Below are 143387 nucleotides of genomic sequence, written 5' to 3' on the forward strand. Positions count from 1 at the left end.
CCGCAATTTTATGAATACTCTCCCTTGTTAAAGGCAAACTGCTGCTACAAACCTAGGGTAGACCATGACAAATACAGGGCTTGCAAGAAGGTACTGTATGTTTGAAAAGTTATTATTCATATTTAGGGCAGTCAAGCAATTAAATTGTGATTAATTGCACGATTAATTGTGATTAATTTTTTTAATCACGCTATTAAACAACAGAATACCATTTATTTTAAATATTTTTGGATGTTTACTACATTTTCCAATATATTAATTTCAATTACAACACAGAATACAAAAAGTACAGTGCTCTCTTTATATTGTTTTATTACAAATATTTGCACTGTAAAAAACAATTGGATTTTTCAATTCACCTCATGCAAGTACTGTAGTGCAATCTTTTTATCATGAAAGTTGAACTTACAAATGTAGAATTATGTAAAAAAAACCCTGCATTCAAAAATAAAAATATAAAATTTTAGAGCCTACAAGTCACTCAGTCCTACTTCTCGGTCAGCCAATCACTCAGACAAACAAGGTTGGTTACAGGAGATAGTGCTGCCTGCTTCTTGTTTACAAAGTCACCTGAAAATGAGAACAGACGTTCACATGGCACTGTTGTAGCTGGCATTGCAAGATATTTATCTGACGGATGTGCTAAAGATTCATATGTGCCTACATTCTTCAACCACCATTCCAGAAGACATGCGTCCCTGCTGATGATGGGTTCTGCTTGATAACGATCCAAAACAGTGCGCACTGATGCATGTTCATTTTCATCATCTGAGTCAGATGCCACCAGCAGAAGGTTGATTTTCTATTTTGGTGGTTTGGGTTCTGTAGTTTCTGCATCAGTGTTGCTCTTTTAAGACTTCTAAAAGCATGCTCCACGCCTCGTCCCTCTCAGATTTTGGATGGCATTTCAGATTCTTAAACCTTGGGTCGAGTACTGTAGCTATTTTTAGAAATCTCACTTCAGTACCTTCTTTGCATTTTGTCAAATCTGCAGTGAAAGTGTTATTAAAACGAACATGTGCGGGGTCATCATCCGAGACTGCTATAACATGAAATATGTGCAGAATGTGGGTAAAACAGAGCAGGAGACATACAATTCTCCCCACAAGGAGTAAAGTCACAAATTTAATTGAAGCATTTTTGTTTTAATGAGCATCATCAGCATGGAAGCATGTCCTCTGGAATGGTGGCTGAAGCATGGAAGGGGCATACAAATGTTCAGTAAGAGAGGTGAAAACATTATCTAGTATCTGGCATGTAAATACCTTGCCCCGCCGGCTACAAAAGTGCCATGCAAACGCCTGTTCTCAATTTCAGGTAACGTAAATACGAAGCAGGCAGCAGTATCTCCCATCAATTTAAACAAACTTGTTTGTCTTTGCAATTGTTAGAATAAGAAGTAGGACTGAATGGACTTGTAGGCTCTAAAGTTTTACACTGTTTTGTTTTTGAGTGCAGTTATGTAACAAAAAAAAATTCTGTATTTCTAAGTTACACCTTCATGATAAAGAGACTGCACTTCAGTACTTGTCTGAGGTGAATTGAAAAATACTATTCTTTTATCATTTTTACAGTGCATATATTTGTAATAAAATAGAAATATTAAGTGAGCACTGTGCACTTTGTATTCTGTGTTGTAATTGAAATCAATATTGAAAATGTAGAAAACATCCAAAAATATTTAATAAATTTCAATTGGTATTCTATTGTTATAAGTGCAATTAATCGTGATTTTTTTTCATCGCAATTAACTTTTTTTAGTTAGCGCATGAGTAAAGTGTGATTAATTGACAGCCCTATTCATATTGTAAGTAGTTGGTAGCCAATTAGGACTTTATTTGTACCGGCTAATGGGCAAAAGTACAAAGGCTGCAGTGATATTCTGCCTGAACACCACCCAAAGCTCCTCAACTGCTGTACCAAAATCTCTTTACTGGTGTTAGTGTTACAACTACTGCACCACATGCCAACTTCTGACCTTACCTAAAACACAGCCTTGGATTGATAGTCCCTCCCCAACAACACCATCTCTTCCCAAATCGGAAAAGAACAGAATTAGGGGCAGCAAGCCCTCACTAAGCATGATCACTGATTTAACGAATAGCAAGGGTGTCAGTAAACAGCCATTAACAGTCTTCCTTTTTCTGTAAGTGCAAGGGGAGTAAGACAACCACATTCTTCTGGGATGAAGCCAGAGTTGGGCAAATATTGCAAAAGTGGTTCACATTCGCTTGATTTTTTTAAATGACTTTTCTTTCAACATGCTCACACGTCTTTTATATTTGTTTTCCATGAACATTTGCGTAATCAAGGTATATTGGCACAAACGTTTGTGCAAAGCAAATAGAAATACTTGCATGTGCAGTTTTGAAAAATCGATTTGGAGTTCTTTTAAACAATACTATGACTTTACCTTACAAATTACAGCTAAGCAACACTGCTCACATTTAAGATATAAGCCCAGGGAACTGATTCAGATCCAAAACACAAGGCTAAAGAAATCTTAAAAAAAAAATTAAACTTTTTAAATTGATAAGTTTGTAAGCAAATTGGGATTTCTCTGAAAAATAGACAGTTTGCAGGACCCTCTGTTCCAGCAGATTGTTACCCCTGCTACATCTCTGGATGGGCAACAGTGAGGTGAGGGGCCGGGGCTGTGGCCTGAAAGAAGGGCAGAGGCCAAAGAGGCACAGCAAACCATGACCAAACCAGGTAAAATCCCTTGCTAGAGGCAGAAGAACTATCCCTCCAGGTTCCTTTCAGCTTCCTCCCTCCCCTCAACATGCTGCCTCTGGCCACAGCTGTGCTTTGACCTCGCTGCTGGGGGTCACAGAGCACAGAAGGGGAGCAAATGCTGCTGCAAGCAGCATTAATGAATCTTTTTTGACACACTACTTGGGCAGTATTGGAGAGGCACATGCCACTTTGAATGGCTGTTCAGTGACTCCCCCTCCCCCACAGTCCATCTGCTGCATTGAGTTTATGCAGAGGGACTGGTGGCAGCTTCGAGGGGAAGTAGCTGCATTTCCCATCCATAAGCTTCCCCCTACCACCCAGGAGTGGACATAAAGAGAAGAAACTAGCTCTAAGATTCAGAGTGGTAGCCGTGTTAGTCTGTATCAGCAAAAAGAACGAGGAGTACTTGTGGCACCTTAGGCCTGGTCTACACTAGGCGTTTATGTCGAAGTTAGCGCCGTTAAATCGAATTAACCCTGCACCCGTCCACACTGCGATGCTATTTAGTTCGACATAGAGGTCTCTTTAATTCGACTTCTGTACTCCTCCCCGACGAGGGGAGTAGCGCTAAATTCGACATGGCCATGTCGAATTAGGCTAGGTGTGGATGGAAATCGACGCTAATAGCTCCGGGAGCTATCCCACAGTGCACCACTCTGTTGACGCTCTGGACAGCAGTGCGAGCTCGGATGCTCTGACCAGCCACACAGGAAAAGCCCCGGGAAAATTTGAATTTGAATTCCTTTTCCTGTCTGGCCAGTTTGAATCTCATTTCCTGTCTGGACATCGTGGCGAGCACAGCAGCACTGGCAACGATGCAGAGCTCTCCAGCAGTGATGGCCGTGCAGTCTGGGAATAGAAAGAGAGCCCCAGCATGGACTGATCGTGAAGTCTTGGATCTCATCGCTGTGTGGGGCGATGAGTCCGTGCTTTCCGAGCTGCGATCCAAAAGAAGGAATGCAAAGATCTACGAGAAGATCTCTAAAGACATGGCAGAGAGAGGATACAGCCGGGATGCAACGCAGTGCCGCGTGAAAATCAAGGAGCTGAGACAAGGCTACCAGAAGACCAAAGAGGCAAACGGACGCTCCGGATCCCATCCCCAGACATCCCGTTTCTACGAGGCACTGCATTCCATCCTCGGTGCTGCCGCCACCACTACCCCACCAGTGACCGTGGACTCTGAGGATGGGATACTGTCCACGGCCGGTTCCTCAGACATGTTAGGGGACGGGGAAGATGAGGAAGGAGATGAGGAGGGCGAGGCAGTTGGCAGCTCTCACAACGCTGATTTCCCCGACAGCCAGGATCTCTTCATCACCCTTACAGAGATCCCCTACGAAGCGTCCCCAGCCATTACCCCGGACACAGAATCTGGTGAAGGATCAGCCAGTAAGTGTTGTAAACATCTAAACATTTATTTTTAACAAAACAGGAATATTAACAATTAAAAGAATGGGTTGTTCATGATTAGTGTGCCCTAGGCGCTTAACGGTTTAGTAAGGGGCAGTGCAAGTTTTGAAAAGAAATCTAGCAATGTCCGGTTTTCAGTGATTGTCCTGCACAAGCCGCTCTACTGTGTATTCCCTGCTACTGCAGCTACAGTAAAATGCGGTCTATATGTGCGGGGATAGAGCAGTAATCCTCCTGGGACATCTCGATGAAGCTCTCCTGGAGGTAACTTGAAAGCCGTTGCATGAGGTTCTTGGGGAGAGCGGCCTTATTGGGTCCTCCGAAGTACGACACGTTGCCGCGCCACGAGATTATCAGGTACTCGGGGATCATTGCTCTGCACAGCAGGGCGGCATACGGCCCTGGTCTTTGGAGGCTTTCCCGGAGCATTCTCTCTTTGTCGCTCTCGGAGATCCTCATCAGGGTGATGTCGGCCATGGTGACCTGCTTTTAATTAGGTAGGGGAATGTTAGTGTTGGGACTGCTTTCCCGTTCCTTTACAGAACTGTCACCGCTGGTTTGCAGCCACGCGGTGGAGGCGGGAGAGGGGCAGCCGAAAGGGATCATTCCCGGGGACAGCCGCGAGGGGGTGGGACAGGGGCAGAGTTCCCGCTTGCCGGATTGCTGGCAGCAGGGACTGACATTGATTTAAATGTGAAATGAGGCCAGTGGTAATATAAAAGTTTTAAACTGCCACAAGTGTACGGCTTACCATGTCTGCCTGCAACAGAAATTCCGTTGTGCTGCCTCGCTTCTCAAATGTGCTGTTCAAGACCCCAGGCACAGAATGCGAAGGCCGAGAATTCGACCTTGTGCTGAGTGCGCATGTGAAAGGTGCTGTGCATGGTCTTGTTCACAGAGAAAGACTATGTTCTTTGTTCACAACTACATTTATCTTTCAGAGGAATTCACTCCCTTTTTCCCATTTCCACAGCCCCGTCTGCGACTGTCTCACAACCTAGCCTGGAATCACACTCCCAGAGGCTAGCGCGGATTAGGCGTAGGAAGAAGAGGACACGGGAGGACATGTTCTCTGAGCTTATGGCCTCTTCCCAAGCCCAGGCAGCACAGCAGACCCAGTGGCGGGAGAACTTGACCCGAATGCACCAAGCCAACATGGATCGGGAGGAGAGGTGGCGGCAGGAAGACCAGCAGGCGACTCAAACGCTGCTTGGACTACTGAGGGAGCAAACGGACACGCTCCGGCGCCTTGTGGATGTTCTGCAGGAACGGAGGCAGGAGGACAGAGCCCCGCTGCAGTCCATCTCTAACCGCCCTCCCCCGCCACCAAGTCCCATACCCACCTCACCCAAAGTGCAAAGAAGGAGAGGCGGCAGAGTCCCTGCTAACTCTCACTCCACCCCTGCAGAGAGCTCTAGTAGCAGAAGGCTCTCATTTCCCAAAATTTGAAAAGTTCTTTCCTTCCCGCCTGACACAAGCCCACGTCCAAGTTTCACCTCCCAATGCCATGTGTAGTTGATAATAAAAAATTCGTTTCTGTTAACTACTGTTTCAATCATGTTCTTTTGGAGGAGGAGGGGAAAGGGGGTTGGAAATTGGACAGGACAGTCTCCTTTGGCAGGGTACATAGTCGGGGGCAGGCACAGCAGCAGGGCACATACACAGTGCAGTGATGCAGTGACTAGTTGCCCCGGTTAGTCTGGGAGGTTGTTTTGATGTAATGTTGGGGGGGGTGGGTTGCTCTGTGACTTTGTGGCGGGGGAGGGCAGTTACAGATCTTAAGCGCCGGTCCTTAGACAGGATCACAGAGCCACACAGCATGGGATCTGTAACCGTCCTCCCCCTGCCACAAAGTCAAATAGACCTCCCATACACACAGTCCCGATCAGGAGGGGTGACAGGCTCCGTTGAAACAAGCATCCCACCGCAGCGGAGCCTGTCAATCCTTGAGTTTAGAAGCTGCATTCGCATCACAACACTAGACCCGCCCCGCACCACAGTCTGCGTCCCAGTTTTAAAAAATTCCCGCTAAAACAGTATTAAAGAAAACGGTGTGCTTTAACAAAGTAGAACTATTTTTATTTCGACACGTGTGTTGGAGGGGGGGTGAAGGGGGTATGTAACTGGATAGGATAGTCAACATTACCTGGGTAAAGAAACGGGGGCAGGTTTAGCTTCTCAGTACACAAACTATAAAATCACAGGTTACCCTGCTCACTCAGGAACTTTGCTTTCAAAGCCTCCCGGATGCACAGCGCTTCCCGCTGGTCTCTTCTAATCGCCCGGCTGTCTGGCTGTGAGTAATCACCAGCCAGGCTATTTTCCTCAACCTCCCACCCCGCCATAAAGGTCTCCCCCTTGCTCTCACAGAGATTGTGGAGCACACAGCAAGCTGCTATAACAATGGGGATATTGGTTTCGCTGAGATCACAGCGAGTCAGTAAGCTTCTCCATCTCCCCTTGAGACGGCCAAAAGCACACTCCACCACCATTCTGCACTTGCTCAGCCGGTAGTTGAAGAGTTCTTTTTCAGTGTCCAGGGCGCCAGTATAGGGCTTCATGAGCCAGGGCATTAGCGGGTAGGCTGGGTCCCCGAGGATGACTATAGGCATCTCCACATCCCCAACAGTTATTTTGTGGTCCGGGAAGTAAATACCTTGTTGCAGCCGTCTAAACAGACCAGAGTTCCTGAAAACACGAGCGTCATGAACCTTGCCCGGCCATCCCACGTAGATGTTGGTAAAACGTCCCCTGTGGTCCACCAGTGCTTGCAGCACCATGGAAAAGTATCCCTTTCGGTTAATGTACTGGGTGGCCTGGTGGTCCGGTGCCAGGATAGGGATGTGAGTTCCATCTATGGCCCCACCGCAGTTTGGGAATCCCATCGCTGCGAAGCCATCTATGATCGCCTCCACGTTTCCCAGGGTCACTACCTTTGGCAGCAGTACATCAACGATTGCCTTCGCTACTTGCATCACAACAACCCCCACGGTAGATTTGCCCACCCCAAACTGGTTCGCGACTGACCGGTAGCTGTCTGGCGTTGCAAGCTTCCACAGGGCTATGGCCACTCGCTTCTGTACACTCAGTGCAGCTCGCAACCGGGTGTCACTGCGCTTCAGGGCAGGGGACAGCAACTCACAAAGTTCCAGGAAAGTTCCCTTCCGCATGCGAAAGTTTCGCAGCCACTGGGATTCATCCCAGACCTGCAGCACTATGCGGTCCCACCACTCAGTGCTTGTCTCCCGTGCCCAGAATCGCCGTTCCACGGCATCAACATGACCCATTGCCACTGTGATGTCCTCGGCGCTGGGTCGCCTGCTTTCTGACAGGTCTGTGCTACTCTCAGACTTCAGGACATCACCGCGGTGCCGTAGCCTCCTTGCCTGACTTTTCTGCATCTGCCTCAGGGAAACCTTTATGATAAGCTGCGAGACGTTGAGAGCGGCCACAACTGCAGCGATGGTCGCAGCGGGCTCCATGCTCGGAGTACAGTGGCGTCCGCGCTGTCAATGACTGGAAAAGCGCGCGAACTGTTTTCCCGCCGGCGCTTTCAGGGAGGGAGGGCGGGAGTGATGGACGGATGACGACAGTTTCCCAAAAGCACCCTCGACTCATTTTGTTACCCAGAAGGCATTGCCGGCTACACCCAGAATTCCAATGGGCAGAGGGGACTGCGGGAACTGTGGGATAGCTGACCACAGTGCACCGCTTCGAATGTCGACGCTATCACCGTTAGTGTGGACGCACAAAGTCGAATTACTGTCCTTAGTGTGGACACACACGTTCGACTTTGCAATATCGATTACAAAAATTCGATGCAAGTAAAATCGAACTACTCTCGTAGTGTAGACAAGGCCTCAGAGACTAACATTTATTTGGGCATAAGCTTTTGTGGGCTAAAACCCACTTCATCGGATGCATGCAGTGGAAAATACATGTTCTCCCTCTGTGTGTATATATCTTCCTACTGTATTTTTTTCAATTGCAGGTAATTTTTTTGAGTTAATCGTGCGAGATAACTGTGATTAAATCGACAGCCCTAATTAGAATCCTTTCATATTCCACCTCACTGCTGACAGCATCCTTTGTAATAAAAACCTATGCCTTGCTACTGGCGTAACCTATGCAATTCTGCATAGAAATGATGCAGACTGCATCCTGAAGGCACGCGTGCAACGCTTCTGTTTTCTCACACACATTACTGGAAAACACAGATCTCCTTCTATCACAATTACAGCTCTGTCACGCACCTCAAAGTAATCCAGAGATCTCACAAATACACCTCTATCTAGCTGAGCTATTGCCTCTGCCAGTCACTGTCCACACTGGAGTGTGCCTGCAGATAATGAATGCTTAGACTAGGGTGATGGATTCTTCCTAAAAGTGTGGAGGGGAGGGGAGGGTGGATATGAGTCCCTGCCCCCTCTGTGGCCCCACCCAGACCCTCAACTTCCCCCGAGGCCCCGATGGCAAGCCTGGGCTCCTCCACCTCCCTGGGTTGTGGGGCCTGACAGCAGCCCCCCAGCCCATGTCACCAACCAGGGCAGTAGAGGGTCCGTGGCTGCCCACGTGGCACTTGCCCCAAGCTGGCGCCGGCTTATGTTACATCTCAAAGTAATCTGCATGTCCCCATATCCCAAACACACCTTTACCAAACCGGCCCAATTACTGTCTCCACCACTTAGTTCAGGATAACTTAATACATTGACTGTACCTGGAGTGTATGCAAGTATTTCCCATTGGCTAGTGCAGCTTCAAGGGAACAAGAGGGAAGGTGGCACGGGCAAAGTTCTTTTCCCCCGCCTTTTTGTCCTTTAATAGCATCTGATGGATTACTATTGTTGAGAGTGAAGGGGTTGTAAAGGAGGTGAAGAGATTGTATATTTCAGCGACTGCATTGTAAAGGTATGTTATGTTAGGTCATTACTGAAAGATGGAAGAGTTAAGGTTACATGGGTAATCATAACTGTATATTTCCTGGTTTTCAAGTTTGAGTTTTGCTCAATTCAGCATTCTGAAAGGGGACGACCTACCACCAAGCAATCTTAACTCTGCATTCATATAGCTTTTTCCCCCTCATTGAATAACTTGCCAAATGTTAAACCACTGTAAAAGTTAGCTGGCCAAAAACAAGCCAGCCTTCTAGGTAGTCTCTCAGTGTGGTCACTGTAGGCAGTTTTACTCATAACCCTTAAGAGGGGTAGGGTATCACTTCAAATAAGTTATTACTTAGTGTCTGCTATCAGCCAATACCTCAACAAGAACAATGAAGGTAGGCCTGTAATTTGAGATACATAGGATAAGTAGTCTAATATAACTGACTGGTTTACAGGGTGGAAAGTTTTTTACCTAAGGATATGTCTTCTCTAGAGTAAATGAGTTCTGATGTTTCCCCAAAGGTTGAGGCAAATCTATGCATGCTCTGACAAAGATCTATGAAAAACCATTAACACAATACTGCCTAATGGATACATTATCACAAAGCAAAGCTCTGAGGAATGTAATTTATAATACAATGACTGCTAAAACTGCCACTCGGGTAGAGGCTAGTGTGGAAGGCAGATTTCAGAGTTTGTTTCTGACCTGGGGCAAATAGTTATATAACTATGACAAAAAAAGCATTGAAGATAATCAGGTATATAAAAGAAGTGGGGTCCAAACTTTGTTTAACAGCCTTAAAAATGAGTAAACAGCTGTATATATAGCTCTCACATATCTGAGGACAGATCACCAACATTCACTGCATTTAGTGGGAAATTGTATAAGTTTTGTGAAATCTCACATTTCTGAGCTCACATTTAAAGTTGATTTTTCTTGACAAGTTTCAGAGTAGCAGCCGTGTTAGTCTGTATCCGCAAAAAGAAGAACAGGAGGACTTGTGGCACCTTAGAGACTAACAAATTTATTAGAGCATAAGCTTTCGTGGACTACAGCCCACTTCTTCGGATGCATCCGAAGAAGTGGGCTGTAGTCCACGAAAGCTTATGCTCTAATAAATTTGTTAGTCTCTAAGGTGCCACAAGTCCTCCTGTTCTTCTTTTTTCTTGACAAGTGGCCTTACAGCTCTATACGTGGATTTCCCTCCCCCCCCCCCGAATTTCCCCAACAGCCCCCCACACTTTTGTGAAATAATTACATGCAGTGTTGCCACTTTACTGATTGTTTGGAAATCTGAATTGAAATATTCATACACACTTTAAAAGCATATACAGTGTATGATAAAATACGTGTATCTGAAAAGTATACTAGATTTGAAAAGTATGAACATAGATTAGCTTCCTTGTACAGCTGTTGTTTTTATGACAATGTCAGTGCATTCATTTTGGTGATGTTTTGGCCAACCTAATAATTTCAGATTATGATTTGTAAGCAAAGTCTAAATGAGCTCTCCCTGACAGCTAGTGATGAGCTGGGTCTGGGGAGAAAGGCTTCAGGACCAGATTGTATTTACATTCACACCTAATCTACCTAGGTATCCAGTAAACAGAGCTGTGTTGCCCAAGTGATAGATTTTGGTTGGGGTTGGATTACAAATCACTTGAATGCGGGGGGGGGGGGGGGAATGAAATGTTATTCTTCTTGTAAGAGTAAAGGGCAGTAGAACTATACTTAGCCTGTGCTGATTGAGGGCATCAAGAGAGAGGGTGGGGACAGGCGTTTTGCTTGATGGTCTGCCTAAGGCCTTGGCTACACTGGCGCTGTGCAGCGCTGCAACTTGCTGCGCTCAGGGGTGTGAAGACGCCCCCTCCCCCCTGCCCCCCGAGCACAGCGCTGCAAAGCGCCAGTGTAATCAGAGCCTGCAGCGCTGCACGCTCGCTCACAGCGCTGCAAGCTACTCCCCTTGGAGAGGTAGAATACATACAGCGCTGCGAGAGAGCTCTCGCAGCGCTGGCGGTGTGACTACACTCACGCTTCACAGCGCTGTCGCGGCAGCGCTGTGAATTCCCGAGTGTAGCCAAGGCCTGAGTCACAAGTACTATTTGACTTGCCCCTCTCCACTGTTTAAAGACAGAGCTGATTAGGTTCCATCGATAGTCTTTTGTTTTGTTAAGTGACCACTACAGCTGAAATCACTGATAATCAGGTCTAAAGAAGAACAGGAGGACTTGTGGCACCTTAGAGACTAACAAATTTATTAGAGCATAAGCTTTCGTGGACTACAGCCCACTTCTTCGGATGCATATAGAATGGAACATATATTGAGGAGATATATATACACACATACAGAGAGCATAAACAGGTGGGAGTTGTCTTACCACCTCTGAGAGGCCAATTAATTAAGAGAAAAAAAACTTTTGAAGTGATAATCAAGCTAGCCTAGTACAGACAGACAGTTAGATAACAAGTGTGAGAATACTAACAAGGGGAGACAGATTCAATGTCTGTAATGGCTCAGCCATTCCCAGTCCTTATTCAAACCGGAGTTGATTGTGTCTAGTTTGCATATCAATTCTAGCTCAGCAGTTTCTCGTTGGAGTCTGTTTTTGAAGTTTTTCTGTTGTATATAGCCACCCGCAGGTCTGTCACTGAATGACCAGACAGGTTAAAGTGTTCTCCCACTGGTTTTTGAGTATTTTGATTCCTGATGTCAGATTTGTGTCCATTAATTCTTTTGCGTAGAGACTGTCCGGTTTGGCCAATGTACATGGCAGAGGGGCATTGCTGGCACATGATGGCATATATCACATTGGTAGATGTGCAGGTGAACGAGCCCCTGATGGGTTTAGTGCTTAGACCTGCTGTGGGACAGTGTTTCTGTGGAAGAGATGGCCCAGTCTGCACTAGCAGCGAGGTTCCTCCACTGAGAGCTGGGTGGAACCTCAAGAGACCAACTAGCAGAGGTCACAGTGGCAGGTGGCAGCAGAAGATGGCGGTGCAGGGCCATTGGCAACAGAGTGATGGAATGAACAGTGGCCAGAGCAAAACAGTGAGCAACTGGAGGAACGAGCAAGGCGCCTTCTTTCCCCCCCATGTGGGAAGTGAACTCATGTGAAAGCACCTCTGAACTCTGAGTCTTCACTGACCAAGGACAACACCACTGAGTGTTAATGAGGCTGTTAAGAAGGCTGGAGCCACAACAGTTCATGTGAACAAACATGGCTGTGGCAACATACTTTCTATTTAAGCAAGAAATACCACAGCCTACAAACTGGAGGCCAATGTTAAGTGCATTGTCACTTGTTCATCCTGAAGTTGAACACTGGTTCCGAACAAGACCAGCAAATGCTCGCTATCCTTCAGCAAGAAACTCAACTGACTGGCTAGAAGCATGTGGTGCAACAGTGAAAGACTCAACAGTTGAAAAAGTGAAGAACTCTCGCACCACATTCAAAAAATTTGCATACATGGCTGATGAATGTACCGATGCAAATGGGCATCAAGTATTAAGTCATTGCGTATGTTATCTTGATGTCAGTGATAGGCCAGTAGATGCATTTCTAGATGTTCAAGTTATAGAAGACACATCGGCTGCATCTGTGACAACCCACATCTTAGAAGAGTTAAATGCTTGTCAATTAGACCCCAGAGAGATGGCTGCTTGTGCATTTGATGGAGCTGCAAACTTCTCTGGAAGACATGGTGGAGTACAAAAGCTTTGCTCACAGAAACGTGTAACCCAAATCTCTCCTATACACATTGCAGAGGCTATCTATTCCAACTAGTGTTAGTATGAGCTGCAGATTCTTCAAAAAGACTTTTAAAAAAGCTATAAATCTAATGTCTTCATTATATTCTTTTTTCAGCAAGAGTCCAAAAAGACTGAATATCTTGGAAAATATAAGAAGATACACTGGGACTGAAGTTCAAATTTGTCCAAACTAGGAAAACCCTCTGGTTTTCTCATGAGCGATCCTTGGCTGTGGTCTTAAAATTACCCCAGACATTATTACTGGCTTTGGAAAGTATCTGCCAAGATGGGATGGATCTAAGTAGTGAGGCTGGTGGATTACTTTTGCTACTACGTTCAGAGAAGACAATTGCCATTCTCTCTCGTAAGTCTACTGTTGAAACCACTTGGGTCATTAAACAATGCCATCCAGGCATCTGCTACAACAGTAGTAGATCTTTGTCCAACAATAGAAGCTACATTTGGATCAGAGAGCTATCCCTTGAAAAAGTACTGGAAGAAGCAAAGACTTCAGTCCAGAAGTTGACTAATGAAGGCATTTATAATGACTCCTTAAGTGAAGAGGACAAGAAGTGTTTGTTAAGACAACTGAAAAAGTACACAGACTTGATTCTTAAAAATCTACAACAGCGACTTCTAGATTTTACTCAAACTCTATGTAGCTTTTACAGATCCCTGTCCTATAAAACACTGACAGTTGAGTGGAGTGAGGCACTACCAGCAATGGGGCTGCCACGTGCTCAGGATAGAATAGAGAATTTGAACACAGAGTGGAATATCATACAATGCATGAATGAAGATTTGACTTCAACTTTTTTATCATCACTAGTGGCTCGACCCGATCTTTGTGCTATGTTTCCTGGGATGAAAGAAGTAGGAATTCATCTCTCGCTACTCCCAGTCACAACAGCTACAGTTGAGCGTTCTTTTGCCTCATTGAATAGAATTTTGTGTTCTGAAAGAAGTCGCCTTCTGCCTGGTCATGTGAATGAACTAATGAGCATATCAATTGAAGGAATGGACGTACTGGACACACGAGAAGCCACCAAAGATGAACGCACTGCATTTAATAAGTTCATTAACAGAGTTGTGCAAAATTACAACAAGAAACCAAGAAGGATGTAGATGTAGTGCTTCATAGAAGGCTTGAGTAGCCAACTTTAATTTGTGTGATGGTTTTAAAACATGAGTTGAATCTAATAAAATGGTAATGAAACATTTTTCAGTTTTTACTATAGTGCCATACAGCCCCCCTTTACCCTCACCCCTCATCGACCCTGACCTCTCTTCCCCCCACATAAATTGAAACACCCCTCCCCTAATTTCAATTCCTGGAAAAAACCCTGGCTCTATACTTTCTCAAAGATGAGAGGTCACCTTCTGAGAGAGTTTTTAACTTTCCCTATTTTATCTCAGATCCCACAGCATGAAGTATTCAAGGATTAAATATTGTCTGTTTGACTACACCCAGTGCAATTTGAACAGAACCATCTTAATTGCACTTCTACCCTTGCAATAAATAGCATGGGAACCTAAATGACCAAAAGTGATCAGAACCTCAATTTAATATCTCAGCTGAAAGACAGTACCTCCAGCAGCCTTTATTGACCTTTGCATTAGGATAACATTGATTCAAAAATAAGTAGAAAGAATGCCTTCTACTGGATCAATGCCACTTCCTGTAACACTTATGTAGTCCCTGGAGGTCTCCCATACAACTACCATCACCCAAAATCACCCAAGGTGGTATAGCTATAGTATTAAATAGAACTTAAATCTATTTTGTGATAAGACTCATGGCGGTATAAAAAAAGTGCTTTTTCTTTTAGACATAAGGTAGACAGAGAAAAGGGCATACAAATTACATTATAATGTTTAAACAAAAGTGTCGTTTTTTCTGCAAGTTAGCTTTAAAAAAATAAACCCAGCTCACTATAGAAAATAACCAATAGTTTGCACTTCAATCGTTTCTTTCATCTGAGAATCTCAAAGAACAATCTAAGAAATTTATTTTGCCCTCAACACCTGTAGTAGGTAAGAACCCTCCTTCTACAGACGATAAAAACAAACCCTTCACAACTAACCCAGAAGGAGGTTAAGTGACTTGTCTAGAGTCATAGAAGTAGTCACTGGCAAACCTAAGAACAGAACCCAGGTCTCTTGCCATACAATTCTCTGCCTCAAGTACAAGATCTTCTACTTCCATGAGTTAAGTGGAGTTATGATTAATGATTTAAGTGTTTCAAAGACAATACAGTTCGTTGTATGAAGATTTCATGTAGTATTTTTATAGCAACATAGTCCCTCTTAATTTTTATTTAGACTATTAAACATCGGTATCTTCTCACCTTCATCTTCCACATAAGTTCAAATATGGCAACAGAAGTACTATTTTAGATGCCAACATCTTTGATATACTGAACTGCTCAGTTCGACACCAGCATCAAAGTAGCCAGAACTGTGTGAACTCTGAATTCTCTTTTTAAAAAAAGCAATAAAGGTAATTCTGTCTTCCCATCTTATGGGCTCCTCACACTGGTCCTTGTTCTAACAGTCTAAACATTAACAAGTTTGAAGGCTCCATTTTGCAGATGCACAACTTGCCACTCCTTTAAAAAATACAAAAGAACAAAAAAAACAAAAGCTGCTTTTAGAGGCTTCCACAGCAGCCCCACGATTCGTTACACGGAAATTCCTCCAGAACTTGATTTGTGACCAATGACTGCAAAATGAATTTACAATTAATGGGATACTTTAAATCTAAAGTGACAGTTTATTACTTAAATGCATGCACACTGCTACTACTCACACAGTCAAAAGGGACTTTCAAATATAGCTGCCATAAGGGATACAGTTTCTTCCTAATTAGGTTTTTGCGAGCTCTCCTATCACTGTTCATGCATTTGATTATTCTTCCCTATGAAGACGATGTTTGAACTTACTGGAAATTTTTCCTATTATAAGAAGCCATCTCTGGCTTCATATTTTCTAGTGGACAGATTAGTCAAATGTTAACATTTACACAAACTGCATGCAAACCGCTGGAGTTCTCCTGGAGCAGCACAAGAATGCTTCCCGAAACAAGGGACATTCTGCCTATCTTACTTGAACACAGCTCTTTCTGAGGTTGATGGGAGTTTTGTCCAAGCAAGTTTTGAGTAGAGCCTTACATTAGTAAGCTAGCACTAGGCTGCAAGCCATGGGCATTCCAAGAAAGGGTATCCAAGTTGGTAATATAAAAGCAAGATTGGGTGCAACTGATTTCTTCTTGCTTAAGGCCAAGAAGAGACACCAGAACTTGACACAGCAGAAGTAAATTATGTTTCTTGTAACTTAAACAAAAAAATCATGGTGGAATTTTGTTGCATGACCTTGAACTCAGAACTTCCTGGAAATAAGAGATTTAGCATCTCAGTCCTGCAGGAGACACCAAAAAAGGGATAACCTTTTTCAATAAGAGTCAGCAGGAAGGTCTGGGAAAAAGATTAGAGCTGAATGAACTAGGTTACCCTAGTTTTGGTTTGTATGGAAGTAGTAAAGAATTACTATTTCTTCCGTTATGGAGATATGCTAAAACTCAGTCTTAAGTCTCTTTAATGTCATGTTTTCATATATTGCATCAGACTTCTGAAATTCTACGTTTGAATTTTTTGATGAAAAAAACCACACACTTTTAACTGCCCATTATCAGAGCCCCAGTGGCCTAATGGATAAAGCACTGGCCTCCTAAGCCAGAGATTGTGGATAAGTCCAACCTGGGGTGAAAAGCTACTTCTTTGGGGAGGGATAGTTCAGTGGTTTGAGCACTGGCCTGCTAAACCCAGGATTGTGAGTTCAATCCTTTAGGGGGCCACTTAGGGATTGGGGCAAAAATAAGTACTTGATCCTGCTTGTGAAGACAGGGGGCTAGACTCTATGACCTTTCAAGGTCCCTTCCAGCTCTATGAGATAATAAATATATGGAGATATACCTATTATGCTCAATCATGATAAAGAGTAGTTTTTGTACATAGGCCAGTACATTTTTTGTCTAAATTTTGGACGGATAGTTATGTTTCTAGTGTAAACAGGGCTGCTTTTAAAAAACATGTTTATTTGTGCCTTACACCTAGGTTAAAACAAAAGATCTATTTATATTCAGAGACCAAGTGTATTTGTCACCCAATACATTTAGTTATCGGGGAATAGAGAGGAATTGTCTAATTTCAAAATTAAAATCAGTTAAACCAAATTAATATGAGACGTGGTGTTTCAACTGTGGCCTGAAAAAAACCTAAGCCTGTAGTACTAGTGTAAATTTTGAGAATAGTTTGTAACATGGAGAACATGTTACAGCAAAGTTGACCTTGACCTACATTTGCTAAACCATTCCAGACACTTGTGGCTTTGGAACAGTACACAGACTGGCTTGAAAAAAAAGAGACAATTCCCATTGAATTTGGAGACTACCACATGAAATACTAACTTGCCTGCTGAAGGATGAAAACCACAGCTGAGTTATGCTATCACTGCATCTAAGGGTATGTCTACACTACGAAATTAGTTCGAATTTATAGAAGCCGGTTTTATTGAAATCGGTTGTATACAGCCGATTGTGTATGTCCACACATAAAATGCTCTAGGTGCTCTAGTCGGCAGACCGCGTCCACAGTACGAGGCTAGCGTCGACTTCCGGAGCATTGCACTATGGGTAGCTATCCCACAGCTATCCCACAGTTCCCGCAGTCTCCGCCGCCCCTTGGAATTCTGGGTTGAGATCCCAATGCCCGGATGATGCAAAACAGTGTCGCGGGCGGTTCTGGGTACATGTCGTCAGGCCCCTCCCTCCCCCGTCACAGCAACGGCAGACAATAGATTCGCGCCTTTTTATCTGGGTTACCTGGGTTACCTGTGCAGACAACATGGAGCCCGCTCAGCACAGCTGAGCTCACCGTCACCATATGTCCTCTTGGTGCCGGCAGACGTGGGACTGCATTGCTACACAGCAGCAGCTGCTAACTGCCTTTTGGCGGTAGACGGTGCAGTAGACTGGTAGCCTTCATCGGCGATCTGGGTGCTGGCAGCCGTGGGGCTTGCCTTTTGGCAGTAAATGGTGTATTATGACTGTTAGCCGGCCTATTACAAGTCGGGTCATCGCACGTTAGCAGAGTCTTCCCCGAGCAGCCGATTGTGCAATAGGCCTGAAGACCATCGTCATACACCGCCCCGTATTTGCTGCCAAGCACCCAGAAAGATGCCGAGGGCTATCAGTCACGCTGCACCGTCGTCTTAAGATGTAAAAAACTAGATTTTCTCTGTATTCATTTGCTTCCCCCTCCCTCCGTCAAATCAACGGCCTGCTAAACCCAGGGTTTTCAGTTTAATCTTTGGGGGGGACCAGTCTGTGACAGTTGTTTGTGTCTCTCCCTGATGCACAGCCACCGTTCTTTATTTTAATTCCCTGTGCCTGTACGCCATGTCGTCACTCGGCCCCCCTCCCTCCTTCCCCTAGGCCGTCAGATACTACGTTTGCGCCACAGCTCGAGCCGAGAAGCGGTTCGCGCCTTTTCTTTGAATTCTGGGTTGAGATCCCAATGCCCGGATGATGCAAAACAGTGTCGCGGGCGGTTCTGGGTACATGTCGTCAGGCCCCTCCCCCCTCGTCACAGCAACGGCAGACAATAGATTCGCGCCTATTTACCTGGGTTACCTGTGCAGACAACATACCACGGCAAGCATGGAGCCCGCTCAGCTCAGCTGAGCTCACCGTCACCATATGTCCTCTGGGTGCCGGCAGACGTGGGACTGCATTGCTACACAGCAGCAGCTGCTAACTGCCTTTTGGCGGTAGACAGTGTAGCATGAGTGATAGCCGTGGGGCTGGCAGCCGTAGTGCTGCATTGCACCAGCCCCTTCCAGGCGATGGTATATTATGACTGGTACCCATCGTCGTCATACTGGTATGGCTGTCAATCATGGCCACCTGGGCAGACATGCTACTGTTTTGATGATGACGGTTACCAGTCATAATATACTATTTTCTGCCAATTGCCCAGTATTGTCTGCTAAGCACCCAGAAGAGGCCGAGGGCGATGCTGGGTGCTGGCGGACGTGGGGCTGGCAGACGTGGGGCTGCATTGCTACACAGCAGCAGCCCCTTGCCTTTTGGCAGATGATGGTATTTTATGATTGGTAACCATCATCGTCATATTGGTATGGCTGTCACTCATGCTGCAGCGTCGGCTGCCACCTTAAGATGTAAAAAATAGATTTGTTCTGTGTTCATTTGCTTCCCCTTCCTCCGTGAAATCAACGGCCTGCTAAGCCCAGGGTTTCCAGTTTAATCTTTGGGGGCACCATTCTGTGTGACAGTTGTTTGTGTTTCTCCCTGTTCCTGTACCTGTACGCCATGTCGTCACTCGGCCCTCCCTCCCTCCCTCCCGCCCTCCTTCTCCTGGTCCATCAGATACTACTTTCGCGCCTTTTTTCTGACCAGGCGCCATAGCTAGCACTGGGATCATGGAGCCCGCTCAGATCACCGCGGCAATTATGAGCACTATGAACACCACGCGCATTGTCCTGGAGTATATGCAGAGCCAGAACATGCCAAGGCGAAACCCGGACCAGGCGAGGAGGCGATTGCAGCGCGGCGACGAGAGTGATGAGGAAATTGACATGGCCATAGACCTCTCACAAGGCACAGGCCCCAGCAATGTGGAAATCATGGTGTTACTGGGGCAGGTTGATACCGTGGAACGCCGATTCTGGGCCCGGGAAACAAGCACAGACTGGTGGGACCGCATCGTGCTGCAGGTATGGGACGATTCCCAGTGGCTGCGAAACTTTCGCATGCGTAAGGGCACTTTCATGGAACTTTGTGACTTGCTTTCCCCTGCCCTGAAACGCCAGAATACCAAGATGAGAGCAGCCCTCACAGTTGAGAAGCGTGTGGCGATAGCCCTGTGGAAGCTTGCAACGCCAGACAGCTACCGGTCAGTCGGGAATCAATTTGGAGTGGGCAAATCTACTGTGGGGGCTGCTGTGATCCAATTTGCCAGGGCAATGAAAGACCTGGTGATAGTAAGGGTAGTGACTCTGGGCAACGTGCAGTCAATAGTGGATGGTTTTGCTGAAATGGGATTCCCAAACTGTGGCGGGGCCATAGACGGAACCCATATCCCTATCTTGTCACCGGAGCACCAAGCCACCGACTACGTAAACCGCAAGGGGTACTTTTCAATGCTGCTGCAAGCCCTGGTGGATCACAAGGGACGTTTCACCAACATCAACGTGGGATGGCCGGGAAAGGTACATGATGCTCGCGTCTTCAGGAACTCTGCTCTGTTTCGAAAGCTGGAGGAAGGGACTTTCTTCCCGGACCAGAAAGTGACCATTGGGGATGTTGAAATGCCTATCGTGATCCTTGGGGACCCAGCCTACCCCTTAATGCCATGGCTCATGAAGCCGTACACAGGCAGCCTGGACAGGAGTCAGGACCTGTTCAACTACAGGCTGAGCAAGTGCCGAATGGTGGTGGAATGTGCATTTGGACGTTTAAAAGCGCGCTGGCGCAGTTTACTGACTCGCTCAGACCTCAGCGAAAAGAATATCCCCATTGTTATTGCTGCTTGCTGTGCGCTCCACAATATCTGTGAGAGTAAGGGGGAGACCTTTATGGCGGGGTGGGAGGTTGAGGCAACTCGCCTGGCCGCTGATTACGCGCAGCCAGACACCAGGGCGGTTAGAGGAGCACAGCAGGGCGCGGTGCGCATCAGAGAAGCTTTGAAAACGAGTTTTGTGACTGGCCAGGCTACTGTGTGAAACTTCTGTTTGTTTCTCCTTGATGAACCCTCCAACCCCCCCCCCCCCCCCGACCCGGTTCACTCTACTTCCCTGTAAACCAACCACCCCACCCTCCCCTCCCCTCCCGCTTGCAGAGGCAATAAAGTCATTGTTTTTTCACATTCATGCATTCTTTATTAGTTCCTTACAGAGGTAGGGGGATAATTGCCAAGGTAGCTGGGATGGGTGGGGGAGGAGGGATGGAAAAGGACATACTGCATTTTAAAACTTTAACTCTTATTGAAGCCCAGCCTTCTGATGCTTGGGCGATCATCTGGGGTGGAGTGACTGGGTGGACGGAGGCCCCCCCACCGTGTTCTTGGGCGTCTGGGTGAGGAGGCTATGGAACTTGGGGAGGAGGGCTGTTGGTTACACAGGGGCTGTAGCGGCGGTCTCTGCTCCTGCTGCCTTTCCTGCAACTCAACCATACGCTCGAGCATATCACTTTGATGCTCCAGCAGACGGAGCATTGCCTCTTGCCGTCTGTCTGCAAGCTGACGCCACCTATCGTCTTCAGCCCGCCACCTCTCCTCTCGTTCATGTTGGGCTTTTCTCATCTCCGACATTGACTGCCTCCACGCATTCTGCTGTGCTCTATCAGCGTGGGAGGACATCTGCAGCTCCGTGAACATCTCGTCCCTCGTCTTACGTTTTCTCTTTCTAATGTTCACGAGCCTCTGCGAAGGAGAAACATTTGCAGCTGGTGGAGGAGAAGGGAGAGGTGGTTAAAAAAGACACATTTTAGGGAACAATGGGTACACTCTTTCATTACAAGGTCGCATATTTCGGCTTGCAGGCAGCCATCGTAGGCCACAGTGTTTTGGCTATTTTAACCTTCTTAGCATGCGGGAAAGGTTGCAAACAGCCGCGCATTTCCCATATCAAGGATGAATTGGGTTGTCCATTTAAAATGGGGTTTCAATGTAAAAGGAGGGGGCTGCGGTTTCCCGGTTAACATGCGGCACAAACACAAGTAAACCCCCCCCACACACACACACACGATTCTCTGGGATGATCACTTCACCCCTCCCCCCCACCGCGTGGTTAACAGCGGGGAACATTTCTGGTCAGAATAGCAGGAACGGGCACCTCTGAATGTCCCCCTTAATAAAATCACCCCATTTCAACCAGGAGAGCTTTCTGGAGATGTCCCTGGAGGATTTCCGCTCCATCCCCATACACGTTAACAGACTTGCTTGCTTTTTTTTTGTAATGTTTACAAATATTTACAAAGTTACACTCACCAGAGGTCTCCTGTGTGCCCTGAGGGTCTTGGGTGAGTTCGGGGGTTACTGGTTCCAGGTCCAGGGTCACAAACATATCCTGGCTGTTGGGGAAAACGGTTTCTCCGCTTCCTTGCTGCTGTGAGCTACCTACAGTACCTCCATCGTCATCTTCCTCGTTCCCCGAACCGTCTTCCCTGTGTGTTTCTCCAGTGAGAGAGTCATAGCACACGGTTGGGGTAGTGGTGGCTGCACCCCCTAGGATCGCATGCAGCTCCGCGTAGTAGCGGCAAGTTTGCGGCTCTGCTCCGGACCTTCCGTTTGCTTCTCTGGCTTTGTGGTAGGCTTGCCGTAGCTCCTTAATTTTCACGCGGCACTGCTGTGTGTCCCTGTTATGGCCTCGGTCCTTCATGGCCTTGGAGATCTTTTCTAATACTTTTCCATTTCTTTTACTGCTACGGAGTTCAGCTATCACTGCTTCATCTCCCCATATGGCGAGCAGATCTCGTACCTCCCGTTCGGTCCATGCTGGAGCTCTTTTGCGATCCTGGGAGGACTCCATGACGGTTACCTGTGCTGATGAGCTCTGCGTGGTCACCTGTGCTCTCCACGCTGGGCAAACAGGAAATGAAATTCAAACCTTCGCGGGTCTTTTCCTGTCTACCTGGTCAGTGCATCTGAGTTGAGAGCGCTGTCCAGAGCGGTCACAATGAAGCACTGTGGGATAGCTCCCGGAGGCCAATAACATCGAATTCCGTCCACACTACCCCAATTCCGACCCGCAAAGGCCGGTTTTATCGCTAATCCCCTCGTCGGAGGTGGTGTAAAGAAACCGGTTTAAAGGGCCCTTTAAGTCGAAAGAAAGGGCCTCGTTGTGTGGACGTGTCCAGGCTTAATTCGGTTTAACGCTGCTAAAGTCGACCTAAACCCGTAGTGTAGACCAGGCCTAAGTTATCTGAAAAGGTGCTTTTCAGCACAGACCAGCAACACTCAGTTCTTTCCTTGCCTCCCAATTTCCCTCTTCTTGATATAAGTTGTTGTTCGTCTCATCTGTCTGGATTCTTATGCTTTTGCCGTTGCTGAATGCCTGAAACTACAAGAGCTCCAAATATTCTGGGATTCCTAAATGACACAGAGGTAGGGGGACAAAACCATAGACAGGGTTAGAAATTTAAGCTTACCTGAAAAGGAAGAGCAGATTTAGTGTTAGCTTAGGCATCATGGCTAAGATGATCTTTCCTCTACAAATTGTAATGTAACAGTCATAGGTAGGGTGACCAAATAGCAAGTGTGAAAAATGAGGAGTGAGTGAGAGAGAGTGTGTGAGAGAGAGAAAAATAGGAGCCTATATAAGAAAGAGCCCCAAATATCAGGACTGTCTTTATAAAATCAGGACATCTGGTCACCCTAGTCATAGGATGCATCAAAAGAAACAAGTCTGCCAGAGGTACCAGTGAATTTTACAGAAACTTTAAATGATCTAAAGAAGCTGCTTTCTTAGCTTGTAAAGCTTGAATAAAATCTCAGCATAATGCCAGAAATGTTGATAGCCAACTCTGTTCTATTTCTGTGCAAAGTAGAGCCTATCACCGTCATACATGCTAGTACTCAGACACTCCTGATGACAGTGTTGTTCTAGCCATTTTGGTCCCAGGATGTTAGAGAGAAGGTGAGTGAGAATATCTTATTCAACCAACTTTTGTTGGTGAGGCTTTTCCTACACTGGACTTCCTTCAGCAAAACTTTTGTCGTTCAGGGGTGTGAACCCTCCCCTGAACGACAAGAGTTTTGCTGATGAAAAGCGCCAGTGTGAACAGCGCTTCATTAGCAGGAGAGCTCTCTCCTGTTGACAAACAGCGGCTACACTGTGCGCCTTTTAGCAGCATAGCTGTAGTGGCACAGCTGTGTTGCTGAAAGGTGCGTCAGTGTAGACATAGCTAAAGAGACACTTTTGAGCTTATACAGTGCTCTTCTTCTGGGAAAGGTAATCAGTGTGTCATAGCTGACTACAAGATCCAACAAATAGTTTAGCAAAACTATTCTAAGAGACAATTCAGTGTGAAGTAGCCCATTAACACCCCCTTTTTCTCCTATAACTATGAGGGTGGGGTTAGTGTAATAAGATATAAATCCAGTGTCTTAATAAAGACCATGATTTTTAGGTCTACCAAAGTTATGAACTTAGTTCCCTGGCTCATCATCTTTTGAAAGTATTGTGCAGGTTTCCCTTGAGGATAAGAACTGACAGGTCAGATATAGAATGATGGCTTTGTGAAAAGTGTTCACCCACAGGTGAGATAGTGTGTCTTTTTCCTGAGTTCATTTGAGAGCATAGTGATGGTCTGGTTTCACATACATAGTTAATGGGGTATTTATTGCATTAGATAAGGTACACCACCTGTGATAGGTATATGTAAGACCCATGGAACTTGAAAGGTGCATTGTGGGGAGTGTTGACCATTATAGTAGTGGAGATATGGCTGCAGGTTTTGCATCTGTTTTTCTGGCAAGGTTGGGTGCTGCTTTGAGTTGGTGGGTCTTGGTCTGTGGGGAGCTTGCTTCTGATGTTGATGAGCTTGGAGAGGTTGTGTGAAGGCCAGAAGAGGAAAGATTTTTCAAGTATGGATGGTAGTTTGATGATACCCCATATGGATTCCAGTGTGAGGTGGCAACTATGTGTTTAGTCAGAGGGGGTTTTATTTCTGTATTGAAGCAGGTTCTCTTGAAGTATTTGGATGGCCTCTTCCATGATGCGAGCTACTTCTCTGGTGGAGTATCCTTGTTTGGTGAAGGTGGTTTTGAGTGTAAGTGTATATCCTAGACTGTCTCCTCAGAGCATAGTGCCTGGCTGGAGATAACATGTCTTGGTGCATTTGTGAAGGTTACTGGATCTATAAAGGTAGGTGTGCTGATCTGTGGGTTTCTTAGTTGCCTGAAGTGTTCCATTGTTGAAGCCAATTGTGGTGTCTGGGAAGTTGATGCTAGTGGGGAAATGTTCCAGAGAGTTTAATGGACAGGTGGTGGTTGTTGAAGGTGTGGTGAAAATCTGAGGGTGTTTGTTATTTGTCCAGAGGATGAAAATACCATCAATGTATCTCACATGTATCATTTGCAAATGTACTACAAAACCAATTATCTTGGTACTAGCACATAAGTAAGTGACTAAATGGACTAGAGAATAAACAGTTAACAGATTTACAACAGAAACTGTGAAACAAGTTAGAGTATGGAGGCATGGGAAACTGGACTAGTCTCAGCAGCAGACAGAATACCAATGAAACAATCTTACATTAACGTTGGCTGGAAACTTCTGGGACAATCCAGAAATGGAGCTTCAAGGTGTGACCAAAAAGTAATTTAGCAAATCTCTTCATAAGCATGTATTCTTTTTAAGTTTGTTAAGTACTCAGGACTAGATTTTTAAAGGCATTTAGGCATTACTGTGCTCAGCATTGCAATGCTTAACTGATTTAGGAGTCTAAATTTCATTTTTAAAAGGGATTCAGGCACTTAGGAGCCTAAATCCAAGGTGCACCAATGCCAAAATACCTTTAAAAATCTGGGCCTCGGTTTAGGGTAACAGACATGCAACATTACATATTCAAAACCAACATTTTAAAGTTCATTTTAGGAGTTAAGTGAAATAAGATGCATGTATCTTTTGAAAGGCCAATTCCATAAATGCATACATTAGCCAAAGCAGATACTTGGCTTAGTTTAATGTGCAGAGAGTCTTTCCAGCTAACAGCTAGGCATAATTGCGTAATAGAAAAACATTCTTGCAGTTCATAGAACATGCTTATCAAGATGCTTAGTACAGCTATGCTGCATTTAATATAAATTTGTGCACTTACATATTTGACAAGGCCCATACACAACTGTAGACACAACCTAGCTCAGTCATTGTACCGAATGCTGAACATATTTGTGTCTTCCCTGCATCCGTAATTTAACACAAGCACTCTTGAAATAGCTAGCCCTTTAAAGAAAAGACATCAGCAACTTCCACCTGCCGAAGACAGAAGTCAATTAAGAATGTTTAAACATCAAAGCAATCTTGGGGGAGATTTTCAAACTCTAGGTACACAACTACACTAACGCTCCTCTGTATGCCTTTTGAGCATCTAGGGGAAGATGCCTCAGATGTTTAACCCTAACTCACTCACCCTTTGGATCCATCCAGGAAACAGACATCTTAAGCAAATTTCCATGGGCATCATTAGATTTAGGAAGGAGTCATCACCATCCATGCTGTGGTCACACCAATTGCAACATAAAACCTAGGTTGTATTTATAAACAATTTGACTACAATAAAGAGAAAGGTTACAGCACTTATATCCAGTTTAATAAGGATTACCTGCTGTGGCACCTTCTAATTTGTGTGTTGATGCAAATATTTTCTAATCTAAAAATTCTTAAATATTCGAACCCTCTATAGTACATTTTCAATCCAGCTAAGTTGTACCAGTTTAACCTGCAAGTTTTCATGCAGTGCTTCATCCAGATAGTTCTTTAATACAAACTCACTGTCCATTTGGAATTATGAAAGCAATATTTTACTACTAAGCAAATAAAGATCACCTCATGTCCAAGTTTAATACAAAAAACATTTTCAAGTTCACTGAAAGCTCACATACAAATGGTATGATCTGACACAAACTTGAGTTAAAAATATGCATCCATCTACTGCAGTGGGAAAACTTAGCTATACAACGCTGCCTTTTCAACTAGCCATTTTCAAAAGCACTTAAACGATTAAAATTCTATGTTAAAGACGCATTCAGCTACACACTAGAAACAGGAGTATTTATATTTAGAAATAAGTTTCATGGAAGTGAGGAACTGGAATGTACTTAAAATCTCTAGTTAGAGATTTGAGAATCATGAGACAGACATGAAATAGGTCAGATCACCTGTGGGAAGACAAAAGTCTGCTAAATGCAAAAAACGTTTATTTTTTTCCATGTTGTACTCGGTCCCTTGATACACCAGTGAAAACAACTGAACTATTTGCAATCTCTTCTCCCCATACAGTCAATACCAAAAGGTTCCAGCAACACCTCTTTTCCCTCCCTTTCCTATCATGTACTTTGATTTTTTTCCAGCACCAGTTTACCAAGGTAAATATTGCTCATTTTATAGCAAAAATGTATATCACATTTGATCCATGCCCACCCCCCTCCCCAAAAGTGCCCTTAGGGACAAGATGAATTACACACACTCTAAAACGAATGTGTAAGTCCTTAATGAAAGCAAATACTAACCCACATTATATTAACTTCTGTTAATCAAAAATAGGTTGATAAGAAAGTCTAGGTAAGAGTGGGACATACTAATTTAGACAAGACATCGGAACACATCATTAGAGATTTAAAGGCCTCTAGTAATACTTTTTGTAGTAATTAGCGCAAGACAGCTCTCACATAAACAACTATTTGATGGTAGACTTCAATGATAAACAATTCACTTGATGACATTTACATATAAATACACATAAATAAAACCCTATATAATTTAGGTCTGAAATTAACAAAAAGTGTGACTTGAACTGTAATTGCATCTAGCTGTATCAGAGCTTTTCCTCTAATGATGCTCAAGTTGTATAAAAAGCATAAATTGTACAATTTAGTTTAGTAAAGTACTACTCTATAAAACAGAATCATGAAAACAGCGCTTACATTTTAATGTAATGTATAAAATGTATATTTACATTTACACACTTTACTGAACTACATAAGGTAGCTCATGGTAAAAAACAAATCCCTTCTTGAAAGTCTTTCAAAAATACATCAACTGCAAATATTTATGATTAAAAGTTACTAAATTAGCAGCTGACAGGACATTTATAGTAAAAAATATACTTTAGGAAAATAGCTGGAAAAAATCTAAACATTGATAAACACTTTAAAACTACATTTAAACAGAAAATTTTAGCAAAAACAGACAAAAACTAGGGTAATGGGAACTATTGCATATTGCTCCTCAAGAGCCCTGCAGTAACTGCAGGCAGAACAGAGGAAGTGGATAGGGAAGGAATTAAGTGGTGGTAGGAATGAAGTGTTGATCCAGAATCAGGATCTCTCTCTATAACTGCTGCCTCTTTTAGTGGGGGTGGGGAGGGGGGGGAGGAGGGAGAAGGAAAACAAAAGACAGAAACCCTCTCACTGAACATACACTCCCTTCAAAGGCTAGAAAAGTTTGCAAAAAAGCCCAATTCTGAAAGCCTTGAACCCTAACTTAAAACCATTTACAGTATGTATTTACAGTTAAATGGACAAAACAGAGTGACACTACAAATTGCATGTTAACTTCAAAAATTAACATTTTGCAATATGAAGTGCTTTATATTTTTTTTATAAAATACATGTGCAGTTTTGATAGAATAAACTATCTTAAAATTTGTTTCCACAAGTCCTCTGTTTCCTTGAAGAATCTTTGTCTTCTGCACGTTTAACAGTTTCAAGATTCAACAAGGATCTCCACAATATGATCAAGCTCATTAAGATCAGATTTACAGTTAGAGTTAGAATTTGCAGATGTCTGAGAAGGAAATGTTTCGAGATCACAGTGTCCCATTTTTGTGTTGCTCATCATTCCTGTTAATACTGTATCTAGGTCATAGTAAGAATTGTCAACTTCTGAAAACAGATCTTCAACTGTATTAGGACTTTTATTCTCTAACGTCTCAAATATTTGATCTAATGATTTTTGAAAGTTTCCTCTATTTTCTTGTGGGTTCTCCATTTCCCACATGTTACTTTGCAGGTTTCTTGGAACTTGTGGTGATGTAACTGTTGACATAATTTCCGAATTATCTTGTGACTGGGTACCCTCACAGTCTTTAGCGAAGGTACTATAAACTGGAACAAGTTTTCCTTCAGCTTGTTCCTTGGATGAACGGCAAAGGATATCTGTTGAAACTAGACGATCTAGAGAAGTCTGTCCTGCACTCTGTGTATTTATCATCTGCCAAGTCCCATCCTGGGTCATTTCCTCTTGGATTTGCCGCACCGTATTGGCTATAAGTACCGAACGACAAAGATTAGGTTCAACGAGCATGTGGCATAATTGAAGTTTGACCAAAGACATATCTAAAAGTGACTGTCGCTGAAGATTATATGAAGGAATAGCCTTAAAACCAGCCAGAGTTCCTTCAATATCTTCTTCACCATCAAAACATTTTCTCTTCAATCCTCGCACAAACATTGTGTCCTGTTGAGAAAAAATTAGACTCTTTAGCACAATCCAGGGGCCTAATAACTTAGACACTGCAGAAATGAAACTATTAAAAAAAAAACCACAACACAACACTTTTTAATTCTTTCTGAAATGAAAGATTCTAATCACTTGAAGACATAAGAATGATCATACCAGATGCTAGCAATGATGTATCTGGTACAAGATGCTTCAGAGGGATGTGTAAAACACAATGGACAATTTTACAGCAACATACCTACACAGGAAAGCCTGTTTCAAACTACAGGCAGCCAGTCAGTGATTGATCTATCTTCTGAAATGTGTGTGTGTTAACTATCTAGTCTAACTGCAGATACTGGTCTGATAAGCATACAAATGTTCTCTAATTTTACTGATATTGACCATATCTTAGAGTAGTGAGTGCCACAAGGTAATTTGTTAGGTGTTTAAAAAAAGAAAAAAATTAAATTGGCCTTGAATTTCAATGGGTGCCCCTTGATTCAAAGTGCACACATGATGTTCACTACACAGTTTGCTATTCTATACATGACTGCTAGAAACTGAGACTTTGTGACTGGATGGATCACTCAAAATTAACCTATTATTTTCATACCTCTGAAACATCTGGCATTGGCCACAGTCAGAGACAGGATACTGAGCTAGATGAACCATTGGTCTGACCCAGTTTTTTTTTTTTTTTTTGGAGGGGGTAACCAAACCTAAACAAGTTATTCAAGATGAAAATGTACTAGCTTCCCCCATGACTTTCAGTATTTTTCTCTACTTCCCTCAACACACCCTAATCTCTCATTTTAGGTTTCTGACTGCTACTGTGCACCAAGCAGATGTCTTTTTCCTGTGTGGTTGGTTAACCCAAAATCCAACATATGACAAGGTAAATTGTTCCTTCCAAGATGTTAGGCTGCATTTGTCTACATTGACTTTAAACTAGGGAACAGAATGGCAGGTTAAAGGGCTTCTAAAATTCCTTACAATACAATGCTCACTAAAAAAGTATCAAAGAGTCCTGTGGCACCTTATAGACTAACAAGACATATTAGAGCATAAGCTTTCGTGGGTGAATACCCAGTTTGATACTTTTTACAGATCCAGACTAACACAGCTATCCCTCTAAAAAAAGTAGATCACCCGAGTGTTCACCCCTCTTTCAGATCATTAATATATTACACTGCTGATACTATGGTTCTGTGGGCATCTCACTTTAAAATTCCACACACAATAAAGATACTTGCCCTGCTAAAATTGTGGTTCTCAGAAATCAAGTGTCCATTTGGACGGACACACTCTTGGGGTAAGTATCCCTTGCTTGTGGGATACTGGAAAATTCTGGAAAGCAGTGCATATTGGGGCTACTCACCCCAAGCTTGTGTGGTTAATGTCACCTTAATGCTGCATTTCCTGGTTTGCTACGTTGTTTTTTTACTTTAACTGTAATGTTATTGTAAGGGATATATATGACCCTTCTGAATATAAACTGTTTTTCAAACATTTGATATTTGAAAAGTAAACTCACTGAATGGAAAGGAATGTGGAGCAAACAACAATACCTTACTGCTTTTTGTGGGGGAATTCAGATATAGGAACAGTACCAAGCGGAGATGAAACTAAATGAAATCCTTCAAGATAAAAACATTCAGATTTTGCCAGAAAGTCCCACTGGTTTCTATTGCATTCATTCACTTTCAAATTGATAACCCACATCATAAATATAGAATCTTGTTGCCCAAATTCTGAGACTGCACAAAATATAGCTGGTTTAAAAGTTTCACTTAAGAAGTTACATACCAGTAACTGTGTTTGGTGGAGTCCTTCCTCTTCTCCCATGCTATAGAACAAGATTCCATACAGCAAGTGTTATAGCTTCACCTACCAGGCAACAGGAGACAGGAAGTCAGTCAATTACAGGAGTCACACAGCAAAACTTCATCCCTTGTTGCTATTTCAGGTACTTTATATAGTCTCCATTACTTGATTATCTGAGCACCTCACAAACTTTAATGAACTGAGCCTCATAACACACCTGTAAGGCAGGGCAGTGCTATTATCCCCATTGTACAGATTTTGAGCAGAGAGGCTGAGTGATTTGCCCAAAGTCACACAGAAAATCTGTGTGAAGGTTAAGGACTTAAACCCAGGGTCTCCTAAGTCCTAGGCTAACGCCCTAACCATTGGACCATTCTTCCTTTCTTCTCTTAGCCATTGAAATAGTAAACTAAATATTTAGCGGTTACTTGGGGTATTGAAATATACATAAAAATTACATAAGAGGGGAGAAAAGACAAATCATCTCTGTAAAACAAAAGGAAAAACACACAGTATACTTCCATTTACCGGAAACCCTACTATCCAAACTTCCATATTATCCAAATCCCTTCCTTGTCCCCACTGTATCCAGGAGATAAGGAAGGAATTTAGATAAGGCAGAGGTTCGGTTAATAACCCCCCCCCCACCAAGCCAGGACTGCAAGAAGGAAAAGGACGACAAGCCCCAAGCAGTTGGAAGGCCACCCTGCTGCTGAATGGTCCTGCAGCAGCACAGGGAGCCCTTTGCAGCCTTGCTGTTACAGAAGTGAGTGAGTGCAGGGTTGTGACAGCAGAGCTTCACGACTCCCTGCACCATCACGGGGCCAGTGACACTTGATCCCTACAGGCGCACAGAAGGTTGCATTTTTGGCAGGACAGAGCAAAGAGTTGGCCAGGGATTTCTGCTGTCCCAAACCTGCAAAGATTGAGTGTCACTGGTTGTGGCAGCGCAGGGAGCCCTCTGCAGCCCCACTTCTCATGGGAGCAAACGGGGCAGAGCAGAAACCCTCAGCCAGGACTGCAAAGAGCCGACCTCTGCATGTCTCCTCCCCTCTCTATTAGCTGAGCTCCCAATTATCCACATAAAAGCTGCGTGCCTCATGCTACTTGAATAATTAGGGTATACTATATTACTGATTTTGTCACTCTTCTCCCATCCTACATTTGCTTTATATAATCTTCATGTAAGTGGTAAGCTGTGAAATAAGGAGGTGAGTTTTCCTATAGCAGCAGCCATGAGAACGTTGTGACTAAAATTTGCCTTGCAAGGGGATAGATTTGCTAGCATATAGTGTAGGAGAAATGTGTTTTGTTCATAAAAGCAATTAGACTTTCAAAACAAATTTGGAGCTAAATAAAGTTTGATAGACCTCTTAACATATTGACTATGAATGTTGTCTGCACTAGAGTTACTGGATCAGGAAAAAATAGCTAATCTATTTGAAATTCTGAAAGCTTCAAGGGTAAAGTACAAAAATAACCAAAATTTTCTTCTAGAAACATCTGTCATAAATAAGAATTCAGTGACCCCAGCTCAGTTAAATAGGAAGGGGGGGGGGGAGAAGAGGCATTTTCCCAATAATGCTACTTTTTACCAGTTGTACACCCTAAGGACAATCTGTCACCGAATGCATCTGGACTACATGGTAACCATCTGCAGCCTGAATCTGACTGAACCCTCTTAAAACAAAATCAAGACATTTAGTAAAGATCAAGCAACATTAAAAGATGCTGCAGATTTGAGAATAAGTAACCAAGATAGGAGTGTTTTCTATTACTATATGGATATTTGAGCATTCTAGAAAATAAAGCCTTACTTCAGAAGAGTCACGATCACCTGCCAAAACTGAATGAAATGGGAATGCCTGCTGAAGAGAACATGAATTCTCCCTTCTGTCCTTTTATGGAAAGCTCATTATCAGGTCCAGAAACTAAAGGACAAAGTGATACCATATAGAGATGGTTTCAGCCCAGTCAAACTGGAACTTCAGTAATACACACTGGGAAAAGAACAGGCACCCAACACTAGAAAGTGATACACGTGACCTGTTGCATGTGATTTTTGCCCACGAGAACAAATAGGTTCTCTTTGCATCCTCTTCTTGAGTCCTATTTTTCATAGTTATATGGTAGCAAAGCCTACTGCAGATTCCACCCACTGACACACAATTGTACCCCAGAATCTAAAATTTAATTTAAAAAACAGTTTTTAGCCCTTCTGATTTTTTTTAAAAGCTCGCAAATAAATATAAAATATACACATCTTGCTGTTTTTCCTGCACCTGCACAGAACCCATAGTAGTTATGAACTGGCCATTCATCGCAAAAGGGTGTTAACTCTAAAAACTAAGGACATATCTACATTACAATCTTAAATCAACCTAAGTTAAGTCAATTTATACTACCACACGCTTTCTAACGGTGGTGTGTCTCCTCACCTGGAGTGCTTCCACTAACTGAAGAGGGGCAGTGTGGGGGGCTGAGAGCCAGATGCCCCAGGGCTTCTTGCTTTGCCACTCCCCAGCTCGGGCTGGGGGGGGGGGGGGGGGAGAGAAGAGGAGAGGAAAAAATCGCCTGGGGCTTCTGATCTCTGGCAGGGAGACCCGAGCTTGAAGTCCAGTTGGCTGCTATGCTCCCAACAGGGAACCAAGAGTCCAGGTGACGGCAGCCAGGCTCTGAGCCAGGAGCCTCGGTGCAGCCAAGCTTCCTGTCGGGAGCAAGGGGAGGGGAGAGGAGAAGAACAGGGCAGAAGCCCAGGCAGCAGCCCAAACCAGGAGCTTGGGTGGCAGCCCGGTTCGGAGTGGACACTGACAGCCAACGGCTGATATAGGTAATGCAGTGTCTACAGGTCATCCTAACTACACCGACACAAGCCCTATGCCTCTCGTGGAGTGGGAGTTTTATTCAGTGTGGTAGTACACTTACATCAGTGGGAGCAAAGCTGTAGTGTGCATATGGACATAGTTAGGTCAACATAAGCTGCCTTACGTCTACCTAACTGTGTAGTGTAGACCAGGGCTAATAAATTTAATTGTAAACACTTGTTTCTCTGCTGATCACTATATCAGAACAATTCAGTAAGTGTGCTTGGTCCACAGCTGTTGGACCAAGTGACAAATGAAGTCAAGACTGTTGTCTGTTTGGAAGTTCAAGTACCCCGCCCCCAACAATTTCAAGTAAACTTTAACCTTGTCTAAAAAGGGGAAGAAAAGTTACATCCTTTCCCTAGCACTCTACTACATGAGTGCCAAAAGCCCAAACTGTTCTGTTTTCCTGTGTGCCAAAAGCTGCAAGAGTCCCTCGATTTTGCGGTTAATCTTCGACAGCTCCTACAATACAGATGTGTCAAAACAAAAATCTGCAGCATACGGACATCTGAAAATGTGAAGAATAGCATAAAATATATTGGATTGAATATAAAGAAGTAGTTCAAGGAATAGTATTATTAATGTGTTGAAATCATGAAAATAATTATGTTTTAAATTTACTTGACTCTGGTGCAGAGCTTCCAGTTTGCTGTAGAAACAGTGACCTTACCACAGAATTTAGGTCCAGATTTTGCTAAATTAGAAATGACTGCACAGACACCATTTTTGAGACACTACCCAAGTAGAGCGTGTGGTTGCGGGAAAAGGCAACCCGTAGGACCCCAGTGGGGACAGTACCAGGTCACCCACCCCCTAGCAATATAGAGTTGTGTGTGACTGATGTGGGAGAACAGGGATGTACATAATGGTAATGAGAGGCTGGGACAAAAGGATAGTCTAGTCTTCCCCCTAACATACAGAGGATGTAGTGGAAAGAGTAAAAAGGTGTATGGGGTGCTGACAGAGCAGGAAAAGTGCAGAGGTGCATATGGCTGTCTGTGTGGGGGGTGGGGAGGGGGATTTCATTCCCCCCGGGGTTACAAAGGGGTCCTCCCACAGTGACAGGGCAGTGGCCCACTCCCCTAAAAGTGCAGCCCCCACGGGGTGGCAGGAGTCACTCCCCCAGAAGTACAGAGACGGTATGTGCTGGTGCTGGCGGAGGATGCGAGCGTGAGGGGGGAAAACACCGCCCTGGAGTAAGGAGGTGGGGGAGGAGCAAAGCGCTGCGGCGGGGATTAAGAACTGGGGGGCAGGGGGCGTGTGGGGAGCGGCTGGCCAGGGTGACGGTGGGTCGGGGCCAGTGTGCTGGACCTGCGGGGCAGTAGGCGCGAGGGGGGCGGGGAGACCGGGTGGCGAAAGGGAAGCAGTGAGCGGAGGCTGCGGAGTACTCGGGGGGCGCCTTCCCCGCCGCAAAGCGACCTACCCCGCTCTGAGGAGACCCTGGGCGGCGGCAGCTGCTGCTCGTCGCCCCTCTCTGCCCTAGGACCCCGGGGAGGGGGATCCGCCGCCATTTTGAATCCGCTCTCCACCCCGGGCTCTTCCCCGCCTACCCGCGTCCAGACCCGGCGCCTCATTTCTCTGCCCGCGGGACAGCGACAAACCCCGGTGGCGGCTAATCCCGGGCCCGCAGAGCGCTCAGCCCGAGCCTACTCACCGCCTCGTCGCCTCCCGCTCCTCCCCGACCCGAGCCCGGCTCCCGCCTCACCGACCGCTCCGCGCCTGAGAGAGGGGGCGGGACCAAGCACACTAGCCAGCCCCGCCTTCCCCCCACCCGCCATTTTATTGTCAAAGCCCACAAAGAAACGGCCGCCCGCCCCCCCTACCAGGCCTGCCATTGGGGAATGCCTTCACCACGAAGCCCTGCCCACAGCCAACCGCTGACCGTCATTGGCTGTCTCCTGAGTGTGTAGCACCGCCCACATGGGATCCAGCCCTCCATTGGGTGATGGGTTACCATGGTGCTCAGCCCCCCCCCCCGCCCCTTAATGTGCGACTGGCTGAGGGGTTACCATGGAGCCCGGACTCGCCCCTTAGCTGTAACTGGCTGAGGGAAAGGACGGGGTGGAGTCTAGTGTTCAAATAGCTGCCAATGGGCTAGGCGGGCCTGCGCCTGATCTGCCTCATTGACTTGCCTGGGCTCCTGGCCATTGACTCCAATGCCAGCAGAAGCAGGGCCTGGCTGAGAGCAGCCCTGTAATCCCTCCCTCCCGCCACGTGCCCACCAGGAGGTGGTGGCAGCGGAGCCCCCACTTCACCAGGGCACCTGCCCTTTTGCTGCACTGGGCTCATCCTGCACATCATAGCTGGGCACTGTGTCCCCTCGGCTTAGTGCTTTCCCCCTTGCTGGGGTCTCCTCCACTCTCAGCATGAAACCTAGCGCGCCTGGCCAGCTCACAAATTCCATGCCTGGCCCTTGTGTTACACAGCAGCACCTATGGCCGGAACCGCAAGGGAACATACAAACAGTCCTACTGGGTCAGACAATGGTCTAGCTAGCCGTTCTTCTGGCCGTGGCCGCTGCCAGGTGCTTCAGAGGGAATGAACAGAGCAGGGCAATTATTGACTGATCTTTCCCCTGTCGTCCAGTCTCAGCTTCTAGCAGTTGGTGGTTTAGGGCAGTGTTTTTCAAAGTTTTTTTCCTGGGGACCCAGTTGAAGAAAATTGGTGATGCCTGTGACCCAACGGTGCTGGGGATGAGGGATTTTGGGTGTGGGAAGGGCTCAGGGTTGTGGTACGGGATTGAGGGCTGTGGGGTGGTGTTGGAAATGAGGGGTTCAGGGTGTCAGAGGGGGCTCTGGGCTGGTGTAGAACTAATGAATGAAATTGTTTTTAATTGTTCACTTTATTAATGTAACTTCATAAGTAAAGTTTTATGAATGAAACAATATTCATTCATAAAACCGGTTACCCCAATAACTGGCTAATTAACAATTAAGATGCTTGTTAAGAGCCATAGCTGTTCAGTCAGCTGCCTTTGTAAGTTTCACTATCAATCCAATTCCTGCTTAAATCACTAAAACTTGCACTGTTTCAGTATTGTAACTTCTGTTCACCATTTATTACACTTGCCTACAGTGTAACTTCTGTTCACTGTTTGCCATCCATTATACTTGTCTATATTGTAACTTCTGTTCACTGTTTGCCATCCATTATACTTGTCTATATTGTAACTTCTGTTCACTGTTTGCCATATTGTAATTCAAACCCCATTTTAAAAACGCTTACTCCATTTTGTAAGGGCTTGCTGCAACCTTCATTTTTGCAAACCCTGCTGTAATCTTATTAGTTTAGTTTAGATGTGTGAATGAGGTATGTATGGATGATGGAATCAACCTCCAGTCCCAGCCTGTCCTGATTAAATAGAGTTCAAACACCAATGGCTGAAGATGCAGACAAGAGCCCTAACAAAGTAAAAAGAATCCACCCTAAAAAGAAAAGATACAATAAAAGGAAAATCAAAGCCCGGTCCAATCTGAAAGTCATGTCTGCAATTGACGGGTGATCAGTCACCAAACCTGGAGGCAGTGTGACACAGCAAGACCTATAGACTCTAGATTCAAACTAAAGTCTACAAAAAGAATGGGTAAGATGAAAAACTTTGGAGGAGGCTAACATTCTGCTGGCAACATGGAAGGGCATCGGTGCATGCCCAACAGAGACCCAGCTCGTCCTTGTGCCTGGCTTTCCTGGCCAGTTAGCCACCACAAGCTATGAACCCAAGCTGCAAACTCAAGCCACAGACTCAAGCAGGACTGGTAACCATGCAGCAGCTGCAGAACATCTGATGGATGTGTGTGTGTGTATAGGTATTAGGTATAATGTGTGTGTATAAGGATTAAGATATTAGTTATTGGTCATAAATCAAATTATCATAATAAATGTGGCATTGTTATCTTGTCCCCTTTAATAAGATCCTGCTCGTTTTTATTGGTATAACACTGGGGCAGGGAGTTGGGGTGCAGGAGGGGGTCAGGGCTCCAGACTGGGGGTGCAGGCTCGGGTGGGGCCAGGGATGAGGGGTTTGCGGTGCAGGAGGGGCTCCAGGTTTGGGTGGGCTTAGGGCTGGGGCAAGTAGTTGGGGTCAGGGATCTGGGCTGGGGATGAGGGGTTTGGGTGCAGGAGGGGCTCTGGGTTTGGGGAGAGCTTAGGGGTTGGGGCACAGACTTACCTCCAGCAACTCCCAGTCAGCACCGCGGACCGTGCTGCACCCTAGAAGCGGCCAGCAGCAGGTCGGGCTCCTTGGTGGAGGTGCTACTCTCGCCTGCAGGCACTGCCCCCCCCCATTCCCATTGGCTGGCAACTGGCCAATGGGAGTGCAGAGCTGGTGCTCGGGGCGGGGGCAGCATGCGGAGCCCTGTGGCCCCCCTGCCTAGAAGCTGGGCCTGCTGCTGGCCACCAGGGCCGCCCAGAGGATTCAGGGGGCCTGAGGCACAAAAAAAGGAGCCACCCGCTGTGGCACTTGTACTCACCGGGCGAGTACTGGTCCGAGTCTTCAGCGGCGGGTCCCTTGACTCGCTCCGGGTCTGAAGGACCCGCCGCCGAACCGCCACCGAAGACCTGGAGCGCTGCCGGGTGAGTAAAGATTAAAAAGGCGCCTCTACCCAGGGAAGGGATTCTCGGCCAGGGCTCATGGGGCCCCTGCAGGGCCCGGGGCAAGTTTTCCCACTTGCCCCCCCTTCCCCCCTGGGGCAGCCCTCCTGGCCACTTCTGGGGCACAGCACGGTGTCGAAAAAGGTAGGCATGAGTCTGCCTTAGCTGGGAGCACCACCAACAGGAGTTTTAACGTCCCGGTTGGTGGTGCTGACCAAAGCAAGGTGACCCAGCGCCTTACATGCTGGGACCTAGTAGTGGGTCACAACCCACGGTTTGAAAAACAGTTTTAGGGACACCCAGAGCATGAGGTTGTAGCCCTGATGATCTTGGCAAATAGCCATTAATGGACCTATTCTCCAGGAACTTATCTAATTCTTTTTTAAGCCCATTTATACTTTTGGCCTTCACAACATCCCCTGGCAATGAGTTCCACAAGTTGACTGCATGTTGTGTGAAAAAGTACTCCCTTATGTTTGTTTTAAACCTGCTGCCTATCAATTTTATCAGGTGACCCCTACTTCTTGTGGTATGTGAATGGGAAAATAATACTTCCCTGTTCACTTTCTCCATACCATTCATGATTTTATAGACCTCTCTCATCTTCCCCTTTAGTCATCTCCTTTCTAAGCTGAACATATCTCAAATCCCTATCCCCATCACACATGGTCTTCATTCTTCTCTTAATGTTGTCCTCAAGACTCAAACATTTTCACACACCTAATTATTTTTCTCTAGCCAATCTATCTAATCTCAGAGTGCCACCACATCTCACGATTTGAGCAGAGTCATGCAATATTTGGTGTTTTTCTTAAAGCCTCAGCTCCTAAACTCAGGTGATTATGTGAAAATCTCTGCTTTACATTTTTTAAAATTAAGTTTGCATAGTTGTGGAGACAGTCTTGAAAACGGAAAACTCTCAGGAGGCAAATAAAAAGAACCCAAAATATATTATTTTTAAAATCTCATTTTTGAACACTTGGAGTTGGCAATCCTGATTCAGTCTTGATGTTGTTGCCCTCTGTAAACACTTTGTTCCTAACGCTTAGCTGCTGTAAGCTTTCCTCAGCTCCGTACTGGCTGTTTGGCTCTCAATTGATCAGAAAGGAAGGGCAAGTCAGGTCTAGCTCACAGCTGAAAGCTGCGCTGCTGTTTCGGGCCCTCAGCTGGCAGAAAGAGGATCTGCAGCCTTGAGGGAAGATGGGAGGAGAATGTAGGACAAAAAAATAAACTCTGAAAACGGAGAGGAGGAGTAGGATGGGCTGTAGAAGGAGCAAGAAATAAGACAGAAGTTGGAGATTAGGTGTAGGGAAGGTTGAAAACAAGTAATAATGGCCTGCACAGAGTAAAATTAGCCAGAAGTTCGGAACAGGGTTAGGCTAAAAATTGTAATGTCTTTTTTATTCTTGGGTCTAACCTGCACTGCTCTTACCACAGCATGGTGCAGAATTCCCAGTCAAAACGCTAAAAGAAAAGAAAGTGATACCACAGAAGAAAAACTGCCACATGTTCAGACAGACAGACACTAATTCCTTCTGGCCTAGTTGCAAAGAATTTAGGCTCTGATCGGGCAGTAAGCCCTGAAAGGGCTATCCTTGTGCTAGCATAGAGCCCTGTTACTGGGTTCAATAGGTATGGTTCGTTGCAGGACCAAGACGGTAAAGTAAAGTGCAAAGAAAAAAAGTGTTAACAAACAAAGGGCACAAACATGTATATAAAAGGACTTTAAGATTTTTCTCCCTCACAATTATTTTTTCCTTTAAGTTAGAAATATCAGGTCTCAACATCTCCTAACTTTCAAAAAGTTCTCCAGCAAAATGAGGGACCTAGTTAGATTCTGATATAACAGGAGACTGAGCGGGGAAGGAGTTTTACTGTTTAAAACTCTGATTTTGTCAATGCAAACTGATATAAGGCCAGGGAGAAAAACTGTGAAAGATTCAACCTTTTATCTCTTTAGTTAAGGTCTGAGGAAGCTCCCATGGCAGATCTCTAGTCAAGGCATGACAAGACTTGATATTTTTAGGAAAAAAATTAAATAATCCTTGTGTTTCCTTTACACATGAGAAATAAAACCTAGCAAATCACAATGGTGTGATCTGGATAAACCTATACAAAACAATGTAACGCAAGAGATTTACTAGAGAACAAACCATCACAAAGCTAAAAATAAAGCAATAATGAGTACAACAAGGCTGTGTCACCTTTACCCTTTCCACCCACCCACCAACCAACGAAAGACACTGAACCAAACTCTCTTGTGTTGGAAAGAACATAAAAAGCTAGACTGCTAGTTTCCTATACAGAACTTTCACATTAGCAGGCTCCCTCAGCACAGTGAAATGTTCACAACTAAGATGACTCTTAGCAAAAGCAGAATCTATGACTAGAAGTCAGAGGTAAAGACTAAGGGGAGACAAAACACCATGAAAAAACGGAGAGAAATGTCTGCAACAGCTTGATAGAGGAAACTGAAATCGAGACACTTTTTACTCCAGCATAAGAGAGAATGCTTAAAAATCAGCAAAAAGAAGAACAGGAGGACTTGTGGCACCTTAGAGACTAACAAATTTATTAGAGCATAAGCTTTCGTGGACTACAGCCCAACTTAAAAATCAGGTCTCTCCAATGAACAGATATGACCTAGGACTTTATGTTGCCATCAAATCAGAAATGGCTAATAGCCTGTGAGGAGCACTCTGCAGCCCTATCCTGGGATGCCATGTCCCTCACTGTAGCTACTTTTGGCACCTTTGAGACTAACACATTTATTTGAGCATAAGCTTTCATGGGCTACCGCCCACTTCATCGGATGCATAGAATGGAACATATAGTAATAGTAAGGAGAGAGATCTCCCATGAAAGCTTATGTTCAAATAAATGTGTTAGTCTCTAAGGTGCCACAAGGACTCCTGTTCTTCTTGCGGATACAGCCTACCACGGGCGGCTACTCTGAAACCTGTAGCTACTTTATCAGGCAACACATAGCTGAAGGGTGGGGGAGGGGGAAGTGATTCATGTGTCCTGGGGAGGAAGAATCTAGCACTGAATTTCCCCTGCCTAGGCAGCAGGGCAGCTGTCTGAACTGGGCACCCACGGTGCAAGGCTAGGCAGGTTCAGCTTGGCCAGGCTGCTGTAGCCCTCCCCTGCTTGCTACCTGGCTGGGCTGGTTTTTTTTTTTGGCTTTCTCCCCCCTGCCTTAGTTGCAGGAGGGACTGGCTCCCTCCCCAGTTGTAGCTGTGCGTCGCAGGATATTAGAGAGACAAGGTGGGTGAGGTATTAGCTTTTATTGGACCACCTTGTATTGATGAGACAAGCTTTTGAACCACACCGAGCTGTTCTGTGAACTTCTGGGCGGGACTAGCTCAGCTAGGAGCTGGTACATCCCTTCCCCGACTTGAACGGGCGACAGGCTGGGCTAAGAGCGGCTTCTCCAGCCTCCAGGTTGCAGCACCTCCGCCCACAGCGTTAGCCCTTATTCTCCCCACCACGTGAGCTGGCTCTGCCGGGAGCGGCAGCCCCACCTCCTTGCTCTGTGCTAGCCTGTGCTGGGTTGCGTGACCTGCCAGGGACACAGATGCACCAGCGCTGCTGAAAGCTACAGCCTGTCTGTCACCTCCCTACCCGATTGGGCGAGGCCATGCTGGGCTGGGCATTAGGCAGGGGTGGCAGGTTTGTATAATTGTGGGTGGTGTCCAGAACAGGTCCAAGTCCCGCCCCTTCTCCCCCCCCATCTTGTAAGCCAATATATATATTTTAAAATAATGTAAAAATGTGGGGGCTCTGGGGTGGGGCTGGGGCTGGGGCTCAGGGCGGGGACAGAAGGTTAGGGTGCGGGGGCTGAGTGCTCTGGCTGGGGATGAGGGGTTTGGGGTGTGGGAGGGGGCTAGGGCAGAGGGTAGGGGTGCGGGGGCTGAGGGCTCTGGCTGGGGATGAGGGGTTTGGGGTGTGGGGGGGGTAGGGCAGAGGGTAGGAGTGCGGGGGCTGAGGGCTCTGGCTGGGGATGAGGGGTTTGGGGTGTGGGAGGGGGCTAGGGCAGAGGGTAGGAGTGCAGGGGCTGAGGGCTCTGGCTGGGGGTGTGAGCTCTGGGGTGGGGCAGGGCTGGGGATGAGGCGTTTGGGGAGCGGTGACTGTGGGCAGATGGGGCCCGTGTGCTGGTGGAGGGGCCTGTTGGAAAAGGGAAGGGTCCGAGGCAGAAAGGCAGGGTCAGGGCAGCCTGCCCTACCATTACTGAATAGGGGGCACTAGGACCCTGCGGTGGCAGTTGATGCTGGGAGGCAGCAGAGCAGAGACAGCAGGGAGCTGCAGGGGAGAGGCAGGGATACGGGGGCAGCAAGTGGGGGCCGGGGGACACTCGGGGGAGGCGTGCAGGGACGGCAGGCGGGGCCAGGGGAGAGACCCGCCCCCAATTGGTGGTGCCGGGCCCCTGGGCCCTGAATATTGCTAGAGACCAGGCACCAGGGGCCCATACAACTCACCACTCCTGGCATTGGGGCTAACCAAGCTGGGAGCTGGATCAGCTGCCTACAGTATTGTCACTCAGCAAGTCCGGTGTGGGTGGGGGATTTTCACATAGCAACAAGGGAGGAAAAAACAGTTTAAAAATAGGAAACTGTTTGTAAAACCACCAAAATGACTGGGAAACTCAGTGCCTGGGCTCAGGTCTGAAGTAGTTCTTCTCTTTTTTTAAACTAACTAGGTTTTGAGTTTGTTTGTACAGCGACTAGTGCAATAGGGTCCTGGTCTGTGACTGGAACGCCTCGGCGCTACTGCAATACAAATCCTAATACAATAGAAATTAACGTCCCTTAAGGCTGGCATCAGATCTCATCCTGCTCATGCTTACACACGTGACTAACTAAGGAAAATACTCCTGTGAGTTAAGTTACTCACACACGTATGTGCTTACAGGATGAGATCCTTAGACTGCAGTCATTTTCAGGAGAGCATCCGAAGAAGTGGGCTGTAGTCCACGAAAGCTTATGCTCTAATAAATTTGTTAGTCTCTAAGGTGCCACAAGTATTCCTGTTCTTCTTTTTGCGGATACAGACTAACACGGCTGTTACTCTGAAACCTGTCTCCTACTAGGTGTTTGTACATCTCTTAGCAATGTTTCTCAATCAGTGGGTTATGACTAGGGTGACAATACATCCCATTTTGGCTGGGACAGTTGCTTTTTTAAGCTCTGTCCCGGCCATCCCAACTTTGGCAAAAGTGGGCATTTGTCCTGTTTGCTCTTGCTGACTTGATTGGTTGGCAAGAGCAAATGGGACAAATGCCCACTTTTGTCAAAAAAGTGTGGTGTGGTATGGAGAAATATACGGGGGCAAGCAGCGATGCCAGCCCCTTGCAGGGGAGCAGGCAGGGTTTCAGCAACCCCAGCCATGGGGGCGAGGGGTGGGGGAGTAAGGGAGGGCTCTAGCGACCCCCGTCTCGCACCCCAGGGGGTGGGGAGAGGGCTCAGGCCAAGCCAGCATGGTGTCCCATTTTCTCTTTGGGAAATATGGTCACCCTAGTTATGACCCCAGGAAGGGGTGTCACAAAAGTCAGTTGAGGGGGTTTAGATGCTTTGAAAATTTTATTATAATGTAAAGCAAAAAAAATCTCTCTCCCCCTCTCCCTGCCCACCCTTACCCTTCAAGGCCAAGTATTCTTTGTCAACCTCTGGAAACACACTCACAAAGAAATTATATAACTTAGCTTTGTTATCACCGATACCTTTTTACTCTTACAGTAGCTGTAAGGGGATCGTGAAAATTTTTTATTTTAAATAAGGAGTCGCCACCCTGAAAAGGTTGAGAAATATCAGGTATCAGAAGGGTAGCCATGTTAGTCTGAATCTGTAAAAAGCAACAGAGGGTCCTGTGGCACCTTTAAGACTAACAGAAGTATTGGGAGCATAAGCTTTCGTGGGTAAGAACCTCACTTCGAACCGCTGTCCGCTACTGCAATACAAATAATAAGCTTATAAATTTTTGTTTTTATTCATTAAGTTCTGACTGTGACAGATATGGCAATTTCCTGCAATACCTTTGGGAGATTTTACTTTATTAAGTTTATGTATAATTGTGGGCCAGGGATTGTATGCAGTTGCATGGGGGAGGGTGACAACAGTCCTCCAGGAACTACAAACAGTGGGGGGTGATTAGGCAAATTCACTCAGGTTGTAACACCTCCAGAGAGGTACCACCACCTGGAAAGACTCGCATATACTGGTTCAAACTGGATTCTCCAGAGACTAACAGAGAAAGGACAAAAACAATGAGGAGTCCGGTGGCACCTTAAAGACTAACAGATTTATTTGGGCATAAGCTTTCGTGGGTAAAAAGAAGTGGGGTTTTTTACCCACAAAAGCTTATGCCCAAATAAATCTGTTAGTCTTTAAGGTGCCACTGGACTCCTCGTTGTTTTCGTGGATACAGCCTAACACACCTACCCCTCTGAAAGAAAGGACAGTTTAAACTGGAGTTTAAACCTTCTGTCCAAGGAGGGCCCCAAATTCTTCCTGGGAAGGTTTGGAAGGACTTGACCTACTGAGGCCCCATAAGACTGATGGGTGAGCTCTCGTAGGCTTGTAGCATGCATATGGGAAATTTTATGGATTTTATATGTTTTCTTTGTAATGATTTCACCTTAAGAATAAATGTGCTTAGAAGGCACTGCGTGGTAACTTATAACTGTGGGTAATTACCCCCTTTATTGCTTCTAAAGAGAGAGCAAAGCACAGATGCTGGCCTGTTAAGGTAGTCTGGGTTGCTCGGAATAACACAGTGCAGGCAGGAAACTGTGCAGCTTGCAAAAATCCTGCTGGGGGGGGGGGGGGGAGAGCGACACCGATCTCCATCTGAGAGGGAACAGTGAGAAGCCTGGAGCCTAGAGTGTGTGCCCCTGAGGGAGCAATACAGGTGCACAGTTGCCCTGAACTGAGGCACCCACCACACCAGCAAAAAGTTTCTGCTGATGTGAAACAGTTAAATAGGTAATGCTGACGCTTCATTTACTGTCACCAGCCTCCAGAGTTAGGCCCCAGGCCTGCAAACACTTAGCAGCTTTACTCATGTCACTACAGTTACATGCATACTTAAGTCAATGGGACTACTCCTGTGAACAAAGTTATGCACCTTCTTAAGTGTTTGCAGACTAGGGACTTAGATGAGACAGAATTACCACCCCATTGAGATAAATGAAAGGAACTCACCCCTCTTAGGGCAACTGTTTCAGTTTGCAGTCTCAGTAAGGCCCCAACTTGCAAACACTTACACATGTACTTAACTTTAAGCACAGGAGTGGTGTCACTGGATTTTTTTTCTCACTCTTGTTGCTGGGTGAAGTCAGTGGATATATTCACACACTTAAAATTAAGTAGGGTTACCATTCGTCCGGATTTACCCGGACATGTCCTCCTTTTGTGTGCTAAAAATAGCGTCCGGGGGGAATTTGTAAAGCACTCACAATGTCCGGGATTAGCAGAGCGAGTGGCTGGGAGGGCTGCAGGGAAGTCCCGGGCTGGAGAGGAGCCGGATCCGCCCTGCATTCTGAGCCAGCAGCTCCCTTGCAGCCCAGTCCAGCAGCACTGTGCAGGGCCAGACCGGGTTTTGTTGTGCAGGGCCAGGGACCAGGTTTTGTTGTGCAGGGGAGCTCAGCCACGTGTCCGGCTCGGCTGCACAGAGCCCAACACTCTGTTCTGAGCAGCAGGGTAAGGAGGTCAGGGGGCAGGAAGGTTCTGGAGGTGGAGGTCAAGAAACGGGGGGGGCTTTTTGGGGGGAGTGGAGAAAGTTTTGGGCAGTCAGGGTACAGGTAGGGGGTAGGGTCCTGGGGGGCAGTTGGGGGGGGTCTTAGGAGGGGGCAGTTAGGGGACAAGGAACAGGGAGTCTTAGGTAGGGGGTGGGGTTCTGGAGGGCAGTTAGGAGCAGGGGTCCCAGGAGGGGGCAGTCAGGGGACAAGGAGCAGGGGGGGAGTGTTTGGGAGTTCTGGGGGGGGCTGTCAGGTGGCAGGGGTGGGGAGATGGATCGGAGCAGTCAGGGGACAGGGAGCAGAGGGGTTTAGATGGGTTGGGAGTTCTGGGGGGCGCTGTCAGGGGGTGGGGAGTGGTTGGATGGGGCGTGGGAGTCCCAGGGGTCTGTCTGGGGGTGGGGGTGTGGATAAGGGTTGGGGCAGTCAGGGGACAAGAGGCAGGGAGGCTTAGATAGGGAGTGGAGTCCTGGGGGGCAGTTAGGGGCAGGGGTCCCAGGAGGGGGCAGTCAGGGGACAAGGAACGGGGGGAGGGTTGGGGGTTCTGGGGGGGGCGGGAAGTGGGAGGGGCAGGGGCGGGGCTAGGGCGGGGCTCCTCCCGTCCTCTTTTTTTCTTGCTGAAATATGGTAACCCTAAAATTAAGCACAGGTGTGTTTTCAGGATCAGGTCCAGCACCTTAGCAGGCCACATTTGGAATAGAATCATAGAAGATATGGGTTGGAAGAGACCTCAGGAGGTCATCTAGTCTAACCCCCTGCTCAAAGCAGGAAGGGTTTTGTTTGCATCCATGGGGGCTAGAAACCAACTTAAAAAAACAAGAAAACTTAAGTTTTGAAGAAACTAATGGTTTTAGACAATACCACTGCGTGATTGATCAAACCACCCCTGCCTACAACTGCATTAAAGAACTCCCCATCAAACTACTGTACTCTGCAGCTGTACTTAGCCTTACCTGTGAATGTCGGGGTTAGTGGTTACAGCGAAACTGCCACTCCAGATCAGACTAGTAGCCCATTTAGTCCAGTATCCTTGATCTGTCAGTTACAGAGCTTGACTGATGCATTTAGGGTTTATTTTGCATCTAGGGAAGCTGATCGTGCCTTCTTTGTTTAACTTGGCACAGCAGCAGATCAGGAGGGTGTCTGGTAGGAAGTATGTTGTGTTCTTTAAACCTCTTATAGCTAGGATGTATTGCCTTAAAAATAGCCAGTAGTCTTTGTCAATATGGGAAAATAATTCAGAAGAACTTCTGCAGACTCTCACCTTCCTAGGGCAGGGCTCAAGCTAAAGAATCCAAAACCAGAAGAAAGACTAGTTAAATATGACCATTCCCTAGGAAGTAGGCCCTGTTATTGCAGTAGTTCAACTGGGCACATGACTGCTCTAAGCTTTGGAAGGCTGCCTGCTCCACCTATTAAAGGGGTCGGAAAGAGATGGAGCTGGAATAAGGCTCCAGCTGCGTTCTAGCCAATGATGAGACAACAGAAAAGGGCCATCGTTGGATGAAAGTGGGCCAGACGGACAGTGATATGTTGCTAACATGCTCCAGCAGAAATGTTCTGTTTCACATATAAGCTACATTCCCTGGGTAAAATATTGTTCCTTCTTTCTCCACCATCCTAAATCTACTAGCTCCATACTCTCCCTTCTTCTAACCCCATTAGTCCTTCTAACAGCATTTTCTGGTCTAGTGTATCAGTGCTTTCCTCTTAGATGGTTCCACTTCAACATTGATCTTTTTTGCTACTTCATTTACTGAAAGTAGGGCATACAAGTCTCAGTCTCTGGCTGGATATCGTCAGTCTGCTTTCTAGGAAAGAGCTTGCCCTACCAAGAAGATATCAATAAGTCTATTTCCTCTTAGGGTATACATCCAGAAGCAGCACAGTGTGAGTTTTCAGAAATTTAGCTACAATGGCACGTCACATGCTGGCTGCCTGTGTCATGTCCCCCTCTAGTGGCTAGAAGCTCTTATTGGTGTCAGGTAACAGAGTTTCTCTTTTAACTCCTGTGGGAGAGGCTTGTGCTTTTTATTCAGAAGGTCCAGTCTCTGTGAACAACCCTGATGAGGTCATTACATACACCTGCTAGCTGTGTGATGAAACTAGTCCACAAGATAGTTACTGGTGATGGTGTGTAGCGTGAAGATCTGTGCATTACATAGTACTTGTCAGCAAAGAAACTGTATAAAAATGCTGCAGATTGTTTAGGGCTTTCTTTTAACATCCCAAAGCACTCTCCTGGATAATCATCATAGTTGGTTTATTACTGTAAGGAGAGGACTTGTTCTGTTGTTGCAAAGCATCATGGTAGAAAGAACTTCTAACAACATATCAGGTATTTTTTTTAAACATGTATTTTTAAATACTTGACACGTGCATGCCGGGCATCCCTGTGTTGCTTAAAAAAGGTGTTCCACCATAGCACAGCATAAATACCATAGGATATGACAGTTGCTATAGCAACTAAGAATCTACTATTAAATAGCACCGACTAGCTCATAAAACACATGGAGCCTGTCAGTGCATAAGGTACTCCTGACTTTGCAGTAACATAGGTACCGTGTTGTCTTCAAAAGAGTTTGTCAGTTTAGAAATGAATGTCAATTTGATTATATTTTGCATCTTTTTGTCAGCCAACTCTGTTGTCTTTTGGGAATGGCAAATCCATAGGAACAAAACAGACTGAAACAAATACGGTCTGGAGAGGAAAGGTTAACAAAGTAATTCTCTTATCATGCTGTCATTCTGAGTCAGGAAAGGTTAACAAAGTAATTGTCTTATCATGCAGTCATTCTGAGACACCGGCTTTTAGACCCTTGCTTTGGTGCTGCACTTTGCTGTTCTCCAGCTTCTGGTTTCACAACGTTTTAGTAAGACACTGATTCCAGAGCACTGTTCCGCTTTCAAAAACCAGTATTTCCAGTAGTGTAGTATCCTATGCAGAAGAATTTTCCGTGAAAGGCACAATACAAATGAGCGATGTGGTGGCCCAGTTAGTGCAGCCTCACCAATCCCAAGAGTTAAAAAGCAGAAATCAGACCCCCAAATCATGAACATGGCTAAAAATTGTGACTTTTTTCCCCAGAAATAATACGTTAGGTTCTTTTTCTTTGCCTTTTGGTTTCTGAGCCTGTAGAGTGCACTTGGCTCAAGTTTCCAAGGTTTCTATGCAACCACAAGGGCTAGAAATGTACTTTAACCCCTGAGATTCTCATGCAATCCCTTAATTTCAACAGCTCGGGGTTTAAGAAAAACACTAAGTATTACAAGACTTGCGATAATGAAGTTGGTAACCCTGCAATAGACAATGATGCCAGTGTACCTGGATTCTTTCTTTGGAAGTGCTATTTCAATACTTAAGATACCAAGGTGATTGGCTCCACACAAATACCTTAGATCATGGGTTTGCAACCTAGAGGGAGTCAGAAAGAGATCCAGGCAGGTTGCACCCACCCTCCCTTTCTTAGATAAAAAGGAGGTCTCAAAATTCTTTTTTGGTGTACAATGGACTCCTTCTCTGGAACAGATTGAGAACCCCTGCCTTAGATTGATAAATATCACAACCCCACCTTATATATGGCTCAGCAGATACCTACATATTCAGAGCATCATTAGCGTTTTCAATCCCCGTCAGTTGGAGGTGCTGAAATTGTCCTCTTTCCTGAACCCAGGCCTCTAGAGGTTTAATTCTTAGAAACAAATACAGATCCCTGTTTTTCATTTTTTAAATTTGTGATTTATTTTTCCCCATAGACCACGCTTTCGACTTAAAATCCTTGTCACAGCATAGATCAGATTTGCCTTTTATATTTCCTCGCGCTCCTTTTTTTAAACCTTAGTATCAAGCAGCCTGAGAATTTGTGATAGACAAAGAAAAATGAAGAGAGATGCTCATTTTCTTTCTTCTGCTGAAAGGTCCAGCATGTCCTAGAAGTGAGATGAAATAGATTAGGGTTTGGTGCCCTCATGTGGCCATGTGCATTGTTATTGAAACATGACATTCCATGCATTAAAATGCGGTATGAATCAGATCTTTTTGTTTACGTTTCTTTTCCCTTATCTGCATATGGAAGTCAAATTGACAATAAAGCTGCCAGCTAGACAATTTCAAAACACTTTTAGGCCAGACCTTTTTGCTTTGTATATCAAAACAGTTATACCTCCTTGTACCAGGTTAATAATATCATTTAAAGTTTATAATACAGAGACCAGCGCTTGACTTACACTGGCTAAAGAGACCACAGGTACATGGACCTGAGAGGGAAACTGGCAGCTCCCTGAGGACATACTTCCACATCACCCCGAGGATCTTATGGTCTCCCTTTGTAATCATGTCACAGTATTGGGGGTCTGGATGGAGCCAGTGGCGTCACTCTCCACAGCCTCTACTGTGTCCATAGTCTGTTTGACACAGACCATAATATTATGTCATCATAATTAAAAAGTAGCAACAATGAAAATAATATGAATTATGCATATTATGTAATGCTATCTCTGTGTAGCCCAAGGTCCCGTGTGCTTCAACAATTCAACTGGGAACTACAGGTTGCGGACTACAAACTGCGGCATGTTGGGAGAACTTCCTGGTTACTGCCAGGATGTACCTCTGCCCCCGCCCCAGCAGGAGGTCTCAGCACTGACTGAGCTGGGAGCATGTAGCAGGCAAGCAGAGAGGAGGCTGCTGGACTGAAATCCTGTTCTATGTTCTTTACAGAATAAAAGTCTGTTCCTGGTGTTTTGTCTGAGTGGGTTTGGTCAGGGCCGTTCTTAGGATTTATGGAGCCCTAGGCAGTACGTATTATTAAACTGGTGCCCCTATGCCTGACGGCAGCCAAGCCGGGGCTCGCACGTGTATTTTAGATAGGGTGGTCTTTTGAAGGATTTATTTAAAACACTATATGTCTGAAGATCCAAGCATTTAAGGCTAAAGATGAAAACCCAGATTGTGCATCTAAAAATCTAAAACACCATCCTAGCCACTCTGGATGTAGAAGCCCTCTACACACCAACATTCCACACAAAAATGGACTACAAGCCGTTAGGAACAGTATCCCCGATAATGTCACGGCAAATCTCATGGCTGAATTTTGTAACTTTGTTCTCACCCATAACTATTTCACATTTGGGGACAATATATACCTTCAAATCAGCAGCACTGCTATGGGTACCCGCATGGCCCCACAGTATGCCAACATTTTTATGTTAGACTTAGAACAACACTTCCTCAGCTCTCGTCCCTAACGCCCCTACTCTACTTGCGCTACACTGATGACATCTTCATCATCTGGAGCCATGGAAAAGAAGCCCTTGAGGAATTCCATCATGATTTCAACAATTTCCACCCCACCATCAACCTCAGCCTGGACCAGTCCACACAAGAGATCCACTTCCTGGACACTACAGTACTCATAAACGATTGCCACATAAACACCACCCTATACCGGAAACCTACTGACCGCTATACTTACCTACATGCCTCCAGCTTTCATCCAGACCACACCACTCGATCCATTGTCTACAGCCAAGCTCTACAATACAATCGCATTTGCTCCAACCCCTCAGAGACAAACACCTACAAGATCTCTATCAAGCGTTCTTACAACTACAATACTCACCTGCTGAAGTGAAAAAACAGATTGACAGAGCCAGAAGAGTACCCAGAAATCACCTACTACAGGACAGGCCCAACAAAGAAAGTAACAGAACTCCACTAGCCATCACCTTCAGCCCCCAACTAAAACCTCTCCAGCGCATCATCAAGGATCTTCAACCTATCCTGAAGGACGATCCATCACTCTCACAGATCTTGGGAGACAGGCCAGTCCTTGCTTACAGACAGCCCCCAAACCTGAAGCAAATACTCACCAGCAACCACACAACAAAAATACTAACCCAGAAACTTATCCTTGCAACAAAGCCTGTTGCCAACTCTGTCCACATATCTATTCAGGGGATACCATCACATCAGGACCTAATCACATCAGCCACATTATTAGAGGCTCATTCACCTGTACATCTACCAATGTGATACATGCCATCATGTGCCAGCAATGCCCATCTGCCATGTACATTGGCCAAACCGGACAGTCTTTACATAAAAGAATAAATGGACACAAATCAGATGTCAAGAATTATAACATTCAAAAACCAGTTGGAGAATACTTCAGTCTCCCTGGCCACTCGATTACAGACCTAAAAGTTGCAATATTACAACAAAAAAACTTCAGAAACAGACTCCAATGAGAGACTGCTGAATTGGAATTAATTTGCAAATTGGACACCATTAAATTAGGCTTGAATAAAGACTGGGAGTGGATGGGCCATTACACAAAGTAAAACTATTTCCCCATGCTTATTTTTCCCCCCTACAGTTCGTCATATCTCCTTGTTAATTGCTGGAAATGGGTCCTTTTCATTACCACTACAAACAGTTCTTTTTCTCTCCTGCTGATAAAAGCTCACCTTAGGTCTTGGCTACACTCGCGGATTCACAGCGCTGCCACGGCAGCGCTGTGAAGTGCGAATGTAGTCACGCCGCCAGCGCTGCGAGAGCTCTCTCACGGCGCTGCAAGTACTCCACCTCTCCGAGGGGAATAGCTTGCAGCGCTGCGGGCAGGGTGGACACTAAGACCCAGGGGTGCCCTAAATTTTCGGGTGCCCTATGCAGCCGCATATGCGGCGTATGCCTAGGGACGGCCCTGAGTCTGGTCTCAGGTGAACACATATGGACACACAACGCAGAGCACACAAAGGAGCCTCAGGCCCAGTTTCTCAAAGGTGTGTAAAAAGTCGCAAGGCAGGCTTCCCCTATCTTGAACAACCTCCTACTGGGCTAGTGAACAGGAGAGGGGGGGGCTACATCAGTGTTAGTGAACTGGATGCCTAATGCTGGGGCGTAGAGAAGTTAAGGTTATCTGTTATAACTACTGATCATTTTACAGCATTGTCAGTTACAATAGAGAGGTGGACCTGAGTCTGGATCCAGAATTTTGTTCAAGTCAAGTTGTCTGTAATTGCTTTATATGTCCTCACACATGAGATGATGCAATAAGATTTGATTTATTTTATGCTGTTATTCCTCATGTGGATATTTGATAAAAAAGCAGGTTTTCACCTTGAAGAAAAATAAATTAGAGGCTATTCCATAAAGGAGGGAATCCAGTTTTAGTGCTACACTCAGCTGATGCAGCAACTCCTGGTGTCGGACACCATCAGGTGGTCGAGGGACATAGAACACATCCTCGGACATCAGCAATACCAGAAGGGATGAGCTGGAGTGCTGATCAGAAGCGCAGTGGGGAAAGTATCTGAAATACTTTCCTCATGTATTGTATTTTCCAAATGGACAATCTACCCTAAATACTCAATTACTGAGAGTCAATCTACACTCATTCCTATATTTGCTTTCTACAGCCAACTCTCTGTATGAGTTTTGTACCCGAGTATTTGGATTCTAATATCTAAACAGTATTGTTAAATTTATTCTCCTTAATTTGGGTTATTGCTAGGGTGACTAGATAGCAACTGTGAAGAAACAGGATGGGGGTAGGGGGTAAAAGGTGCCTATATAAGAAAAAAAACCCAAAAATGGGACTGTCCCTTTGAAAACGGGACATCTGGTCACCCTAGTTACTGCTGATTATGCACGATATGTATCTTATGACTTTTTAAAACAAACTTTGTATTGTGGATAATCTAAGCACTATGCCCAGATGTACAGACACTCTTTTTTTAACCTGTGTACTATATCATTTTTTTAACCTTAGCTTTAATAAAATTTTTAAATCTGACATTGAATAACATGGCCACACAAAGCCCAAAACCTTATTTCAATTACTGACTTCTTCATGTGAGAGGGAAATTTCTAATCAGACAATGTGGTTTTTTGAATAGAGAAACACTGACATAATAATTCTGTTAACTCGTGGGAAGACCCTTGGCTGAGTCATAAGGGAAAGTGCATTTACAAAGCCCCATGCGGTATGTGGAGTTCCCAGAAGTACTGGAGATGGTCTCCCAAAGCCTTATCTTCTGTTGCAGTAGGGTTTGGTAAATCTCCCCTTCTAATTGACCTGCAGGACTTTCATCCATCTCTCCACAGACCTGGCAGAGACTTCTTCTTCCCTGTCCCACGGAGGGTGCTCTGGCTTTCACTTCCCCTTTTATTCTGGGCTATTCCCCACCCCTACATATGTATATCATGACGTCCTCAGGAGATCAGGGTCCATTAAGCTGAGTAATTATGAGAAATACTTGTTTTAGATTTGTACAGTAGTCAGATTAGTGGTAGCTGATTTGTATATACTGCTTAGGTGTCAGTCTTTGAAGATACTCCTGTTAACGCTGCAAACATATCTCCTAAATTGCAGTAAATGTACTACTCCCCGACAGTCACCAAAACTCTTGTCAAGGAAAGACTTGAGTTGAAGGGAAGGATTAAAGAAACAGACAGGATTTTATGCATCGCTAATGGGAAATGACCTGGCGTATTTCAATAGCTCACGGAGCACCTATCAATATGGCTTCTTGGATGCTTACTTACAAATGTTTGAATCATGCAGTAAACAAAGCTACCTGCAGTGGGTAGTATTAGCCTAAACTGCTGCCGCCACCAGACGTGTTCACAAAGCAAACAAATCAACCCAAAGTTAAACAGAGGAATGCATAGCAGATGATGCCCTTAAACTTTGCTAGGCCTGGGATTCTACAGGCTGTCAAAGCCATCCAGGCTCACGGTCCTCTGCTCAGAAAGTCCCATACTGACAGCAGGTGCCTCCCACCTACCTTAATTGCTGCAGTGGGGGAAGATGGAAAGAGGCTTTGTCAGACAATCAGATCACTCAGGCTTGTAAAGATTCTTGCCAACACCCTGAGCTGCCCCCACAAATGAACAGGAGTTATAATGGTAGATGCTATTAGTATTACTGGTCATTAGCTGTGTTGCAGCCAATGGTGTCCTGTTTGTCTTACTGAACACAGGCACTTGTCCCAGAGGGCTTATACTTAGATGCAGACATTACATACATACTGCCATTATTAATTTACTCTTTTGATTGTGGGAGCATGTTAGGGCCAAGAAGTGCCTTAAAAGTATCCCAGAAAGGTCCAGAAAGAGTTTATAAAGTGGGGTTAAAAAGCATTTCAGAAAATTCCCCAAAGGTCCAGAAATAGGCCCAAAATCACCTTCGGAAGGTTAAAAAGCTCCCAAAGTTCCAGAAAAGTTAACAGGTTCCAAAACTGTCCCAGAAAAATTGATGTAAACAATTTGCTCTGGACCTGTCCCAGCAAATGCTGAAACATTATTATTTGCATTTCAGTAGCTTATGGAGGCCGCGACTAAGAGCTGAGCTGTCGTGTGCTAGGCACTGTACAAACACATAGTAAGTGACACTCTCTTCCCCAAAGAGAGTTACAGTCTAACTAGCAAGACAGACAAAGGGTGGGAGACAGGAAAGATTATTATCCCCATTTTACAAATGGGAAGCTGAAGCACAGACTGATTTAGATTGTGAGCAACTTTATGTACGTGTGTAATGTTAAGCACGTGCATTAGTGGTTGCAAGGTTAGGGTCTTCACCAGTGTGAAATGGCTGTCCTGTGCCTTGCACACTCAAATGCCATCTCTTTCTCAAGAAAATGTTAGGGGAAGATCCTGTGATTTGATAGATTTGATCTTTTCTGGTTATAGACCCGCTCTGGGCCCTGTTATGTATTGAGGCCTCCAAAAGAGATGCATTCTTTCCGGTACTAAAAAGGCAGCTGCCTCTGACCGCTTGTGCATAGCATTTGGGTTTCACATGATGTTCCGTGACATATTTTTACCACATTTCATATCTTAGACCTTCATCGCTCTGCAAACGTTTAGCCTTTCTGCAAAACCGTGTTGGGTTTTTTTGTTTTTTGCTTCATATCTGTGAAACTCTCTGGAAGGGTCGAAAATCTGACTACAACCCCCAACAGTTATAAATGAGATGGACGAGGCATAAATGATTAGTTTAAAATCCTAGTGAAAGGTTCTTGTCCTTGCTAGTGATGAGAGCAGCTGCTCCAGTTAAAGTGTCAAATAATATTTCAGCTAAGCGTTGCTTTTTACGGCTCATGTCAGTTTCTTTTTAAATTTGGGTGTGATAGGGCTAGTTTGTGCCCTTGCAGTGGCTGATTACTGCACAAGCACACAGGGTCTGTGCCCAGGGCCCCTGACCAATTTGGGGGCCCATGCAAGAGAGCTGGAGCCCTGGCCCTGCCCCCTGCTCCTCCTCTCACCCTGGGGCTCTGCTGCCCTGCTCTTTCTCTTCCCCTGAGGCTCTGGCCCCTGGCAAGGTCAGAAGCCGGAGCCCAGCTGTGGTAGGGTGAGCATATTCCCTCCTCCCTCCCCTGCATGAAGCTGACCCAAGCCCCTCTCCCCCGTCCTCCATGTGGAGTTGGCCCAAGTCCCTCCACTCACCCCCCCCAACCCCATTTTGGCAAAACTGGGCATTTGTCCCATTTGCTTCTGCCACCTGATCATCAGTTGGCAAGAGCAATCGGGACAAATGCCCAGTTTTGGCAAAAAAGTCAAGACGTTTGGGGCAGGGCTTAAAAAGGGGACCGTCTCAGCTAAAACAGGGCACACGGTCACTCTAGGCTGTAGTAAGAGCCACCCAGAGAGACCAGGCAGATGTGGGGAGCGCTGAACCCTCCAGCTGCCCTGGGCAAGGGGCCAGGGTGCTCGAGAGCAGCCCCCAGCCTGTGTCCCTCCCCCCCCCGGGCATGCTGCCCAGGGCACATGGAGGGTCAGGGGCTCCCCGCAGTGGCCTGGGCTTCCTGGGCAGCTCTTACCATGGCCTGGTTTCTGGCCACGCCAAGGGGGCGGGGCCTTGGGGGGGAAGAGGAGGAACAGGGCGTGGTAACCTGTGTCAGGGGTTCTTTGTGCCCAGGGCTCCAATAAATCTTAATCCGCCTCTGGGCCTTTGTGCAAATACAGGGCAAGGTGGTCCCCTCTCTTGTAAAAGGGTTAATTGCACAAGGGGACCAGAGAGACTGCTATGTTTGTTTCAGGTAGGGTGACCAGATAGTAAGTGTGAAAAATTGGGACAGGGGTTGGCGAGGGGGTGGGGGGGAATAGGAGCCTATATAAGACACAGTCCTGAATATTGGGACTGTCCTTATAAAATCGGGACATCTGGTCACCCTAGTTTTAGGGTGCATATTACCCCAGCAGGGATGGGGAAGGGACAGGGCCATGTCCTCAGCAGCCCTAAATCCTGACCACAGAACCATCTGGGCACGCTGGGAGTTGCAACATAGAGGACATTGCACCCGGCACACTCCCCATGCACACCAGGAGGTTTGAAGGGCAACTGCATCTCATTGAGACACAACTCCTCTTTGAGCAGTCTCTGGGGCGGGGAGGTTCTGCATTGCTCCCCACTCCAGGCTGCATCAAGAAGGCTAGCCCATGCTCTATACGAAGACAAAGTGGTTAAGAAGAAGAGCTATCAAATTGCTGCATGAAAGAATTACTTGGAGTCGCTGAAAAAAAGAACACAGGCCAGCCTGTGTGGGATCATGGGAGGTGTGAGCTTAGAGGCTCTTGTTGGAAACTTGGCCCTGAGTTAGTTTTCACAGACTTATTGAATTGAAGAGAGTTTTGCCATGCAAAAATGCTCTCAGACACTGAGTCAGGGGTAGCCGCAAGCACAGCAACCACAGACTACAAGATCTCCTATCTTGCCATCAAGGAGTTCGAGCTCACGCTCATTATAGCATGTTTGTTTCCTGCCTGTTAAACGTGTTCAGGTACCAACTACACAAATATTGCATGTAATAATACCTTTTAAGGCAGAGTTTAAAAGTATCGCTCATACTGCAATTCATCTATGGAAAGGATTGCTTAGTTTTTCAAACATCTTAGCAGTAACAATATCTACACACTGAAGCCCAAGACATGGAAGTTTTAAATAGTCTACTGTTTTTCATGTTCTCACAAAAAGTGGCTAAAAATAAGCTGATTATTTTGAAAGAATCTGATGAGTCACTGAAAAAATTCCAGTCAGATAAATTGGTTGCAGTGAATTATTTGAGCAGCTCTAATTACCAGTAAGAAATGATTCATGTTAATAAATATTCACCAGAGATGCTTCCAGTCACCACCAAGGCTCTCATCTTCCAGTCATGTTATGAACGTCTGGGCAACAACGCAGCCAAAGCAATGGTTTATCTTTCCCGGCCAAATCAAGTCATGGGAATTAGGCTTGAGTAAAGATTGAGTTAAAAACCACTTAGGACTTCAGAATGTGGCCCCTGTTGTACACCAAAAACTCTCACCCTCTTTAGTGGGAAGCATGGGTGTGCAGGGAATGGAGGATTGGACCTCTGAAGACCAGTTACAGGGAAATCCAGGTTTCTTCAGGAACAGAGCCAAAACTGATGCTATATCCTCACCAACTTGTCTCCAGACTCAGGCTTAGTCTAGCAGTCTGGAGGTTCACATGGGGGTCACGTCCAAATAGCTGTGCTGAACGCTGGGTGTATGTGTGTGGAGGTGGGAGTAGAATCTTCCTCCCTAAGATGAAATGGCACCTGTAGGCTTTTAGGCAATACCCCGTAGCAGGAAAGGCTGGAAAAATGCACATCGCCGCAAATCTCCAGTGCTCCTCTTTTCTGAGTGTTGCCATGCTGGGGACTTGAATGGAACAGAGCCCTGTATTGAGTTCCCCTTTTTGTCTAGGTCATGGAGTCCATAAGGCATAGTTAGAAACTTGTGATAAATAGCGAGGTCACACATCCTTGCATTTGTATTACAAGACCCAGCAATTCATTGGACTTGATATTTTTAGTCATTTGGAGATAAAAGGTCTTGGTGCCGAAGCATACAGTACCCCTTTTGTGCCTATGAAGAGAAGTGGAGGTTTGAATGATCCATGTAGTGCCTGATGCAATGCCCATTGACTTCAATGGACGTTGGATCAGACCCTTGTAACATCCATGCCCCTGCATTTATGACATTAAGCCAGCTCCAATGTTAGTAACTGGAAGCCAGCTTTTAATTTCAGTTCAGTGCAGCTTTACCATCAGAAATACATCAGGCTGACATTTCCAAAACGAGCAGATGATGCGGATGCCCAATTCCAATTGATTTTAATCAGATTTGGGAGGCCAGATCCCTTCAGTGAATGAAAATCTCAGCCTTAATGTCTTAAACTTAAATAACGAGGAGTCCGGTGGCACCGTAAAGACTAACAGATTTATTTGGGCATAAGCTTTCGTGGGTAAAAAACCCACATCTTCCAATGCATGGAGTAAAATTACAGATACAGGCATAAATATATATTGGCACATGAAGAGAAGGGAGTTACTTTACAAGTAGAGAACCAGGGTTGACAGGGCCAATTCAATCAGGGTGGATGTGGTCCACTCCCAATAATTGATGAGGAGGTGTCAATACCAAGAGTGGGAAAATTGCTTTTGTAGTGAGCCAGCCACTCCTCTCTTGGTATTGGTCCCTTCCCAGCAACATTGTATCTATTTGTTAATAATGGAAGGCCTGATTTTCAGAAGACTTCATGAGAAATTTTAGGTATTCAGCAATTTCCAAAAAATCAAGTCATAAATCTGCGGAAGGTTTAATCTCTTGTGTCTATATACAAGGATTGGAAAACAACATTGCTAATAAGAAACACGTTAGAATTCATTCTGTTACCTAGCAGTTCTGTATTCTTGGGGAACCAGGGCACAGTACCCAGCTGTCTGACTCATGAAAGACCTTTCCACCCCCAGCCTCTGTTTGTACCAAAACCGATCAGAAGAAAGACTTACAAAAATCAATGGAAAGGCAATGGGAGACACACCTAAATCCCTAGGACAAGAGTGACAGGTTTAAGGAAACTCCCCTAGCCTCATTTGCATCGAAGATGGGACAGGGAGGCATCTCCATTAGCATACAGAATGGAGAACAGAGATTCCAAGGCAAAAACTGCACGGAACTCTGAGACCAAAAAAGCAGGGAAGCACTGCATGATGGGGGAATCTCTGCTCCAGATGTTAATGAACCCACGCCTGCACACACCCAGCTCAGTAGTTATCAGACCAATTCTAGTAATAAATCCTTCCTTGGTATTTAAAATAGTGACGCTCCCTAACTGCATTATGAGCTCCCTCCAAGGAACACCGCCCATAGCGAGGAATGATGAGCTTCCATTGTCTAGCCTGAACAAAACAACTTTGGTATACTCCCTTGAGCAATCACTTTACCCATAAACAAATCTAGTGTTCTCCCTTGAACCACTGTTTTCAAAAACCCCTATGCATGCTCAAGTAAGTGTTCTGATGCCTGGATCCAAAATCTGCACCACTGGGACTTCATCTTCTCCTGAATATACTACGTTTGCGCCACAGCTCAGAGAGCCGAGAAGCGATGAATTCAGGTAAAGTCCTGCTGGCTCAAAGATGTCTTTTTCAAAATGTAAAAAAGAATAGAGAATGATACCATTTTATATCTGATTCTGGTTTAGTCCAAAAAAGTAACATTAATTAAATAAAAGAAATACTGGAGCAACAGTACAAATAAATTACAACGACATTACTGTATTTGATAAGAACATTGAAAGTCTAATTTAAATAAAGAAATACTAAGAATGTTTCAAGATACGATTTCTTGTCATCTTTTGCCCACTTTATCTAGGTTCTGTAAGAGTCTGAAAGGCGTGAGATCTTATCACAGGCCATGTGCTGCCATCTGACAATTATTTGGTTTAGTTTTTTGTTTGTTTTTAATTTGTCCTCATGAGCTATGCTGGATTGAAGGCACTGGACAGTACATATCTCCATTTATTCGCAGGTACAGTGTAGCCAGCAGTAATGAACGTTTCTCAACACCATCTCACCAGTATACCACTACCTTGTCCTGGGGAGCTCTTAAGAAGTGCCAGAAGGTAGATCAGTCTCAGTGTCTCAATACCTTGCTGTTAATAAGGCAGCCAACAGTGCTGTGGACTCCTATCTGCTAGGATCTGGACTAAACACTAATACTGAAGGATCAGCTCCCAACTTAGACCCTGCAGTTCTATTTGCAAGGGATTGATGCCAAGCCAAACCCTGCAGATGTAAGGTTCAAGTTGAAACAAACTGTGGCGGAATCATCAAAAATAGTCATAAATGTACTAAATGCTATGTCTTGCAAGATTTGTTAAGTACAGTACAAGATTTGAACAAACATAAAGAATCAAACATTTGAAATATACATTTCCATGAATTCCAGACCTGTACAGTAGCTTGATGCAGGGGTTTTATCTGTATGCTCTAAGCTGGTAATTTATGGTAACTCTTAAGGCAAGGAATTCTTCTTGATTTCTGCCTTCCCCTGATGATGTCAGGTAAATTAAATCCAAATGTCTAAAGCTTATTAGAAATATTTACAGGGCTTTAATTTGGGTCTACCATTTCCAGTGTTTAACTACAAGTGCTACTGCATGCATGTAAACCCTGAGATCTTCCTTTTCTATTAGAACTACAAAGTCCCCTTAGAAGCTAAAATTGGTGCTGAAAGTGTACGAGAAAAGGATTGAGCCCTGAGAATAAATGTGTCAAGTTTTAGTTTGACTTTAAGGAAACCAGTCAATTGACAGTAGCTGCTCCTTGCAAAGCGTGGTTTAGAATGAAAATACTGGTGGGCTGTGGTTTAAGTAAGTTGGGAGGCAGACAGCAGATCCCTCTTCTGATAGGCATTAGTACTCCTCCGACATGCATGCATTGTGACAAAGCCATATCAAGATGTTGTGATGCCCCAAACATGTGACCTCCATCTCTTTTGGGGGACACTTTAATCACTGCCAGCAGAACTCTCATTAAAGCACTGTTGATGGTTGAAACCTCTACTGTTCCTTTGAAAGTGTGGTCAAATTTAAATTTTCCGATGTCTGTGCTGCTTCCTGTGATTCTTTTGAATTTTTCAACTTGAGGCTGGTATTGGTGGATGACGGATATCTCCGTCTTGTCAGACTCCTGTAGAAATCTTTTCTAGCATGTTCACTAGCCAATACATAGATGATTGGATCAGCAACACTGTTAGCAGTGGATAAACACAGAAATGCCGCAGAAGTAGAATATATGTGGTGTTCAAATGAACATGAGTCCTTCTGATGCAAAAGAAAGTTTATGGATCTTATCAGGAGCACCAAATGGTAGGGAGCAAAGCAGATCAGAAAAATGGTGATGACGGCCATAGCCAAGTACTTCACTTTGGCTTTTTGGCGTTCTCCCAAGCTTTTGCTTATTTCGGTACTTTGGAAAATTCTGTAGTTTGTGAAAATGAGGATTATGCAAGGAATGGCAAATCCAATTAGGAACCTGGCAAAGTTGAAATAAGCCAATTGTAAGTTGAGTGGTAAAGTCTCAAAGCAGGTTGTACGGTTTGAAGTCTGCTCGCCATCCTGTAAAATAAATACTGGGCAGTGGATTACTAAAACTGCAGAAAAGAGAATGAATGTGATGAAGATTGCAGTTCTCTGATGCCTTGCTCCCTTGGATTCCAAAGCATACACCACTGCTACATAGCGATCAATAGAAATGCAACACAAGAGCAGAATGCTGATATATATGTTGCAGAAAAAGATATATCCTGTTAGCTTGCAAGCCATTGACCCCATCTCCCATCTGTGTTGGTTTTGTACATAGATAGCCCAGAGGGGCAGGGTACTCAAGTACATCAGCTCGCACAGCGATAAGCCAAAAATATAGATGGCAAGAACGTTCTTCCCTCGGATTTGTATAAATGTTAGCCATGTAGTAAAGCAATTCGCTGGCAAGCCTAAAGCAAAAACAATACTGTAGCACACAACCAGCAGTCTCCTGCTGTCTTCATAGGGCATTGGTGGGTAGCAGACTTCCGGACTGCTGGATTCATTCATTATGGGGACGCAGCGGTGTGCAGAAACCCCAGGATAGCTTTTCCCGATTTGTGTTTCCTGTGAATCAAAAGACACGATGGAAAGTTAGCAGCTGTAAAAGACTGTTAAAAATGTGACAGTAAAGGTAATGGTCTGACAACAGAGGGCTAGATTGTGCAGCCCTTCCTCCCCTTGATTTCACTGGCACTGCTTACGTGAATGGGTGCTCACCAGGACAGTTACACAAGCTAGCTCATAGGGAGTTTGTGGATGCTGCCATGTTGCAGGTGGTTTTAAACCAGAGCTACTCCACTGAAGTCAAAACTGTTGTAACAGAGTGGAGGATCAGGCCCATTGAGTTTGTGACTTCTTACTGTTTGCATTGCAGGGGTACCTCGGAGCCTCAATCATAGACCAAGGACCCCTTTGTGTTAGGCGCTGTACAAACACAGAACAAATGGATGGGTCCAGCCCCGAAGAGCTTATAGTCTAATCGAGTTTACACTCTCTTTCCACAGGGCCCATCTGAGAACTACTCTTTTGTGACTGGGACCTAGTACATAAATCAGAGAATCTGTGACATAAACAAGATGCTGCCTTCTCCTAATTGTCTGTTTTTGTGATCAGGTTTCTTTCCCCATTTCCCACAGCTCTACCACAGGCAGCGTGAGGAGTGCCATATGCTTAACAGACCCCCTCCCCCGACTCTTTGCCTACACATCCGACTTCTGATTTCAAACCCTAATGGAGCTGTAGGATAACAACCTGTTTAAGCTTTTCGGTCGCTGCCTGTTGTCCCAGTGCTTTGGCAGGGAGATAGGGGGGAAATGGCACCCATGTCCCATGGAGGAAGAAGTGTCAGAGAAAGCAGGAGGCTTTGGGGACTCATGGCCAATACAGGGCCACACTGAGCACCAGTCATTTTCCCAGTTATGTATAACACAGGATTAATTTTCACACCGTTTCCCAATTAGCCACATTATTTTAAAAAAATCCCTGAAGCATGCTATTCACTGCGCAGAGTACAACCTGCACTGTTTTAGTTCAATAAGGAATAGGAATGCTTCTCTCCATCGGAGGCGCTCCAAACGCTTCACAAACTTTAAGGGCTCCATTGCACATTGGGCACGGTGAGGACCTGCACTACCACATGAGAGACTGTGCCTCGGAACTCGTGGGTGTGCACGGGAACCGCAAGCACTTCTAAACCTGTGATGGAATGCATCCAGCTTCCTCCACATGCCAGGCCCACTCCAGAAGCTGGTATGTAAGGGGGCAGGGTCACAGCTCCACCACTTCCCCACCCACCCCAGATCTCTTTGATGCTCCACATTCAGAGAGGCAGTAGACTGCTAATCTGCTTGTGTGACATTATTAATACAAACTGTGACCGTATAGATCATTGTTGCAAGCAAGGTCCTATAGTGGCACCAAATCTTGTACATAGGAGATCAAGTAAGGTGTCTCTGAAAAGGTTATGATTTGCTGGTTATGATTATGCTATCCATACTTGTATCTCAATGAGTTTGATTTTAAATAGCATTAGTGAAGCATTTAGTCAGCTTCTTGATAAAGGAATCTTCAGATTAAATGCCCAATCAAGAAACACTTAACTGACAATCTTCAGATTAAGTTCCCAATCAAGAAACATTTAACTGACAATGGACCTTGGGAGACTCCAATCCACATATGAGGAGCCTCCCTGGGAACGTTCAAGGCAGTACGTGAGCAATGGCTGCTCTACCTGTAAAGAACTGAGTCATGCATGGACATGTGACTTGCCCAGGTGACTCCAAACTCCACCTTGCTGCTGTGATTTTCCACAGTAAGAACAAAAGGGTCCTTCCACATGGCAAAGAATATAAAAGGCCCTGGAAACCTCTCCACTTTGGCTTCAATCCTACTTTTTACCTTTGGAGGAACTTTGCTACATTGAAGCTCTAAACAAAAGACTGAATGACCCATCCAAGTTGTGGAGGTACTCCAGAGACTTGATTTGAGCCTGCAGCTTATTCCATCACTGCTACAAGCCTGAACCAAGAACTTTGCCATTCCTGTATGTAATTGATTCCTTTAACAAATTTTAGCACTCAATTATATTTCTTTTTATGAATATACCTTTAGATTTTAGATTCTAAAGGATTGGCCTCAGTGTGATTTGTGGATAGGATCTGATTGGTATATTGACCTGGGTCTGCGGCTTGGTCCTTTGGGATTGGGAGAACTTTTTTTATTTTACTGGGGTATTGGTTTTCATAACCATTCATCCCCATAAGGAGCAGTGCTAGTGGTGATACAAGGGAACTGGAGTATCTGAGGGAACTACTTGTATGATTTCTGGTTAGCCAGTGGGGTAAAACTGAAGTCCTCTCTGTTTGGCTGGTTTGGTGCCTTAATAGTAAAGGAACTCCAGCTTTGGGCTGTAACTGCCCTGCTCTAAGCAATTTGTCCTGCATTGATACTCTCAGTAGTGTCCCGCCACAGACAGCTTTGTTGCAGCGGCGTAGTCGTGCTAGGATCCACAGAACCAGGTGAATTAAGCTTTGGATCAGAACTCCTCACTATCCAAATTGGAATTTTGGTATTGAAAGTTTTGTTGGTTAAAGATCAGTGACCATGAGCCAGAAAGCATCAGCAGAAGCAATGAAACTGCAAGCCCTGAGAGAGAGCCTGCAATTGGAACATAAACAAAAACTGGCAGAAATTCGAATGAGAGAGAAGCAAGCCTCATGCTGGAAAAAGAAGCTGCTGAAAGACAGAACAGGGCCGCCCGGGGGCGGCGGAGGGGAGGGGGGAGACAAGTGGGGCAATTTGCCCCCGGCCCCGGGCCCCGCAGGGCCCCCACGAGAGTTTTTCGGGGCCCCGGAGCGGGGTCCTTCACTCGCTCCGGGGGCCCCGGAAAACTCTCGCGGGGCCCGGGTCCTCGGAGCTTCTTCCACTCCGGGTCTTCTGTGGCAGTTTGGCAGTGGGGGGTCCTTCCGCCCCGGGACCCGCCGCCGAAGGGCCGGGTCTTCGGTGGCAATTTGGCGGCGGGGGCCCCCTGCCGCCGAAGATCCCAGGCCCCCTGAATCCTCTGGGTGGCCCTGAGACAGAAGGAAGCTGCTGAAAGACAGAGAGAAGCTAAAGAAAGAATGGCTGAATTGGAAAGAGAAGCTGCTGAGAGAGAGGAAAGGGCTCGTAGAAGGCGCATGAAACAGCTGGCTGCTGAGGAGAGGATTCACCAGATGCAACAAGAAACTGTCAGACTTAAGCTCCAAGTCCAAAAAGCAATGGAAGAACAGCAGAAACTGTATCAGCTTGAAAGTCCAGTTTATAACAATGTTGGTATGTTGTATTACCCCTAGCAGTTTTCTGTGTTTAACCCATTATGCTAGGACCAGGGGGAGGGGGACTCTAACCTGGTGGGAAAGAGCTGTTTGTCGGTGCAAAAAGGCAATTTGTCCTGAATAGAGACTCTCAGTAGTGTCCCACCAAAGGCAGCATCGTTACAGCTTGGTCTTTATGACCTATGCAAAGGGAGGGGAGGTTCCTTCTGCCCAGTCCTTGCCCTCCCCACAATGTGCACCCTGGTAAGTGCCAAGCAAAACTTGATCCTAACTAATTAACTCTCATAACATCCCACGGAGGCAGGTAAGTATCAGAGATGGGAAGTATAAGGCACAGGGAGGTGAAGTGCCCCAAGTTGCACTGGAAGCCCGTGTCTGAGAGAGGGTAGAGCCCAGATCTTCTACCTGCCAGCCTTGTGCCCTGTTCGCTGGGAGCCAGATTCTGGTTCCCTCATTCCTGGGGAAGAACACCATCCTCCACAAGAAATCTCACTGACTTCAGCACAGCCTAGCATGACTCACTGGGGGAGGGCATCAGAAGCTGGCCCTAAACCACGGTGCCTCTTTAATAAAACAAAGCCGCTGCTCAGTCCCAAAGCCGCCACCACCATCAAATGCTCCCCATCAAACTGAAGAGCAAAGGCACAAGCAAAACTCCAGGTGCTAGTGGGGGCTGCAGAGGCAGATTCCTAAAAGTAGCCATCATGTAGGGCCAGCCTGTGGTCCCCTTGCTCACTGGAGTCAATGGGGATACTCATGGAGTAAGGTGTGACTCACCGGGGGGGAGGGGAGAAATCAGAATTGGACCCTTTATAGATACTGTTGCCCTTTAATGCACTGTTGTTGCTCTCACTTAGGGCTTGGATTCTACCCTCCGTTCCCAGCTACTCACCCGGAGAAGCCAATCGTTTCAGTGAAGTGAGGTAGCAGTTCAGGCGAGTAAGGGAGCTAGTGAGGCTCCTCATCAGAACATGGGCAGCACCTGTCTGACACTTCTTGGAAACAACAGGAAGTCACGGTGCAAATGGCCCTCGCTTTTATAAATAAGTTAGAGACATGAGAACAAAGAGAAGAACGTAAACAAATGTCGGAAGCGAAGGCCAAGGAAAGGAAGAAAAGCAAAGCGCTCTGAACAGGAGGGCTAAGCACCCTGGTGGGGCCACCAATGACGAGAACAAGACATGGAGCACGTCATCAGTGTTAACCACCCTAGCCTAGGCGAGTGAGGGAAAGGCTAGTCTATAGCGTTCCATCTGGCCACCTAGACACAGCCCAGTGTAAGGGGATTGGAGAGGAGCCAAAGTGTGGTCAGATTTGGCCATCTGGAGCTCCTGGGCATGTACAGGTAGCATACTTACTGCTCTGCTCCTTTACAGCTTGCAGCTAACTGCCCCCCCCCACCCCCCCGCTCCGCTGGCGAGCTCTACAGCTCAGTGCACAAGGGCTTGTCAGGAACAGGGCCCCAGCTCCTCCCTGCCATTCCCTTGCCCCTTTGGGGCATCTTGCACCCCTAGGGCTTAGGCACAGAGCAGCCCCTGCACTCCCCTCATGCAGGGACTGCTGTTTTGCCTGGCTCTCAGAGGTGAACATTTTTCATTTTTTTTTGCTACATTTTTCATAAAATTATGATGGGGAGAAAAGAAGCCACTGGAAAGCACTGACAAAAATCTTCATCGGGATCTCTACAGAGTGGGTAGAAATTGCTGAGAGGTTTGAAAACAGTCAAAAAAAACCCCCAAAACCATATAACCCCCTCCGCCCCCCCCCCCCCCAACCCAATGTTTTCTTTTTAAGCAGCTCTATCCTGGCCTTTCTGTGGGATGCACAATTGATTTGGGCAGGTTCCTTTTACTCATAGGATCATAGAATATCAGGGTTGGAAGGAATCTCAGGAGGTCATCGAGTCCAACCCCCTGCTCAAAGCAGGACCAATTCCCAGCTAAATCATCCCAGCCAGGGCTTTGTCAAGCCTGACCTTAAAAACTTGTAAGGAAGGAGATTCCACCACCTCCCTAGGTAACCCATTCCAGTGCTTCACCACCCTCCTAGTGAAAAAGTTTTTCCTAATATCCAACCTAGACCTCCCCCACTGCAACTTGAGACCATTACTCCTTGTTCTGTCATCTGCCATCACTGAGAACAGTCTAGATCCATTACTCCTGGGTTTTCTCTGACTCTACACCACTATAAGGACCAGGCAAAATCTGGCTTGTAGGCTTTTTCTCCATGGATTTTTTAAAATCCATACAAACAAAAGTGAAGGCTGTTGTTGCAGGTGCTGTTGTTTTGGGGAGGTTTAACAACCGTCGCTCATAATCAGGCAAGCGTGAAGGGTTATGGTTTTGCTAGGTAGGAGCTCATGTTGTTTGGTTCTAATCCACATGCAGTCACATCCCAAGACTCTGGTTCAAACTGAGCCAAAATCTCAAAGCAAAATACAACTACAGCTACCGAGTGTCACTTGATTTCGTTTGATTAATGTCACATAGTTTCAAGGCAATATCATAGAACAACCAGGTCCGCTCACAACTGCGCCACATTTGCTCAAAAGGTTTGTGAATCTTAAGCCCTTTTCCAAAGTACCTGGTATGAGCTTGAAATTACACTTAAACCAAGCAGATTTGGAGTAGTCAGACCTCCACTCCAGGAATGGGGCTCGATTCTGTGCTATGTCTCCAAAGAGCTGCAGCACAGAAAGCGCAGCCCAAGAGAGCAAAGGTGGCAGAAGCACCCCTCAGGGGAAGTTAGAGAAGCCTCAGGGGCTGCTCTAACTTATGGCAGCCTTCCCCAGGCTGCCTATTGACTACTTCACAGCCCATAATCCCCCCATAACGTCAAGCACTACAAGCATGGCCCCACCCACTATCCCACCAACTACACTGGGGCCTGAGAAGGGAAGCAGCACATAGCTACACTAGTCATGTGTGGTGGGGAAGTTCTACGCTGGCTCCTCTGTGGCCCCTATATACCACTGGAATGGATGTCTAAGGGAGCAGAATCCATCCTACTTTTGCAACATTTTAAAAAGCTAAGATAAAAGCAAATGAGCATTTTTTAAAAAGGTTAATGGGAAAGTTGCGGAAGTAACACAAGCTTCCCTAATGAGCTGGCACTGTTATGTCACCTCCCATCTACTGTGTGGCATCTGGCTCCTGATCCTGTAAACACTTAGGCCTTGGCTACACTGGCAATTCACAGCGTTGCACTTGCTGCACTCAGGGGTGTGAAAAAACACCCCCCCGAGCGCAGCGAGTGCAGCGCTGTAAAGCGCCAGTGTAATCAGCGCCTGCAGCGCTGCACGCTCGCTCGCAGCGCTGCAAGCTATTCCCCTCGGAGCTTGCTGTGAATCCGCGAGTGTAGCCAAGGCCTCACACACAAGGAAGTTTACTTCATTGGGACTATGTGTGTAAGTGCTGCCACAGAATATGGGTGGTCCAGTGGTTAGGGAGCTAATCTGGGACTTCAGAGACCAGAGTGCAATTCCTTGCTCTGCCACAGACTTCATATGTGACCACAGGCAAGTCATTTAGTCTCTCTGTGCCACAGCTGTAAAAGGGGGATAACAGCATTGCCTTACCTTACGGACTCAAATACAATGGTAATGGGAGCCGTAGAAGCACTCTGGATAGATTAGGCCCTTAGACGGTAAGCTGCTTGGAGTAGCAAAACTCTATGTGCATCTGTAACACTATATAAATAGTAACAGGAATGTAAGAGTTTGTGTGTATATATATAGCTTTCCGTAGCTCACCACAACCAGAGGTTTGCTTGCTGTCAGGAGTGTCTGAGTGAAGATAAATTTCCAATCATGACAAATGAGTGGGCAAAGTGCAGGAAGGAACGTGTGTGCTGAGTTCTGACACCCTCACTCCTAAGTGTCTTACTCCTAGAGTAGTCCTGGCACTGCTGGAGGGGTAAGGTGCTACTTAGTGTGAGCGCGGGGTTCGGAACCCAGCTGTGTTTGTAGAGGAATTAAAGAATCATCTCTATGCAAAGGAAACAAACTAACTGAGCTGGCACACCATGGCACCCCATATGCATTAGGAGTGTAGGGGGGTGATCACCCGCTCCTGCCCTGAAGGGCTTAAAACAGCCCTGGGAGAGGGCTGTGGCAGGGAAAGCAGCTGCAGCTGGGCCACGCCCCAATCAGGCCTCAGCTGGCCCTATATAAGAGGCTGGGAGCCAGGAGCTAACAGACTCCCTCTAGCTTCTGAGAGGGAGGGACCTGGCTGCAGGGACCTGAACGGAGCAGGGCTGGGGAAAGTCAGAGGAGCTGGGGAGGCTCCAGCCTGGAAAGCCCCAGGCTGTGGCCTAGCCGAAGGCCAACGAGTACTGGGGGTTGCAGAGGGCAGCCCAGGGGTAGGCAAAGGCAGCAGATCCAAACCCAACCTTGCCGGTGATGAGTCGGCTGGTACTGCAGTCTGCCCCAGGGCGTGGGGGCTAGAAAATGACTGGAAGTAGCTTTATACTGAGGCGAGGTGGGGATAGTGGGTGGGGGCTCCCTGGGGAGGGGAGACCCTGAGGGAAAGGGGTTACTGCCAGGGGGCAGCACCCCAGATAACAGGGCACTGGGTCTGGGAGGGACACGGGGGACAAGAGGCAGCGGGACACTGGCCTGCAGAGGGCGCTGCGGGGGCTGGACGAGCTAATTCCCTGGACGACCAGCAGGAGGCGCCGCAGGGGTGAGTCCTGCCCCATTACAAGGAGCCAGTGGCCACTACATTAATCAGGTTGATTAGCCTCTGCCCCTAGCAGGGGCCATAATGCCTCATGTTTTTTTGCTGGAGAGTTGAACCTTCCTGTTCCCAGTGTGTTGATCCAGATACTCTCAAGAGGGATTTAAAATTCTTTTTTTTTTTTTTTGAACATCAAGGATCAGAATAATTCGACAATGAAGCAATGTTGATTTTGTGACAGAATCTACAGATGACTAAGCAACTGTTTTGAGGCCGTCAAAGCTGTTCTATAGAGGTTCCTATACTGTGCTAATCGCCATAGTATCTGAGATCCGGTAGTGCATTAAGCACAATGTGACTCACATCTGTCATGTGTTATTTGTTCTCTCCCCAGGGGGTGAGATGTGTGCAGTGGAGGCTCTTGTTTTGGTAGGGTTTTAGGGTATATTTTTAAAACTGTTGCTATATATTTATATTAAAGGAGGCAGATCAAAGAAATGCGCCTTGCACTTGGAACGAAAGGTGGTGAGGTTTGTGATGGCCTTAGTTCCTGGGGGAGTACACTGCACAGCCTGGGAGTGCCTCTGGGAAAGCCCTGTCTCCTGCTCAGATGAGCTTTACCCTTATTCTAGAGAGCTCCATTGGGCACGAGGAGCAGAGTTATTGACCGTGGTCTTTATCGCCGAGCTTTATGTGTTTTTTTAGATACCTGGTCACAGGCCGTGGATCGCCTTGAAGATAAGGACCGAGATCATTACTTTGATTTAAAATTCTATGGGAAGCCAGCGCAGAGGGTGGCAGAGAGGTGCGATGTGCTTGTGGTAGCCCATGTTGCTAAGGAGATGGGCTGCGGCATTCTGTACTAGCTGGAGTTTCCTAGGTGCTGAATTCTTCATGCCCAGGTAAAATTGATGTTTAATTATTTAGGTTTAATTTATGACTGTGGCATAGCTAGTGATTTATGACCAAGTCCCAAATATACACTTGCCTGAAAGTTGACATACAAGGTCTCAACCTCAGAACAAATACTGTATGATAAACTTATAAAAAAGAAAAGAGTCTATTATTGTTAGTATGGCAGCACCCAAGGACCACAATCAAGTACCAGGTCCCGGTGCGCCAGGAACTGAACAAACACCACAAAACCAGTTCTGTCCTAGAGAGCTCATAATCCAAGACAACATGTAGCCGATGAATAAACTACAAAGCAGGGAACAAGCTAGCAGGAGAGACCAGTGCACCTGCATACTCACAGTGGTCACTAATCTAGTCAGTGCCAGTTTGACCGTTTAAAGTTATAACAGTGCAAAAAGCTGCCTTTTTTTTTTTTTTGCATGTTTGTTGAAGTAACTGTTGTTTGTTTAATGTCACCTTTCTGCACTGCCTACACCCACCTGCTGCTAGTCACTGAAAGGACACATTTCTGCCCAAGAATACCTGCGGTGTAGCGTAGGAATCAGCAGCAAAGTAGAAGCAGGAAGGAAGTGGTTACAGTAGATGGTGCCCTATTGACCTGATGGACAAGGTACTGCTGAAAATAAGCCATAAAGCAACAACAAGGGCTAGGTAAGCCTTGAGAAGAGGTCAGTGCAGAGTCACCCATCCTCTATGGAAGCATCAGGAATCATTGCTCCTCAATAGTGCCTGGATCAGCCTGACATTCCTCAGAAGGGGTGGGCTGCTCTCTTTGCCTCCTCAGTCAGCCAATGAGGGAGAATCACTGCCCTGGCTCCACCCCATACCTCCCAGCTGTTTTGGGGATGTTGTGGCTAGGCCCTGGAAGGAGATGTGTATTATTTCTTTGAGTCTATTTAGGTCTCTGCAGATAGCGGTGCCTATTTTTTGGCCTTGGGCATACTGTTGAAACAAAAAAGCGGATGCCAATAAATGTTCTCCTTAAATGACTGCCAAATGTCCGTGAGAAAATCTTAGGTGGTAAGAAAGAACAGTTGTTTTCACTGGTATAGGAGCAGGCAAAGCAAAATGAGCCATTAAAAGCCTCTTCTGGAGAGACAGGCCCAGATCCTCAAAGGCATTGGTTTCAATGGAGCCTAAATACCTTTGTGGTTCTCAACCATGATCTTTGATGTCATTTTGAAGCTTAGGTCCACACTGGACATTCTTTTCACAAATAGTGCCCCTTTAGAAATAAGCCTTTCAAAGCACTAGTGTTGTGTCACCAAATAGGTCTAAGGTAGCCATGTTTCAGAACCTTATACACCTCTACCTCGATATAACGCTGTCCTTGGGAGCCAAAAAAATCTTACCACATTATAGGTGAAACTGCGTTATATTGAACTTGCTTTGATCCACCGGAGTGTGCAGCCCCCCCGCACTCAGAGCACTGCTTTACATCCGAATTTGTGTTATATCGGGTGGTGTTATATCGAGGTAGCGGTGTAGTCAAGTTTGAAGGGGAAATTGTTTCCCACAAGCAACCTTCTCCTCTGTCACTGGCACTGTGTAAATACGATTATTATTCTGCACTTGTGCCATATCCCACACTCATGTTTATATCACTGCGTAGAGTAGGCAAATATCTCAAAAAATGTTCCTAGACTATTCTTTCAAATAAAAAAAATGATCTATTTGAGTTGTGTTTGCACTTTTTTCGTATTTACTTCCTGCGAATAGTCTAGTGGGCGAGTTTACCAGCAGCAGTGTTAATGCAAATGGTTGAATTTTGAGTAAATGGTAGAGATTTTTCAGAGGCAGTGAGTAAACATGAGTACTTGCATCAGAATTACGTTCCTAAGAGTGATGCCCATCCAATCAGGGAAACAAAAACATACCACGTGACCTAGGTAACCAATCAAAATGAACTAGACAGCTCAGATTTCAAAATACTCACACAAGCTGTAAACAAGATGGAGCATCAGAGTTATTTATAGAAGTGTTTGACAAATAATTCAGAATAATGAATAAATTCAAGAAAGTCAGCAGCAGCTCTGGGGTAACTCCTGCCTAAGAAGAGCCTACAATTGTTGAGTAAATTATTTGACTATGAATTTTTCACTCAGTTCTCTCAGTGAGCATTCTGCATACGAAACAAGTACAAAATAGCCAGTGGAGACCCACATTGTAGTGCAGACTAAAGACACAGTTTGACTGCCCGTCAACATTGTGATGCATTTATAAGGGTTACAGATGAGCCGTGATGCAAAGGTGTTACAGGAAGGCGCTCCAAGGTCCAGTGATAGAAGTGTGCTGTTACACAAGATCAGTTGTTTACATGACATCTATCAGCTTCCTCCTGTCTTTCATTTGAAATTTCTGGCAGTGATGCGTGAACCTCAGAAGCACTGGAAGTCTGACTAAGCATCTAAAGTCATCTTTGGTGAGGTAATCATTGCCTTTCCTCAGGAGAGTCCCTTCAGACATAGATGGGCACTACAGTAGTAGCCTGTCTGCTTTACTGTGCTTCAGCAGTTCCAGTTAAATGTAGCTGCACTCTGGGGCTTCTCTATTCCCGTGGGTCTACTGCACACAACTCAAACCAGAGTAGCACATGTAAGTTCCTACCCTTCTGGTGAGACTTGCTAAGATGCTCACATTGGCCATGATTCAAAAGAGCATTTAAGAATGTGCTTAACTTCAAGTAGATGAATAATCCTATTCAGGGCCGGCTCTAGGATTTTTGCCACCCAAAGCAAAAACAATTTTGGCCGCCCCCCCCCCCCCCCGGTTCTTTAATTACCCCGGCCCCGCCTCAACTCCGCCCCTTCCCCAAATCCCCAGCCCTGCCTCCTCCCCCCAGGCTCTCAAGCCTAGGAGGGAGGGAGGGAGAGGGAGGGGGAGACTCCGAGTGGCCGCGGAGCGGGCGCCGCTTCTCCCCCTCCCTCCCAGGCTCCCAAGCCTGGGAGGGAGGGGGAGCAGCAGCAGCGCGCGAAACGGCCGCTCGGGATCTCCCCCTCCCTCCCAGGTTTGAGAGCCTGGGAGGGAGGGGGAGACCCCGAGCCGCCACGGCGCGCGAAACAGCTGATTCGCGCGCCGCTGCTCCCCCTCCCTCCCAGGCTTGAGAGCCTGGGAGGGAGGGGGAACAGCGGCGGCCTGGGAGGGTGGGGGAGCAGCGGCGCGTGAATCAGTTGTTTCGCGCACCGTGGCAGCAGCAGCGGAGGTGAGCTAGGGCGGCCGGGGCACATTTTTAGGGGCGGCATTCTGGCGCCGTCCATGCCGCCCCTAAAAATGTGCCGCCCCAAGCACTAGCTTGCTTTGCTGGTGCCTAGAGCCGGCCCTGATCCTATTCCATATGCTCGAAATAAAGTGTGTGCATGCTCTGGGACCTTGGCAGTGATGAGCTCCCAAAATCCTAAGAACTGGTTCCCTACCGGATCTTTGGCGGCGGCGGCGGGTGGGGGGAAGGGGTCTTCACTCGCTCTGGGTTTTCGGCGGCATTTTGGCGGCAGGTACTTCACTCGGAGCGAGTGAAGACCCCGCCACCCCCACCGCCGAAGACCTGGAGGGAACCGCGCGGTGAGTACAATCCCCACGTGCCTGTCTTCTCCCCCATCCGACTCCCAACCCACGTCCTGCCCCCGACTGCCCCCCTCAGAACCCCCAACCCATCAAGCCCATCCTGCTCCTTGTCCCCTGATCACTCCCTCCCGAGACCCCCCCACCCTAACTGCCCCTCAGGACCCCACCCCCTACTCAACTCGCCCCACTCCCTGTCCCCTGACTGCCCCGACCCCATCTACTACCACCCCGACAGACCCCCAGAACTCCCACGCCTACCCAACGCCCCCCCCATTCCCCGTCCCCTGACCGCCCCCCCCCCCCCAGAACCTCTGCCCCTTCCAACCACTCCCTGCCCCTTATCCAACCCCTCCTCCCAGCCCCGGTCTGGCCCCCTTACCATGCTGTTGTGTAAGGATACCGCGCGGCTACTAGAGCTCGCAGCCCCACCCCCTTACCATGTCACTCAAAGCGGCAGGAGCTGCAGAGCTGCCCAGAGTGCTGGCGCCAGCAGCGCAGTGCGCTGGGGCTCTGCGAGGGAAGGGGAGAAGCGGGGGAGGGGCTGGGGGAACCTCCCCAGTTGGGAGCTCAGGTGGGCTGGGCAGGACGGTCCCACGGGCCGGATGTGGCCCGCAGACTGGAGTTTGCTCACCCGCCCGCCCTTTTAGGAACCGGTTCTACACCAGCTTCTAAATTTAACAACCAGTTCTTGCGAACTTGTGCGAACTGGCTCCAGCTCACCACTGGACCTTGGTCCTTACAGGGAGTCCTCGGGACGGTGCAGAGCATTCTGGATTTAATTCATAAATCAGATTCAGTACTCAACCTTCACAGCTTTGTGCAGGTGTAGGGTGAGGGTGATACCTCAGATATGATACTCCAAGTACTTCACAATTGATTTCACAAGAGTTCATACTGAGACTCGGAGACTCTCATTTTGAAATGTTGCTTTTCGCAAAGAACAGAGAAAAGGTTCACGGTTTCATTTTCAGAGGTTCTGAGCAACCACAGCTCTGATTGACTTAATCGAGAGCGGCTGTCGCTGAGCCGGACCATCTGTGAATTTGCCACCAGTATTTCATAATGTATTCACGGCCAGAAACATTTTGCATCTGCTCACATCTGATTAAGAAAGAGAACCTAACCCCGGCGGGAAATGGTTTAAAAAGATGATCTATTTTATTTGTCAAGTATCAGAGGGGTAGCCGTGTTAGTCTGGATCTGTAAAAAGCAACAGAGAGTCCTGTGGCACCTTTGAGACTAACAGATGTGTTGGAGCATAAGCTTTCGTGGGTGAACACCCACGAAAGCTTATGCTCCAACACATCTGTTAGTCTCAAAGGTGCCACAGGACTCTCTCTTATTTTATTTGTATCTATCATTCATTAGATTTCCAAACCCCTCTCATGTGAAACAACTATCTTGATCTGCAGAGGAAAAGGGAGTGGGTTGCAAAAATAGCTCCTATTACGAAAAGCAAAGGAAGTTGCAGACACGGCATGATACTGCAAAAGTTTGTAGGGTGCACCACAGCGGAGCAAGGCACTGAGCTGAAAGTCTTTGGATAGACTCGTTTGGAGGGGAGGAAGGAGAGAAGAGAAAAAAGACACAGTAAAGATACATTTACACTTGGAGCTAGAGGGGTGATTCCCAGCTTTCATGGAGCTAGCACAAGAAAGCTAGTAGTGTAGCTGGGGTAGTACAGAGCAGCAGCATGGGCTAGCCCCCTGACTGAGTGCAAACTGCCTGGATCCTGTGTGTACATACTTGGGGCAGATAGCCTGTGCCACTGCTTGCCATGTTACCATGGCTACCCTATTACTTTTAGCAATGAGAACTAGTGCAAGTATGTCTGCGTTAGCTGGGAATCACACCCCCCAGCTCCAAGTGTAGACGCAGCCTGAGATCCGTACTGTGAGCGGAATCAAATCTGTATAAGAGTTAAGGGGAGAGACAGGGCGGGTGAGCTAATATCTTTTATTGGACTTATTTCTGTTTTAGTAGATGTTGCTGCTAAGTTTTGCTTCATGTTGTGGAGTGTACATTTCAGATGGCAAAATTTGATGTCTTCCGTTGCTGTATGCAGTGCTGTGGTAGCCGTGTTGGTCCCAGGATATTAGAGAGACAAGGTGGGAGAGGTGAGAGCTTTTTTTTGGCCAGCTTCTGTTAACAGAGGTGGCAATCTTAGGGGATGGCTGACTGGGACAACAAAAGTCGGTCCAATAAAAGGTATCACCTCACCCACCTTGTCTCTCTAATATCCGGGGACCAGCATGACTACCACCACACTGCATATGGTTAAGAGGGATGTATTTTATTTATTTCTGGGTTCCTAATCATCCCTGCATGTGAAAGGCTGTCATTGGAAATAGAGAATTTGGGATATTTATATGGATCATAAAACATCCAATGCTACACTGGTTAGGATAAAAGCCCACCCCCAAACATTTGGAAAGGATTTAAATCCTCAGGCTTCAAGGCAAAAGCCAAACTAGCTAAAGGGGAGAGGAGTAGTTTCCCCTTTGAGGTTTCCTGCAGCGTCTTCTAAAGCAGCTGGTACCAACCAGTGTCAGAGACAGGGAATCAAACTAGATAGATGAGTGGGCTGATGCGATATAGCAATTCCTGTGTTCTGTCTGGAATAATGACAGTGATGCTAGCAGAGCAGCGTCACTTGCATTCTGAGCCTTTTCTGAGTCCTGGTTCCAGCCCAATAGCGGATTTCAGCCCTGCCTGGGGGAAGCCCCCTCCGACTGGCTGCCTTTCCCACTTGCCCCCCTCCTGGGGGGGGAGCAGCCAGTCTGGGCTGCTGCAGGAAGCAGGCCGAGCTTTCTCTCCCTCTCCCCAGGAGCCAACACTATTCCCACAGGAGGGGGGTGGGGGACACACACAGCATCTCAGACTGTCTCTGCTCCCTCCTCCCCCTTCTATAGAGCTCCTCTGCTTCTGTCCCCTCCCTGCACCACCTTTCCTGGGATGGGGGTGAAGACCCCCGGGAGGAGCAGAAATGAGGCTGGGGGGAGGGGAAGACAGAACGGATATGGGGGACAGAGCTGATGTGGGGCTAGGGGACAGGATTGATGTAGGAGTGGGAGCAGAATTTGTTGCTGGGTAGGGGGACAAGCAAATGTAGGGGTGAGAGCTCCTACACTGGGGACCAGAGCCAGCTCCAGGCACCAGCAAACCAAGCACGTGCTTGGGGCAGCACATTTTCAGGGGCGGCATTCCAGCCAGCCTTTTTTTTTTTTTTTTTTTCCTGGGGGGGCAAAAGCCTAGAGCCGGCCCTGGCAGCAGCAGCGCATCCTGGGGCCGCTGTTCACGTCGGGGAGCAGCCCCCGCACCTTATGGCTGGGCGGGCTCCGAGCGCGGGACACTCAGGCTGGGAGCCGCCCCGAGGGGTGCACGGAACCGCCTGCAGGTGCCGCAGGGTGGCCGCCCCCCAGCACTGCAGCCAGGGCCATAGTGGGGACTGTGCCCGGGGCGCTGCCATGCGGGGCCCACGTCCCATTCCCTGGGGCTCCGCTCCCTCTGGGGCTGCCCTGCCCCGGCTCCTCAGCCCTCTGCCGGGCGGTCCCCTGGCTCTGCCCTCCCGGGTCCCGGCTGGTCCTGGAGGCGGGAGCCCCGGCTGGAGAGACCCTGAGCTGAGGCGTGGCCTGGGAGCCCCTCTGCTTACCCCGACCCGGCCAGTGCCAGACTGGCTGGAGGTGAGGGGGGGAGCGGGCAGAGTCAGCACTGGTGGGGGGAAGCCCAGGACTGGGGCGGCAGGGGGTGCGGGTGGGGTGGGGGGGAGAGCCCAGGTTTGGGGTGGCAGGGGGTGCGGGTGGGGGAGGCTGGGGTGGGGGGAGAGCTCAGCGCTGGGGTGGCAGGGGGGTGCAGAGGGAACCCAGGGCTGGGGTGGGGGACAGCCAAAATTTTTTTGCTTGGGGCGGCAAAAAACCTAGAGCCGGCCCTGCTGGGGACCAAAATCACCTTGATAAATGTAGGAGAGTTGACAACACTAACTGTTACATACTGGGGGTGGGCAGGGAGGGGATGTCAAAAATCAAGACAGACAAAAACTCCACAATAATTTTTTAAAAATCATGATTTGTCTGACATCATTTTATACCATTGTGGTTGGCAATACGGTGTCCTTCTTCGAGAGCTCATAAAAGGCATCAGAGGACTTGGCAATTTTTGGCTGTGGGAAAGCGGGGGCTGATCTGATTGTTTGTGCCCAAAAGGTTGTTTAGAGCAGAGGTTCTCAAACTGGGGGCTGGGACCCCTCAGGGGGTCGCAAGGTTATTACATGGGGGGGGGGGTCGCGAGCTGTCAGCCCCAACCCCAAACCCCACTTTGCCTCCAGCATTTATAATGGTTTCAAATATATAAACAAGTGTTTTTAATTTATAAGGGGGAGTCGCACTCAGAGACTTGCTATGTGAACGGGATCACCAGTACAATAGTTTGAGACCCGCTGGTCTAGAGAATGTGTTGCAACATGAGGAGAGAGACTTTACAGTCAGGAAAATAACCAGGAGTCCCTGCAATGTCATCCTTGGCTGCAGACTGAAGTTTGAAAGCAGAGAAGTTAATGGATTAAGGAAAGCAAAGCATGGGAATCGGTCAAAGTTGCGCAAGTGAGGATAACTTAACACAGTGTGCCAAACATAGGCTCCTGAGGTTTGACATCACATTATTGAACCCACCCTCCTTAGCTGCAAAGAAATTCTCAGGCTTTCATGCTTGGATGCCTTCTTAAAGTTCTCACGTACCTCTAATGAGAGTCTTGACAGTAGAGAATAACTTAGATAATTTTTTCACTTGACCAGAGCTCAGAGAGCCGGGAAGTGATAATAATTTCCTGCAGATAAGGCATCTGTGACTTTATCAAGCAGGACTTGATAGCAAAATTCTAGGTTCTTCCTCCTCAGCTCATTCTTGGACCACAAAGTCTAGCAAAGAAGTCAACATGTTGTGTTCTATCAGACAAACATCTCACATCTCTGAAAGACCTATCAGAGGTCAGCAGGTCAAGCACTGAGGCCCTGCTCCCGCAAAGCACTCATGATGGGTATGGGGGCGCTAGGTAATGAATATTGCTCTGACAGTGGGTTTTAGTTGTAGGGTTCCTGAGATGGAGGGTAGGAATGTCAAGGGGGCAGGCAGTTTCAGCTCGGGTTGCTCCAGGTTTTCCCAGGATTGTCCCTTTTTTGAGGTAGGCATCCTGGAAAATCTGTACAGCTGCCAGCTGTTTTATGGTCTCAGGGTCATGCCACATATCCTTGTTTTTTGTACCTCAGAGGTGGCAACCTTAGGGGATGGCTGACTGAGAAAAACCAGTCTCAGGCAAAAGGAAGACTTCACATGTAGGCCTTCTAATGAAAGCTATTGAGATAAATGGCAATTTGGTTCTGACTCACACAGGGAGGTTGGGACTTTGAGAAACAGGAATCTCCCCTGAGGATATGTCTACACTGCAATTGGGAGGTGTGACTGCAGCATGTGCAGATGTATCCAAGCTAGCTCAAGTAACAATAGCAGTGAATCCATAGAAGCACAAGCAGTTGCTTGGGTTCCCCCAGGACCCAAGGTGCATGCTTGAGTGGCCGCCCCACATGCTGCCATCACTTCACTGCTAGATGAAAGCTGGCTGGGGTATGCCTAACCATGCTGCAGTCACACCTTCTGATTGCAGTGTAGGTGTACACAGAGAGGGAAAAAACAGACTCTGGGCCAGGTGCTTTCTGGAAGGCAAACTGAGATCAGGCTGGTTCCAGGAGCTCCTGGGCTTGCTAGAAGAATGTCAAGTTGGGCCCGTTCTGTTCCTGTAACTCCAGAGGGAAGTCTGTCTCACTGAGCTCATAGTGAACAGTAAGGTTAGCTGAATTGAAACATGCATGTAGGCTCTTTTAAAATAATCTTTTCTGATGCTTTGTTCCATTTACTAAATGAACCTACTTGTTCTTAGAAGGCTGTATGTCACTGTGTATCACTGGTCACAGTCTCCCAGAGGGAAGAGACACAGGTGTCCAGTCCGACCTGCATGGGAAAAAGCAATTGGCTTAGGTGGGGCGCTGTACCCAGATCACGTGTAAGAGTGGGAGAATTGTGGAGCTCCGTTCTGGGATAGGTAAAGGCATGAGACCTGACACCTGAAGAAGGGGCACTCTGGGACGAGTGGGGCAGGCCCCCCCGTAACCATGACAGCACTTAAGCATGTGTATCACTTTTCTCAAGTGCACAATCCCATTGATTCCACAACACGTTCAGTTCCATTACACGTGTGCTGAAGTGCTTTGCAGGAGCAGGGATCAAAACCATTTTTGGACCAGATTTGTCAGCCTCTGCTGTGTAATAAATATGCACGTTACCATTACCTTAAAGGAACTGAGTCATAAGAACAGTAGACCTCTGTTTTATGGTTTAAGGGCCTGATCCTGGGGAGTGCTGAGAACTCTCTACTCCCACTAAAGTGAACAGAAGTGGAGGAATCCAGTACTGTGAACCTTGGAGGATCAGGAGCCCAAAGCCTAACCCTGCTTTCACTGAAGCTAACAATACCGGGGTTCTCAAACTCTCTCCGATTAGGGATCACACCTTAATACACAAATTGCCTCATGGTCCACCTCTCCTCCCATTCATAATCATGCAGACCACCTCACCTCCCAATGGCCATCAAGTAACATCCCGAGGAGCTACAGCACTTGCTTCCATGGAAAAGTAATAGCAGGAAAGCACTCTGAACGTAGCAGGTGCAGCTGTGAAACAAACTGCAGTGACCTCTGTCCACAAATCAGTTCTAACTTAACCTCCCTATTGCAAATCTTTTGGTGAACTGCCATGCGTGCTGTCTTTGAACAGACGCCAAGAAACAGACATCATTCACCTTGCGTCGGCTGTTTCCCCAGTTGCATTGCTTTGGCAGACAGACTCCCACATACTCTGCTCTTATCGTTCCTACCTCTGCTTCGAGGGGCCGGGCAGACCTCATCCAGCCTGCGTTCTCCCTTGCACATCTGCTACATTTCTGCTCAGGGAATCCATTGCTCGTAAGATTCCCTCACCCCCTTTACTTTTTTTGTAAAGACTTGTTTTCTTTATCTATTTCTTGCCCCATCAATCACTACTTCCCAACTGAATGACTATGCAGTGTTGCTATAGACATGTCGGGTCCCAGGATATTGCAGAGACAAGGTGGATGAGGTAATAGTTTTGATCAGAGCAACTTCTGTTCGTGAGAGAGACAAGTTTTCGAGTTTACACAGAGTTCGTTCCCAGCTCTGATGACACAGCTAAACACAAGGTGCAACAGATTGTTTAGCATTAGTAGTTAACATGAATTCTAAGAGACCATTCAAGGTTAAGCGGCCAGACCTAGGGGGGAAAGAAAGGGAGGGCAGAAATGGGGGTCAGGGTGGGGGAAGGGAAACTGTAAGTGGGTTATACCTTGTTGTAATAAGCCATAAATCCAGTGTCACTATTCAGTCCATGATTTTTAGTGTCTAACAAAGTTATGAATTTAAGCTTCCAGACTTGTCTTTTGAAAGTGTTTCACAAGTTTCCTTTGAGGATGGGGACAGATAGGTCAGATATAGAGAGATCGCTTTGTGAAAAGTCTGTGATGTACACCTTAACACACAAAAACACCTTCACCACACAAGGACACTCTGCCAGAGGAGAAGATTGCATCCTGGAATGGACCACTCAAATACACTGAGAGAACCTGTTTCAATACAGAAATAAAACCTCCTCTGACTACAACCCCCTAATTGTCACCTACCACCCCACACTAGAACCCATATGGGGTGTCATCAAACAACTACCACCATACTCAATGGGAACCCGGTTCTGAAAGAAATATTTCCTGCACTCCCTCTTCTGTCCTTCAAAACAACCCCCCTCTCCAAGCTCATCGTCAGACGCTCCCCACAGACCAACTCAAAGCAGCACCAAACCCTACCAGAACAACATATGCAAAACCCACAGACATTTCTCCACTGCTACAATGATCAAAACGCCCTATGACACACCCTTCAAGATCCATGGGTCCTACCCATGAGGCGTATCTCATGCTGCGCACTAACTGGTCCAATAACAACTGTGTGGCTGAAACCAGACGCTTTCAAATTAACTCACACAGGAAAATGATAAAAGGCAAAAACACCATTGTGACGCTCTGTACCTTGGAGGAACACCCTGCACCCCCATGTTCAGTTCATCCTTATAATATGATTGTGTGGTATCCAATGCAAAATTTGTCATGTTGGGTGTCTTCGGAAGGCTCATGATGCACTGAGCATTGTTGTTATAGTAATGTTGTAGATTGTAATTTCATGTATATAGAGGCTGAAAGTGTGCCCTCATGGCTTAAAACAAGCCCAGGAGCAGAGGGACAGTTCACACCTCATCAGGGCATATATGGGACAAACCCAGCCTGGCCTCACAGGAACAAAGGACACTGGCCTAGGCAGCAACAAAAGGATCTGTTGGACTCTCGAGTGAGTCACACCCCTTCCCTTGGTCAGTCAGGGACTACGATGAGGTAATGCTCAACTGACTCTGAAGTGGGGAGCAAAGCCAAGAAGGAAGAAAGAACATGATAAAAGGGAGAGATGTTTGCCATACTCTCTCTTCCACCTCCATCTACAGACACCACCACCAAGCGATTGAAGCGCCGATCAAAGGGGAGAGCCTGGCTAAAGGGCAACCAGCCAGCCTGTGGTGAGAAGCATCTAAGTTTGCAAGGGCACTGAAAGTCTTAAAATCAGCTTAGAATGCGTTTTGCTTTTATTTCATTTGACCAAATCTGACTTGTGCCTTTACTTATAATCACTTAAAATCTATCTTTTGTAGTTAATAAATTTGTTTGTTTATTCTACCTGAAGCAGTGCGTTTGGTTTGAAGGGCGTCATAGACTCCCCTTGGGATAACAAGCCTGGTACATATCAATTTCTTTGTTAAATTGACGAACTCATATAAGCTTGCAGCATCCAGCGGGCATAACTGGACACTGCAAGACAGAGGTTCCTAGGATTGTGTCTGGGACTAGTGTCATTCAATTGCACAATCCAAGCAGTGGCTGGCCAAAAATGCTCACTCACATAACTGGGAGCAGCTTACATGCTAGAGGCTGTGCATGAGAGGGTTCTCACAACAGAGCAGGGTAAAGCTGGCTCCCAGAGACGAGGATTGGAGTGACCTAGCAGCTCACCGGTAGAGATAACACCAGGGGAACGTCACAACCACCTCATCTGCGGGTGAACACTTTCCTCAAAGCGATCTCTCTGTACCCGACCTGTCAGTCCTTATCCTCAAAGGAAACCTGTACAACATTTTCAAAAGACGAGCCTGGGAGCTTAAATTCATGATTTTGCTAGACACTAAAATGCGTGGACTGAACAGAGACACTGGATTTATGGCTTATTACAACAATCTATAACCTACTAACAGCACCCCCCCCGCCCCTGCCTGCCTTTCCCCCCCACACCCCCTCATGACTGGATGGGTTAACACAGGGGTTCTCAACCTTTTTCTTTCTGAGGCCCTCCCAACATGCTATAAAAATTCCATGGTCCACCTGTTCCACAACAACTGTTCTGTATATTCTGCAGCTTAAAAGTCAGGGCCAGGGTTAGGGGGTAGCATGCAGGGCAATTGCCCAGGGCCCCACACCATAGAGGGCCCAGCAAAGCTAAGTTGCTCAGGCGTCCGCTTCAGCCGTGTGGGGCTTGGGGTTCAGCTTTAGCAACTCTAACGACGGCCCTGCTCTCTGGTTTATTTTGGCAGACCCCCTGAAACCTATTCGTATCCCCCCCCCGCCCCAGGGGCCTTTGATCCCTGGTTGAGAAGCGCTGGGTTAACAGGCCACTTCACCTTGGATAGTCCTTTGAAATACATGTTAACTACTTCTGCTAAACACTCTGTTCCACCTTGTATTTTGCTGTGACACTCTGAGTACGTTTCCCAGAGCTGTGTGTAAGGTCGAAAGCTTGTCTCTCTCACCAATAGAAGTTGGTCCAGTAAATGTCAAAGCAGTGACAGTCTCTGGGCCAGATTCCTTGGGTCAGCAGATTGCCACAAAGGAGCCATAAAGCAGGCAGATCTGTCCAGCTGAGGGCTTCCCCCGTATCGGGGGAATTTCCAACTACCTCTTCCAACATCTCTTCTTGAAGGGCCCAGCATAGCGGGCAGGGCTAAGAGAAAGGAACCTGGCTGGAGTGCAGCTGATTTCCAGTAAACCCCTGCTAGCGTATTGGCCCCTAGGTAACGTAGCACATTGGCCTAGTTTAGAGGCCTAGCCTGAGGATACTATAAACCACATCAGGGGCTGGGTTAGAAGAAAACTAGCCCCAGATTTGCAGAGATTCAACCATGTTTTTTATGACTATGAGCGGTGGGTATCAAAGGCCCGGGGAGGCTATGCCTCCCACAATCCAGGTCATGGTCCCGCTCATGCTCCGCCCTGATGCCCTGCCCTTGCTCCCCCTCTCCCGTGAAGCGCAGGGGCTTAGGCCGGCGGCCAGGACTGGAGCTGCCAGGGCAGCTCAGGCTGGTGCTTGGGCCGGCCAGGGGGTTGGGCCAGTTGGCGCAGCTGGGGCTCCTCTGGTCGTGGGGGGGGAGCACTCGGGGCTGTGGCTGGCGGGCATGGGCTGGGGTGGAAGGGGCAGGGCCAGGGGGCTAGCTTCCCTGAAGGGGGGGGTTCACCTGCCACCTATGTTTCTGATCCATCCTCAGCTGCACCCTGGCGATATTGGGCACAGCAGCAAATCTAGGTCTAAAGCAAGAAGTTTGCTAGCTACCACCCATAGTGGCTGCAGTAGCAGGCTGTAAACACAGCTGGGAAAGGAAACAGCAGGGAGTTGTATTATAAAGCAAAGAAAATAATAATATAATATATGGAGATTTACCTATCTCATAGAACTGGAAGGGACCCTGAAAGGTCATTGAGTCCAGCCCCCTGCCTTTACTAGCAGGACCAAGTACTGATTTTGCCCTAGACCCCTAAGTGCCCCCCTCAAGGATTGAACTCACAACTCTGGATTTAGCAGGCTAATGCTCAAACCACTGAGCTTTCCCTCCCCCAACCCCAACAACCACACCTGAAGAGGATGAGCGTATGAGAAGTGAAATTCAGAGAGCTGCTGCATTTGACTTGTTGTTATGAGGGAAATGGCATTGCACTCCATTGCATTCTGAGGGGCAAAGAAGAGACCCTCTCGGATCTCAGAAGCCCTCGCCACCACAATCAGGATTTTTAAATATGAAAAAAAAAAAAAAGAGGAGAGTATCAGAGGGATAGCCGTGTTAGTCTGGATCTGTAAAAAGCAACAGAGAGTCCCGTGGCACCTTTAAGACTAACAAATGTATTGGAGCATAAGCTTTCGTGGGTAAATACCCACTTCGTCAGACGCAGCATCTGACAAAGTGGGTATTCACCCCAAAAGAGGAGAGTGGCATAAATGGATGGATTCTGCCCAATTTCCAACTCACACTTTTATCATGAGACTCAGTCCCAGTTGTTAAATTAAGCAATTGCACAAGAATCTCAGTTTTCATTTAAAAGGAAAAATAAGTTCAGAATCCTCCTGGTTGCAGGGAAAAGCTTTAAAACAGGACCCGTGTCCTAAATACTTAGAAACCAGAAGGCAAATAAAATGAACCCAAAACACATTTTTAAAAAAACAAACAAAAAACCCCTCCCTCATGATTCTTAAGTCAGTCTCCTGGTTTTCTGGGGCTGCCTCCTGATTTTTGAATGTTTGAGGTTGGCAACATTGCGCTGAGATAAAGATGGGAAGAGGGGAGAAACCTAGGTGCCACGTCAATAGCTACTGTGCCGCCAGTGAAATGTCGTTATGCTAATAAAATAGTACTCTAGCACATTGACAAGGAAGAAGGTTTGGCGTGGAAATCTGTTCTCAACACTATTCAGGCAGCCTGACTTCAACTGACAGAACCTGCCTTCCTCTGTTCAACTATGATTTCATCAGATTCAAAGTCTCTGCACTGAAGGTTAAACCAAGTCCCACAGCTAACCCAGATCCAGGCAGTATTTTTATCCCATGTACTATTAATTATCATCCGCTACCACTGACTGGAATTATTGACGCTTTCATTCTCACATGGGTGTGTTCTTTTCAATGAAGAAATACATTTCCTCAAGTAAAAGGCATGTTATTCTTAAGAAGAGAGATCATAAGTGTCCCCATCAATTGCAATGATCTCCAATTAATATAGTACTGACCATTTTTTGTAGTCTTAGTACCTATCAAACTAGATTTTACAGAGGAGTTCTACTTTGCAGCCTTATATAAAAAGAGCTTGTCTTGCATTAGCACATGTGGGCTGCCGCGTGGCTGCCCACATTTAAATATAAAGCATGGAGAATCGGTAATAAAAACAAAGCACAAATCACTTTAAATAGAATTAGTCACTTGCCTTGCTGTCAGAAATCAATCTTATTTCTGTCCTTTTTGATGTTCTTTCTTGGAGGAACATTAAGGAGCTGTGAAGCAGACTGCATGAGCACTGACTAGCTTATCGAGTGTAAGGAACCAACTCCAGGAAGTAACCACCAATAGTGTGTTATGCAATTAGCAGCCTCTCTACAGAGTAAAAAAAATGACAAATTCAACAGGAAGAATGAGTTAATTTATGGATATGCACAAAGAATTTGATTCTGCTGCCTTTACTCAGGCTAAGTAGCATTTTGCACCTCATTAGTCCCATTGACTACAGCAGGCGTTGTAGGGCGCGTGGCACTTTTGAAGAACAAATTACTCATTTCCATGTCTAAATAGGGATTTAGGAGTCTAATCTGGGCACCTGTACTTTGCAGGTCTCAGGCTTTATTATTACTAAAATAGAGGACTCTAATTGAAACACCTACACCAAGGATTGCACCTGAAAGTCTACCGGTTTTCAAAATATGCTTGTAATAGAGTAATTGAGAACAGCCAACAGAAATCTGTTCTGCAGTATAGAAAAGAGGAAAGATTATCAATATTTCAATAGGAAAATGTAGTATCAACAGAAAAGGTGCAGGGGGAACTGACCACTTTGGGGGATACAGAATCTTGTACCACTATGTTAGTGTTCTGAATCCAGCCCAGGGCAGGAATGCCTGATATCCTAGCGTACTCGGTGCAGAAATAACACGCCTAGGGGAAGGAAAATCTGAGTTTCCATGTCAGTGTCCCCATACCCCCTGGACTTCAGGTGCCTGGGTTATCTTCATGGATTGCTGTGCCATGCATTGCTTCCAGAGATTAAACTGCTCTCACTGAAACTGCTGGGCCCTCCAGAACAGGGGTTGGTGCCCTGATAGGGAAATACAGTATGGGGAAGATTCCCTTTGCACTGCCGCTGCCTTTTACAATGGGCCATGAGTCTAAAATCATGGTCACGTTGTGGGGAGAAGAGGTATGTGAGAACGACAACTCTCCCACCAGTCGCAAATGAACATTGGTTGGTGTCTTTGGACTGTGTCAGGCCCCATCATTTATCTCTGGGGAAGCCTTCCTTTCATGCATGTATCAGCCCACATGGAAAGCCCTTGGTTGTCAGTTTTTACCAAAATTTTTCCCGGGTTTTACATGTAACCCTTCTGTCAGTCAGAGTTGGCAGCAACAGGGGCCAGGTTCAGTATCTAGGGGTTCCTTTTCAACAATACAACACAAACCGGCTCGAGCCCCACCCAGTGACCTGGGACAATTACACACCACCTCCAGGCACCTCTAAGAGGCAATACTTCTCCTCTCGCAAGCACAGAGTCTAAGTGTAGCTGTAGCACAAAACTTTTAATAAAAGGAGGGAAATAATGCGGCGTTAATTTGGGAAAACACCGCAAACAGGGTTTATAAAAATAAACCATGAGCAAAAGACCCACCCCCAAGTAAGGTGGGCTGTGTCCTTTTCCCCTCAGGTTCTTAAGTCCAGCAACCCAAAAGTCCCTTTAACATGCCCGTCCCTTCTCTACACCCCACTCACAATTGCTGTCCTTGGACAATACAGACCCAGAGTTCAGAGGTTCATCCGCAGAATCCACCTCCCACGCCAGGTTGAGGGTGGTTATGAGGCACCTTACTCACTCTGCTGCTCGGGCACTCATTCACCACCACTCTCTTTGGGGCTCTGCTCTGGCACTCTCTGCCTGCCTCCCTGCTGACCACTCACCACCAGTCATACCAAGATGTCTTCAGGGGCCCCCACTTAACATAGCTCTTAGTGATTTCAGCTATTAGTGGGGGAGCTTCACTGCTGGTGCACACTGGGTAGGCTCTTGCATCAGAGATTCTGTCCTACAGCAGATCTAATTCTTAGACCTAGGTATTAGTGATTCCAGCTGTACAGCATGTAATAAAACTCTTAATTGAGTCTAAATTAGCTTTGTTACAACACAATGGAAAGAGAGAGAAAGGATGAAATAGTATCTAGGATCCATAGGCAAAGTCACACCACAAGTACCTACTACCACACTCTCTCCACTCACTGGGCTTTGGAATCCATGTCCCCTGCCTAGCAAGTGACATTCAGTTGAAGGTGAGTCCCTCAATCAGAAAATGCCAAGTACAGTTCTGCTGCCCTTGATTCACACAACAAGGATAACAACCCTTTATTACTCCTGTCCCAATAACAAGGAGACTGGGAATCCAACACCAGCCAAAGATGACCATTTAGGCAAGCAATCCCATCATGCTGAGCACCTAGGCAGGGAGGGTGTGCCCATGCAAACAAGATCAGCTCCTGAAGTCTTTTCCACAGCTCACCATTAGATAGCAGGGAAGAGCTCATTCAGACTCTGCTTACATACAAAAGCCACTGTTCAGTTTTTGCTATTTTTCACCCACATTTTGGAAGTGCTAGTACTTCCCAAGCCCAGATCCCTGCTGCAGGAGGTGAGATGGCAGCTCGGTAACCTGGATGGCCCCGGTTACCAAGCTGCTATTTACTCTTCTGGAGTGGGAAGCTGAAGTCCAGAAGGACTAGAATGACCCGAGCACGGTGTACATGTTAGTCCTACACCTACCACGTGCACATTTCCAGCGTTACAGATAACTATCTCTGCTAGCAGCATTCACAGCAAACATGAATTAGCGAACTCTTTTCGTGACACAAATGAGTCAAATATGAAAAAACATATTCAACTATGTTTCAGAATGTGAGGCGACTTTGACAGTTAAAAACCCCCTGAAGAGTGATATTTACCCCAAAACCCACAATGTTAAATTTCTTTGCATCATTTTTTAATTTTTGTAATAAACACTCATTAAAATTTCCCAGAAAATTTCGAACAAAATAAAAACTGAAAACAAAGGGCCTTACCCATATGCTATGCTCTGGTTCTCCTGTAAGGATGTTCCCAGCCATTCCTTGGCATCACACCACTGGGAAATACCACTGGAGCAGAAGGAAACTTCTATCCCAGCTGGCTCTCCTACCCATGTGGCTGTGGTGTGGGACAGTGCTATCTGAGGAACCTAGCTAATACCAGTTAGCCTACTTTACCTGCACTGGCAGGGGGCAGTGAGGGATGCGGCAGCTGGGCATGCACTCTTTATGTGGCCTTGAGAACATGAGGCAGGACTGCCTTCTAGAGTTGGCTGGGCTGTTAGCGGGAGGCAGAGGAGATTGTCCTACCTACCCTTTTGCCTGCATCGGCTAGTTGTGGAACTTGGTAGCCTGTCTGACAGGAGGCTGGAGGGCTGGCCTTATGGGAGGAAGGATGGCTTGGGGGTTCATACACTGGGTCTCAGGAAAGCTGGGTTCAATTCTTGATTCTGCCACAGACTCCCTGTGTGACCATGCACATGGTCACTTAATCTGTCTGTGCCTCAGCCCCCCCCCCCCCCCCCAGCTATAGAATGGGGATAATTCCTCTCTACCTCCTGGGGTATTGTAAGGATCAATTCATTAATGTTTGTGAGGTCCTCAGGTACTACAATGATGGGGGTCACAGAAGCTCCTAGCCAGACAGAAGAGGCTTAGCAGTAGGAGGGAAAGGCAACTATGGAGCAAAAACCCTGGGGGTGGAAGCAGAAAGGAGCCATACAAGAGTGTGAAATGGTGGAATTGAAAGCCTGAGGGAATGCTTCAAGGAGTAGCTGCCTAGGGGACTGCGCTGCATGGTGGGAGGAGGATGCCTGCAAAGCCACAGCTATTTATGTGTAGGAATAAGATAACATCTGTGCTAATTCAGAAGAACAGGGCATATGGTATTTCACAAGACCACTGATCCTCACTCCTGTTGCTTTTTAATGATGTAAGAGAAGAATAATGGGGCAGAGGTTGGGGCACTAGCATAGAACTCATGTGGAGCTGGGTTCCATGATTCAATATGGACTCCCTGCATGTCCCAGGGCAAGTCTATAAAGTTTGCAGATGACCCAAAAACTGGGGGTGTGGTTAATAATGAAGAGGGCAGGTTGCTGATTCTGAGCAATCTAGATCACTTGGTAAACTGGGCACAAGCAAACAATATGCCTTTTAATATGGCTAGATGGAAATGTATGGAAACAAAGAATGCAGGCCATACTTACAGACTGGAGGACTCTATCCTTGGCAGCAGTGACTGTGAAAAGATTTGGGGGTCATGCTGGATAATCAGCTGAACAGGTGCACCCAGTGTGACACTGTGGCCAAAATTGCTAACGAGATCCTGGGATGCATAAACAGGAATCTTGAGTAAGAGGAGAGAGGTTATTTTACCTCTCTACGTGTCACTGGTGCAACCACTGCAGGCATACTGCATCCAGTTCTGGTGCACAACTTAAGAACGATGTTAATACACTGGGGAGGGTTCAAGGAGCCATGAGAATGATTAAAGGGTTAGAAAACCTGCCTAGTGTAACCCCTTTGGGATTTAGAGAGCATGGCCCCTTTAAATCTTTTTCCTAGGAGCTCGGAGGGAGAGAGAGAGCAGCCCACAGGCCCTGGAAAAGGAAGCAGGAGAGAACCTGCCGGAAGCCTGGGAAGGGCAGGGCGGCTGATCGGGGACAGCCCAAGACAGGCGCCAGGAGGAGCACTGTACCAGGGAGGAATCGCCCGAGAAGGACAGGCCAGAACTGGACCCAGTATCACGGCTGCCCAGAGCTGCATGGGGCTGTGAGTACTGGGGCTTGGGGCTCTGCATTGGGAACAACGAAGGTTTCTGACCGTCAGAGGGGTGAAATATTGGAACGGCCTTCCGAGGGAAACGGTGGGGGCGAGGGACCTGTCTGGTTTTAAGATTAAGTTAGACAAGTTTATGGAGGGAATGGTTTAATGGTAAAACATATTAGCTGAGGAATACCAAGCAATGGTAGGTAAACAGTATAATGGCTAACAAGGGTCAGGCTGGAGACTCTTGCCTACATGCTCGGGGTCTTGCTGATCGCCATATTTGGGGTCGGGAAGGAATTTTCCTCCAGGGTAGATTGGCTGAGGCCCTGGAGGTTTTTCGCCTTGCTCCGCAGCATGGGGCAGGGATCTCTAGCAGGAGGGTTCTCTGCCAATTGAAGTCACTAAGACACAGGATTTGGGGACTTCATCAGCAGAGTCAAGGAAAGGATAGGGATGGTTTTGTGGCCTGCAGCATGCAGGGGGTCAGACCAGATGATCATAATGGTCCCTTCTGACCTTAAAGTCTATGAGTCTATGAGGGAGGCTGTAGATAGTTAAGTGGGGAGGTGGTCGCTCTGTGTGGCTTTGCAGAGAGCGGCAGAAGAGGGCACCGCAGGGGTTTGTTGGGGAAAGTTCACTGGTGCTGAAGACGACCAGGAGCACCCAAGACTCACCACTGGACTGGAACTTTGCTCAGGACTCCTGAACTCTGTGTGCAGACACATTGCTCGGTGTCTGCCCTTCCAGACTGTGCTACCACTGGGCCCGTGGGGCCTTGGTTTGGATACAGCCCTGTTTTACTGCTCCCCCTAAATTTCCCCTTGTTGTATTTCTCCTCTCATCCCTCTGTAAATAAATATATCCCTTTGTTATATCCATTGTACTTTTCCTGTGGGGGTGTGTGTTCACTCTGGGGGGTTTGGAACAGGTGCCCCTGGGGTGGAAGGGATTTCTCCTGCTGCATTCCTGCGCGCGCCTTCTCTTGGCCAGAGCTGCCTGCAGAGCAGACTCCATCTTGGCCACGAGGGTGCTAAAGTTACACTTGGTGGCCTGTACGGGGACTTTGCAGTACACACACGCGCACACCTACGTTGCGCACCCTGGGCTCTTCTTCACTGAGCTGAGCTGGGAGTGGGTAGAACATGTGGGGGCTGGTGTAGCTAGCTGCAGCTAAGTTAAACTCTGCCTTGGAGCTTCTGGTTCTCTGCAGGCACATGGGTTTGTCTGTGGAGTAATGTCCTTCAGGGCTGTGGTTTTATTGCAGATAAAGGCCCCCATCAAAAGCTGTGTATTAAACCATGGAGGCAGATGAGGAATTGATTCTCAACATGAGTTCTCTACCTTCCCCAGAGTCCCACCATTCTGCAGGACACAAGAGGTTCTGCAAGCCATTGCCCGGCAAGGACAAGTGGCAATCTAAAGTTCTGAAAAGAAAGCTCCAATGGGCAGACAAAGGCACACCTTCAAAGCAGAAACCCAAGTTGTCAGTATCCCCAATCAAGAAATGCACTAAGGAGGCTGACATCTGCGTGAAGGGCATGGTAGCACTATGTACTCACTCCAAGGAAGCAGATCTTGATTAAGTGCCCAAGGAGGTGCAAGGAGAAGGTAGTCCCTGGACAATTCTGGGGGCAGAGCAGTCCCCTCCTAGTGTGCCTGAGTCACTTGAGGTGGATTCTTTAGTGCAGAAATTGCAAGCTCTGATGGTGGATGAGAAGTGGACAAGAGAAGAATTAATTTTGGCATTAGGAGGGGCTCCAACACCTGCAGCACCCAGCCTGGTGGGATGGGCCAAAGAGCTGGGAAACGCTCTAAAAGATGCATTGAAACTGGTATACGAAAGTGCTCCATGCAAGCGGTTACGTTCTTTCTCGGGAGTGTCACCTGTACCCTCAGGGGAGGATGATTACAAGACCTGGAGGGATTTTACGGTGCCACTTGTCCAAGAGTGGGAATGCTCTGATGCTGAGAAGTGGAAACGTGTGCTTGAGAGTCTGAAGGACCTGCCATGCGAATTATCCGAGCTCTGAAAGACTCCCAACCAGCTGCCACAGTGCAAGACTATTTAACCGCTCTTGAGAGTGTCTACAGTGCTACTGATAGCAGTGAAGACCTGTATTATCGTTTCCACCATACCTATCAGGAGCCCCACGAACGATTGTCGGATTTCATCAGGAGACTAGAGGATTTTCTACAGCAGGTAGTGCGGAGGGCATCCCCACCAAGTGCATTGATTCCGCTAGGTTGGACCAAATCCTTTGGGGCACCTGACAAGATGGGCTGATGTTGTGGCGACTGCAGCTGACGGAGTGGGCCCAAAACCCACCCCCATTCCACAAGCTCATTTGAGAGATACGTGAAGAGGAGGAGCGATTGTTGCAAGTGGATGTAGTGGTACAGCCGAAGATGGCAGGGAGTCACACCACCACAGTGCTTAGAGAGATGGAAGAGGCCCCAGAATAGCTAGGGATGGCCCTGCTCCTACTCTCTGTTTGTAAGAGGGGACTGTAATACTTTGGTCTTGTTTCAGTTGTGGGGTTTAGTGTGTGGACGTGGGTGGTGCTGGTGACCTGTGATATACAGGAGATCAGACTAGATCAGGGGTAGGCAACCTATGGCACGCGTGCCGAAGGCGGCACGCGAGCTGATTTTCAGTGGCACTCACATTGCCCGGGTCCTGGCCACCGGTCCGGGGGGCTCTGCATTTTAATTTAATTTTAAATGAAGCTATTTAAACATTTTAAAAACCTTATTTACTTTACATACAACAATAGTTTAGTTATATGTTATAGACTTATAGAAAGAGACCTTCTCAAAACGTTAAAATGTATTACTGGCACGCGAAACCTTAAATTAGAGTGAATTAATGAAGACTCGGCGCACCACTTCTGAAAGGATGCCGACTCCTGGACTAGATAATCTAGTCCCTTCCGGCCTTAAACTCTATGGGTATGTTGCGAGGAGAAGCATGCTAATGACTGTGAGATGCTCAGCTAGGAAGGTATCCAAGCTAGGTAGATAACTGTGTTTCCAGGTGTATTTTTATTGTTGTGATGAAAATAAAATGTTCCCTTTTAAAAATAAAAGTAGTGTTTGCCACATGCTTCCAGGGTGGGGTAGAGACAGAGCTTCGGGTTCAGCTCAGCTGTGGGAGAAGTTTCTGGGAAAGGATCTGTCTGCAGGGATCACTGCCCTCTCCCTGGGTCCCCCCTATTGTCCCACTGGGGAAGTGGGAGACTGTGGAATAGGATGCTGGGGCCAGCCCCCAAATCTGGCAGACTCCAGGACAGTGTAGGAGGCCTGGGCTATTCAGATGAGGCCTTGTGTCTCTGCATCAGCTCTAGCTCCTGGCTGTGGATATTGGCAGGGGCAGAGAGGAGACATCATGCATCAACCCTGTCCCAGTCTGGGCACTGCTCCACCTACCCTTCCTAGTCTCCATACTATCCTCGCCCAGGCACCAGACCCTATCAAGGACACTGCAGTGCAGAGTATGTATGTGTGTGTGTGTGGGGGGGGGGGGGGGGAATGGTGCAGTAGAGGTGGCTGGCTAAGCCCCATTTCCATGCAGGCTATTCATGGGCAAAGGCTCCTCTCTGAATACAGCTCTGGGGGCAGAGGGGCCACGCAGGGGAATGATTCCTGTCACCAAGGACTAAATTTTCCATAAACCCTGACAATCTCACCTGCAGGATGTATCGGGGCATCAAGTCATTGCACATGGCCAAAAGCCGCATGCATATTCTCAAATATACAGTGAAATACGTGCCTGACTGTGCATGTATACTAGCAGTCATGTGCACACACAGACGTGTGGGTTACTGTGCACCAATGCACGCACTTGTATGTTTGGTGAGTGGATTTTGTGATGACCCATTGAAAATTCTCTCCAGAGAGAGATAGAAAAGGATAGTGTGTCTCAGTGCTCAAGGAACAAACCTCACGAGTACCCCAGGGACATTCTAACTGGCTCTGGAAAGGTCACGTTATGGCAGTGTGATCGACCACCTCTTGCTTCTGACCACTTCCACTTCCAATGAACCCCAGACTGACACCACAAACAGTTATTGTTCTTGACGTCACAGACCCAAAGGCCAAGAGTCAAACTTGTCAGACACGTTCAGAGGATATTGACAGGGCTCTTTTTACAGTTGGCAACTTTACCAGCACTGCAGGAAAAAACAGGGCTAAACTTAGTTGTTCTTTAATTACGAGCGTTTCCATTGTGGGTGAAACTGAATAAAGCAGTTTCATTGGTGCTTTAAAAATATAATACACGCAGAAATATTTCATACCTACCCTGGATATGGTATCCAGGCAGAACAGACCAATTAGGGAGACATTCAGGAACCAGGGAGATTCTAGTCTTGGTCCAAAGCCCACTGAGGTCAATGGAAAGATTCCCATTGATTTCAATGGGCTTTGAATCAGGCCGTGCAAGAATACTGGCATTTAGGGCTACCTTTAAATTGTTGTGAAGTGCTTAAATATCATGTTAAGTGCCTTTGAAATACAACACGTATAAAAGACAGACTATTTAAACAGGTAGGGATGTCCCTTTCTAGACTCTCTTCTGCAAGTTGCTTACTACAGTGCAGCAGCTGCCAAAATGAAAAGAGAAAGGAGCCAGGAACCCTAAAAGCTATTTTTCTTCTGCTATACAGTGAAATACATTCAAAGAAGCCACGTGACTTTCACAGCACACAAAGGGAAAATCCTTGGGTGCCACTAAGAAGAAGCCAGAGATCGCCGTTAGAGGTTAGCAGGGGACAAGACCCTCAGAAGGCTTCCACGTGGTGTTAGTTCTGTGTGCCTTTCTGGTCTAGAAATTCTGCAGGAGTTTTGGTACTTACCTATTCTGGTCAGGCTGGAAATGACACAATAAACGGCTTTTCTTGTGTTTGGTTTTTTTTTTTGGTGTTTCTATTTCCATCTGTGGTCAAAATCAAGAAGTTCAGAGACGTGCAAAAATAAACATAAAACGGTGTTGGGGGCAATTATTTTTTTAGTCAGACCTCAGAAGAGGCTCAGTTTTGGTGCACATTTTGCAAGGAGCTGCAGGTTGGTTCTTATTTTAGTTTATTATTTTAGATGGTACCACAGTGCACGGTAACAGTCTTACCCAATGTTAATCTTTTGGCGGATTTAGAGTCCTTTTGCACCTATATCTGAAGAAGAGCATCAGAATGGCTCCACTCCCTAGTTTTCCCACCTGGCAGATACACACATATCCCACTGTGCGGCTGTCCCTATAATGACCTCATTAGTTCAATGGTACTTCTCTGCAGGCCACAGCCAGTCATTCTGAAAACAGTCTGTGGCTCATGCAAATTTTTCTTAGAAAACCAAAGCTTTTGGAGAAGAGTGGCACTGAAGAATTATTAACTAATAAATAATGATTTTCCCAGAAAAGAAATGCGGAAGGACAGATCTTAGGCCAAAATTCTGCACCAGATTGATCCTGGTGTGAAGGAAAGGACTTTGACTCCTTTGTTGGTGTGTCCTGCATACAACACACAAAGATACAGTCCCTGCACAAACATGGCTGATAACTTGAGAGTGAGGAAACCAAGGGATCTGTAGACTCACTCAAAGTTTTACTACTCTTAAGAGACGAGGATGACTCATTCCAAAAATATGGGCTTGATAGGAAAGAGTAGATTGCCCAGTTTCCTTTTAGTCATTTGGCAGGACATTAAACAAGATTTCAGCAGCAGACCAATCTGGAGCAGGCAACAAGAGCTAACATACGGCATGGAGACACTGATGAGATAGCCTGGGATCCCAGGTGAGAATGTCTTAAATAAAGGCAAGACAGGAAGGGGGCGTAACCATATCCTCACCAGCATCCTGTCTTCTCCTGAACCATATAGAGAGCTCTCCACCAGGGCAGTGACTGCAGCAGGGTTAGGGAGGGTCAGAATACATCCTTGTTCACTCATCAGCCCTACAGCGTGACAGGTGGAAAATTCTGTGTGAATCTCTACAGGCACGATCCAAGCCCACTGACATCAATGGGAGCTGCTCCATTAACTTCAGTGGGTGTTGGGTCAAGGCCTGGATACAGGGTGACCGTATTTCCCAAAAAGGGAAAATGGGACACCACGTGGGGCTAGCCCAAGCCGCCTTTCCCCCCCACGCAGGGCTTGCCTGAGCCACTCATCTGAGCCCCGCTCTTGCTCCCCCGCAACGGGGCTGGCCCGAGACGCTCACCTGTGCCCTACCCCCCATGGCATTGCTGCTTGCCCGCGCCCTGCCTGTAGAGTTGTCAGGCATCCGGTTTTTTACCAGAATACCTGGCCGAAAAGGGGCACTGGCGGCTCTGGTCAGCACTGCTGACTGGGACATTAAAAGTCTAGTCAGTGGCGCAGCAGGGTAAGGCAGGCTCCCTGCCTGCCTGCCCTGGCTCTGCAAAGCTCCCAGAAGCGGCTGCCATGTCCGGCTCCTAGGCACAAGGACAGCCAGGGAGGCTCCACACACTGGCGCCGCCCCAAGCACCAGCTCCGCAGCTCCCATTGGCCAGGAACCGCGGCCAATGGGAGCTGTGGGGGCAGTACCTGCAGGTGGGGGCCCCGCCTGCAGGCACAGGCAGCGTGCACCATGCAGAGCTGCCTGGCTGCCCCGTGCCTAAGAGATGAACATGGCGGCCGCTTCTGGGAGCCGTGCGAAGCCAGGGCAGGCAGGGAGCCTGCTTTAGCCCTGCTGTGCTACTGACCGGGAACCGACTGAGGTAAGCAGTGGCCAGCTGGAGCCCGCCCCAGCTTGGAACCCCCTCCTGCACCCTAATTCCCTCCTGGAGCCTGCATCCCAAACCCCAACACTGTGCCCCAGCCCTGAGTCCCCTCCTGAACCCCAAACCCCTTATCCCTGGTGTGACGGGTAAGATCACAGAAACCCCCTTGGGAGCTGCCACCTGATGTGCAAAGACTACCCTGCTTTCCCTGCCAGCTCAGGACTCCAGCACCCTGTCTTGCTGGGCCAGACTCTCCCATCTGCTCCAACAAAGACCCAGGGTCTGAATCACTTGTCCGAAAGCTGCAAGTTTACCTGAAAACAGCTCACAGAAGTGTGCTTGTCTTTAGCACTCAGATGCCCAAACCCCAAATAAATCCGTTTTACCCTGCATAAAGCTTATGCAGGGCAAACTCATAAATTGTTTGCCCTCTATAACACTGATAGCGAGATCTGCACAGTTGTTTGCTCCCCCAGGTATTAATACATACTCTGAGTAAATTACTAAATAAAAAGTGATTTTATTAAATACAGAAAATAGGATTTAAGTGGTTCCAAGTAGTAACAGACAGAACAAAGTAAGTCACCAAGCAAAATAAAATAAAATGCGCAAATCTATGTCTAATCAAACTAAATACAGATAATCTCACCCTCAGAGATGCTTCAGTAAGTTTTTCTCAGACTGGACACCTTCCAGGCCTGAGCACAATTCTTTCCCCTGGTACAGCTCTTGTTGCAGCTCAGGTGATAGCTAGGGGATTCTTCATGATGGCTCCTCTCTCTCCCTTGTTCTCTTCCACCTCTTTATATATCTTTTGCATAAGGCGGGAACCCTTTGTCCCTCTGGGTTTCCACCCCCCCTCACTGGAAAAGCACCAGGTTAAAGATGGATTCCAGTTCAGGTGACATTAGGGTGACCAGACGTCCCGATTTTATCGGGACTGTCCTGATATTTCCTTGTTTGTCCCGCGTCCCGACCGATGAGCGGTCGGGACACTGGACAAACAAGGAAATGCTCCGGAGCCTGGAGCCCGGAAGTGCTCGCGCCCCCCCCCCCCCCGCTCCCACCCCAACTCCGCCCCTTCCTCCCCCCATTGGCTCCCTCCCCGAATCCCCGCCTCTTCCCCAGGCTCACCATTCCTCCTCCCTCCACAAGCGCTGGAGGGAGGCCCAGGAGATGCAGGGGAAGCGCGGGGCCAGGGTGAGTGAGAGTCCGGCCTGGCCCCGAGCAGGCAGGACTCAGTTGGGCGGTAGGGAGAGTAGGGGGGCGGCCCGCGGGGCCAGGCGGCGGCTGTTCTCCCCCCTGGGCAGCGGGACTCGGGAGCAGCCGCTGCTGCAGCTCCCACTGCCAGGGCGGGGGAGGAAGCGGCCAATAGCCAAGCTCGGCGACTGTGGCTCTGGCGCCCGGGCCTGAACCCCCCGAGCCTGATCCTCTGCGGGACCCGAGCGGGACGGGGGGGCTGGGGCCTGCTGCCCCCAGTTCGGGGCCGCCCTGGGATAGCACCAGCTGGGCAGCAACCCAGATGCGAGTGGCCAGGGGCTGGGCGCAGCGTGCGTGCTGCTGGGTCGCTGCAGCAGGCCCGGGCTTGGGGGGTTCGGATCCGGGTGCCAGAGTCGCAGCCACCGAGCTTGGCCATCGGCCGCTTCCTCCCCCCCCCACCCCCGGCAGTGGGAGCTGCAGCAGCGGCTGCTCCCGAGTCCCGCTGCCTGGGGGGGGGAGAACAGCCACCGCCTGGCCCCGCGGGCAGCCCCCCTACTCTCCCTATCGCCCGACTGAGTCCTGCCTGCTCGGGGCCAGGCCGGACTCTCACTCACCCTGGCCCCGCGCTTCCCCTGCATCTCCCGGGCCTCCCTCCAGCACTTGTGGAGGAAGGGTGGTTTTTTGTTTGTTTGTTTGTTTGTTTTTGGCCCCGCCCCCCCGCGTCACCCCCCCCCCCCCCCCGAGTCCCGATATTTGACTTGGGTGATCTGGTCACCCTAGGTGACATGATCACATGTCACTGCAAGACTTCATTACCCACTTGCCAGCACACCCATATACAGGAAGACTCACAGGTAAACACAGCCATCTGCAGACAATGGGAGTCATCAAGATTCCAAACCATCATTAATGGCCCACACTTTACATAATAGGCCCTCAGAGTTATGTTTTATATTTCTAGTTTTAGATACAAGAGTGGTACATTTCTACAAATCGGATGATCACACTCAGTTACGTTATATTCCCACGTTATATTCACTTTTTACCATATTTTTCTAAAACTATCCCAGTTACATTATATTCACTTATTATCATGTTTTTATAAAACCATATAGACTGCACAACGTCACACCTGGCTCCACCCCATAGCCCACACCCCCTCCTGCACCTCAAGCCCCTGCCCTAGCCCTGAGCCCGCTCCCGCACTCTGAACCCCTTGGCCCTAGCCCAGAGACTCCTACATCCCAAACCTCTCATCGCCAGCCCCACCCCAGAGCCCACACCCCCTTCCACACCCCAACCCCTCCCCCAGCCCAGTGAAAGTGAATGAGGGTGGGGGAGAGCAAGCGATGGAGTGAGTGGGGATGGAGAAGGGGTGGGACGGGGCCTTGGGGAAGGGGTGTTCGGTTTTGTGTGATTAGAAAGTTGCCTGTTCCCCGCCCAAGCCCTGCCTCCCCCATTGTGTGGGGCTGGCATTGCTGCTTGTCCCCTCCCTCCCCCCGTACATTCCTGCCCACCACTTTTTTTTGACAAAAGTGGGCATTTTGTCCTGTTTGCTCTTGCCAACTGATCAAGTTGGCAACAGCAAGCCGGACAAGTACCCACTTTTGCCAAAAAAGTAGGGACGGCCGGGACAGGGCTTACAAAAGGGACTGTCCCTGCCGCAACGGGACGTATGGTCATCCTACCTGGATAGGAGTGCTGTTAATGTAGCTCCATTAGAGCTGCCAAAAAAGCCAGAGGCTTCTGTGCAGATGGCAACGGCCTTCTCCAGGGTCTGCCGCATCTGCGGGAGCGCCCTGTGGCCAGTTCAGGTGGAGGGAGTGGAAGGAGGCAAATATTGCCCCATGATGGAGCTCTCCTCCCGTCAACTCCCTCCCACAGGTTTTTCTGCAGGAGGAGCTGGTCGGATCTATTGCCATTACTACTGTGCTCCTGCAGGTCATGGCAGTGAAACAGAATGAGATGTGCAAATGCGTAGATCAGGGGTCGGCAACCTGCGGCACGTGAGATGATTTTGAGTGGCACACACACTGCCCGGGTCCTGGCCGCTGGCCTCAGGGCTCTGCTGCCAGCCTGGGGTCCTATCGCTGGCCCCCCGCCAGCCCCGCTCAGCCCGCTGCTGGCCCCAGGTCTTGGCCTCCGGTCCCGGGGGCTCTGCTGCTGGCCTGGGGCCCTGACCACAGGCCCCCTGCCACCCGGGGTCCCGGCCGCCGGCCCACTCAGCCCGCTACCAGCCCTGGGTCCTGGCCACCGGTTCTGGGGGCTCTGCTGCCACCCAGGGGTCCTGGCCACCGGCCCGGGGCTCTGCTCTGGGCCTCGGCCCGGGCTTCTGCAGCTGCCCCCAGCTGTGGCCCACTGGCCCCAGCCTGGGGCAATGAGGGGTGCAGACACAGGCAAGAGGGGGTACAGCTCAGCACCCCCACTTTAAAAATTGTTCCAGCACTACTGTACTGGGATATTTTAAAGTCCTGATTTGCTGCTTACATCATTATCACGTCACGTGGAACAGTGAACTGCATTTGATATGCATGCCGTCTGTCGTGATTTTTTTCCCCATTGTAATTTGAGGGGTACATTTGACAAAATGTCAGCTCCTAAGAAGGCAAAGTTAGATGTCCATTCATTTCAGCCTTCTTGGACAGACACATTTGGATTTATTAAAAAGAAGGACCGTGCTGTTTGTGCTTTCTGTTGTGAAAGTGTTGTTTGTCGCACATCAAGTGTTCGACGACATTTTCAAACGAAGCACGAGAAAACCTTTCTTGACGAAGCAGACAAAACTGAATAAATCAAAAAGACAGTAGCAGGATATGAGAAGCAAAGCAGTGTTTTTAAATGCTTAAGTGTAAGTAAAAATCAAGCCACAGAAGGAAGTTACAAGATTGCACGGTGCATTGCAAAAAACGGAAACCCGTTTACAGATGGGGAATATATAAAAGACGTTTTCCTCAGCAGTTCGGAGGTTTTGTTCAATGATTTGCCAATAAAGATGCGATTGTATCTAGAATAAAATAACTTCCTGTCTCTGCCAGAACAGTTGAGTGACGTGTAAGCGAAATGGCAGAAAACATTAAGGAAAAGCAGAAGACTGCATTAAAGGACACAGCAGTGTTTAGCGTTGCAGTGGATGAGAGTGTGGATATAAATGACGTTCCACATTTGGCAGTTGTTGCATGATATTGTGCTTCCAATGAAATTCAAGAGGAACTTTGTTGCCTTAAACCCCTGCATGGCACAACAAAGCGGGAAAATATAGTGGAAAGTTTTATAAACAATTTTGAAGAACGAGGAGTTGACATAAGAAAAATATTTTGTGTGACAACAGATGGTGCTCCTGCCATGGTCAGAAAACAGAAGGGATTTGTAAAGTTACTCGAAGATCAAATTGGCCGCCCGACAGTCAAATTTCACTGTATCATCCATCAAGAAAATCTGTGTGCTAAAATTTCTAATTCAAAGCTTAATAATGTGATGAATACAATGGTGCAAATTGTGAATGTCCTTGTTGCTCGATCTGCTTTGACTCACAGACAGTTTCAAGCATTGCTCGAAGAGATGGACAGTGCTGATAATAACATTCCACTTCACAGCAACATTTGGTGGCTAAGTCGTGCTTTGTAAACTGTTTTGATGCAATCAAGGCCTTTTTGTCGGAAAAAGGACAAAACTACCCTGAACTGGATGATGACAAATGGCTGTGTAAGCTCATGTTTCTAACTGACATCACCACTCACCTAAACGAACTCAACCTCCATCTCCAGGGTGCAGGGCAAATGGTTCTGGATCTTTATGAAACCTGGAAGGCATTCGTTGTAAAACTAGCAGTTTTTTCTTGGGATATTCGAACTTCGACTTTCCACTACTTCCAATACATAAAAGAGCTATCGACACATTGCACTGTCAGTGTCGATGAGATTGGAATATAAATACAAGAACTGGAATCAGAATTTTCTGACAGATTTCAAGATTTCCAGCGATTTGGCCCAATGCTTTCTTTTCTAATTAAATCTGAAAAGTTCAATGAAAGCGACTTGGATTTGTCTGTATTTCAGTGGATGGGTGTTGAAGATTTAGAAATGCAGCTCATTCAGTTAAAAAGCTCAGAATTGTGGGCATCAAAGTTTGGAGATCTGCGGAGTGCGCTTGAAACTACCGAAAGAGATCATGGGGCCTCTATTCTGACCTGCTGGACGTTCCTGCCAGTGAAATTTAACTGTTTGAAGAAAATTGAGTTTGCAATGCTTTGAGCATTTGGATCCACATACCTGTGTGAGCAGGTATTTTCACACATGAAATCTGTCCTCTGTCCCTCTCAGAGCCAGTTAACAACTGATCACTCAGAAGCCTGTGTGCAGTTTAAAGTATCCAAATACATGCCAGACATTGGAAAACTCAGCGAGGAAAAGCAAGGGCAAGGATCACACTAAACTGATCAGATCTGCATGTTAATTTAATTTTAAATGAAGCTTCTTAAACATTTTAAAAACTTTATTTACTTTACATATAACAATAGTTTAGTTATATATTATAGAGAGAGACCTTCTAAAAACGTTAAAATGTATTACTGGCATGCGGAACCTTAAAGTAGAGTGAATAAATGGAGACTTGGCACACCGCTTCTGAAAGGTTGCTGACCCCGGCGTAGATTTTAAATGCACTGGTATTTTAATGCAATGTTTATTACATTCCAATTGAATTAACAGGTGAGCCTGTCCAAGGTCTACTATGTAAGATTATTACACTTGTGCACAAATATTTGTCAGATTAAAACATCTCACATTGGTGCTTCATAACTCATTTTGCCTTTGAGCTTCGTAACGACATGTGGAACTTCAACCATCGTCACCCTAGGAATGACATGGTTTCTGTCCCCAGGGACAATTCCTTAAATCAAAGCACTGAGAGTGGATAGTTAATCATGTCTACACTGAGTGAAATTCTTTCTTCTGCACAAAGAAGAATTTCATACTCAGTTCAACTTCCTAAATCCTCTCCCAGCATGCATTGGGATTAATGTATTATCTGGGAAGGATTCTCCTGGGCTAAAGTACTCTTTAGCTGTTACCTAGTCCTTGTCAGGAATCTAGACCGAAAGCTGTTTGGGGTGAGGACCTTCTTCTGTGTTTGCACAGCATCTAGCACAGTGGGATTTTGGTCCATGACAGAAGCTCCTAGGTGTTACCACAATACAAATAATAGTAAACTAATAGTAAGCCTGTGGCCAGTAGTGTGATACGTATTACGTCTGAAATCAAAACATGAGTCACAAACAGCCTGGGTTAAATTAACTAATGTTATTTGGAATTCATTGGGCTCCCATCTTTCCCATTCATGAAAGGACACGTCCCCAAGCATGCATATCAATTTATATTGTTATTTCCACAGGATGAACTGCTGTCAAAGGGACAGTTTGCTCCACTTGCAAAATAAGGGAGTGTCAGATAGAACTTGCAGCTCACAGGCTATCCGCCAAGGTTGTCTAGCCACATGAGTTCAAAGCTGTGCACTGCCTTCCCGTACTGAGGTGAAGAACTTTGCCAGGGAGAAACATGTGTGGGTCTTTTTAAAAAAAACAAAATGAAACAAAAAAAACAACCTCACTCCTGCCCCCACCCATTACTGGGCAAAAGTAACACCCAAGGTCAAAAGGTCACCATTTCAAGAGATTTTCTGCGTGCACTGTAAAACAGGAAATGTGTTGTGCAACAGAGTCTTTAATTTTTGCAATGAAAGAATCTAGACGGCTCAGGTGATAGGTGTTGCCGGAAGGACTGCGAGCCAAACGCCTTCGAGAGAGCTGATCCTGCATTTCTTGGGTGGCCTGAATTCGTAAGAAAGCACATTCATCCTTGTTTGTAAACAGATTCAAGTCAGCTGCCTTTTTTTCTTTACTTTATAAATCCAAGTTTAACCTGCCTTATTTTTCCCTGGAAGACTCAGTGCAGAGCTGGAGAACTAAAGACTATAAAATCGTAAACACCAACCAAGGGAAGCTTGATCCGTTGAGAGGGGAAGTGACTTTTATTCAGACTGTCCAAAACTCTTTGTTTTTGTTATATGCCAGTTTAATTCATGCCACCTATAAACCATTGAAAGAAAAGAGGCATTCAAAATGCCCCTCCCCCTTTTAATCAAAGACTGAGGAATCCCATATTCTAAACAGGGCACTGAAGCACAGACGGATTAAATGCTTCATGTGAAGTCTATGGAAGAGCCAGAGCGCCTGTATCCTAGCCTGCTGCTTTAACACGAGATCATCCTGCCTTTTTACCACGCAGTGCAGCTGCATCATTTTGAATTTGTAGCCCCGCTCTGTCTTCCCCATGGGCCTGTCTGTACTTGACAAATGGCCACTCAATATGTAGCACAGGTACAAATGGCTACTAGTGCTTATGTTGCATCTAGGGTGACCAGATGTCCCGATTTTATAGGGAAAGTCCTGATTTTTGGGTCTTTTTCTTATATAGGCTCCTATTACCCCCCACCCCGTCCCAATTTTTTACACTTGCTGTCTGGTCACCCTAGTTGCATCAATTCCCCTGAGCATGGTCAGGGAGCCTTCTGCTGCGATTACATAGCAAAAAGAAGAACAGGAGTACTTATGGCACCTTAGAGACTAACAAATTTATTAGAGCATAAGCTTTCGTGGACTACAGCCCACGAAATATGCATCCGAAGAAGTGGGCTGTAGTCCACGAAAGCTTATGCTCTAATAAATTTGTTAGTCTCTAAGGTGCCACAAGTACTCCTGTTCTTCTTTTTGCGGATACAGACTAACACGGCTGTTACTCTGAAACCTGATTACATAGCAGTGACTCTCCAGAGCTGATTGGCAATAAGCCAGTCACTAAACAGCTGTATTAAATCCAGGCCTCAGAGAAACACTGGTACATATTGTCCTTTTTCAAAAGCTAGCAGAATTTATGATGATGATTATTATTGTAAGGGTAAGTTCGTGCTGTACAAAAGGGGTGTGTGTAGCTTTCAAAATCCTGTGCCATGTTTGGGGGATCTGCAGTAACCTCACGAACAGCCTGCAGCTTAGATTACCAAAGCTGTGGGTGCTTATTGTTGTAATGCACTCCGGAGAATGCTTTCGGTTGGAAAGCAGGAAATGTTCTGCAAAACCTAGATAAAGTGGAAAATAATAGTTTGTAAATGGTTTGATCCACTTATTCATATGCACGGGACCAACTTTTCAACAGCCTCAGGAAAGGGAAACAGGAAGCAAAGGGAAGGGGGAGGAAATTAGGAGTTCAGAGCAGCAAAGTTTAATCAGGGGTCTGGACTTAAATACTGAGATCTCTCTCCAAAGCAATGTATGTCATTTGACTTTGCAATCCAAAAGTCTTTGATCAGTCAGGTGTCTGCAGCAAGGAAGGGCCTGTGGATCCACTCTCACTTGCTCTGTAATTTAAGTCACTCAGAGTCCAGATAATCTTCACTATTACCTCATCTTTGAAAGCCAAGGTGAACAGGCAGGAATTAGTAGCTGTCTTTGGCAGTCATAGCAAAAGCAGACAAGGATCAAATGGGCTGCAGCCCGACTAACCCTCTCGCCCCAGAGACATCTCCTCTAGCTCAAAGCACGTGAAGCAGATCGGCAGGGCAGTGTAGAAACATGCATTTCTGTAGCCCATGATACACACAGGAAACTGACACTAACTGTCACTCTGGCACCTTTCATGAGTGTTACATTCACTATCAGAAAAACCCAACAGTGCATGGGAAACATATCTGAGCGCTCCTGAACACTGAAGAATAAGAGATTTCCTATTTTAAATGCAGCATTTCCCCCTTGATTCACAATCTTCAATGGACTTCAGAAAAAAAATGTGTCTAGGACTATGTCTACACTACAGACGTTAGAGCAGCACAGCTGTACCACTTAAGGTCTCCTGTGCAGCCATTCTATGCCGGTGGGAGAGAGCTCTTCCTCCGGCATAATTAACCACCCCAAGGAGCAGTGGTAGCTATGTCAGTGGGAGAGCGTCTCCTGCTGACATAGCGCTGTCCACTTTTGTCAGTGACAGTTATGTTGGTCACACCGCTGGCTGACAAAAGTTTTGCCAAGAGTGCTGGTGCAGACAAAGCCTCAATCTAGATCAAGTGAGAGAGTTAACGGTATGCATTCTCTTGAGACCATTCCCTATCCCTTCCCCAAACTAATCCTCCAAAGCAGCCAAGGAAAACCCATATTAATTTTCTTGATATTTCTAAAGAAAAAAAAAAGCAGGGACAAATATTTAAAAATAACCCCCCAACTTTGTAGGCGTTCTTTAGCCATCAAAAAGGATCAGGACACAAGTTTGATTTTTTCAAAAATATCTTTTACAATCATCTTTACACATGCTGTGATTTGAGCCCAGGAATAATTTTCTCACAGTGTGATTAGCAACAGGGCCTTCTTATCAGAAATTTGGAATTATGGATTACTTCCACGTATTCACCACAATTCTTTTAAACAATGCTGGAAATGCAAGTTAGAGTCCCAGTTTCCAAACAGTGCTATTATGACCTGCTAGAGAGAGATTTTTGAGGACATTTAGGAAAGAACTTTTTTAAGCAGAAAGATTCTTTATTCTTGTATTAAAAATACCTGTTTCATTCCATGCTCTACTGACACTAACAATTCTATTAGTTCTGTAAACAGTGACCCACAATAGATTATAACGTATAGCTTTACATGGTGCATTTTAAAACACAAAGGGGGAGACGTGAGAAGTGCAAGTGTCTGATAGTGTAACAGATCTTGTAGCATGTGGGGCCCGCTGGACAGAACACTAACTGGGGCACAGGGAGACATGGGTTTAGTTCCTAGATCTACCACTGGCCTGCTGGGTGACCTTGTGCAAGTCACTTCCTGTCCCGTGCCTCAGTTTCCCTGTTAAATGGGATAATGATACTGCCCCCCTTTGTAAAGTGTTTTGAGATGACTAGTGCTATATAAGAGGTATATGTTAATATATTTTTTAATATTGGGGTAATAAACAGGGGATGAAATCCAGGCTCCATTGAAGTCAATGGCAAGATTCCCACTGACTTCAATAGGGCTAAGGTAGCATAGAGTCTTGTCCTGAGTGTCTTTCTCAGGTAGCCACACAATCAGAACGTCCATTAGCTAATCCAGTCCCGTCTTTTACAGTGCCCATTTCACATTACAACGTGAGCAGAAAATTGTGAGCCAGTCTGATAGCTCCCTACGATTTCAACCTGTGTTGATGCATACAATAGACAAGTCAAAAGTGTGTTTGTTTCTTCCCTTGGTCAAATGGCTCTTGGGAGCCTAATGAAAAAAAAAAAAAAAGAATTAGGATTTTTCCCTTGCTAAGAGGGACTTCTGCCCACCCTCATTGGGAGGGGGACACTGCAGAACCTTTGTCTCAAGTCCAATTGGGAGCACTAAGAGAGACACTGGAAGGTTATTTTTAAAATTTTAAATAGAGTTGAAAGGCCCAGATATCAAAGGGCATCTAACAATGTGGACCCACATTACACATGCCAATGGGTCTATGCCCTGTTTGTGTGTGGAAATGTGAGGGTGTGTGTGTGTGGAAATAGGCGCAGCCACTAATTTTGCAGGCACATGGTCAAGCACCTTTTGAAAATACAGCATTAAATTTACTACAGCCAGGCAATGACTTTGCTCTAGACTTAGGATATGGCTCCACTGAGCAGTTTTCCAATGTCTCTTATCGAGTTTGTCTTGTGTCTCTCAAAAGGCCAGGTAAAGGATTTGGGGCAGGAAATGTGCCTTATTCAATATTTGCAAAGTGGCACGTTAATTTCAGGTTTCATTTTGATAAAAGTAAGAGTGATGGGTAAACCGCAAATGGCTCAGTTCCCATGCAATATCTGGATGCTAATTTGAACTGCGTGGGTTTCAAAATTAGGCTTGAAAGCTCATGAGAACAGAGCTTCCCATGAGGCTTTTGGTCCTTCCTGCTTCTGATTAGGTGAGATAGAACGTGAGAGAAAACAAGTTTCTCATTTTGAATTTGGGTAACAGCTTTCACTTCCAGTCCCAGTCAGATTCTAGACGTGCACGCATTAGCATAATTTTTATGACTGTGATGCTGGCAAGGTCCCCATGCCTCACTTCAATACTGACAATCACCTAGCTGGAATCAGTCATGTGTTTCTATTGGTAAAATAAGTATTAGAGTTAAAAAGAATATGCTTAGTGTTCAGGGTTTATTGAATGCCTGCAAATTGCTGCATGCATTAGTCATAGAAGTATAGCAGGGCCGCCCAGAGGATTCAGGGGGTCTAGGGTCTTCGGCGGCAGGGGGCCCCCACCACCGAATTGCAGCCGAAGACCCGGCACTTTGGCGGCGGGTCCTGGGGCGGAAGGACCCCCTGCCGTGGATCTTCAGGGCACTTCGGCGGTGGGTCCCGGAGCGGAAGGACCCCCCCACCACTGAACTGCCGCCGAAGACCCTGAGTGGAAGAAGCTCTGGGGGCCTGGGCCCCGCAAGAGTTTTCCAGGGCCCCCGGAGTGAGTGAAGGGCCCCGCTTCAGGGGCCCTGAAAAACTCTTGTGGGGGCCCCTCTGGGGCCTGGGGCAAATTGCCCCACTTGCCCCCCCCCCTTTGGGCAGCCCTGAAGTATAGGATTGGAAGGGACCTCTGTAGGTCATCTAGTCCAGTCCCCTGCACTCAAGGCAGGACTAATAACTAGACGATTCCTAACATACGTTTGTCTAACCTGTTCTTAAAAACCTCCAATGACGTAGATTCCACAACCTCCCTTGGCAATTTGTTCCAGTGCTTAATTACCCTGATAGTTGGGAAGCTTTTCCTAATGTCCGACCTAAACCTCCCTAGCTGCAATTTCAGCCCCCTGCTTCTTGTCCTATCCCTAGAGGTCAAAGATGACAATTTTTCACCCTCCTCCTTATAACAAGCTTTTATGTACTTGAAAACTGTTATCATGTCCCCCCATTTCTCCAGCCTAAACAAACCCAGTTTTTTTCAATCTGTCTTTCTAGGTCATAGTTTCTAGACCTTTAATAATTTGTGTTGCTCTCCTCTGGACTTTCTCCAGTTTGTCCACATCTTTCCTGAAATGTGGCACCCAGAACTAGACAGTACTCCACCTGAGGCCTTATCAGCGCAGAGTAGAGCAGAAGAATTACTTCACGTGCCTTGCTTACAACGCTCCTGCTAATACATTCCAGAATGATGTTTGCTATGTTTGCAACAGAGTTACACTGTCGACTCATACTTAGCTTGTGATCCACTATGATCCCCAGACCCCTTTCCACAGTACTCCTACCTAGGCAGTCATTTTTCTTGGAAATTGTCACTGATGTGACAAAATTTGATACTAATGGCATTGCTGGTGAGATAAGTTGCATGATTAGAAAGTTAAAATCACTGATTTATAACCCATTCAGGAAGGATAGTGTGGTTAAAAGAGGTGTGGGGTAGGGGGCAGGGAGGATGGCTCTCTATGTTAATGGCATAATTACTGTATTAGATAACTCATGCACAGGATCTTGCATACATGTCAAGTATCAGGGGGTAGCCGTGTTAGTCTGTATCTACAAAAACAACAAGGAGTCTGGTGGCACCTTAAAGACTAACAGATTTATTTGGAAATAAGCTTTCGTGGGTAAAAACCTCACTTCTTCGGATGCATAGAGTGAAAGTTACAGATGCAGGCATTATATACTGACACATGGAGAGCAGGGAGTTACTTTGCAAGTGGAGAACCAGTACTGACAGGGCCAATTCAATCAGGGTGGATGTAGTCCACTCCCAATAATAGATGAGGAGGTGTCAATTCCAGGAGAGGAAAAGCTGCTTCTGTAATGAGCTAGGGTTACCATATTTCAGCGAGCAAAAAAGAGGACGGGAGGAGCCCCGCCCTAGCCCCGCCCCTGCCCCTCCCACTTCCCGCCCCCCCTGACCTCCCAACCCTCCCCCCGTTCCTTGTCCCCTGACTACCCCCTCCTGGGACCCCTGCCCCTAACTGCCCCCCAGGACTATCTAAGCCTCCCTGCCTCTTGTCCCCTGACTGCCCCAACCTTTATCCACACCCCCACCCCCAGACAGACCCCTGGGACTCCCACGCCCCATCCAACCACTCCCCACCCCCAGACAGCCCCCCCCCCAGAACTCCCAACCCATCTAAACCCCTCTGCTCCCTGTCCCCTGACTGCTCCGATCCCTCTCCCCACTCCTGCCCCCTGACAGCTCCCCCCCAGAACTCCCAGCCCCCTACCCCTCCCGCTCCTTGTCCCCTGACTGCCCCCTCCTGGGACCCCTGCTCCTAACTGCCCTCCAGAACCCCACCCCCTACCTAAGACTCCCTGTTCCTTGTCCCCTAACTGCCCCCTCCTAAGACCCCCCCAACTGCCCACCAGGACCCTACCCCCTACCTGTACCCTGACTGCCCAAAACTTTCTCCACTCCCCCCAAAAAGCCCCCCCCGTTTCTTGACTGCCCCCTCCAGAACCTCCCTGCCCCTTCTCCTGCCCCCCCTTACCCTGCTGCTCAGAACAGGGTGTTGGGCTCTGTGCGAGCCGGACACGTGGCTAAGCTCCCCAGCACAACAAAACCCGGTCCCTGGCCCTGCACAACAAAACCCGGTCCCTGGTCCGGACCGGGTTGTAGGGGAGAGCTGCCCTTGTATCAGCACAAAGTGCTCTCGCTCCCGTTTTGCTACGCTGCATGGCAGAAACTGCTCCCAGTTGCAAAAGGGGAGGGCTGCACTTTGTGCTGAGACACTTGCTCAGAATGCAGGGCGGAGCTCCTCTCCAGCTGCTCCGGAGTCCAGCCCGGGACTTTTCTGCAGCCCTCCCAGCTGCTCGCTCTGCTGTGCCGGGGGAGGGGGGAAATCCCGGACATTGTGAGTGCTTTACAAATTCCCCCCGGACGCTATTTTTAGCACAAAAAGGAGGACATGTCCGGGTAAATCCGGACGAATGGTAACCCTAAATGAGCCAGCCACTCCCAGTCCCTATTCAAGCCCAAATTAATGGTGTTGAATTTGCAAATGAATTTTAGTTCTGCTGTTTCTCTTTGAAGTCTGTTTCTGAAGTTTTTTTGTTCAATGATAGTGACTTTTAAATCTGTAATAGAATGACCAGGGAGATTGAAGTATTCACTTACTGGCTTATGTATGTTACCATTCCTGATGTCTGATTTGTGTCAATTTATTCTTTTGCGGAGGGACTGTGAAGTAGTGAGGTTTTCACCCACGAAAGCTTATGCCCAAATAAATCTGTTAGTCTTTAAGGTGCCACCAGACTCCTTGTTGTTTTTGCATACATGTGGATCAGTGTGCTAAGTAACAAAGTCCAGGAGGAGGTGCTGGTGGGGGTCTGTTTTAGACTAGTGAACCAAACCAGAGAACAGGATGAATTATATCTTAAGCACTTGTCTGTAATGTGTGGAAAGAAAAACATGGTGTTATGGGGACTTCAGTTTGGGGGACATATGGTAAAACACTATTAGTTGCTGAAAATTATAGATGATGATTTTCTAACACAAGAACTATTGCACCCAACATGAGGTAACTCTGTTTCGGATTTTTTGATGGATGAAGATGAATTCATCACTGGACTGGAAACTGGTGGTTGCCCAGGGACCAGTGATCATGACCTGATTATGCTCTACCTGGGCAAACAGATGATAGTCACAATCAACAATATATATACTTGGTTCTTCAAAAGGGCTAACTTCCCAAAGCTGAGGAAAATTATGAGCAAAATTGATTAGGAGGAAAAATGTAGAGAGAAAAATGTGAAATAAAATTGGTAGCTCTTTAAATGAGTTTATCAGATGGCCAAAAAGCCACAATTCCACAATCAAAAAGGATGACAACTTTGACTACAAGCCCATCCCTAATTTAGTAGTGAAGTGAATGTGGCAATTAGAAATAAAAGAGTAACAACAACAAATGGAAAAAAGGACAGATAGCAATGAAGTTATGAGGTCTCAAAAACTGATAAGGGAAGCTAAAGACAGCTGGGAAAATGCATTGCTGACAAAAAGGAATTTAAGTAGGAACAAAAGAAATTCTAGCAATGGCATAGGCCTATAACTAGATAGAGATGCTAACACTATTAGTAATCATGCAGAAAAGTCAGACGTGTTGAATAAATATTTCTATTCTGTATCTGGAAAGAAACAGGATGATATACTCCTACTCATGAGAATGATGAAGTACTTTCAAGTCTGTTAGTAACTGAGGAGGACATTAAACAGAATCTACTAAGGATAAACATTTTAAAATCAGCAGGTCTTAGTAACTTGCACCTAGAAGTCCTAAAAGAGCTGGATGACGAGACCTCTGACCTGCTGACGTTCATTTTTCATAAATCTTGGAATACCAAGGAAATTCTAGAAGACTGGAAGAGAACTAATGTTTTGCCAATATTCAAAAGGACAAATGGAATGACTCGTGTAACTATAAGCTGGCTAGCCAGATGTCAGTCATAGGCAAAATAATGGGAAAGCTGATATGGGATTCAACTGATTATGATATTGCTATCTTTTAATTCTTTAATGCCAGTCAAGATGGTTTTTATGGAAAATAGGTCTCATCAAACAAACCTGATTTCATTCTTTGAGGTTACAAACTTGGTTGATAAACGTAACTGTGTAACCATAGGAGGCTTGTAGGACATTTGACTTAGTACTGTGTAACATTCTGATTAAAAAATTAGCACTATGCAATCTCAACAAAGCACCTGTTAAATGGATTAAGAACTGGCTAACTGATAGATTTCAAAAAGTAGTTGTCAATGGGGAATCATTATCAAATTTCCAGTGGTGTTCCACAAGGATCGGGTCTAGGCATGTTTTACGTTAATCTGAACTAAGAGTTCATGCCCGCAGCATCCACAGGGGGTTGTTACAGCCTAGCACTTTAGTGTGCATTGCTATTTATCTACCCTGTAGTCTGAACTTTGTGGCAATTACCCAAAATTACAGAAGAAGTTTGCAGCAGAGCTGGAAATTGATCTTGGCTCTTCTTCTCTCTAGTCTAGTGCCTTAACTGCAAGACCATCTATCTTCTGAGCCATAAAATTCTGATCTGGATCAGAACTTTATCACAGATCGACTGAGTTAGGATTAGAGGTTTGTGTTCAGACCTACCGCTAGCAATAATATAAATTAATGGGATCGGGGGTGGGAGTTAATTACACTTTTTTGAACCTCAGATAAGGATTAGTTTGAATTTTGGTCAAAAGTCATTTGATCGGTTAAATGCAGGGAGGTGGTTATTTATTGTGACTAGCTCAACCATCCTTTCTCTTGATATGATCTGAGTTGTAAATATCCCAAATCCCTATGTAAAGTAATTGCATCTGCCCAGTTTTTAACTGATGTAAATTGGTAGACTAGCTCCATAGGAGTCAATGGAACTACAGTGAAGTACCCTCAGCTGTGGATCCGGTCCAAGTGTGTGCTGGAAACCTGCAGTGGGATTTTCTTTTGACCTGTCATCATGATAGCAGTGTCTAATATATTTTTAATACGTTGGGATTCCCCTATTTCTTTAAATTTAACGGAACTCTCACTTCCTTTAACCTTTTATCATCAGACTCCAGTCTCACCCCACCTCCCACCCAGTTGAAGAAGCAGCTCTGAAAGGAGCTGACATCTTTTTCTTCTTCAAGAAACCCAGTTTCCTGAGTGCTTTCTGGCTTGTTCTTTCTCAGCTGGAAATCCCCCTTAATTATGCCATGAATAAACTTGCAAATAAACCACAACGTAAAGTGAACTGAATTTCAGTACGTGATTTTGAACATCATTCAAGTTAGTAAATCATTTTGCTGTGTAAAGTGGTGTAAAGGATTTGGTGGGTGACCGATATTACTTGGGTGCTGGAGGTACTGGACTAAGTTTACCCGCAGTAGAAAAGCCGCTAAACTTTAAGGACTCATTCAGTACATAGTATATGACAGCTGCAAGATAGGAATGTGTTTATTCTGACAGCAAATAGAATAATAATATAATGGAGTCACAGACAGTCTTCTTAGATACTCCAATCTATCTTGCCACCCAGGCAAGCTGGACTATGTGATAAATGGTCACTTATACCCAAAAAAAAAAAAAAAAAAATCACAAATATTCTAAGTGACACCCAGTCCCAAGAGACCAGTCACTCACCCAGCTTGATTTGCATCCTGTATTTCACACGAAAGACAACACTGGCAGCCAATTCTATAGTAAACTAACTAAAGGTTTATGAGCTAAGAAAAAGGAATGAGAGTTACTGAGAGGTTAAAGCAGGTAAAAATATATGTACTTGTAAGTCAGTCTCTATAATTTCAAAAGGTAGCAGAGATGTAGTTATTTGTCAGTTTCCCAAAAGTCTTTTAAGGCAACCCAGAGTAACTCTGCAAATCTCTGTCTTCTCGATTGGTTATTCTGTCCTGTTTGTATTCTAACAGTCGAGAGATGATGAACTTTTCATTGTGTCCATATGTATAGCTTCCTCTCTCAGAAAACAAGCTGACAGTTCAGCTACCCACGTAGTCTCTTTCTTTGATGACACAGAGCAGCGTGCATTTACAGTCTTTTATCTCTGATCATCACACACAGTGACCACTTGCCTTCACATGCTCAAGAGTTAGCACTTTCCTGTTAAAAGTTCTTCATTTGCATTACCCAGGGCTTCTTACTCATGTGATGGCTTATTTAGTTACAGGGGATGTATATACAATGTAAATGTTTGCTATTACATTCTAAGGCAGTGGCTCTCAACCTTTCCAGACTATTGTACCCCTTTCAGGAGTCTGATTTGTCTTGCATAACCCAAATCTCACCTCACTTAAAAACTACTGGCTTACAAAATCAGACATCAAAATACAAAAGTGTCACAGCACACTATTACTGACAAATGTCTTACTTTCTCCTTTTTACCATAGAATTATTAAATACATTGATTGGAATATAAATATTGTACTTACATTTCAGTGTGATACCTGAGCCTCTTTTTCATTTGTGAGACTTGTCTGAAGCCTGAGCCCCAGGCAGCGGGACTGAAGCATGTAACTTAGCTTCATGGGGGGAACCCCAGGCATTTGCCCTGCTTGCCACCCCCTAATGCCAGCTCGGCACTTGCAACTTCCCAAACCTGTCCTGTGACCTCCCCGGGGGCTGCAACCTCAGGTTGAGAAACACTGATCTAGATGAGTTGAGTACCCCCTGGAAGACCTTTGACTACTCCCGGGGTACTCGTACCCCTGGCTGAGAACCACTGTTCTAAGGTACAGATAAGTGAAAACAATGCATGCAGCCTCCCATTAATTTTCATGACGTTTAAACACCAAATACGTTCTTATGCATTTAACAATCACTTTGATCTGTACTAACACGGGAGTGAACTGGCCTGAGTTCCAGCTGTGAGTTTGTCATTTCAGCTGATGCCTATGGCCTTGGCATGAGCTGGCATCTGGTCTGCCAACATCACACAGTGTATTCGAAAAGAGCCACTGACAACTCATGGAAAACACTGGAAGATACTCTGTTGAGAACACGGCACGTTATTTTCTCTCTGTCTTCACCTCTTTTTAATTACTAGGGATGTTTGCAGGGAGGCGGTGCAGGGAGGGAGAGGAGCTGATATGGGGAGCGGCCAGTGACAGCTGAGCACCCACTATTTTTTTCCCGTGGGTTCTCCAGCCCTGGAGCACCTACAGAATCGGCGCCTGTGAGTTGAGCTTTTGCCATCCTTACACAGGTTGGGAGACAGTGACATTACTTACATGAACTGTGACCGTATAGATCATAGTTGCAACCAAGGTCCTATAGTGGCACCAAACCTTGTACAAAGGAGGTCAAGTAAGGTGTCTATGAAAAGGTTATGATTTGCTGGTTATGATTATGCTATCTGTATGCATGTATCATTTTTATATTTAAAGTTATAAGTATTGGCTCTATACAGCCTGTATTTCAAACTTATTCTATGCTTCTGGGTGATACCCCAGACAATTTGGCATCAGCACTGCCTAGCTTGCTTCATGGCCCATTAAGGACCATCAGCTATAAAACTGACCTATTGAGAGAAGGCAGCTACACCTTGTGACTCAGCAAGACATGCAGGGACATGCCTATGGACAGAACTCTATGGTATGTGCTGGGTAGCTTGTGTTTGGAACAAAGGAAGCACAAGCCACATGGCAAAAGGACTATAAAAGGCAGCTGCATCATCTCCATTTTGTCTTCAATCATGCTTCTTACTTCTGGAGGAACTTTGCTACAAACTGAAGCTCTGAACAATGGCCAGAATGACTCATCCGAGCTGTGGATGTACTCCAGAGACTTAACTTAAGCCAGCAGTTTATTCCATCACTGCTACAAGCCTGAACCAAGAACTTTGCCATTCCTGTATGTAATTGATTCCATTTAACCAATTTTAGCTCTCATCTATATAAACCTTTAGATTTTAGATTCTAAAGGTTTGGCAACAGCGTGATTTGTGGGTAAGATCTGACTTGTATATTGACCTGGGTCTGGGACTTGGTCCTTTGGGATTGGGAGAACCTTTTTTCTTTTACTGGGGTATTGGTTTTCATAACTATTCATCCCCATAAAGAGTGGCGCTGGTGGTGATACTGGAGTGTCTAAGGGAATTGCTTGTATGGCTTCTGGTCAGCCAGTGGGGTGAAATTGAAGTCCTCTCTGTTTGGCTGGTTTGGTGTGCTTTAATAGTGGAGAAACCCCAGCCTTGGGCTGTAACTACCCAGCTCTAAGCAATTTGTCCTGCATTGATATTCTCAGTAGTGTCCCTCCAGAGGCCGCATAGTTACAGAGAGCCACTCCTGCCCTCTTTTTAAACCTTTTTACACTGCCAGAGCTCTGTGAAGGGTTAATTGAGACTTGGACCTAAAGAAGAAGGAGACCATTCCAAGCACAGAGAGACCCAGGCAGGGGGTGCAGAGCCTAGAGAAGAAAACTGGGAGAAACTTAGGGAGCAAGTGGGGAAGGAAGAAGAGAGGACAGCAGAGAGATGTCGGGCCTGAAAGTGAGGACAAGGAACCAATAAGAGACAGGCAGTCAGTTAAGGGATTTGAAGGACAGGGTGATGGGAACGGTAGACTTCTTCAGCAGTGGCATTTTGGATAAGCAAAAAGGGAAGTGAGGAGAGTAGATGAGGGGGAAGGCAGGACAGGAAGCTGTTATAGTAATCAAGGGGAGAAATGAGCAGGGCATGGGAGAGGGATTTCACTGTGAGCAGAGTAAGAAAATGGTCACACTTCAGGGATATTTAACTGGATGAAGAGACCAGAGCTAACAAAACTGAAGGTGGAAGGGGAAGGAGAAACTGGGAGAAGATGACAGCAGATTCCTCACTAGTGATGGAGAAGGACGTAGTGGGGAAGAATCAGGTGTGGTTGTGAAAAATCACCTTTGGGGTGGGGTGGGACATTCAGGATGCCCAACTGGACAGGGAAGCAGGAGTCAGGCCAATCAGGTAGATTTAAGAATCATCCTCAGAGAGGTGATAGCTGAAATCAGGAATACAGAGACATTTGCCAAGGAAGGGACTGAGGACGCAACCTTAAGGGACACTGACATATGGGAAATGACTGACACTGCTGCAAGATGGGCCAAAGAAGCAGCTGTAAGTGGAGAAACAGGAGACCAGAGAGCTGCAGAAGCCAATAGAGCAGAAGGAGCTAAGGAGAACAGGATCAAGTGGGCTGAAGCAGCAGATGGGTCAAGAAGAAAAATAGATGAACACTTTGGACTGAACTTGGTCATTCCTGACCTTGGTGAGTCAGGGCAGCTCTGGTGGAGTAGGGAGGTCAGAACCTGATGGGAGGGGGCTGTGGAGAAAGGGTTTATGCAGTATGAGTAGTTAACAGTTCAAAGAGTTTGGAGACCATGGGAAGGAGGGCGAGGGGACAATTATTAGATAGGCAGGTGACCCCCACTCAAAATCCTGATCAAAGTTAATTGTTTTATTCCATGCCTGCTGTCTGAGCGGGAAGAATCTGCAAATGTACTAAGTGGGACAGAAATTCTGATAGCTTTACATTTGGAAATTTAGGAATAAATGGATTCTTTTGGAGAAAAGATTAAAACAAGCCTTTAAACAATTCATTAAAAGGGGACAGTTAAGTAGTAATTTCTAATTTACTAGAAATTACAAATCTCTCCCCAACCCAGCATCATAATACGTGTTTGAACAGTGATACTCAAACTGCGGCTTGCGAACCGCAGGTGGTTCTTTAATGTGTCTCCTGCGGCTCTTTGCAGCACATGATATTAAAACACTGATTTAGGTATTAACCAATCTAAGTTTTTAACAAATCAGGATGCTTTTATTATGCTATTAGCCAATTGTAGTTGATAAAATAATAATATTTGGTCAGTCATTTAGCTGTGAGAATAATATTTTATATACACACACACATACACATATATATACATACACACACACACACACTATTGTGGCTCTGTTAGGTTATGTTGATCACTAATTTGGCGCCTGAATAGGATCACCATATTTCCCTATACTGAATATGGGACACCTGGTAAAATTATTCATAATCAAGCAAGTTCAAAAGCAATCAGAACTATGCAGTACAAACATTTAAATTATCAAGTTGACTGAGCCCCTGTTAAAAAGAAATAGTGCGGAAGGATGACCTGGCCGTGTCTTTGCAGAGCTCATCTCCCCACTCCCGCCCACCCCTGTGGCTGAAAGGAACGTGTCCCTTCCCACCCACAGAGTGTCAAAAGGTAGCTAACACCTCCACTGACATAACCCAGCCGCCTCAGCAGGAAGGGGTTAGGCCCCAAGGCTGCATTGTGCACCAGGGCCCAGGGAATCTGACTGCAGGGGTTTCAGCGAACCTGGCCAGAGAGGTGGCTCAGCAGCGGAGGGTGTCTAGGGGACAGAGCAGCCCTGTGCTCCCTGGGGGCAGGACCCAGGGTGGGAGGGGCAGGTGAAGCGGGTGCTAAGCCCCTGCCCCAGGGGCTTCTGTGGAACCTGCAGGTTTGGGGCGTGAACAGGCTGGAAATCACTCCCTTCCCTGCTCCCACCACCCCCGAGCTTAGCTGAGGGGAGGAGAGACTTCCCCGTGCCAGCGCTGTGCGGGGCTTTGGCACATGCAGGGCTTGGCTCCTCCTGGCCAGCGCCGGGCCAGAGGGTCTTTCCCGGGGCGCCAGCCCAGCCAGAGGCAGTGGGGGAAGGAAGGAGCCTGGCCAGGCTGTTGTGAGTTGAGAGCTCTGACCAGGGGCTGGTTCTCTGCACAGTGTTGGGAGTGGGACATGCTCCGTTGGGGGATATATGGAGGAGCAGCGGAGCTGGGGGTGGGGGCACAAAGGGGCAAAGAAGGGAGAGGACAGCAAGAGGGGGAGCATGTAAAGAGCCGATGGATGGGCAGAAGAGGTGACATGTAACCGGCCGCCGCTTGGCGCCTGCCTACGCTCACTGGCCGCTGCAGTGCGCAGCCAGTGCGGGCCAGAAATGGCACAGGGGGCGGGTTCCTACTGGCTGAGAGCTGGCATGCAGCGTGGGCTGCGCTGGCGGACCAGCAGGGGGAGCAGCCGGCCCCTTTCACTGCATCTTCGGCCTGCCACCAGCCTTGCACCCCCACCATCAGCCACTGGACCCCCCCAACTCACTGCTGGTGGGCAAGCAGCTGGCAAGCCGGGATCGAGCCAGCAGCAGGACCCATCAGTACTGATTGGGGGTGAGGGGGAGTCAGAAAATATGGGACAATTTGCCCATTTAAAAAACAAAGTTGGGACACCTGCAGGAGGGCTTAAATACGAGACTGTTCCTTTAAAAACAGGATGTCTGGTCACCCTACTCCTGAACCACTGAGATCTAAGGCCTTGGCTACACTTACCCGCTAGTTCGGCGGCTGGCAATCAAACTTCTGGGTTCGACTTATCGCGTCTAGTCTGGACGCTATAAGTCGAACCCGGAAGTGCTCGCCGTCGACTGCGGTACTCCAGCTCGGCGAGAGGAGTACCGCGGAGTCGACGGGGGAGCCTGCCTGCCGAGTGTGGACCAAGGTAAGTTCGAACTAAGGTACTTCGACTTCAGCTACGTTATTCACGTAGCTGAAGTTGCGTACCTTAGTTCGAATTAGGGGGGTAGTGTAGACCAAGCCTTAGTATCACTGTGTTAGAAGTATGTTAAACTCGTAACAAATAATGTATCTTTCCTAGCAGGACATCTAGTGCCTATTCAGGGTATTGAACCTTGTTAATGAATACTGCAGACATGAACACTCCCCACTACAGCTGAGCAACATTTTTCAGACCAACCTTTTTTTTTCCTGCAAAAAAATGCAGATTCAGGAACACCAAAGCATTTAACAAATTCATGTTGTTTTTGCAAACTTATTCTGATTAATCTCCCCACCCCCCAAACATTCAGAAAATGTCAAAATTAATCCTTTTGATTTGTCATTCCTGAATTTCCTTCCATTTTATTTTTAAAAATTCAAAAATGGTTAAAAGATGAAATAAAACAAAAATATTGAGTGGAACCTAAAACATTTTTAAAAATTTTCATAACAGCCAGTGAGCCAAAAAAAAAAATCCATCATTTGCACAACTATTATTAGTAACAATTATTTCCTTTAGACTCAGCTGAGCTTTTCCAAAACCCTGATGAAAATCAATTCATTTCATGATGCAAAAAGGAAGAATTTTGACATTCATAACATAGGGAACTAATGCAGAGTGTAGTCAAAACGAAAATGACCTCTTTTAGTTCCTGGTTGACTCTCCTTTCTGCATCGTGGGAAATTGAAATGGGAGTAACGCTAGCTTTTGCCACATCCCTTTTTTCTCTTTTGTTCAGTCTGTGGAGGTTCTGAATATTTAGAAACAGGCAAGTCACATTCAGGTCCCAGTCCTTCTTTTAGTGCATATGGTTCAACAGGAGATAGGCACGTGATATCTGCAGGAGGTGGCCCACAGATTCTAGAGGATTCAACATAGATGGAAGAAAAAAAAAATGTGATCACTAGGGATTATGTGGAATCAAAATCCCCCCCGGTCATAGTATCAGATTACCTGGTTTAGGGATTATTGTTAAAAATGACATAAAAAATTCTCACCACCAATCATCCATTTACAAGTTGTGAAGGTTTCAGAAGAAACAAAATATTTAGTCCAAAGTTTGCAGAAGTGGCCAGTGATTCTGGGTGCCTGACTTGAGACATCTGGGGTCTGATTCTCACAAAGCAGGAGCACCCACAATCCCAGCTGAAGTCAATCAGAGCTATCTGAGCTCACCACCCTGGGAATATCTGGCTCATGGTGTCTCAAGCATAGGCACCGACTCCCTGGGTGCTCTGGGGCTGGAGTACGCACGGGGAAAAATTAGTGGGTGCTCTGCACCCACCAGCAGCCAAGCTCCCTGCCCCGCCACACCTCCTCCTTCTCCTCCACCTCCTCCCCTGAGCATGCCACTTCCCCGCTCCTCTGCCTACCTCCCAGCGTAGCAAGTTTGGGAGGGAGGGGGGAGGAGCGGGAACGTGGCGCACTCAGGGGAGGAGGCGGGGAAGAGGTGGGACTGGGGCAGGGATTTGGGGAAGGAGTCAGAATAGGGGCAGGGAGGGGGCGGAGCTGGGGTGGGGACTTTGGGGAAGGGGGTTGGAATGGGGGCGGTGCCGGGGTGGAGTCAGGGCGGGGCTGGGTGCAGAAGCGGGTCAAGCACCCACCGGTGCGAGTAGAAGTCGGCGCCTATGGTTTCAAACTGGGCTTTCAAGAAAATGGAAACCCACTGACTGCTGCATCCAAACCCACTGATCACTTCTGTGCACATGGCCTCCACGGTGTCTCATCCGGAACAGTGCTATTTTCCATGCAGACAAGCGAATAACTGTGTTTTTCCCTGACTCGGAGTCACATCCATTGCAACACAAGAAGACAAGACATCACTCAAATGGAAAAACAAAACCCTACCAAAACAAAATACTACACTTCCCACACAATTCTTCCTTTCGGAGAGAGGGTGAGAGAAAGACCAAACCATATGTAAACAGAGATTAGTCACAGTTGCTTAGAGCATGACTGTCAGGTGTTCGGTTACTATGGTTTTGAGGGCGGTATAAGAAACTTAATAGAATAGAATAAGTAACTGTGTTTGTTGGTGAAACTCTTCCAAAGTTTGGCCTGCAGTAATTCATGAATATGTCCCAAAGTGGTGTGTTGCCATGAAATCTATATTTGCTATGGGGACAAGGCTAACTTTTGCCATTTACCAGATGAACAAGTTGTCTCCAAAATAGCAGTTTTTCTCTGTGAAAGTTCACCCATCAACAATACATGGTTCCATAGTTCTGTGGGCCTTGTGACATGATAAGTAGTAAACAAACTCAATTTGCACCTAGCTAATCCAGAGAACACCAAATAACAAAAATACACCAAAATCTGAACACAGCTTTCCCCCCTAGGAACGGAATACAGTGCCACATCATTTAAAGAGCCAGAAGCCTCCTCTGGCAATTATAGCAATTAGATTAGGAAGGACGAGAAATACCGTTTTGCATGATACCAGTGTTGCTAACGTAAATTCCTCTCTTCTAGTCAGGACAGGGGATTTATCTCAGTCAGTGGTGGACTGTCCCGAGAAACGTCCACCAAAGACAAACAAGAACGCGTAGTGATTGCAACATACAGCTTGGTTAGCTGTCCTGTTCTCCACTGAGATTCATGGAGCCTGGGATACAAACATTTGACTTAAGCCTGCAAGTTAGTTAGCAAAATAGTCATAGATATGTTCTGCACTGAGCAGGAGCAATTCGTGGCGATAAGAGTTGATCACCTAAAGCCCTGTGCACGGAAAGGAGACTGCAACCGCAGTGGAGAACGCAGCTGCCTGCCTGCTGAGGGGCACATAACTGGGGCTGAAGCTTTTGGAGTAGCTTCTGCCGCAATTCACGGTGTAGGTGCCCTGGCGGGTAAGTGTAGAGATCGCCTCTCATTCTTTATCTCAGATAAGATCAGCTGGGAAGTCCTTGCTTTGGAACCTAACAAAAACCATGCCAAGGTGGCTGTGGCTTTTACGCCCTGCCTGGCAGATGATGCAGAAGTGTCCTTTCCCAGGCAGAGCCCCAGGGCGCAGAGGGACATTGTGGAACCACACAATAGGGGGTCAAAGGGGTAGGCCTGTTAGTCTGTATCAGTAAAAACAACGAGGAGTCCTTAAATTTGTTAGTCTCTAAGGTGCCACAAGGACTCCTCGTTGTTTTTACAATAGGAAGTATTTCTCATTTGCCCGCCGGTGGCCTCACTGGCTGCTCACAGTCGAGACATTTCTGATCTGGCTCCCCGGCTCTCGTGCTCTTTGGGACACAACACAGGACCCATTCGTTGGGGTTAGCCCATGCCCGGCTGGTTTGGTCTCCAGCTCATGGTGTGATTTCATTTTCTGTAATCACTCAGCAGATGCTTCCCAAGGGCAGCAACTTGAGAAAAGGGTTAATACATGGAAATATTAATCACTAGAAGGTCCTCGGCTTAACAAAATAATTCTCGCCGGGAAATACTTGTTGCAATCTCCTGCCCCAGTTTTTACAGCCCTGCAGGTTAACTGGATGGATCTCGCTTCTCTGCAGTACCTTTCCTATCCCTTATACATCCTATCAGAGGAACTCTGTATAGCATCTTTTTTTTTTTTTGCAGTCACAGGGGAAAAACACTTTCAGTCCTTATGTTGCTATTAGCAAAATCTGTGGGTACTAAGGCAATACATTCCTGACCGAATCATGTGTACACGGATTGCCTGGCTGCCTGTCCCCATATAGGCCCTCTCTCTCTCTGCGACCAGTTGGGAGAAAAGGGCCCCCTCACTTTGCCAATCATTGAACAGATCTGCACTGCCGTGTTTCTCTCAGGTTTAGGAGGTTTTTCTCCTCATTAACAGAAATTTGCTTTTATTGTTATACTGACGGGATATGGAACCTGAAAGCTAAAACAGCTTAGTTCTGCCTAGAAAGCCCCTGGGGAAGAGCCCGTGTACGGCAGCAGATGCAGCCCACCAGAGGCATTCATTGCCGAATCAGAGTCGGCTTGTACTTTTTACTTGGTTATTTATTAAAGAGACCCGGCAGCCAAGTGAGCAGACTTGCTCTCTCTCTCTCTTTCTCTCTCTCTCTCTGTGAGCATTTAAGTTGCTCTCATTTACATTTTGTGTGTGTTATGCTAGGCTGGCTTCCTTGATAAATATCTTCAAACAAATGTTGCCCAGGCAGAGCTTTTATAAATAAAAAAATAAATATATGGAGATATACCTATCTCATAGAACTGGAGGGGACCTTGAAAGCAGGGCCGGCTCTAACTTTTTTGCTGCCCCAAGCAGCAAAAAAAAGCGCCGCCCTCCCTGAGTCCCCCCCCCACCGAGCGCTGCACCGCTGGAACCCGCCCCCAAGCGCCGCGCCACCCCCTCGCCGAGCGCTGCCGGAACCCCCCCGAGCACCGCACCCCGCACCGCCCCCCCGCCGAGCGCCACGCCGCCAGAGCGCCCCCCCGCGGAATGCCACGCCACCCCCTGCCACCCCAAGCACCCACTGGAGCCGGCCCTGCTTGAAAGGTCATTGAGTCCAGCCCCTTGCCTTTACTAGCAGGACCAAATACTGATTTTGCCCCAGATCCCTAAGTAGACCCCTCAAGGATTGAACTTACAACCCTGGGTTTAGCAGGCCAATGCGCAAACCACTGAGATATCCCTCCCCCCTCTTCCTGTTCCTAGGTGATGGAAAGCATCCCACACCTTTCCCCAGAGGGTGATACAGAAAGGCAGTGGCAATTTACTGAGCTGAAAGGGCGGGGGTGAGGGAGAGAACCCCCACCCCAGTGAATCTTATGCAATCAGGAATAGTTTTCCTGGGTCACTCGTCATCCAAACTCTTCAGAAGTTACTCAGGGGTGTAGCGAGTTAGCTAAGAGTTTCCAAAAGAGGCAGATTCAGGCATGCCCAGCCAGCGGAGGCTGAACAGGCTGCCCCATTGCTGGCAGAAGCTATTTAGAGGTTCTCCTATTAAAAAGCAACATGACTGGGAATGTTTGCACTAACATACCGCCCAACCCTGCTCCCAGTGAAGCCAGTGAGTGGGTGCTTGTCATGTGTGTCTTTAAGACCAGGGCACCCCTATATTCCCAGCTTTGGCCAAGTTCCCCCGAATCTGAGCCCCACCTTCTAGGGAACGACACTGTCTGATACTACACAGTTCTGGTCCTGCAGAAAGAATGGCTTCCTGCCCTACATGTCCCCTTAGTCATGTATCAGGGGTATGAGTAGAGCTTCCACTGTGGGGGGCTCACTAAAGGCCCCGAGAACACCAGATGGAACCCTCACTTTCCCTCTCAGGAACAGGGAGCAGAGGTGTTTCTCCCACCCACTACTGACCCAGGTAGGAAAGAAGCGAGTTCCAACTTCTCATTCAAACCCCAATAGAACCCGAGCTCTCAACCTAGGAGTCGCAAACACCCTGTCTTTCTTTATGGCTACATGGTTGAGGGTGTAAGGGGGAGGAAAGTCCCAAAGCCTTTTTGTTATTATTATTGTTGTTGCTGTTGTAACAGGGAGTGACAGTACAGAAAGGACTAAGACCCACCAATGTAGGCTGAGGAATCTCTTGTGCTTCATTAGACCCCCTTTCCACTTCCATCCCAGACAAGTACGACTTTTTAGGGACCTCAGGATTGTTTAATTGCTCCTGCTGCAGCTGTAAATCATCCCAAATCACCAAAGAAAAATAGCAATCCCTAGTATTCTGTCCGGCCAGCCATTATTTAAGATGCTCCTTGTGCATAAAATCTTCAGAGCAGTGACATTTGGGATGATGGGGTACAGTTATTTTGCAGCATCATGGAAATGTCATGCTCACTTGGATAAGGAACTAAGTGAGTCAGGCAAATGAGCTCTTTTACTCTCTCCCTGACCTCAGTGCAAATGGATGTAGGCCTTGACTCTTCTGGGGATAATTAGCTCTTAGCTATCGACCAGTGTGTGGCGTAGGCATTTTAGAAGTGAATTTAGCCTGAGATTTTTAGATGAGCCTAGGGGACTTGAGCACTTTTGAAAACTGCAGCCTCAGGGCTTGTAGAAAATGCCAGTTTGAAGACTGAACTCTTGAATTTACCCACGCCTCGGGGAGAAACTCCCCACACTGCTCCATCATTGTGCTCAATACTCACACACAGGGTACATGCTCACACACACGGCCTCAGCTTTGTCCCAGGGTTAATCTTAGGGGCAAAATGATAACTCATTTCTCTCCATGGTCGTTTGCTCCCTATCCAACAGGTATCAACAGTGATTGCAGTGTTGGTGATGTCTACTAGAACAGTGGTTCTCAACTAGGGCCCCAAGGCCCCCTGAGGGGCCGCGAGCAGGTTTCAGGGGGTCCACCAAGCAGGGCCAGCATTAGACTCGCTGAGGCCCAGGGCAGAAAGCCAAAGCCCCACCGCATGGGTCTGAAGCCTGGGGTTCTAAGCCCCACCACCCAAGGCTGAAGCTGAAGCCCGAGCAATGTAGGTTTGTGGGGAGCCCTGTAGCATGGGCCCCACAGGAAATTGCCCTGCTTGCTACCCCCTAACATGGACCCTGGCTTTTATATGCAGAAAACCAGTTGCTGTGGCACAGGTAGACTGGAGTTTTTATAGCTAAGGCTAAGATTTTGTCATGGATATTTTTAGTAAACGCCACAGACAGGTCACGGGCAATAATGAAAAAAATCACGGAAGCCTGTGACCGGTCCCTGACTTTTACTAAAAATATCCATTACAAAATGGGAAGCCTGGACAGCTGCAGGTGGGCTGGGAGCTCCAGGGTCCCCCTCTGCTGGTGGCTCCGAGCTGTAAGGCTCCCCCCTGCTGCCCACAGCAGCCTGGAGCTCCGGGGGTCCCCCGAGGTGCCCGTGGAGGTGGAGAGCTCTGGGGGTCCCCTCTGGCGCTGGCTGAAGTCACAGAGGTCTTTGGAAGCCATGGATTCCGTGACTTCTGTGACTAAATCGCAGCCTTATTTATAGCATGCTGGTGGGGGCAGTGGAGCTCAGAAAGAAAAAGCGTGAGAACCCCTGCCCTAGAAAGTGGACGGAGGCAACCAACCAGCTGTAAGACAGTAACAGGCTTTCAGTGCCTTTAACCTGAACTGGCCAGATCTTGGATGGGAGAGGAGTGAATGGGAGAAAGAAAGAGAGACAGAGACAGTTAGTTGCCAGAAAGGGTTAAGCTACAGGAAAAAGAGCTGAGGATAGGAACAGTAAAAGGAAAGACGGAAGAAAAAAGCCAATAGACCAATAGTGAGCCAGTTACTAACACCTGTGCCAATTTACACCACCTGAGGATCCAGCCCATAAAGTTATTTCACACTGTTACAGAAAGTTTGTCTGACATGTCATTGATGGTTATTTGGTTTCATGCAGACATTGCTCCAGCTCCCCTAGTGCTCTTCATTGCCTCCATGCCCATGATGTTGATGCGCCTTTCTGCAGTGAATCTATATAGTTCATTAGCCCACTGGACCTTTATACTTAATTAATCCATTCCTGCCACTCCAGCGATGTGTGCAGCAAGCATTGACCTTAGGGAGGTGAAATGAAGGTCTTATACCAGGTTTCACCAGAGTGTGGCAGGCAAACCCTGTGCTTTTTCTTTTAGGTCGAAGCATTTCTCTGATCTGCAAACGCTGCAACTCAGGGCCCCTTTGCTATGCTTAACGCTGTTGCCTCTCTCTGTTGAACGACCTTGGTTTTATACCATTAAAAGTTAACATTTAACGTGCTGCAGACGGTATAAATCCCTCCCTGTGGTACCCCTTCTAAGTACAGGAGATGCTCTCATTAAGTCAAGTCCATGGCCCACTGTTTATGAACCTGTCTTTGAAACTTACCCTCCCTCCACTTTTAGCTTCATAGTCCTGTGTTTGTTAAAATGTAAAAAAAGACAAAAATAAAAACAAATCCATTGGCCGGCCTGATTCAGTTCTCATTTACACCAGCATAATCTCATTGATTAAAAAAAACCTATACTTTGGCTTTCTGCTATGGTGTGACTCCAGCTTTACTGTTTGTACAGCAGCTAGCACATGACTGGAGCCCCCAGACCCTGCTGTAATACAAACATTATATTATTACTCAGACACCCATATAAATGACATCAGAATCAGGCTCTTCTTGTTTTTTGGTGGTTTATTATAGTGTTGATATGAAAGGGATTCTGGCCTGATATTTAGTCTGCTAGCTGTAGTCCTGAGGGCCATTAAAAAAGCCAGCTCAGGTTTCTTTTATTTCCCAAAGGAAAGAAGAGAGTGTAGAAAAGCTCTCAACGGTTACTGATTAACTTTTTGTACCCATCCAAAGCTCATTTAATAGGCAGTGGATCTGACAGTTGGCTGAAGTCAGTGGAGTTGCACTGTTAAAACAGCATATTGCAGAGAATAATAAGGCTCTCAAATAGGCCCCAATTCAGCAAGGTACTTAAACGTGTGCCTAACTTTAAGCACATGGGCAGTCTCATTGACTTCAATTCAGTCTCTTTTGGCATAATATTTTAAAAAATAGAACTCTGACTTTGAAAACTCTATGGACATTAGGCCAAAGGCATTTGACCTCCTCGTGTCTCAATCAACCCATCCAGAAAACGAGAGTGAAAAATCAACAGCACTTCATTAAAAAAAGAAACAGATACCGTGACTGATCTGAGCATCCCTTAGTAAATCAATTACCAAGAAAAATGGCTCTCAGAGCTGTTATGTCTATTGGGAAAGGACACCCACTTCAGAAACTGTCCACCCATATATCTACGTATAAGTGACACATGGTAGGAGCCAGAAATGAGCTACTTTCATTCTCTATCAATAAGTAACAGATGTGGACAATGTTTTCCATATCATGTTCATATCTGCATGACAATCAAAAGGCAGGAACTGTGGACAATGCACCCACTAGGGCCGAGAGGCCCAGTTAGACAGCAAAAGGTTTGGATTCACATTAAAGCTTTCCATCCAGCTGCCCATCCCATTTGCTCCCCCTTCCTCAAACAGAAGAGGCCCTGGCCCAGTTCCACTCCCTTACCCACCCAGAGGGATCGGCTTGTTAATTCAGGTGTCCCTAGGCTTGCAAATGCTGCTCCTTCCAATGCCACTTCCTAGGATGCTAAATACTTCCCTGGCGCACACAGAGCTTCAGGGGGCCTCTCCTGTACCTGGGAAATACAAGGAACGAGGAGAGAGCACTGGGGACCTTTAAAATTAACACACAGCCACTAACAACAAGTTTTGGTCTTAATCCAAACCGACTCCATCCAGGGATGACAGAACCAATTCCAGAAAAAAGTCAGAAGTGGCTTAATCCAAACTGATTGTCCAAACCAAATCTGAACCCAAGGTTTGGTGGTGTCATTCTAATAAAAAAGTCCTATAGAACTTAATAGGCAAGGATAAGTTTTGTGCAACACCCTATAGATTATTTGCTATAAAATTCCAAAGGATTTGTTCCTCTCTATTAAATACTATTGGTGACACCCTGGACTCACTAACGTCAATAGAAAACCTTCTATTGACTTCAACGGGGCTAGGATTTCAGGTTTTTGAATAACTTCTATAGCAGCCCATTGGTTTCATTGCTATTTAGGTCTATAGGATAGTTCCAGAAAGGGAAATAAGAGCTCACCCATTTCTTCTCATCTTAGAATCATAGAACCACAGGGTTAGCAGGGACTACAAGGGTCATCTAGTCTAACCCCCTGCCAAGATGCAGAGTTTGTTGTGTCTAACCCATCCAAGACAGATGGCTATCCCATCTCTTTTTGAAACCCCCCAGTGAAGGAGATACTTCCCATCTCCTTCCCTTTCCATAGCCAGTTATGATGAGGATAAAGGACAGTTTAAAACTGGATTGAAATCATTTTACATAGAGCACCGTGCAATTGTTAGATGGTAATGATATTGGGTCACTTCTCTCAATAGCAGTCTAGACTATGATTCAAACAATTGCCATTGAGGAATAAATGAAGCAGTTCTTAGCAAATAAAAATCAGCCCCTAATCAGAGCCAGCCCAAAACCTTGTCAAGATTTAGTCAAATGTAGAGGAGGACACATCCCCATTCCCAGCCCTAACAGATCACCCTTCTCCTCCTGACACCTGAAGGGCTCCCAACTCTTGTCCAGCCTACTCCCCTACCCCTCCATAGCTTCCTCTACCTTTGGGAATTCCAGTGATAAATTATTAACCTAGTTATGGGCTATATGAATGGCCGTTTTATGGTTTCAACATTGTAAACTGCATTAACAAGTGTTTTTCTATGCAGTATGCCCATGCAACACAGCACAGAGAGTACACTTAATGAGATGTAACCATAAACCTAGCGGGCAGATCTATATGCCCAATGGAAGAGGATGCCAACCTTGTAATATGTATTTATGGACTCAGTGCAGAACTAACGTAGTCCTGGATGATTAGAGATGCAGCCTCTCTGCATGGTGTTTCTTCCCCAATTTAGTTTAAATTAAAAAAACCTGTCAGAACCAAAACAACAAATCACATTTGTCTGTCGTGTCCCTTACAGAACAGTCCTAAAGAATTTAATAGGGATGAAACAGGCAAGGTTTTATTGACCTAATTCTCAAAAAATACAGCACCAGAAAGACTGTCTCAGGCAGGGATGTGCAATTTGTACTGGTCATTCCCCAGTGCACTGGTCTTTGGAGAAAGTCTGGTGATGGACAGATGATTTTAAGGTACAGGAAGCAGTTCAGGTCTTTGCTTTTAACCTGCAAAGCTGCTATAGAGAGCCCTAGAAGTGGGTGCATTTCAGTGGTGGGTGAAGTGAATATCCTTGTTACAAGGGATCCACTGGGAAAACTCTTAATTTGTGGGGCTATTGTTGAAAGTTGCTTGTACTGTACAGAGGTATCCTAGGGAGGTGCTAGGTACAAATAGATAATATATTTTTTTAAAAGCTGAATTACCTAAAATTCCAGCACCTTTATTATATAAATATTACACTACGCACAGAATAATGAAATGAACTATTTACTTGTACTTGTTCAGGAGGAGCTAGAATATTTTGTGGGCTTTCTGTCCGCTAACCTGGGAAATTCCCATCTCCAGCAGCCATTGGAAGCCCTGATTTCTTGTTCAGTGGAATATCCAGAGTTCATCACTAGAGGCACTATCCCTTCAAACACACTGCAGACACAATAAGGTCCAGTCATCTCTGGAACTACCCAGATTAGTTACAGAGTAGCAGCCGTGTTAGTCTGTATCCGCAAAAAGAACAGGAGTACTTGTGGCACCTTAGAGATTAACAAATTTATTGGAGTATAAGCTTTCGTGGACTACAGCCCACTTCTTTGGATGCATAGAATGGAACATATATTGAGGAGATATATATACACACACATACAGAGAGCATGAACAGGTGGGAGTTGTTTTACCAACTCTGAGAGGCCAATTAAGTAAGAGAAAATTTTTTTTGAAGTGATAATCAAGATAGCCCAGTACAGACAATTTGATAAGAAGTGTGAGAATATTGGCCTCTCAGAGTTGGTAAGACAACTCCCACCTGTTCATGTTCTCTGTATGTGTGTATATATCTCCTCAATATATGTTCCATTCTATGCATCCGATGAAGTGGGCTGTAGCCCACGAAAGCTTATGCTCAAATAAATGTGTTAGTCTCTAAGGTGCCACAAGTACTCCTGTTCTTTTTCCAGATTAGTTAGAAAATGTCTGGGCACCAGAGTCCTTTGAGCCAATTTAACAGCTTTGTGGCCAGATTCTTATTCTGTTACTTGTGTTGAATCGCACTTTACTCCACGAGGCGCCCTTTTGAAGTCAATGGGACCTCTTGTGGAGTAAGATGCTTCTTGGCATGAGCAGGGCTATCAGAATCTGGCCCTTAATTTGGAAAGGCTGTCTACAAGTCAGACCTGTGGTATTACAGGTGAAGTCAATGGAGTTGTGCCATAGATCTGCTAAAGATCTACCTTCCTCTCCACACCTTGCTTGGCTGTTCAGTGCAATGTGCTTTTACAGCTGCATTCGTTCTAAATTTCAATTGCAAAGAAAAAGCCCAAACAACTGGTCAATGTATCAACGGAAGAAAAATCAACCTTGAAAGGTCTAGAGGGTAACCTTTCCTATCCTTATTTATCAAGTTCAGATCCTTTGAACCAGCTATTTGCATATGTTAAAATCTAATTTCAGTTATTCATTACGTAGGGCTAGTTTTTTTTAATGAAATGTGACCTCAGGGCTCTATTAAAGTCTAATTAAAAATCAGTCAAAAGCCCCTCTTCCAGTGTTTGTGCCTGCAGCAGCATTTCCACCGTGGTATCAAAAGCGTAGCTCATTACTACTTAATTAAATTTTGCTTCTCAAAGCTGCAAGTTCTCAGTGGATCTGCTGGAGTTTCAGAACCTTGTCTATGTAACGTTGGCTTGTTCAGCTTTTGTTTGCAACACTCATGACAACGTGCAGCGTTCTGGAGGCTCCATGCTTCTGTCAATGGAAAGACATTCACGGCTGGAATTCTTAACCCAGTAACCATTTTGTTATGATGGCTGAAGCCAACAAACTGAGTATTCAGGACCCTTGTAGCTCACAATGTTGTGCATGTCCTGTTTGGATTCAATGATCTAGTAGGTCTTTTCCATCTTTAAGTATTATGATCCGAACCAGTCTGCCTATTACCAGCTCGCAATTTTTAGAAAGCTGAAAGTTGATGTTTGTAATTAATAGAGATGCTAGACTGGATCCTGCCTGTCTATCCCCAGAATATATTGCCATTGGGTTGGCAGAGATTTCCAACACTTCCAGGCATGGGAGCTGGTGATGATGATTAGTTTTCAGGATACAAGAGTCTAATATTCCCAATTCCCCCACCCCAGGTGATTAATTTCTTCTAGCTTGTATATGGGTGGACATGTGTGTGTGCCAAGGTGGGGGGCGAGATGGAGGTGTAACTAGGACAGTGAAACAAAGAGAACAGTATGGGAAAAGGCGGGGGAGTTGACTCAGCTCCAAGACAGAACTTTTTAATGCTGTGGGATTTTTTTATTTTAAAACTTTCCGAGATGAACAGAGGGCGAGGGGGAGCATTATGGCTTGAACATCAACACATGCCATGGAACAGCTTATTTGTCTTGCAAGAAGTGTCTGGCAAAAGGAGCATGAGCCAAGCATCCAAAGGACACTTTGAGCAGGGCCGAGGGAAATTTTCATAGCAAGCTCTCAACCCAGAAGATCCTGGGTGGCTTCAACTTTCATTATTGGGCCTGGTTTCTCCAAGCATACCCTGGCAGTAATTGCCAAAGATAATGTTTAAATCCTGCTCTGATTTATACCCTGAACCTTGCTGAAGGCCATGGAGTTACATGGGTAACTGAGGGGACCATGAGTGGGGAAAAAAACCCCTGCACTGATAAAAGAACTAACGACAAAAAGAAAAACTTTTTTTTTTAAATAACAGAATTGGGCCCTGCAACAAACTGCTGCCACTCCCTAGGGTTAAATTCAGCGGTGTTGTGTAACAAGGTGCAAATTACAATTTGGCAAGTGGGTGGTGTTTAAGGAAGGCTCAGTTGGCGTCATTTCCATGCTGAGGAGGCTGGAAGAAGGTGTAAGTTACTCCTGCTGAAATTGGCCCATGCACACTAGAACTTGACATATCTATGTCATGCAGCTGCCACACCAACCCCAGGCATGGCTACCCGATCAGTTGGCTATAGTACCAAAGCCAGGCCAGCCAGAGCCTGAAGGGGTGGGGTCACATTTCTTCCTGCGGTCAACAGGCAGGAGAGTTGATGCCCCAGCCAAGGGAGTATCGCAATCGCAAGTCCGTGCCAATGTGCTTTGAAACAGTGTTCCTATTCTTAAAAACCCCACCTCCCTGGCTCCGCCCCAGCGGAGCGGCTGCTTCCAGCCCCTGCACAGCTCCAAAGCAGCCCCCACACTGGGGTAACTGGTCCCCTCTAGAGGGAGTCTCCAGTGGCAGGGAGCTGGTGTTTTGACTCCTATGGAGGTAGCCCTTTAGCCCTAATCACTGTCGTATTTGAGTACCTCAAGTGCTTGTGGATTGTTTCCCCTTGCAACACCTTTATGAGACAGGGGTATTTTCCTAGTTTACCAAAGAGGAGCTGAGCCAGAAGGTGGATTATGTGACTTACCTAATGAGAGACAGGTGGCTGAGCCAGGAAATGAACCCAGGCCATTGGCCTGTCCACTAGCACTGCTTCCTATCCTACACGACCTTCCCTTCCTGCTGCTGGTGTGGTTGGGGTGGGAGGAACAGCTGGATCTCCCTTAGCCCAGGAGGGCATTGGCAGACGGTGTATCTCAAGATACATCTACAGTAGAGCTGGAGCTGTACTTTCTGGCTTGGGTAGACAGATGCACACTAGCTTTGATCGAGCGACCATAGTAAAAATCAGTGTAGCCAGGGCAGCGCAGGCCGTGGGATGGACTAGAGGCTCAAGTAGGTAGCTAGGGTCTCCGATGGCACTGCACTCTGGCTAGCTAGGCTGTCCTACTGGCTGCACCACTGCTGCTATTTTTAGCACACTAGCTCAATCAAAGCTAGCGCGGCTTTGTATACTCAAGCTGGAAATTACACCTCCCGCTCAGCTGTAGACATAGAGTAGCCCCGAAGATGCTCCAAATTATGCCCAGGAATCATACCATCAATCAGACAACTCTGGGTAAGACCTATATACCCATAGACACATTAGCTGGGAAAAGACTAAGTAGGGATAAATCTCCAAATACTTGGAGAATAAAGTAAAGAGGGATTGTTTAGGGTGTGATGGGATGAAAGCTAGGAAGGGACATTTAGGTTGTATACTATGTAAAAGTGCCTGGCAGAGAGATCTACTCATCTGCTGAACAACCTCCCAAGGGAATCCCCACCATTCTGGTCAAAGCACTAGAAAACGAATAATAGAGGAAAAATCTTGCCATGGCAGGAGGATGCACTGGTTAAGATAATAGTCTTGTCCTGCTCTAAATTAGGATTCTATTATTATTTTTTTGCTTTAGGTTGTTTTTGGTGGAGAAGAAAGGTTACACCAAGACAGGGCAACTTTGGACAATTTCACGTGTTGTTCCTGCAACTGGATCTATGCAGAGCCCGATCAGAGGGAGTCGGCCCATGCCAATCCTGTTGCCGGATCAGGGTCTCAGTTCTTTTGCCTCCTCCTTTTCATCTACTTATGTCTCCCTTTCCTTCTTTCCACCCCTGACTCTGGCATGAAACGGAATATGACCCCTTCAGTACGTGCCTGGTGCAGCCCCACCTTAATCCACGTTCAATGGCGTGCATGTCGGGCTTTGGGACTGTCAGGAGTAAGTTTCCAAGGAATTATTTTGTCATTTCATGCAAAATAAATGAACGCCGATAAGGATCTGCATTCTGCTTCCATAAAAACCTATAGCTGCCATATCTTGTGTCTAAATATTTTCTCACACGAACACACAAGTAACTCATTCTTCTCCATAAAAGCCGGAAAAGGCTGACGCGATCAGCTGTTCCAGTTAATGTCTGGGAGGGAGGCCTTTTGCTCTTTCATTATCAGCAGTCACCACGAAGTGCTGGGCAGGGAGGGCTCAGCGTCACAGCAGGAAAAGGGTTTCATAGCTGGAAATAATCTCGCAGGAGTCGCTCCTAAGGCTGGAATTCTTGGCAGAAGCCTTTCATCAAGGCTCCCTGAAAGAGTTATGCAATGTGTTCTCATCCTTTTGCTAACCCCTGCAACATTACCCATTTTACTGGAATGTTTCTAAAACTACCACGCTCCAGCCGAAAGGAATCCCAGAAAGAAAATGTCTGTCATTTAATATTAGATATCTGATATAAACCATCCAACTATTGCACATCAGGCATCTCGGACATTTTCTCTAGGTACCTATATGGCTCATGTAACTACAGTAACTAAAGTCTCCCATGCGCTAGTTACACTTCTCAAAAAACCTCATGAAGAGGGGGTGTATTATCCCCATTTTATGGATGGGGAACTGAGGCACAACAATATTAAGGTCCATGTTCTCAAGAGAGCAGTGAGAATTGGGGGTGCTGAGCATTTGAAAACCTTCCTCCTCCAACAATTTGTCCAAGGCAGGACTAGAACCCACATCTCCAGAATCACAAGGTCACTCAGCTATCGGTTACAGAGAGCTGGTACCAGAAAACCAACCCCGTTTTATTTTTCTGTTATAAACTGTGGGATGTACAGGTGGATGCACAACAGGCAGAGAAGGACAATGATTCCAGGCCTAAGAAAAGCTTTCTACTCACCACATGTTAAATCTGCTGGGAGAGGGGGCTTCTCTTTTAGTTATTGCATCTTAGCTCTTGAATAGAAATGGGCTTATCCTACGACCCCCCAGTCCAAACATTGCACTTTGGGGACCTTGAAATCCGAATCCAGCTCTGCATTGTGCATTTGTGGTTCATCTCTGCTTCTGGAGCTCCATTGAGCCCAATTACAAGGAGGCAAACAGCTTGTCACAGCACTAATGATATTATTCTAGAAACACTGAATTTGTTAGGGGAAAGTAGCAGCCGTCTCCATTTCAGATATATACAAAATACAGAAGAAAATTGCTAAATGGAACTACACAACACTTCAGGAGTGGAGGTGGGGAAAAGACTTTTGAGCTGCAAAAGAGGGTCTTACAAAAAAAGGTAGGAAGGCCCTAGATCAGCCCAAGATAAGTTAACATTGTCCTTTTTAATATTAGTAACATGACAAAACCAGAAAGTCGCCTTGCCTTGAAATTCTCCAGTTGCTGTTTTGTTTGCTCCTTATTAAGGAGTTAATAAACAAAACTGTTTGGGTTAATTTTATCATGTGTATTGCAAGTTGCTAAGTAACATGGCTCCACTCTGCCTGAAGTCTGCATTGTGAGACAACTGAGGAAGGCATTAAAGTGCTATAAAATAAATGGAATGGATCACATTATACTGTACCAAACCACAGCTCAATGTTCAAGGTTTTTTTTTAGTTAAGGGGGGAAAAAATAAGGTGCAGAAGCGGCCACTCCTGTTACTGTTTAAAAAGGTGTCAGTTTGTGATTTACGGCAAAGAGTGGCCAGTAGTCTTGGCTTTTCTGAGGTCACAGACAGTGGAAGCTGGCAAAAATGTACAGATCTGGTGGGATGAATCGTGATGCGATTTCTGTCCAGGGAGAGTAGTCAGTACTTCTTTAGGAAGTCCTGGATCATTTAGAAATGTGCAGACGCAGCCTGGGTGTAAAGTAATTAAACAAGGAGATTAAAACCACTTCTCCCACTGGGGATTGTCTGCAGGGTAAGGAAAAGAGCCCCATGAATTGCACTGGTGTCATACCATAAGCAAGAAACAGAGAATTCACGATTAGAAGTAGGTTGGGTCTGTTCAGATACGCCTGGGAGCCACTTGACTCATGGGATAGAAAGGAAGCCTGGAAGTACTGGGGTCAGATATTACTACTATCTATCCTGCAGAAGTCTGGACTGGAATGATACAAGGGTGAGGGGAGGGGAGAAAGCAGAAAGGCCAGAGGGGAGGTGATTGTAGTCAGGATGGGAGCCAAGCCAAGCTGGGACAAGGGTTTCAGCAGTACAGATGGTGAGGAAAGGATGGGTATCAAGTGGTGAAAATGCTTTACAATCAAACAGGGAGATGCTGTCTAGCTTACTAGATCTTGGAATCAAACCAGAGAGTTTGGCAAAGCATTAAAATAGACAGAAAGCCTAACTCATTTAAAAAATGATAATATCATTTGTATATGAATGTAAATTGAGGATTATTGCTGCAGGCTGGTGGGAAGGCAGATATTGTGTGTTAGGTCTAATTTCATACCAAGAACAAGTGGCAAGGAGTAAGGAGTTAGTTTTGATGTGTGTGTATGCGTGTCTGAGCAAATGAGTATGTGTGAGACAGAGAGAGAGAGACACACACACACGCACAGATTATGGTGCATGTCACAAGATGGCGCTGTTACAGTTTATACATTTTTATGCGACATGCAAGTTGGGATCAGTCTTTGAAGAAACACTGCGTTGTTGTTAGTTTTGTTATGTACTTTCTCTTTGAAAGGAGCTGTTGCAAACAGGAGAGTTTGCTCCCTGTCTGAATTTCTCTAACTAAAGTCAATACTTCGGACAGAGTTACTGCCTGGGAATTAGGCACAGGTGTTTTTGGGCTGCGACCCCTGACAGAGGGAATTGCCTACACACTTTTGATGACTATCTGTTCAAGGACTGGTGTATAGTGTAAATAAACAAGTTCCACTAGGAAAATACGCAGATTCTATGTCACCAATTTCTCCTCCAATGGGATACTGACCTGCAAAGCCTCAAAATCTGCTACTGTTTAACAGACAGGAAATCATTTAACATTGTGAGTGCTACTGAACAACTCATGAAGCAATTTCCCAAACATGAAAATTCTCTTTGAGTTTAGTGGCTTTAAATCAGGGCTATAGTGTATGAAATCAGGGCAGCCTGGGAAGAAACAAAATCCAAGCGTAATATTCATTCAAGAGATTATTCAGAAGCGAATATCAGAGAAAGTGGGCTTTTTGCAACTTCTCTTGTAAACTATTTTTTGGCTTCCCAAACTACTTTAATTTCACAAACTTTTTCTCCTATAACTTCAAATGCTTTTACCTCCTCAAGGGTGATTTAGCTATTAACAAGCTGCTACAACAACCAGGGCTGGATTAAGCATAGTCAGGGTAAATTCAGTCTATGGTCCCAACTCCTAGAGTTATGTGATTACATCAGTATTTTCACTTTCATTAAAAATAAAGCCCTTGTGGTTACAAGAAAAGCTTGAAAACCTGAGCTAAGTGTAACTGATGCAGTAATGCCTGCTTAAATCTGCAGAGAGCCAGAAGCAAGATCTCGGTGATCTGTGCTATACCTCTCAATGGGGTGTTAACTCCAAGATTCACAGCTCTGTGGGGCCCACCACCACCTCTTCAATAGAGTCCTGTGGGTGTAACAGGAGGGGAAGTGCAGGGGCTCAGAACCCCATTCACTCACCGAGACACAGCCCTACTAATGGGATAAGCACTGAGACCCCTGCTCCTGATCACCCCAACTACTGCCCTTCCCTCTCCAGAGGGAAGCGTGGAACTCCTGCTGCTTCTTATGGGAAGGGACCTCCGCTTTCACACCTTGGGGCAAAAGGAGACCCCATGCCACAGCCTCTGCCTGGGAAGGGAGAAGCCCCAGCACTGGCACTCAGAAGTAAGGTTGCCAACATTGTATTTAAAAATAAGGAACTGTTTTCTTAGCACCCCGCCCCATGTCTTCTCCAGATATTATTATTCTTATTCTTAATAATAAAAACAAGCAGTACTCACCTACATTCGCCACGGGTATTTCTTGCTGCTTTTTGCAGCACTCAGCAACTGCCGATCTTGTTGTACAGAGATGAAAAAATAAGGGACGTCCCTATTCAGTGGGGGCAGGGCTACATTCCAGGGGTGAAGCCATAAGAATGCCCTGTGTTGTAATGGGACTAGGGCACTGAATCGCCTTAACTCAGCCCTGGTGACTTCTTTTCAAGATGAAGAGAAACCTGTGCTGTGCATTAGGGATATCAGAAGAACACGTTCAGACACCGAGTGCCCCCAGTGGAAGTTTTCCCTGTCTGCTACTTTTCCCTACACCACCTCTGTATTTCTTGTGCACTCTATCCCACCTCTGCTCTTCCCTCTCCCACCCCACTAACTCCCCATCCTGTCTCATAAACATGAATCCAATAACATTTGTCTTAAGTCAAACCTTTGAAGTCATGATGTCTCAGAACAAGTTATTCCATCTCCATCCTTCACAGATTCAACGTCAGTTAAGCCCAGATCTCCAAAGAGACTTAGGCTCCTAACTTCCATTATTTCAATGGAAGTAGAGCCTAAATCAATCTGGGGATCTGGGGCTAAGTGCCAATCAACTTCCTTTGATGGGTCCACCTTCCAAAAACAGATGAATAATCTGCTGATGTTTTTGCAGCCTTTTGTCCAAGGTAGTTTGACCCTTGTTTCTTATATTCCACGAATTTCACTCCTGTGCAGAGAGGCAACACAAGGCCTATGTACCACTTAACATCCACTCAGAGTAGGGCTTGCATGGGACTTAAGTGACATCTGGGCCTCACGCCAGCCCCTTGTATAGGGGCAAATTTCATTAATTGAGAGTAAAGTTAATTTTGGGGAACTCAAGGAAACTGAATGTGGAAAACTATACTCTATTCAGGAAGGTTTAGGTTGATATGGCAACAAAAAGTTCTAAAAAGGGTGAAAAGCAAATAATATTCTGTAACTATATAAATAGCTGCGTCAAGTTGTTATGGAAACCCAGTAAACTGGGTTAAGTAGGGCTACTTTCTCTCTTGCCAAGGCTTTCTGAAACAGCTCGCAATATCACCACCTCATTACAATGAGAAAGAAAAAGGGGGCATGGCAGTAGGTTGCTGCTAAGAGATGAAGTTGGATGATAGGCGGATATTGTAAAGATAAGAATTGCTATCGGTATGAACTAAGGGAGAGACCCTCACCCTCCACCCACCAGTATACCAAGGAAAAAGGCCAGAGCAGCTAATCTGGCTGTGGGAGGATTGTCCCAGTGCAGACACTGTAGAAGACAGCTGTAAACCTGCCTCCCAAAAGGGGAGTCCTGGGGCAGGAGGGTCACATTGCAGAGATTCTGGGCAGTGCTATGGCCATAGGGAGTCCAGGCTTGTGTAAGTTATATTGGGAGGGCTCCTCCGCCTACAGAAGACCCCAGGATGGGGAGGGCACCAAAGGTGCTTGACGAGGCATAGCACAGAAACTCGTCCTGAGGCCACTTTTTCACCTCCAACTTTGGTTGACACAAGGGACATTGGCATACAGCCACCGCCGTTAGTGCCTTGCTCTGGCCTGTGCACACCTGGATCCTTGCGTCGGTGCTGCACGTACTCACCAGGAGTGCTCATGTCGATGCGCAGTGAAGTGCACCATGGGAGGTATCCCAGTGTGCAACTCACCCTCATCTGGCATACTGTCTTCTGGGACATTTTAGCAGTACATGGTGGAGC

The 143387-nt window shown here is 46.5% G+C and overlaps 4 protein-coding genes and 1 long non-coding RNA gene across 11 annotated transcripts; 2 read left to right on the forward strand and 3 right to left on the reverse strand.

Moving 5' to 3' along the window:
• The first annotated feature begins 3367 nt into the window (after window positions 1-3367).
• On the forward strand, window positions 3368-5692 carry LOC135983215 (uncharacterized). Its single transcript, XM_065593739.1, has 2 exons — window positions 3368-4128; window positions 5123-5692. Exons 1-2 carry the CDS (start codon window positions 3552-3554, stop codon window positions 5596-5598), a joined length of 1053 nt encoding a protein of 350 aa, XP_065449811.1. The 5' UTR covers window positions 3368-3551; the 3' UTR covers window positions 5599-5692.
• Window positions 5693-20714: 15022 nt separating this feature from the next.
• LOC135983216 (uncharacterized) lies at window positions 20715-26737 on the reverse strand. Its single transcript, XM_065593742.1, has 3 exons — window positions 24224-26737; window positions 21847-22947; window positions 20715-21302 (listed from the first exon to the last, which is right to left on the reverse strand). The coding sequence occupies exons 2-3, from the start codon at window positions 22385-22387 to the stop codon at window positions 20833-20835; spliced, it is 1011 nt and encodes a 336-aa protein (XP_065449814.1). The 5' UTR covers window positions 22388-22947; window positions 24224-26737; the 3' UTR covers window positions 20715-20832.
• Window positions 26738-26761: 24 nt separating this feature from the next.
• LOC101934646 (cell division cycle-associated protein 4) lies at window positions 26762-35512 on the reverse strand. 6 transcript variants are annotated; one of them, XM_005285863.5, is made up of 3 exons: window positions 35369-35512; window positions 30830-30910; window positions 26762-29038 (listed from the first exon to the last, which is right to left on the reverse strand). In XM_005285863.5, exons 2-3 carry the CDS (start codon window positions 30866-30868, stop codon window positions 28286-28288), a joined length of 792 nt encoding a protein of 263 aa, XP_005285920.1. In that variant the 5' UTR covers window positions 30869-30910; window positions 35369-35512; the 3' UTR covers window positions 26762-28285. The 6 variants fall into 6 exon arrangements, with proteins under 6 accessions (XP_005285920.1, XP_042697218.1, XP_005285922.1 ...); XM_042841284.2 differs by having other exon boundaries at window positions 33286-35389; XM_005285865.5 differs by lacking the exon at window positions 35369-35512 and adding an exon at window positions 35138-35360.
• Window positions 35513-59246: 23734 nt separating this feature from the next.
• GPR132 (G protein-coupled receptor 132) lies at window positions 59247-87927 on the reverse strand. Of its 2 annotated transcripts, none has more exons than XM_065593745.1 (2): window positions 87782-87927; window positions 59247-62982 (listed from the first exon to the last, which is right to left on the reverse strand). In XM_065593745.1, exons 1-2 carry the CDS (start codon window positions 87839-87841, stop codon window positions 61891-61893), a joined length of 1152 nt encoding a protein of 383 aa, XP_065449817.1. In that variant the 5' UTR covers window positions 87842-87927; the 3' UTR covers window positions 59247-61890. The 2 variants fall into 2 exon arrangements, with proteins under 2 accessions (XP_065449817.1, XP_005285917.2); XM_005285860.4 differs by lacking the exon at window positions 87782-87927 and adding an exon at window positions 81302-81479.
• Window positions 70438-95508, forward strand: LOC135983217 (uncharacterized). The gene is made up of 4 exons (XR_010600792.1): window positions 70438-70912; window positions 71612-71808; window positions 92240-92446; window positions 93794-95508. It is a non-coding gene; the product is annotated as an uncharacterized LOC135983217 (long non-coding RNA).
• The last annotated feature ends 47879 nt before the right edge of the window (window positions 95509-143387 follow it).

This window comes from Chrysemys picta, chromosome 4 (genome assembly GCF_011386835.1).
Source record: "Chrysemys picta bellii isolate R12L10 chromosome 4, ASM1138683v2, whole genome shotgun sequence".
Classification (NCBI taxonomy): domain Eukaryota; kingdom Metazoa; phylum Chordata; order Testudines; family Emydidae; genus Chrysemys; species Chrysemys picta.

Excerpts from the sequence above, each read along its gene's own strand:
- LOC101934646 (XM_005285863.5), bottom strand. The coding sequence starts at position 30,868 with ATGGGAGAAGAGGAAGGACTCCACCAAACACAGTTACTG. Across the intron at positions 29,039-30,829 it reads TCCACCAAACACAGTTACTG|GACACAATGTTTGTGCGAGG; the intron begins GTATGTAACTTC and ends TTTTCTCAACAG.
- LOC135983215 (XM_065593739.1), top strand. The coding sequence starts at position 3,552 with ATGCAGAGCTCTCCAGCAGTGATGGCCGTGCAGTCTGGGAATAGAAAG. Across the intron at positions 4,129-5,122 it reads ATCTGGTGAAGGATCAGCCA|CCCCGTCTGCGACTGTCTCA; the intron begins GTAAGTGTTGTA and ends CCATTTCCACAG.
- GPR132 (XM_065593745.1), bottom strand. The coding sequence starts at position 87,841 with ATGTTCCTCCAAGAAAGAACATCAAAAAGGACAGAAATAAGATTGATT. Across the intron at positions 62,983-87,781 it reads GATTGATTTCTGACAGCAAG|GAAACACAAATCGGGAAAAG; the intron begins GCAAGTGACTAA and ends TTTGATTCACAG.
- LOC135983216 (XM_065593742.1), bottom strand. The coding sequence starts at position 22,387 with ATGGAGTCCTCCCAGGATCGCAAAAGAGCTCCAGCATGGACCGAACGG. Across the intron at positions 21,303-21,846 it reads GGGCACACAGGAGACCTCTG|CTGCAAATGTTTCTCCTTCG; the intron begins GTGAGTGTAACT and ends CTCCTCCACCAG.